Source organism: Rhamphochromis longiceps, linkage group LG7 (assembly GCF_057381845.1).
Source record: "Rhamphochromis longiceps isolate RC_006_pf linkage group LG7, R_longiceps_female_GT1.1, whole genome shotgun sequence".
Lineage (NCBI taxonomy): Eukaryota > Metazoa > Chordata > Actinopteri > Cichliformes > Cichlidae > Rhamphochromis > Rhamphochromis longiceps.
In genome coordinates this window covers 51,543,327-51,653,060 of record NC_140563.1, presented here as the reverse complement: position 1 = coordinate 51,653,060, position 109,734 = coordinate 51,543,327, and the positions used below count along the sequence as shown (strand labels likewise).

Below are 109,734 nucleotides of genomic sequence, written 5' to 3'. Positions count from 1 at the left end.
TTGTAGAAATTAATTTCACCGAAACAATAACGTGGCGCACAGTGTGACGTCAAAAAATGCGCACACCTTTGACGCTGCGTTTTCTCCGTTTACCTCGTCCACACGTAAACGCAAAACCAGAGTTTTTGAAAATATCCACCCTGACAGGAGTTTTTAAAAATCTCCGTTTTCAGTGACCGAAAACGCTGTTTACGTGTGGACGAAAGGTGCAAACGCATAGGAAAATCTGCGTTTTCAAAAATACCCGGGTACGTGTGGACGTAGCCTAAGTGAACATTTTCAGTTTTTGAATTGTCTTTATTATATTTTTGCCTTAAAAATGTACTTTGTACACTTCAAAGAAAGTGGCCCGTCTTCATGTCTAGCAATTCCCCGTGTATGCTTTTATGAAAAACTCTAAAACAGAAAATGCTTGCTAACCTGTAAAAGTAATTTGGAAATGGTGCAATAGGATTGGCAGCAAAGCTTTTTCCTGTTTTCATTCTTAACACAGTTTTTGGAGCAAGTACAAATAACTTAGTGCACACCTGGGTATAAGCATAGAAAATATACTGTACCCACTGTAAGTATGCGCACAGGTATGCAGGGTTTTAGATATGTGTTTGGCTCAATTGGGCACTGTGAAATTCCACATTTCAAGCTCCTCCCTTCATAAACAGCAAATCCTGACAGCATGTAGAGTTGGACAAGCTCTTATTTTAAATTCAAAGCAAGTTCTTATTCAATTCTCTTTATAATGAAATCCCACCTCAGTGTGCAGTTCATCTCCTGATTAAATCCAGCTTCAATTTCCAATTCAGTACTTATCATCTGTAAAACAGGACCATAATTCATTCTTATTCTGGACACAAGGCTCTGTATTGAGTTTGGATTGGGCCACCAGAGACCAGGGTAGCCTAAGTAGAAACAGCAGGGCCTAGTGAAACCTGCTCTCCCTGGCATAAAATCAGTGTCCAGATTCCAGTGATGCCTTCTGTAAAAGGACTTCATTATGCTCGCAGAATATGGACTAGACAAATATTTGGCTTGGTCATTATGATGCGGACTTCTCTCCCCCCATGGATTTGTGTCCTACACCAGGCTCAGTGTTTCTGCATCCCAGAGATGGCTCCCCCCCACCCCCCATCATCCTTGCTGTCTCCTTCCTGAAACATTTCCAATAAAAAGGTGTAAAGGTTAGCTATTAAAGTTAAAAACAAAGTAACAGGAACAGAAGGATATTAACGCAAAGCAAGGTGGTAAATTTTTAATTTAGATGAATATACTACACAGTATGTTTTTGATAGTCAAGGTAGACCAGTAGTAATCACTGGGGGCTCAGATTTTGGTTTGGGGGTAACTCTTCTGTCGCCATCAATCTAACATATTTCAAAAGTGGGCAGGAAGTGTTGCTCCCTCAGACCCCCAGATCCCTCTGAACAGATGGTCTTTCACTTTTTCAGCTACTGCTCCACGACCCTCCTCACTCACTCCCACCTTCCTTTCCATATACAAACACACACGCGCACACACACACACGCGCACACGCACACACACACGCGCACACACACACACGCACACAGAGTGATATTTTTATTACTTCAGGTGACATTATACTCAAAAACACCCCCTCATATTGACATGTCCAAACCTTAAACCAGGTCTTTGCCTTCAAATTTTCATCATGAGGAGTTGCTTACTGCTGTCAAGAGGACAACGAATCCCCACAATGTGGCTGCATAACAGATTCATGTCTCTAAACCATAAGCATGGCAAGTGTGCACATATTACTATCTCAGATTATTCAGGTGAGCCAAGCCTCCATGTTTTGTTTTTTTACCCAAACTGTTTCCCTCAAGAGAAGGAGACTGAGTGTATACATTTTCCTAATGTAGCCTGGCACAGTCATTATAGTAGTTTTTAAGGAACAAGCTAATATTTACTTTTTTTGTGAGACTCACAGAGACAAACTTAATTAATTATTTGATCTTCTGATCAACTTGCAAGTTTGGTCAGTTACAAAGAGCTGAACAGTTTCTAATTTTTATGGTAATTTAATTTTAATGGCAACATGAGTTTAGGATGATCACTCCATGAGGCAAAACAGGAAGAGCTGATCTAAAGACACTTAGGACCAGAGTCACAAAGGACACCACTGGTTATGCACTACCAATAGATTGAAATCTAGCACCGCCCTCAAGGTACCCCTGCTCAAGAAGGCACAGGCTCATCTTAAGTTCACCAGTAAAGATCTAAATCAGTCAGAGAAGGTTTGGGAGAAGGTGTTGTGGTGAGCTGAAAGCAAAATCGCAGTCTTTAACATCAGCTCACCTTGCCGTGTTTGGAGGAAGAGAAATGGTGAATGTGACCCAACACAATCCCCACAGTCAAGTATGGAGGTGGAAACATTATGCTTGGGGCTGTTTTTCTGCTAAGGGTACAGGATGACTCACAGTTGAGGGGCCAATGGACCGTAAAATCTTGGGCAAGAACCTACTTCCCTCAGGCAGAAGACTGAAGATGGGTAGTTGATGGGTCTCCCAGCATGACAAGGACCCAAAACAAATCACCAAGGCAACAAAAGAGTGGCTAAAGAAGAAGCTCATGGAGTGGCCTAGCCAGTGTCCAACCCCAATCCTATTGTGGAGAGAGCTGTTGCTTTGAGTTGCTGTCATGCAGACTGATTTGATACTGTTTTGAGTGGATTAACAAGCCAAGTATAACTATGAAGTATGAACTATAAACTATGAAGACATGATGATGTGGTAATTTGATAACTGTTCCCAGTTTTTGCTAGCTAATTAAATTCTTAGAGCAATAAAGAACTAGCAGAGTCCAGTAAAAGTCCCTCACACTTTTCTAATAGACAACATTTTTACTGGGAAGCAATTTGGTGTTTCCCAAAATGTTAAACTGTTGCACTAACAGATGGAGACCACTAGAGCATTTGATAAAAGTTCAGTAGGACTGAGCACAATGATTGAAGACTGTGTGTGAGTCTGTACAGGGTGACATAAGCAGCGTACACGTTTCTGCTCAGCTGCATCGTACATAAAACTTTGTGTGTTTTTGTGCATGTGTATGTTAACCTTCAAACTCTTCTGTTAAGCCAAACTTTCAGAGGCCAGTGACTGTGCCTGGGAATCTCTTTCAGATGGTCCTGATTGCTGGATATTATCTGACTCACTGTGGCTGCAATGGGTTCAGGAAATTGGAGAATTTTTCCTATAGACATGAGTAACGGAGCCATATGACCCTGTGTCCTGTCCACACCAGTGAGGTGACTTCCTCTTCCGGACCGTGACACAAGCCGTTACTATTAGCGTGGCCAAACCGAATACTCCTTCTTATTAAAAAGTCCCTAACTTGGAGCGCAGTGTCCTTACACAGCAATATGGGGCTTACTGTACCCCTCTTAGCCTGAAGCACTGGGCTTTCCATTAATGACATCTCTACGATAACTCAAGACTTACAGATAAGAAGATTGTTTTTTTTTTCTTTCAAAATTTGCTATTCAGACATTTGAATTAGGTTTCCTGTAGCAAAACAAGCCCTTAGGTAAGCGGTCTTCATTGGCTCCAATTAAATGCATTTATTTCTAAATCTATCTGCTTCATCATGTTTTGATAAACCTTCACTTATCAAAAATCCCCAGGGCAAGTGAGAGACCAAACAAATTTAGGATTTATTCATCAAAAACACTATGGCATACAGAGGTCAAGAAGATTTACATGCTTCAGAGGTGTCACAGGTGTGGAAAAGGTCTTATTTGGACAAATGGACCTGGACTCTGCTTAGTCACGTCCTGTGGAGGGTACAGGTCAAGACCTGTGTGGGATACTGGCAGAGTCCTCATTGTGTTAACTCTACTATATCTGTGACCCCACCTTTACCTCGTGCCTCTCACATATCACGGGAGAAAGCCAAGTTTGGAGAGGAGAGGGGAAAAGCTTTATCCTCTCTTTAAGTCCATCAAAACTTTCTCTGCAGAAAAGCCCTAAGGGTTATACAATAAACATTTCATTTCCTCTGGCGAGCAATGAGAAGGCTTATATGATGTAAAAGAGTAGAGATAGCCACTAAAAAATGCTTGTTATTCTGTGTTTCTTGGGCTTCATTTTATTCCGGTATTTGAAGGTCTTTGTATGAGTAGTTCTTATTGGGGAAGGATTGAACTGCTTTATTTTAAACAAAGAATATAAAGGAAGACATGTTTTATTCAGCAAGGCGCATGTCAGTTCATGATAATTTCTTCTTAGCTACTTTCACACATGTACAGGATTTTGTTGCTTTTTCTCACACAGCAGAAGATCCTGATTCTGTCAGCTGTCATCACTGGGAATATTTTGTTTGGTTTAAGTGAAGTTGCTGCCTGGATAGAGTGTGCAGGAGGTAGCACACATGATGCTCACCCTATTACCTCTGTTCTTACATCAGCCCATTACACAGAGTTTGCACTTAGGGAGCTGGGAGGGCAAAGACTGTTTAATGTCTGTTACAGGCGACCTGGTCATCTGCATTCTCAAATCTGCCTCTGTTGGGGAATGTTTTGCAATGTTTGGTGCTGCACAGCTCGTGTGAAAAAGCTAGCAGTCTATTATACTTGATAACTTTACAGTGTCAGTTTTATCAGATTCCTTCACCGTTTTTCTCGTCACTTTTCCGGAGACATCAAAAAGCTTAGCTAAATGATAATAACATTTAATCTGTATTAACATATTTTTAGTTCAGTTATATATATATTATACATCCCTGCAATAACCTCACAATATTAGAAAGTAAACCCCAATGATGTGACAACCCTCTGTGTGTATTCTATTGGCGACAGTGGGGAGAAAAAGCTCCCTTTTAACAGGAAGAGACTTCCAGACTCCAGGCGTGCCGGCCATCTGCTGCAGGAGTTTTGGGGGTTTGAGCAAAGAGATGACAGTAAAGCAATGTTGTTCTTAAAAGTCAACTTCAAAAAGCTTTTAAATATTCTTCAGCTATTATTAAATATTATTACAGAGTTTGGTTGATTCAATAGATGCACTTTTTAGATGTATGTATGTTTTTACATTTGGATCTGTAGTGAAGAAAGCCAAGCCACATATCCCATAATGGTGGGATAAAGACCACAGAGATTTTTGAGAATATGCTTTTAGAGGGGGCATTTTGGTAAGAGAAACTTTGCCTTCTGCTTTTCAACCCCCCCAAATTTGCTTTCCATCATCTTGACACAAGTTCCACCCTCCATGTAGGAAATATTAAGGGAGCCTCCCCAGCCCATAAACATGGCTCTGCTTGAACTTAATGACCTTTAATTGTGACTGTGCACTGTATATTTAAAACTAAAAAGAAGGATGTTTCCCATCAAAATCAGAGCCATGTGAACGGCAGAGATTTGATCAAATGCCAGGAAAGTACTGAAAAAACGTGGAGGAAAGCATCCTTGTTGGCCTTGGTGGGTTCTGCTCACCTGCAGTTTTACAACAAGCTGGAATTTTCTAGACTTTTATATGGCCATTTGTCAGCCTTTGCCTGCTTATTTGGCTTTTTCTGTTCCCTGTAAAGTGGCTGTAGTGCCCAAAGTGACACAACAAAAAGGGAAATCTACGTAAATTGTATAGTCCATGGTACCATGAAACCTGACACTGCACAGACGTCATTTGAACCATGTGCTTGCTTGTGTTAATGTCATTAAGTGAATAGTTAGAAATGCTTTAATAAAGCAGATATTTGTAAGCGATCATCTATGAATATTTTGCCTCCAATCTTGCCAGACTAACGCAGGGACCCTTTACGCCCAAAGTGCCAAACTGCCTATTATTCCAACAGACTGTTACACCCAGTACACATTACCATTTCCTCCAAAGCCAAAATAAATACTAGTAATGATAATACTTGAGCTATGGTGTGTGTACCTGTATTGTATTTAAATATAAAAAAAATACTGCTGTGAGAAGGCTGCAAGACAGAATGTTCCCATCAGTCTATATGCTTAATTTATTTCAGGACAAATGAGCAACATTGTTGCTCTTGTCAGGGGCATCACCAAGTGTGGGCACTGGCCATCCCCCCAAAATTGGGACACCCCTGGCAAAGGGGGGCTGGGGGGGGCACCCCTGGCAAGACTGTTCTGTATTAGTAATAATTTTAATAACCATGAGCACAAAAGAGAAGAAGACACCTTAAAATGAGTTAAAAAAAAATTTACTTGTAATTTATTCCTGCACATACAATTTTTGTCAATCATATTGTGTCACTTTGTATATCCTTCATGATTTCTTTCTTTTTTGGTGTGCCACCCAAATACTTTTAGTGGTCCCCATATGGCCACACCTATAAAATGTCTGGAGGCGCCCCTGACTCTCTTCCCTTAATTCATGTATTTTTCCTAAGTAGAGAGTTAAACTTTGGCCTTGGTGATTTCCCCATGGTCTGATTTTGAATGTAGTTCCTAGCTTATTTTGTTATTTTAGCCACACTGATGGCTGATCAGGTTGACCTGGTTCAGGTCAATGCAGAATATCAGAACAACTACTGAATGGTTTGCAATAAGATGCAAAGGATGCATTGATTTACTGTAGCTTGTTTTGAAATTTGGAACAGCAGTGCTGAATCCAGTGGGTCAAAATATTCACTTGAGTAAAGGGAAGAAAGAGCTTGACATCTGCCAGATGGACAGGCATGAAATTTCACATACTTTCCTAGAGTCCAGAAATGTATGCAAACCTAGGGAATACTGTAAATCATAGGATTTTTTAAACCCAAGTGGATACTGGAAAATATATCTGTGTTTTTTTTATGAACTGTATCAATGCCTTGTTCACAGGAATCTCAAAAAAGTTCCTTAATCAACCTCAGCTACTCCAGAGTTTTATTATAAAAGAAAACACAATATATTGAGGTCAATACTCTGGCTTCCAGGTGCCACTAGTTTATTTTAAAAATGTAATCCTTGTTTTTAAGGCCCTTTGTGCTCTGCAATCTCAGTGTTTCTCTGACATACTAGTAAACAACCGACCAGTCCGACACCTCAGGTCGAAACTCGGGTCATCTGTAACAAGTCTCCTTATTATTCTCCTCAGATTTCGGTGAATTCACTTTAACTTTTTACGTATCCTCCAAGCTGATAGTAGGAACAACACATTTATTCATCGCTAGTTTACTTTGGCGTCCTTCAACATTAAATTTCAACACACCAAACTAAACACATTAGCACAGTAGCTCTTGGTTGTAATTACTGTCTGACCTAATTTCTGAGCCTGGTTCTGACACACGTCTTTTTTTCCTGTTAAAAGGAAATTTTTCCTTCCCACTTTCACCAAGTGCTTGCTCATGGGGAGGATCATCAGACTGTTGGTGTTGACTCTGTATGCTTGTAGGGTCATTACATTACAATATAAAGCGCATTGATTAACTGTTGTTGTAATGTGATACTATATAAGTAAAACTTAACTGAATAGAGTTATTTGATTATTGTTATTTGAGCAACAGCGTTGTAAAAGCATGAGCAGGAATGGAAGAATCCTTAGGATTAAAGGAACTCATTGAGGTTTTGACATAACGTAGTAGCATGATTTGCCCAAGTGTGGACGCAGTTGCAAACTGAATGGCAGATGCAAAACTTAAATACTTATGCAGTGAACAGAAGGCATTACAGATATAATGCAGGAAGGTTATAGTCCAAAGCATCAAAACCAAAAAGTCCAAACAGATTTCAAAGGAACCCAAACTGAAAATGGGCTGACAGACAAGTGAAGAGACTCAGGAACAGGAAGAAGTAACATTGATCAAACAAAGGGTGACACAAACTAAAGACAGACATCAGAGAGTGGGTTGAAAGGGCACCGGTAAAGCAAAGCGACAATGATAAGAGCAGGAAAAGGACAGAAGGAATGAAGCTTTATAATAAAGCAGCAATAAACTCACAGCAGCCACATATTCCAGAGATTTCACCCTCCCGTACCTTGTCGAATCGTTTTATGACTTTGCAAGCGTTAAACTGTTAAAATGAACATTTGCAAAATTGTCGCATTAAAACAGATCCAAGGTTGAAGGCAAATAATTTCGGAAATAATTACAACACCGTATGAATAACTGCCTTTCTTGCACACAAAGAAGGCGCTTGTTCCATAGCATCACTGTAACAGTAAGCGCGTTTATTGCACATTCCCACCATCTTGCCTCATATTGTCTTTATTGTCAGTTTCTGTTGGTTTCCACTCTCTCATCGAGTGAATAAGAGAAGTGTGAAGATTTCTGCTCAAAAAGAAAATGGGCGAGGATCGTTTTTATGCACGGTGATGATGTGTCTTTTAGTTTGTGCATTGTGATGTAATGCAGCACATTTCTGATCTTCCTGCTCATTGATTACTTTATTTTGTTGTTGTTGTTTTATTGATTTCCTCTTGCGCCAACCAGCGTGCAGCCTGTTACAGTCGCTCCTGCTTTTCTCTTAGTTTAGCTCTTTTTTCTTACGTATTCTTTTTTTTTTCTGACTTGTATTTTCCTCCGTTTTCTATCTCTTACTCAATCATGTGGATTGAGAGAGTTTTTGTTCTTCTGGTGGCCGTGGAACTGTTACTTTTATCATGGAACGGGACCGCGGCACATCTCCTACACGCACGGACTGTTTACTCCAGAGATCAGCTGATCGCCCTGATGCCGGCCGGCTCGCTGGCCAGGCCCGCAGAAGTGCCCGCAGAAGTACCAGCTGAAATTTGGAGGAAAACACATCGGGGATGCAGAGGTCAAGGACAGAAGAGAAGAAAAAAGGTGACGGTGAGACAGCGGAGGCTCGAAGCGAGGAGGAGGTTTAAACCGTGTCTGCCGTCTATCGTGATGGGAAATGTGCGATCGTTGGCAAGTAAAATCGACGAGCACTGGTACGGAGTCAGAGGGAATACCGAGAGTGTAGCCTGATGTGTTTCACCGAATCATGGCTGCACCAGGTCATTCCCGATGAGAATGCTTCCGTGGAAGGCTTCCACACTGTTCGGGCGGACAGGGACAGCATCGCTAGCGGTAAGCGTAAAGGAGGTGGGCTTGCTGTTTTAGTTAACAACCGGTGGTGTAACCCTGCCAACATAACAATCAAAGAAAGGATTTGTTGCCCGGACACTGAACTGTGTGCTGTTGGACTCAGGCCGTATTATTTACCCAGGGAATTCTCTCACGTCATCTTGGTGGCTGTTTATGTTCCCCCCTCTGCTAACCCTACAGCTGCATGTGACACTATCCACTCTGCCATAGCTCGGCTACAGACTCAGCACCCGAGTGCCTTTATTGTGATCTCGGGTGACTTCAACCATGTATCACTGGACAATACACTACCAACATTCAAACAATATGTGGACTGTCCCACCAGGGGAGAGAAAACTTTAGACTTACTGTATGCTAACGTCAAGGATGCATACAGCTCCTCCTCCCTCCCCCCACTTGGTAGGTCAGATCATAACCTGATTCACCTCACCCCCCGCTATGTGCCAATTGTGAGGAGGGAACCTGTGACCACCAGGACTGTTAGGAGGTGGTCAGAGGAGGCAATAGCGGAACTACAGGGCTGTTTCGAGGTGACCGACTGGGAAACACTCTGTGAGCCTCACGCCGAGGACATCAATGGGCTTACTGAGTGTATCACAGGCTACATAACTTTCTGCACCGACTCCATTGTTCCAGCTCAGACTGTTCATTGTTACCCAAATAACAAGCCGTGGGTGACTAAGGACATCAAAGCCCTCCTCAACAACAAGAAGAGGGCTTTCAGAGGGGGCAACAAAGAGGAGGTGAGGAAGGTCCAGGTGTTACTAAAGGACAAGATCAGAGAGGCTAAGGACAATTACAGGAGGAAGCTGGAGTGGAAACTCCAGCAGAACAGCATGAGAGAGGTGTGGAGGGGCATGAAGACCATCACTGGATTCAGGCCAACCAACAGCAGGGGAGCTGAGGGAGGTGAGAATAGAGCCGACGAGTTGAATCTGTTTTTCAATAGATTCGACACCACAGTGTCTGCTCCCACCCCCACAACCTCACCTGCAGTCAGCCTGGAATCCAGAGCCACACCACTGTGGCAGCCTCTCTCTTCACATGTTGCCTCCTGTGAGATTCCTGACACCCCTCCCCCACCCATCACCTTCACTCAATACCAGGTTGAGATGCAAATGAGGAGACTTCACTCAGGCAAGTCTGCTGGACCAGACGGAGTGAGTCCCCTTGTCCTCAAGGCCTGTGCCCCCCAGCTGTGTGGAGTCTTTCATAAACTGTTTATGCTGAGTCTGAGTCTGCAGAGGGTCCCGGTGATGTGGAAGACATCATGCCTCGTCCCTGTACCAAAGACGCCTCGTCCCAGTGGCCCCCAGGATTACAGGCCCGTGGCACTGACCTCCCACATCATGAAGACCCTGGAAAGGCTCATCCTGGACCAGCTGCGACCCATAGTAAGACCACATCTGGATCCCCTTCAGTTCGCTTATCAGCCTCGTCTCGGAACAGAGGACGCCATCATCTACCTGCTCAATCGTGTCTACACCCATCTGGACCAGCCGGCGAGCACTGTGAGGGTCATGTTTTTTGACTTTTCCAGTGCTTTCAACACCATCAGGCCGACCCTCCTGGGTGATAAGTTAGCAGCGATGCAGGTGGATGCTTCTCTGGTGTCCTGGATTGTTGATTACCTGACAGGAAGACCACAATATGTACGTCTCCCACAGTGTGTGTCTGACAAGGTGATTAGCAACACAGGGGCACCACAGGGGACTGTCCTCTCCCCCTTCCTCTTCACCCTCTACACCACAGACTTCAGCCACTGCACAGAGACCTGCCATCTTCAGAAGTTTTCTGATGACTCTGCGGTGGTTGGATGCATCAGCAGGGATGATGAGACAGAGTACCGGGCTGTGGTCGACTCCTTTGTCACGTGGTGTGAGCAGAATCATCTGCAGCTCAACGTGGCAAAGACCAAGGAACTGATCATGGACTTCAGGAAGACCAGGAAACACTTGACCCCTGTTTCAATCCAGGGGGTCAGTGTTGACATTGTGGAGGACTATAAATACCTTGGAGTACACATTGACAATAAACTGGACTGGGCTAAAAACACCACAGCACTTTACAGGAAGGGCCAGAGTCGTCTCTATTTTTTGAGGCGACTGAGGTCCTTCAACATCTGCCAGAAAATGCTGAGGATTTTCTATGAGTCTGTGGTGGCCAGTGCGATCCTCTATGCTGTTGCATGCTGGGGGAGCAGGCTGAGGGTCGCAGATGCCAACAGACTTAATAAACTGATCCGTAAGGCCAGCAATGTTGTGGGGATGGAGCTGGACTCCCTGAAGGTGGTGTCGGAGAGGCGGATGCTGTCCAAGATAAAGACAATGTTGGATAACACCTCCCACCCACTCCATGACATGTTGGTCAGTCACAGGAGCTCGTTCAGTGAGAGACTGAGATTACCGAAAAGCACCACTGAACGACACAGGAAATCATTCCTGCCTGTGGCCATCTCCCTGTACAACGCATCCACTTAACACACTGTTTGCTGCTACAACTACACGTTTCTTTTCCAAATATTTATTTATAAGTGACTTATGTATGTATGTATGTATATATATGTATATATTGTACTATTCTTAGTTAGCGTATTGTCTGTCTTGTCTTAATGTTGGTTTAAAATGGAGCACTGTAACAAAAAATAATTTCCCCCAGGGATCAATAAAGTATTCTGATTCTGATTCTGATTTTAATGGTTAATACTAGTGATGGACCTCACAAACATTTATGGGATGTGACCCCATTTTTAGATAACAGAAATCTCATAAACTCAAAACGTTCACGCACTTAAAGTTTGGTTAATGTCACACTAAACTGAGACATTACGATAAGGCCAAGCACATCCTTCAAGTGAGTCACCTTTTCCAGATTCTCTTAATCCTTGCTGGCCTCACTCTAAATGCTTCTGGTTCAATACAAGGTTAAACCACTGAAATAAAAGTGATAAGACGCAAAACATTTGACATTTAGTCTGCAGTTTTGTTTTTTTTGACACACTTTCACAGCTTTTCTTGTAGGGAGGTTAAAGCTCCTGATCTCATGAGGCAAGCCTGTCTAACCTCTGGGATATTTCAAGACATGACATCAGCTCTCAGTGGGATCCTTCATATGGTGATGATACCCTATCTAAGTTAAGGAGTGAATTGGCCTTTATGTGATAACAGTGTCCACGCTAATGACAGACGGTGTGATACTCTTCCAAACAAACAGTCTGTCAGAGGCCGTAGCTCGCCTGTGCTTAACTGGACTCCCACTGCATGAGGAGCCATGTTAATCTGCACCTCAGGCAACACGTGACCGACTGTAGCCGGACTGACTTATACTTATGCTGAATGCAGTCTCTATGTGCCTCTGTTATTTCTGCAGGAGGGAGGGAGACGGGCCATTCCAGTGCCATTTTCAGTGGCCGTCAACAAATGCTGGTCCTCTCAGAGCACAGGAGGCTGTGATGCGCTCAGAGGTCCTTGCGTGTTCGAGAAAACACTCTCTTTTGGTAGGGGCGCCTCCAAGGGTCAATACACTGTTACATCACAAAACCCGGATTCATGGGTAGTTTCTTCAAGGTGTAGAGGAGAAGAAGAAGGCCACAGTCATGCTTGTCGTGTGGTCTTTATCACTTTTGTGCTTCTTATCTAGCTACCTTCTTGTCCTTTTAATCCCTCCATCCCTACAGTTCTAATTAAATACATTTCCTTCCATTTCATTTTGCTCCCTTATTTCATGCATACTAATCTTGTCAGTGTTGTTACAACCCTCCTTTTCTGTCTTCTCATTTTTAGTACAACAAACAACCTCCCACTGCCCCTTGCTGTCTTTCATTTTTCCTGGATCCAGGTAAATGAAGGCTCTCAGAGTCACTTTGGTGACTGTGGCCACCGGCTGCGCACACCACAATGTAAAAAAGGCACAACGTCTTAGGCAGAGGTGGAAGCATGTCTTTTCTTGACCATTAAACCAGCAGCATGACCAAAACCATTCTCAAATTTAGAAATATTCCTGAATGTTTTCAGAATGCTCTACTCAGTAAAGTTACAACAATTCGGATCAGTGAGAAGCAAAGATGTATCAGAGTATTCCAGAGTATTTCTTTGATATTCCTCAACACACACACCAGACTGCAAATGTTCATGCAAAGCTGAGCAGCGAGGGGTCTGTGGAGGAACAGACCCCTGTGGAGGAACAATGCTACCTCTGGTGGTTGCATGTGCACAATGCATGCTGCAGAACCAATTCTTAAGGGTTAGGCAAATTACTGTTTGCCTAACCCTGCAAACTAGTTCATTTTCCTTTTACATGTGGGGCTATTTGTCCATCTGGATTACTCTGGTGTGTGTTGCCCAATTGTTAAGATCTTCACTGCAAATATGTTTGTCTGCTCTCTAAAATAATTTAACCAGTCATCACTTTACTTTTGGTGTCCCAACTGTTCACAACTGTGGGGATTTTTTTTCTGTATAATCAGGACAACATTTCTGAAAAGATACATTCTTGTTGGGTTTAAAAATTTATTTGAGCACCGCAAGGCAAGTTCCATGTCTTTATTTGAGAGAAGGTATACATCCTGATGGTTACAGGGCAGAGGTTAAAAACGAGTGTTTCATTTTGGGTTAAACTGTCCATTTACAATAAACAGGAAAATAGTAATATTTCCTCAATATGGAACAACTACACAAATACAACCATATAATCAGCATTTTACATGAAGAGGGCTTGTTACTGAAAGTCTAATAGTCAAGACACAGAGAAAATTAGTAGCAAGCTATAGCCTACTATATTTTTCTTTGAGCATATACGATAATTAACTTTATATATATATGTCTCAAAGCCAGTCCTTAACCATCCCCAGCAGTATATTTTTAGTGGCAGCAATCAGGCTGAGGCCACTGTCATTTCCCAACAAGGATTCAGTCTTCTGCAGTCCTGTGTCATATGAAGCCTCCTGGCTGAAAAAGCCACACTTGTCCCAGTAAACCAAACCTTAATGATAGGCTTGTCTAAAGCTGGAGTCTGTAAAAGTGCCTCTGGGCACTTCTATTTGTCTATGTCTATTTTCTATATCTTCTGTTCTGACTTTCATTTGTTGTTCAGGTTTTTTGCTTCCGGGTATGGGAGAAAGTGTTATTTCAGCTGTGGAATAAAATGAAGAAAAGAAAAGAGGGGTGGGTTGGGGTACTGAAATATTTGTCATTTGATGTTTCGGGTTTCAGCAACTCAAACTGAATATAAGTGTGCAGTTTATAATTGATTCCACTTCTTGGATCTCTCTGAAGCAGGCAGGACCCAAGCTCCAGTGAAATTCCAGTGGGGCAGTGTATTTTTTCTTCTTTTTTCTGGGGCTATTTTTGAATAGGGCCTTTCTACAAAACTCATTAATATCATAGTACAGTCACACCTATATTCGCTGGCTGAACTTCCTGCAGAAAACCAAACAGGTCAGAAGAGACAGATGGACTTTTGAGAATTTCCCATGTTTGCCTCCCGCTAGAACAGCAGGTCTGTGTAGAACCAGAGCCGAGCTTTATGAAGGGGACTCACTTAGGCATCACTGTGACTTGTTTCAGTGAAAGCATCCATCAAAAGGCTTCATTTAACCAGAGATGAAAGCTGAGCTTTTTAACTCCTTCCTCTGCCCTAAGCCTGGCCTGTTGACTCTCTCATCTGTTTATGTTTCAGTGCATAAACATCGAAAGCAATGCCTGCATACGGCTCCTTGCTTCTCATGCTTAATGCTAGTCCTCATGAAGTCCTCATACTTGCTACGTGATGGAAAAGTAAGTTTATGTTCACCTCAGCAAATCAAATACTTGGTCTGTGCTGCATGGGTACTCCCAGCTGTGACAACGTGCATGTTTGTAAGCTTGTACAGTTTTACATCAACCATAAAAAGTCCTCTAGGTGAAAAATAAATTACAATAAAAATAATAAGCTTCTTCTTATGCATCTGTGTCCTCGCTAAGTAAACTAGACTGTATGTAAAAGATGGACAGTGATCCCCTATTGGTTTATGACTGCTGTTTTGAAGTTTAGGTATAGCTACCACCATCTCAGTTTTCATATTTGAATGCCCCCTATAAGTGTTTAGTAACATACTAATAAAACACTATCATTTCAGTCACTGAAATCGGGTCTTCAATTCAATTCAATAAAATCGTGTTTATATAGTGCCAAATCACAACAGCAGTATGGTAAAGACCCTACAGTAGTAGAGCGAAAACCCCAACAATCAGATGACCCCCTACGAGCAAGAACTTTTTCCTTTTTTAAGTTGGACCTCCGTTTTTCACTCTGAATGTCCCAAATTTGGGTCCTCTTCCCGTTACATTGTCTAGTAGAACAAATAACAACAAAGCAAAATTCAACCTGAAACGAGTTAAAGAGTTGGGGATTTTCACATGGCATTTATGGTAATTGACTTGCTTTTGGAGCCAGCCTCAACTGGCCACTGCCAGGAACTAGCTATAGAAATAGCTCTGAGCCACTTTCTTCAGCTTGTCAGTGAAGGCGGAGGTTTATGTGGGGGTTAAATCACTACTAGGCTTTCTGTTATGGTGAGATATAAAAATACTTTTGGTGCCCATGGTAAATAAACACCTAACAATACAGATAACCTATTATGATTTTCTGAATTCTGGCTGTAAATTGCACATTTGATTTCAAGCACAAATTAATTCCCAAGTTGCTTGCTTCTCTTTTCCACCTGTCAAAGCAAAACACTGGGTCCCAATGACTCCCTGTGGCCAGGCCAGCAGCTTGCACTGCAAAGAGTTCTTATATAGTTTGCCACTCAAACCAGGTCAGTGTAACTGCACTTATAGCTTTATTTCAACACAATGAAAATGAACTAAGAATATCTTTGTACTTCCATCCATCCAACCATCCAACCATCTATTCATCCATCAAGTTAATTCAGGGTCATGGTTAGGTTGAAGGCTATCTGAACAGTCATATGGGCAAAAGGCAGGGTAGATGCTGGACAGGCCACCAAAACGTGCAAGTCTTTGGACTGGAGGAAGCCGGAGTATCGAGAGAGGACTCTCGCAGATACAAGCAGACTCCTCACAGAAAGGCCTCAGCCTGCGTTCAAGTTCTACTTGGTAATAATGTGTCTCACGCACCTGCACAGGGGATGATAAACCATGCAACCACTATTATTATGTCTACATGTCTGGTAATTTTGTGGCTCACCATAATGTTGTTCATTGCTATTTAGGTGCACTAAGTGTCCACAAAGTGTCAATCAGATATATGAGGTTAATCCAGAATCTCACAGCGGTCTTGGGAGTAGGAGTACATTTGCCCTCTCAATAGCTATTACTTGAAACATTTGTTATAACCGCCCTATTTTCCAGATTATGAGGAAACTGATGGCATCCCTTTTAATGGTTAGGGTCCATTACCGCATAACCACATACTCCTTTCTCTCCCAATGTTTTCTGTATGTATCATCACTGTTGCTAAGAAATAAAGGCATAAACTGGGGGTTTATGCAAAATGTTACAGAAAGCAACATTTTACAAAAGAAGGGTTTTACTTAGACCTTAAGATGGTCGAAAATTTTACAATGAAGACATGAAAAATGAAATGAAAGCTCGTTAACTTACATAAAGAGGCAGCGTTCTTCCTGCCATTAAAAGACTATATTCAGCCTGCCTCAGGGTTAGAAGGAATGTGTGTGGGTGCATTTCAAGCATACACGCTGTATGTAGAACATAAACTGCAACCACACAGAGCATCAAAGGAAATTGCACCCCTGCCATAGAAGATACAACAGTGTCCATATGCAGCCAGCAAAATGGCATAACTATGCTTTAACATTTAAATATTTATGAAGCTGCAAAGGTTTCTGTTTAGTATCTTTAGAATAATATATAGGCAACACTAGGCTATGATTGAAACATAAAACATGTGCCTTACACAGTCTTGACTAAGCTTGACTAAGCTTTAACCCAGGTGGTAGGAGGTGGAGCTAAGAAAAAGGCAGGTGATAAATTAAAGGGAAAAAAGATGACTTGACCTTTAAGTCTGGGTTAGTTTGCGTACGTTGTTGACTCTTGCTCTCTCTTGTCCTTTAAGAGCAGGGTAGGCAACATTTTTCTCTAGAGGGCTATACTGACTTAATACAGTGAGCAAAGGGCCACACATGGACCACTATATTATGTCTATATCTATGAATCACAGTAGATAAACCTGGATTATTCTTCCAAAATGCCAAAACTTTGCCAGGTGTTCCCCAGCTAAATGCTGCAACCAGCCATCCATGTGATATAAAAGAACATGTGATCTATCAGAGCAGGCCTTCCATTGCTCTGTGGTCCAGTTTTGATGCACATTGTTGGCACATCCAGCAATGGAGAGGGATCAGCATGGGCATCCTGACTGGTCTGCTACCATGTAGGCCCATGCACAACCAACTGTGATGCACCCTCCACAATTAATTTAATTATTAGTATTATCCATTAGAAGGGGCCTTGGTTTCCCATTACCCTGTCGCTGATTCAACACTGTTCCTTAATTGGACTTTCACATTTGACAGACATTGCTCACCCAAGACCAGGAACAAGAGCTGCAGTTTTGAACATGCTCTGACCCAGTCATCGGTCCTTCACAATTGGGTCCTTGCCATACTCACTCAAATCCTTAAGCTTGTCCATTTTTCCTGCTTCTAACATCAGATTTGAGGACAAAATGTCCACTTGCCCCCACTCACTAACAGGTGCCATGATGAAGAGATGATCAGTGTTATCATGTCAATGTTATGCCTGATCCCTGTATATTTAGTAGGATTTATTCATGCATTTAAGAGAATGTGGGTATGCCTCTTTTTGTGTGCACACACACACACACACACACACACACACACACACACACACACACACACACACACACACACACACACACACACACACACCCTGCTGAAGCTGCAGCGTCTGATATTGTTCAGGAGGCTCTTACATGGGAACATTCTGGTAATATGTATAGTAGATGCACAGAAAGTTCAGTAAAAAAAAAATCATAAAATTAGCAGAAAGTAGTACTAAGTGAACAATATTATCGTTAATGAAATGAACCATTTTAACCTAATGGGATGACAGTGCCTCAAAACACACACACAGAACAACTCTGAAATAGAGAACGCAATTTACAGAATTAAATACATACTCCTGCTGTTATTTATCACAAGTCTTTAAAATTGGCATACCCTGGGATATCCTAATATATTTAGCCTTTTAGTCCCCAGTGTGGCCAAAAACATTGCATCCTACACTTCTTATAATCTTTCTAGACACTCATTGGTGATTGGCCCCATTTTTCATAATGCTTGCGCTCAGGTTTTCGGTGCTTTCTTAAATCTTATCTGTGGAGTGTCTCTTTAACCCTTCTTCCCGCAGGGAGATGAGAGACAGATGAACAGAGTGAACACCCTCAGGAAATGACAAGACAGCAGCGAAACACTTTTAGCATTCTTCACACTGTGGCTGATTTACACAGAGCAGAGCAGGCTAACTCTGTGACAGTCCTGAGGCCATAGGAATCAGGCACTGTTCATGGTGCTAGAATCACACTGGTGACTGTTAACTGGTCCAGTCACTCATCTGCTCTGTTTGTGTTTCACTTGCGTCATTGCATGTCTGAGTATGCGGATGCAGACATGCAAAATGCTGTGAGAGAGCAGTGAAAGTGAGGAAGTGTCTTTCAAAATTTAAAAGAAAGAGGAAAAAAAAAGGATGAAATAAGAGGGTTAGTGACATACAAGAATCCAAAAGCCAGTTCACTGGCACCTGATCCAACAGACAGAATAATTTTGTGCTTCACAGCCGCACCAAGTCAGAGCTATCATTACAGAATAGTTGTTTCTCTTCCTCAGAAAGAGACAATACGCTGTGTCCATTTTAGCACAGGCATGTTTTTATCCCTAAGCAATAAGCATCCACTGGAAGATCCTTCGAATAAAAATGAGGTTTAAAAAAAAACTCAGTAAAAGAAAATTACAAATGCGAAGTAAACTTCAAGCTTCAAGCAGGGAGACAAATAAAAAAGTATTATAAGAGCGCCTATATTATGCGCAGATAAAAGTCTCCAGTAAAATCCGCTGACTAGCTGAAGCTACAAATCTTTCTGCTATGAAATCTCTGCCTGCAGCGCTCACAGTGGAAAAGCATCCTAGTGCAGATTACCTCACATATGACTGGTTCAAAGACCTCTCTGAAACGAAAACTCATTCAGGTCAGGGTAAGATCAAGTTCTGAGGGCCGAATAGAGAGGATTGCATTGACTTTGGGATGAGGGCAGCTAAAGCCAGTAGGACATATCTAAACGTTTTCAAGATTGAACTGCAAACTGTGACACATTTCAAACATTTAGAGCAGGGACGACAAACTCACTTTACACAATGGGCCACATACAGACCAGTCTTACTTTCAGCAGGTGAGACCAGTGAAACGTCACTTTCTGTCACTATAAAGTTTAACTGTACTTTTAATCCCAGAGACATCTAAATATATATAATATATTATTGTATGAAAGTCTAACAAAAACAAGAAAACAAATAAACAAACAAAAACACGATGTTGGGTTTTTTTTTACATGAAAGAGAAAGGCTGATGCAATAAACAAAGAATGTGTAAAATTATGGAGAAGTTCTGACAGCTAATTGCCCAGACTGTCCTAAATCTGAACATTTTTCAAATCAAGTCAAATCAAAATGTATTTCTATAGCACATAATAATATAACAAAGTTGACCAAAGTGTTGTTTGTTTTTGTCATGGGTCATTTGACCCAGCGTTTTGAGTTTTAACATTTTTTGATGTTTATGGTTTATATTTAAGTTCATTACGTTATCTAAGCCCATTTCTATTATGCCTAGTTTGCCATTATAGTTCATTGTTTCTTAGACCCCCTTCGTGTTATCACCCCCTGTGTTTAAGTCTCCTTTGTCAGTTCGTCATGTTAAGTCTGCTTGTTTAAATCTGTCGCGTTTCATGTGTGCACGTCTTATGTTTTCAAGCTCATGTTGTCATGTCTGCATCTCATTATGTTTCCTGTTTTATTGTGGAGAGTCTGTTTACATGTTCAGTGTGTCCAGTTTCACTTCCCCTTTGTCATTATGTTCATTAGCTGTTTCCCCAAGTGTTTCCACTTCCCCTGATCACGTCCTGTGTGTATTTAGTCTGTGTATTTTCGTCATTCCTTGTCTGATCATCTGCCGTGCTGGCACAATAGATCTACATGTAAAAGAAGATACAGCACAATTAATCACAGCATAGCTATTTGCACTGCTGAATTTCCAACTTTTAAAAAGAATCAGTTTTTGAAAATAATTGCAAGAGTTTGATTTAATACAACAGTTCTGCCACCCCTTAGGAAGTTTTTCAAGAGTAAGAGCACCTGCTAAGCACCTGAAAAGCTCAGCAGCTAACATTTTAAAGTTTGTTACTATTTTCCGACTGTTTCTTTCACATCCAATCCAGATGTGCCTGAGATGGGCGGTTAAAAACCTGGCTGAAATGTTTCTTTGTGTGCATGCCATGACTCTCCACAAACAAGCAAATATATGCCAGCCCTTTGCTTTTACTGTCTCATTTCCTTTCATTTTCCCTGCTCTTTTTTTGAAGATACAATTAAATGTTGTTGCCACGAGGGCTGAGAGCAACAGCTCAACAGTGAGATGCAACAGTGAATTGTATGTCAGGCATGGTTTCACATTTCCCGTCTATTAAAGCGAGGTGGTGTCCACACTGACGCTCATCTGCAACTTGTAGCATTGAGAAGTAAAACTGACCCGGGATCAAGCTGTGGGATTTGTAGCTCCAAGCATAAAAAAGCACAGATCTATGGTCAGCGTATTGGAGCGTTAAACCTCAACCATCACCACAAGTGTTAGGTTTGATATGGAGATTCTACACGTGGGCTCAAAGACAACTATCCCTGACCCCATCGTAGATTTTGACACTGATAACCCATCAGTTCCTGTGAGCTTCTGAGGAGGAACCTGTAATAAGATGTGTTGGTTTTATTGGGAAACCCAGATTTTATAATGACTGTTATTACAAGTCAAACCACCCTGTAAAATACTTACACGCTCTCGTTCTCTCTCTCTCTCTCTATCGCTTTTTCACCCTTTCCTGTCCAGCCCTGGGATTTTTTCTTTTCTTTTCTTTCAGGTAAAGCGATGCCACACTGCTACCCCAACCATTAACCAACGCAGAAAAGAAAAGACTTCATTTAGAACTGGAAACCCCCTACTTTAATTTTTTTACCATTCATGAGAAGGACATGAACACTTTAGCATGCTTACAACACAGATGGATATAAAAAATTTTATACATCTTTGGTGAGTTATGAACACTTTTACAAGCTGTTCTTAAACTTCCTGTTAATGATTAAAAAATTTCATTTCTATTATAATACATCATTTGTTCTTGTATGCAATCTTTCTTTGCTCTCACTCTCATCCCCTAACAGTTCAAGGCTGATGGCTGTCCCTCTCTGAGCATAGATCAAAACTCTTTTCCTGTTAAAAGGGAGTTCTTCCTTTCCACCACCACCAAATGCTTCCTCACAGGGGATTGTCTGACTGCTGGGGTCTTTATCTTGCAATATACCACCTTGAGCTAACTGTTATAGTGAACTGAAGCTATATAAATAAAGTTGAATTGAGATGGAAATCACTGACATGTATGAGGACAAAGACAGTGGTGAGGTGTGTGGTTGGAATAGCAGATGGGTTCAAGGTGGTGGTAGAATTACATCAATTCTGGGGCCCTTCTTGTTAGCAGTGATGATGGACAGGTTGACTAATGAGGTCATAAGGTATGATGTTTGCAGACGAAATTGTTATCAGTATTGAAAGTAGGGGGCAGCTGGAAGGAGCAAGGAGAAGTGGTAGTATATACTCGAGAGAAGAGGAATGAAAGCCAGTGGAAGCAAGGCACAATACATGTGTGTGAATGAAAGAGAGGTAAGTGTTACAGCAACGCTGCAAGGAGTAGAGATAATCCAGGCAGATGAGTTTAAGTACCTGGAGTTAACACCAAAGCACCTGAGAGATAACAAGAGAGGTGAAGGAGAGAGTGCAGACAGGTGGAGTGGGTGGAGTGAAGTGTCAGGAGTTATTTGCGACAGAAGGATAGCAGCAAGAATGATCTCCTGTGATGTATGGTTTGGCACTGATAAAAAAAAAAGACAGGAAGGAGAGTTGGAGGTGACAGAGTTGAAGATGTTAAGGTTTTCACTGGGAAGGACAAACATGGACAGGACGGGAAATGAGTACATCAGAAGGACAGCTCAGGTTTGGAGAAAAAGTTATAGAAGCAAGGTTGAAATGGTTTGGATATATATAGAGGAGGGCTAGTGGATATACCGGACAAAGGATTTTAATATGAAGCTGCCAGGAAGGAGGAAAAGGGGAAGACCACAGAAAAGATTCATGGACGTGGTGGAGGAGAACATCCAGAGGAAGAACTGTTGTGGTGACCCCTAAGGGGAGCAGCCAAAAGAAAAAGAAAAGAAAGATCACTCAATATTGAAACAGCTGTATATCAGTAACAGAGCATTCATAAGGAAAATTTATAATGGTTAATGAACACAGTCTTCTACAGATTTCTTATATGTATTTAGAACTGTCTTACAGTGTGTTATATGGCATTAATAAAGTGTTTTATGGTTCTTATTTAAGCTATTATGGAACCCAGGAAGAGTGTCTCCTGCCAAGATAACTAATGACTGGGTTTTAATTAAACTGTAAACTGGAAATGTACTTTTAAAGTGCCTCTAGTTATACAGAGTGTCAATTGATTAAACAATGTATCTTGAATGTAAGTGCCAGAAATAAAAGGCATAAAAATAATAAAAAGTGTTACAATGTTAACAGATGTCTTTATCGTCTGGCATAGAGCTTTTGAAACTAAAGGGAAAATACTGCACTGCCAAGACAGGACTCATAAACAAATAAAGTACAAGCCTCTAATAAAGTGATGCTTCATTGCAGACTGAGTCTCCACCCAGCACTGATCGTGACAGCAGTGACTGAGGATCCTTTGATAAATCAGTCAGTGCCTCGGGACACTGACAGGGCTGACGAGCCCAACCCATTGGAGCTCACACCAGTACCAGTAGCAATTACCCAAAGATTTATTTTTGCATTGACAGCCTAAAAATGTTCAAACCTTGGCATGTCTGTGGGAAAAGAAGCCAGCTCACTCTAATTTCCCACAAGTTTAAGAGAAAATGAAGGACTGCAAGGAACAGTAAAAGAACACTTTAAATATTGGAAATGAGAAGTTGTATTATTCTTGTTTTTAAATATTGGCTTATTTTGGATTTGGGTTTTAAACTGCCTGAATGTACTGAATTGCTGCCATGTGTTTGAATGATGATTAGAACGGCTAACGCAGAGCTGAGCTGAATGTTCAGACTTGCAAGAATAAAATGTATCTAGACTATTTTATGATATTTATGTAATGTTAGAGACACGTGGGCGGTGTACAATACATAAGCACATGCAAGCGTCAGTCAAAAAAAGACCTCACCGGACTGAACAGAGCTGCACTCACTTTGAGCTTATCTTAACACATCTCACATGATTTAAATCACCGTCTCACAAAAGTTATAAACAAAAGTTTTTATTTAACTTGATCTACACTGACTGATTTAATGATAAGAAGCAGATGATAAAGAGACACTAGCTATCACATGACTTTAAACTTTTGTCTATTGCTGTCATTAGGCTGAAGATTATATCAGACCTAGACTTTTTGTTGTCAAATACCTTCAAAATTGAAGCCATTCTCTATCAAGCTGTGTTTAGTACTAAGTCATTTTATTTGTTCTTTTATCCTAAAGGTTGTGATTTAAAGAATGCTCTTTTTCACACTGAGATCGAGAGTTGGCTCAATAGTATGCTGTTAACACTCAACTAAATTATCAGTCATCACCATAAGTCATGTATACATCTATAATGGTGCGCATCCAATGGTCATACCCGCTTGTATGCCTCAGCTGTCAGTTATTATGAATTAATAGCCATAAAAGTGCAGACATTCAGCTTAATGAGTAATATGTCATATTTCATTAATATTTCATTAATATTTTGAGTTTTCACTTCACTATTCGAAAAAAGATGTTAACACTATGATACTTTTCATCTGTGTATCCTTCCCTCCCAGAACCTTCAGGCAGAGGAGTGGAGTCAATCGTTCATGTTTAATGCACCTAATTTCAACCAGATGGAGCAGTTTGGAGAAAAAAATAGTCAGGCGAAAGCTATAGAATGCATAATTAAAACACAAAAAGTCAAAAGCAGCTCCACAGAGAGGCACATACTCCTGGCTTGGCAAAGTGACCGAAACCTCAAAGGAAAGATTATGGAGTTTACAAAAAGGGAAAGCAACAGAAACCACAGATGTCGTCAAAAAAGGGTTTATCCTTGAGGTTACTGCTTCTACGTAAATGAACGTGGGCGGGAGGGCCACATGAATACCGGGCTTCAGCGCTAAACATAAAACTTACAGCAGCCTATGGGGATTCTACACTTATGTACTAAAACGCACGCTACATGTCCTGTTGAAGGAGTTATATGCACATGCAAAATTGACAATTATTTCTTTCATCAGCTGTGACATTAACGCCCTTTAAAATTAGTGGCCGTGGCTTAAAAACCCAGGGACGGTGTAAACACTCCAAATAAAACAGTCTTCTCTGGTTTGATGAGTCTGTCCCTGCAGAGATGCGCCTCTCTGAGAAGCATTCATTAGAGCACACCACCCACATGCAGTTTACCGAGCCCTTAACCTCACATTACCAATCTCTGCAGGCTGTGTAATCAGTGTGCATCTACATATGTGTGTGCTTGCATGCGCTCAAGTCTACGTGTGGTTTTGGGGGGTCTGTTAGCTTTCCCACTCTGCTGACCATGTTTCCACTTTCCCTTGGAAAATCCTACCAGACCTCAACAGAATTTTTTGATCCAGCAGTTTGTGTTGAGGACTTTGTGTAGAATAACTGTACTGACAAGTGCTTTTGGCAACTATTTTTTAAGTTCTACAGTAGCAAGGAAACACACACATCTGCGCTTATGGTCTTTATTTATTTATTTCTTAAGTGTGGCTATAGGGATAGTTTTGAAAGAAGAAAACCAATTTACTACTAAACCTTCAATGAAGGTTTCAGTGGAAAAGTCAATGAAAACTGCAGGATTATAGTTTTTAAGTAGAAAGGAAATGCAGTTGTGTAGTCCTGGAAAGTCAATAGGCCACAAATAAAGTGTGAGGTGTGGAGCAAATGAGGAACAAGTCTTGGTGAAGCAAAGGAACATCTGGGTTTTTGCATGGAGTTCAGGGATGTGTTTTACACAATTTTTGATGGGGTTTATAGGACAGATTTCCTACTGTTCGCTGGCTACTGTGGTAAAGCGGCAACTTAAATTCAATTTTCCCTGTCATAGCAGTTCAACTAAAATTGAAAAAAGTGATTTTTATGGGGGATCATGTGGATTATTCCATGAGTGGTCTCAGTGGTATAAATCTTACTAAGAACAAAGAAATCGATGAACTCAAAAATACAGAGCAAGGGTGGAGAGATAAATGCAAAGCCTGAGGTGGCAAATAGTTTCCCCAGGTGTGAGTCTGGCAAGAGGGGAGGTCCGCAGAGGAGAGTTTTCCAAGGCCAAACTGGCAGGAACTTTGAGGCGGGAATCACGAATAAGCACAAGGAACCAAATGCTGAGCAAGAAAATTGAGGGAGCCTGGCGTAGTGCTGCTTAGCACGTTGTACTGCTGCAACAGCAAGTGGGTGGATGAGCCTCTCTTAAATACAGCAGGTGAGTGAATAGTTGATTGAGTACAAGTGTTCAACTGTATAACCAGCTCTAGCCACAGACCTGAGAGAGCCTCGAAACAGCATGGAAAGCAATTAACTCCACACAGAGACACAGTGAGGAGAGAGGGAGAAAGAAAAGAAAGGAAAAGAAGCACAAGAGAAAAAGAGAGAAAGCGTCAGCCTGCACTGAAAGCAAGCAGGTTTGCTACAAAAGAATGAATTAAGCATTACTGTGAAGGTTTTCATGATTTTATATCATACATTCAGTGTTACACTGTCAGAAGCTCGCATTAAACACATAGGTACAAGTAACCCCTGTAAATCTAACTGTTCTAAGCTTCCGTTTTAGATATTTTGTATTCAGATCTGTTTGATGTCAACAGATCAGAAACGCCACCCACCTGCCTTTCAAATGTTTTGTTTGCAGGGTGCAGCCAATTAGAAGAAAGGTTGGCTTAAAGGGAGGTGGAAGGGAATTAAAATGGACCATTTAATGAATTTAGTGGGCTTCACTGAGGCGCAGTATAAGATAAAAGGGGATTTTTGAACTGTTGAAATTGTGTAAAGCAGCTCTGTTATAGTGCAAGAGTAAAAGTTTTACTGGAGCTGAGCACATTTTCTCCATTTTTTTCTATTAATACCAATCCAATACTAAAAGAAAAGCCTGATTAATATAGGAATATAAAAACCTTATTCTCCCTAACAGAGAATATCCTTGATACTTTTGTGACCTTCTGTTATACTTCAGAGAAAGCCATGACATAACTGGAATGGTAGCGACCATAACATGACATCAGATCTAAAACTAAAGCATCATGGGGTCAGTTGTTAGGGAACAGACTGACAGAGAAGCCAGAAATCATGTGGTGTTCAGGCCGTGGATTGAATGTGTTGATGCTAATTCATCCTGATTAATCCCGGAGAGCGATCTGGGTTCAAGATGATGGTACGCCAATCAAACTGTTGCTATGGCTGGTCAGCAGCCAGAATTATCGTAGACGTGCTGAGATGTTATTCTTTGAATACTTTGGCTTGATGCACGGAGACAGACAGCCAAGGTGAACTTTGCAGACACAATGGAACCTGGCCAAGGCAGATTTAAGAATTGCAGCGCGAGCCACTGAAGAGGAGAAGGTTGTAGAACACCCAAACATTTAGTTTGGTCAGCCTGTGGCCTGGGACAGAGGCCAAACCTTCCTTTTGTGGAATTTAGAGAGAGAAGCAGCAGCGTAAGCAACATTTGAAGGACATAAAATTGCAGGGAAATCTAAAATAGAGCTGGAACTGATTAATTTCCTGTAATACTAATTGCTGTGTGTTCACGCTAAACTAGCTCATAATGCCAAAACCAATATAGAAAGCTCTAGAAAGGAAGTGCAGCAGAAACTAAATAAATAAATGAGTAAACTGGATTTTTTTGTTTACCCTGATTGTATTTTAAATGCTGATTCTGTTCATTTTGCTCTATAAATAGTGAGTTAAAACCAGTAATAATGAGGAGAGATTCACAGATTTTATTTTATTTTTTTAAATAGCAAATAAAGAGCTAATAACACATACTAAGACCAAGAAAAGCATTTCTTTGACTTTTCCTTAAAAGATAGTCAAAACCTGAATGTCACCTTATTCTGTTATGCATTATGCGGGACACTTACTATCCTCCTTGGTGTTTTCAGTGAACTGCAGGCAACTAGTTCCCTAAAGTTGGGAAACCCGCCTTATGTCAACTACACACACTTGTTAGATTTTATTGGCTCAGATCAGTTATCAGTGTTACCACTTGTTATTATTCATACGTTTAGAGTGGATTTTAACCACAAAAAGGACCACTTTTGTCATATTGTACCAGAGGTTTTTTTTTTGGTCCCTCTTTTGCCATGCCACATGTCCACCCACACAGGGGTTCTCAATTATTTTTGCCTGATTAAACCTCTTCTTAGGACTGTGTGGGCATATACGGTTTGTTCTTCACTAACAGCCCCCTAACTTGCCTGCTTTTCTTTATGTGTACCAAAGGAAAGACACCCTGGGAGCCTATTTTACATTTCATTCAAAGCACAAACACACAAATGCTGCTAATAACAAGACTTCATTATATGCAAATGTTCCAGTGACTCGTGACAGACTGAGTCAGCCAGCAGGCACCAGCATGTCGAGTCCCAGGAAATGAACCAAAGCCACTTAAGGAATCGTATGTATGTCTTTTATTATTTACAACCATGCTTTTATAATGACCAGATACACATCTAAACAGGCACAATAACTTTAAAAGGTCAGGGATAACAAAACTCATTATAGTTTAAACCGCCTGTCACCGTTACCTATCATCCAGCCTTTAAGAAAAAAGCCCCAACAATTATGTGCGCAATTCTAATGGTGAATAGAACAAAAAGTCATGCACTTTCCTATTAGATTTACCCTGTGTTTTTCTTTACATGCATTCTACATGTTGTCTGTACCATATATAAATTAATTGCCTTCCTCTGAGTTGAAGAAGGACAGTTTATCCAGATAGGTGAGGGTTTTGCAGGCCACCAGTCCGTAATAGGTCTGCAACAGCGAACATTTTCTATCCCTCTGTCTCAGGTCAGTCCACACTCTGTCTAGTTCATGGCTCCCCATTCCTGCTGAGCTGAACATATAGTGGTAACAGCAGGCATTGTAGCGGATGTGTTTTCCTCCTGAGAACCTGGCACTGTGTGTTGGTGCAACACCGGCCTTCTTAGCACAAAGTCCCACAAAAACATCAGCTGGCACAGGTGCGCGGACCTCTGCGGATGCTACATACACTTTTCGGACCACGTCCTGGGACAGAATGTAAGCTGCCCCTTCACAGTATTCAGGAAGGTATTTGCTTGGGTAGAGAGATGGGGGCAGGTAGCCAGGACTATTGGGATCCCTGTCAGGAGAGTCTCTCTGGATCACTCTGCCCAGATAGAAGTCCTCAGGGTGCCTGTGTAAGCCAAGCAGATAGCCTACAATGGCAGGAAGGTTGACAAACACAGACTCTTTGGTCAGCAGGACAAAGCGTGCCAGAGGGCAGAAGGTGATCACCCAGCGGATAGCCAGCACTGTCTTCTCTGTTGGGCCATGGAGGGATGAGTCAGCTGTAGCATGACCTTGGACCACATCTCCATAACGTTCAGACTCGCTCACGAGGGCTTCCTGTGCAGCAGAAGTCTGAGTTGATCCGATGATAAACAGTATCTGCACTGGAAAGCCTTGGATGAGTGTTTGATTGGCCCATGTCCTCCTAACTGCATCTCTTTGGGTGATATTATCTGGAGAGCTGAAGACAAGAGTGAGGAGGAAAAGGTCAGAGGTTTTGCAGACATCAGGGTTAGCGATAGGATAAGCCTGTGACACATTTTCCTTGGCATTGCTCAGGTCCAGTTTCCTTGCTTTCTCTCTCACGCCTACAACCGTGCCATCAGCATAAACCCCAGGCGTAGGCTGCAGCAGGTACTCCTCGATGAAATCGGCCCCAAATAACAAGCAGTGGAAGAGCAGCACATTGAAGAAGAGGAAGCACCACTGGTGGGTACGTAGCTTGCACAGACAGAACTGGATCAGCAGATAAAAAGATGAAGCATAGTCAATTAGAACAAAAATTAGTTAATAGAACTTAGATTAAATTGAAAACTGCAAAGAGTTCACTCTGTACCTGCATGACACCCTCTTCCATCAACTTGTTATTGTTCTTTTTGTTAGTAACAAATGACCAGAGGACCTCCTGCACTGGTCGGCTTTAGGACAATACTAGCTGACAGACAGTGTTTTCATTTTCATGAAACTCTAGCAGCATGTAACCTTGCACCGAAGCCCGGAGTCAATACCTCATTAAGAGGAGTGTACCTTGCGTCCTCCATACAACATTAATGACACCTAGAAGGAACAGAACAGTTATTCTGCATGTTATAAATGTTTTTAAAAAAAAGTACCAAAACACTAAAACTCCTCCTCCTTCTAGAAGCATACAGAACTTATTAAAATGGTGATATGTTGTATATTGTTTGGCAAGATCAACAACTAGATGCTGTCTTATCAGGCCTCAGGCACATTTAAATTTAAGGTCTGATTAAAAAAACTAAGCGCGAGAGCTGACCTCAAGTTTTCTGGGAGCTTGCTCAAGTTATGCGGGTCATAAAATCTAAATGCTGCTTCCCCAATGTTTAGTTTTGACTTTGGGAATAGAAAGAAAACCAGATGTCTCAGATAATCTTAGACTTTAGACATCAGTGGATCACAAATGTGTTTTTGGTCTCTAACCATTAAGTGCTTTGTATACCAATAGTAGTATTTTAACATCAATGCTTCGCCACACAGGAAGCCAGTGTAAATATCTGGGATATCTTCAACTGCTACTTTTTAAAGAATCTAACTAAAGACATAATTAAAGTGCACAACCCTACTGAACACAAATCCTTGCAAAGGTTTATCCAAAATCATGCCAAGACACAAGCTTTTCAGTTCTTTATAATCAATTAATTTTGTAAATGCCAAATGTAGCTGCTGAAATTTTGCTTTAGGTCCAAAAATACACCAACATGCCAAGATGTCAGCATCTGATGCACTAAGCAATAACTTTAATCTTTGTGTTTAAAACATTACTCTGCATTTTGTTTTCATTTAATTTAAAAGAATTATTATACATCTTAATTATGTATGATGTATTAATCTGGGTTACACAAGAAAAAGCAGATGTTTGACAAAAGTGGCCCCAGAATGGATCCTTGAAGAACTCCTCATCATATATCCTTGTACAATGTCTAACTGTGCACTATACAAGTCACACAAAGTAGTCCCCGTCCTTTAATCAGTTAGCGCTTCCCCACACACTTTTACCGGTACGGTCTTTGAGTCGTTTGGTACCGGGCTGCGAGAGTTGAGCCTCAGGTGTGAAATTTATGGTTTTCAGGTTTTTTATCAGTTTTTAATGTATTTATTTTTGTGTTTTTATTGTTAACTCGGTTTCTCTGGTATTTTCCCATGTGTTATGAATAAATCTTCTTTTTTTGGTGCCGGTACTGGTTTTATTTCGTTGTATTTATCCGCAACACCTTAAAGGTCAGTCCGTGAAAATATTGTTAGATATAAACCGGTCCGTGGTGCAAAAAAGGTTGGGGACTGCTGGTATACATGATATATATAGTGCCTAACTCTGTATCTAGCATCAAATGTAGCAGTCAAATGTAGCATTAATGTCAAATAAGTCCAACATTGTAAAATTTCTGCTGTAATCTGTAATTACTTGTATTTAGAATGGGCCTATAGTCTATTAGCAAGAAGGCTATATTGTTCTTATTTTAAAAGAGATGCAATTTTATGGTTTATGTGGCCTTTAAGGGAAAATTTAAGTGAAGTAACCAGAGTAAGAGTAACCAGAGTAACCAGAGTGCTGCCCACACATGCTCTACACTAGGCAACCTCACTCTTTAACTTTACATCTGCCATTTCTAGCCCCTTTTCACTAGTACATACTCAGCACTAGTTGCGGATCCTAAATGCTCATATTGTGCCATGATTACAATTACAGACTCACATTACAGACTCTGAATCTGATATGGAGACACTGGCTGCTCCTCTAAGGTTTAGGGTCTACAGGCTTATGAGGTTTTAGCAACAAATTAACCATAACAAATAAATGTATATTGTCATAAACTTAATTATGACAGCTGGCTCCAGCGCCCCCCGCGACCCTGTAAAGGATAAGCGGAAGCGAATGGATGGATAAATAAAACGCTTTAGAAAAATAACAATAAAAACAAAAAGAAATGCACCCCCCCCCCCCCCCCCCAAAAAAAAGGAAAGAAAAAGAAAATGCAACACTATTAGATGCATGATCTTTCCATTACCAGTAATAATGTCAGTTGTTGGTGTCAACCTGAAAGTTATAATACAGCGTAATTTTATTATTGAAGTTACACTTTGCAAGTTGTTTAAATTAAGGGGGACACATGGAGAGGGAGGAGGTGATAGGGCAGGGATCATGTAGAGCAGAAATGAAGGCTGTTGAGCCAGATTAAACCTGAGGACCAACCAACATGTACGCCACTGCTGTGTCCCTATGATCAGTCAAATATAAAGTCTTTATTGTCAGAGTTTGTACCTGATGTGGAAAGACAGTCAAACACAGTGGAACTTGGCCAAGGTGCAGGGAGCACATTTAAGTCTTTGAACTGCTATGAACTGTGTGTCAGCAGAGCAGTTTTCGACAGACTGGGAAAGTGACTTCTCATTCTTTGAACTAGTATGATGTTCATGGCTTAATGAATGACGGGGAGAAAATTTTGATTAAAAAAATTATATAACATTGGTCAGAAATGTTGAAATTACCCTTGAATTGTCTAAAAGTACCAAACCATACTGACGTACAACAAGTAAACATATATAACTATTAGATAATTTGGTTATTAGCAAGAATTTGGCAAGAAATAAAAATAATTTTTAAAAAAGAAAAAGAAAAGAAAAAGAAAACAAGGACCGAAATAAGTGGAGCATCCTTCTCAGTCCAGCAGGTGGCGGTAATGTGCCATAATGTTAGATAGCCACCGTATCCGGAACCGGATGAAGAAGAAATCATTTTGGCGGATACGTTTGGCTGAAGTCTCCCCAAACACTGGAAGATATGGCTGCTTCCATTGACAGCCTACTGGAGGAAATCGCTGGAGTTGAAGACCCAGTTGAAGAACTTCAGAGTTTAAAAACTGCTCTGTTAGCGATTCCTGTCAGTGTCTTGAAGGACTCAATTAGAGGACAGCGTTTAGATGTCATTTTCTCTCTGCTCAACTCCAGTGACAGGTGCGTTTGGCTCTGTGCATCAGCTAAACGTTGGCGAATAACTGCTGAGTCAGTCAGTGGGTATAATATATGTATTGCTAACAGTTAGCTATATTGACACTAGGTTAACGTACAAGAAGGGTTTATTAGTTAGCCTAAAAGAGCTGCTTGAAACTGAGCTAATTGTTAGCAAGCTAACTGGTTACAGTGTTACTAATAACACAGCCCCAGCAGGACACTGTTTGACATTTAAAACACCAACCTTCATGTTTAGAGCATGTTTTTAACCACTGTGCCCTTTTTGGACAATGAAATTGCTACGGTTTTTGGTGAACTATGATTACAAACATGCTCAAAGTTAGCATTTAAACTACATGTGTTGTTTAAGTTTTTTTTTTGAATTGTAAACATGCAGCTGAACGAGTTCATCCAAGCACTGTTTTTAGATTGATTTGATTACTGTTATGTATAATCGCCATTCCCGGTCCCATCTAGTTTTTAGAAGACATTTTTAGTGTTGTAATTTTTAACCTGTAATAGCAGGAACTATTCTACGCTATACAAGGGTTTATGCTTTCCTTCAAATGACTTGTTACTGGTTTCCTTAGCTTCAAGGTTAACTGAATTTGGCCTTAAAGGTGCTTTGATACATCAAATATTTCTACACTGACAGCTGTGAATGGTATATACCATTCACTTTTCCATTTTACCATTGTCTAACACTGTACAGAATAACCGTAGTTAAAATAAAAAATAAGAAGGAGCTATATTGATTGTTAAATAAATAAATACTCACAGGACGCAGGTGGAGCTATGCGTAGACATCCTTGAACGCATCTTAATGGCCATGAGCCCTGTGCATGTGGTCCAGAACTACAGAGCGGAGCTGCAGGGGGGGTTGACTCACCCAAATGACACTGTTAAGATACTGGCCTTGGCACAGGTAGGCTGCTCGCACACATACACGCACAGAAAGTATCTTGTAAAACACTGAAAATATTAGTTAATCCCACCTTCTTGTGTCAGATTGGGAGAGTGGTGGAGGACCCTGATGCTGTTACTGAAATCCTCAACAACCACGACGTCCTCCGAGCAGCAATCCGCTGCATCGGAGAGGAGAAGATAGCTGTGGCAAAGCAGGTGATGAATAAAGCATTATAATTACACTCCTCACGTTTTATAAAGTGTCAGTGCCTGGAGTATCTGCTTTTCTTTTGTTTTATCTCAGGCGATTCAGTCCTTGTCTAAGCTCAGTCATTCCAAGCCTGGATTAGACAAATTATTCCAGACTGACCTGCTGCAAGTCATGAAGGATGTGATGGCCACAAGTGACATTATTAGATACAGAATATATGAGGTATGTTCAAACTGGGTTATAACATAGGATCAGCAACCCAATGATTTTAAATTCGATTTACTTAGTTGGAATCGGTCGACAGTATGACATTACTTACACATACTGACTTAGGTCATTTTATATATTGTATACATGTCATGTACAGAGTTCGACACTTTCATATAAATGATCTTATGAAGTTTTTTGTCCTTTCTGCTTGCAGCTGGTGGTGGAGATCTCATCTGTATCTCCCATTTCTCTCGGTTACTGTGCCAACAGCGGCCTCATTTCTCAGCTGCTCAGCGAATTAACAGGAGACGACGTATTGGTCAGGTAGTACAAACTAAGTTTGACTGCTTTTCTCCTTCTTTCATATGCATTTCGTCTTCGTTTATGCTGTTAATTTGTTTTTTTACTTTTTTACCAGGGTCACAGCTGTAGAGATGGTTACAACTCTTGCACACAGTCAGCATGGTCGGCAGTATTTGGCCCAGCAAGGTATCATGGATAAGATCTCAAACATGATCAGAGGAGCCGAGACTGACCCCTTCTCTTCCCTCTACCTTCCAGGTGAGTGTCTGTATCATCCCCACCCAAATATATATTTATCTGTCTAATACACAACAGTATAATGCAATGCCTTTTACAGTCTTATCCATACAGTTCAGCATTATTCTGCACTTTATGATGTGAGTATTACTGCTGCAGGTTTGGTGAAGTTCTTTGGGAACTTGGCCATCATGGACAGTCCACAGCAGGTTTGTGAAACCTATCCAGCTTTTCAGAACAAAGTGTTTGAGATGGCGCTTGATCCGGACCCTGTGATGATCGGCGTGGCTCTGGACACTTTGGGATTACTGGGATCTAATGTGGAGGGGAAGCAGGTCCTGCAGAAAACAGGTTAGCTCGGTATCCTTGGCTTTATGAAAGAAATTTTCTACATAACATTTTCTTATAAAAGAAAAAAAATTGAATCTGAGTGAATTTTAGTTTAAAAGTTATTCTCTTTTTTCTGACATGACTTTGAAAGGTCTTGGTCTAACAAGACTGTCTTGTATTTTTTGACCATTCTTATGGTTTGACTGTTTTCTTTTTGTTCAGGAGAAAAGTTCAAGGCTGTGTTGTCAAAAATGAGCCAGCTTGCCAGTTCTGGACCTACAGAGCTCAGAGTTCGAAGCTTGGACGCGATATCACAACTTCTCTCCCTACAGGTATTTTTCTGACATGTAAAGAAAAATCATTTTTAATAAAATAATTCTTAACAACGATACAAAAGTGCAAGTTGGTCAATTTATGCATCGCAGCCAGAGCAGCAGACAGAAGACCTTTTGGCCCTGACAGAGTCATGGTTCCACCTTTTGTCCAGCCAGCCCATGGACATGATTCGCAACATCAGCACTCAGCCCTTTCCAGAGCTGCACTGTGGAGCACTGCGGATATTCACTGTAAGCACTGTTTTTGTTTTTCACCTTCTAATATTTCCTCTTTGTGGCTCTGACCACCTGGTTACCTGTAGAAATAAAGGTCTCTATCTGATAGTGATATTTGGAGGGGGGCACAAGCGTATATTGCTCTGATATATAATATCACTGTCTTATATAATATCACTGGATGTCTGTGCATATGTGTCTGCCAGGCCATTGCCACTCAGCCATGGGGCCAGAAGCTGATGATTAACACTCCTGGATTCATGGAGTTCGTTTTGGATCGTTCAACGGGCCAGACGAAGGAGGCCAAAGATGCCAAGTTTGAACTGATTGGGGCACTTGCAGGTTCATCAACAGCAGCTGAGATCCTGGGCAGTCAGCACTACATCCGCGTGAAGTCTTACCTCAGAGAAGGACCTTACTATGTTTCAGCTGTGGCCGCAGTCAGCACCGAGGGAGCGGACTGAGTCAAATTAACAATAAACCAATTCAAATGCACTTCATGGGCTTCTAGTTGATGCTTAAGTAATGGATAAGTGGCTGAGTGATCTGCCTGTGGATTAATATAACATGCTCTGCAAACCCTACAGCATCTGGATAAAAAATTACCATGTAAAGGCTGATTAAAAGTTCTTAGAAACAAATAATTTATCTTCAGTACTTGCACGGCTAGGTTGCAGCTGCACTACATTCAATAATTATCAGTTTTTTTGGCAGAACACTAAACTCCTGATCCTTATCTTCAGTCATATTCTGTTACTGCAGTTTGCAGTACATAGATCATTGTTTATAAAATAACAAAAAGTTTCTCCATGAACCATATCGGTAACCACTAAACAAATAAACATGTGTCACTTTGTTGCTATGAAGTTTTTTTTAATTACACTCAGAAAGCTTGCGTTTAAAACCAAAAAAGTTAAGAGGTTTCTAATGAAAGATTCAGCTTTGATTTCCTTTCCTCCTTTGATTGCAATGACATCAGCAAATTCTTGAGTATCTTATCTTATAGCTTGAATTCAGTCTATATTTTTCCCATAAAGCATCTGCGCACAGTAGAGGTCAAACAAGATGAACTTAATGAATGAATGAGTACTATACCAGCATACCCACGTCTTATCTATAAAGTCCCCACATAGCGTGTTATGTTAAGGTGTTTAGTTTAAGCGTCTTTGCCAATACTTAAGTAATAATTAAAGAAAACAAAACATCCACACACTTATACAATTCCACATCAGTGTATTTGGATCCAAACGATTTAAAAGGAAAAAAACTCATCTTCATCATTTTTTCCTTTCCATTTTTTAGTTTTTTTGTAATTAAAGTTTCTGTCTCGCAACTTGTGTGTTTCTTTACTTTTCATAAACTTTAATCCCCCTAATGAACATATTTTATTCCATCATTGCATACTGTATAATAGTATTGGGGGATTAGTAATTTTTTAAATACTGTAATTGTTGCCTTAATACCCATGTTATGGTCCTTGATTAACTTTGTTGTTCTGCTGCTCATGTAGCACATAATGGGAACCTAAGTAAAAGCTCTGGAACCAACTAATATAACATGGGTGAGACTGAGAGGAAAAGGTTTTTTTTTTCTCCATAGCATTTCTTCTGTGCCTGTCAGTGTAAAAAAATTAATGAATAAAAATTGAGGGAACTTTCATGGGAAATGATTTAACGCCCTGGTTTAACCACAATAATAATTAAAAATTGATAATACTTAGTAGATATTCTAAGTATATATTCAGTGCAAGGACAGAAGCTGGAAACTTTTTACTCATCTCCACCAGAGGGCAGCATTTCAGCTATTTTCATTTCTTTGTACCTTTTTCAATCTTTGCTTTTGTTTCTCTGTGAAATTTATAACGTGATGGCCGTTTGAATGAAAATCGTGGCAATTTTACAAGATTACTTTCAGTTCAATCTGGGCTATGCAGTAGCTACAAATATACTTTAATATGAAAACATATTGTTAAATGTGTTTTATAAACCATCACGTTAAATCACAAATAAGCAAATAGGTTTTAAGTACTGCTTTCACTGAATACTGTGTCCACTTACATGTCTAAGTCATTAACCTATAAGTGTCTTATATTGCTTTTTTCTTTAGACTCTCACTATTTAAATTAAAACAATAAAAGGTAAACTGAAAAGTAACCAGTTAGTTAAGGTACAAATAAAGTAGTAAACAAGTGGTTTTATGTTGTATGCAGTATCCAAATGACATAGTGCATCTCTCTGCCAATAACCCATCAATTTAAATTTTAAACAAACTAAAAACCCAATAAATCGGAAAGTACAAGGATTTTAACATAGAAAAATTAAACCAAATGCAACAGTCGTGTTACTGTTTTAGGTTTCCTTTAGAATTTGAACTCTGCGAAGTGGAGAGTTCGAGCTCAGGGCAGTACAGTGGCTCCGCACACCAGATGGAGACCGCGATGGCACAGGGGAAAGGTCCAACTTCTCACTGAAGATAGTATCGCACCTTATGTAAGCTTTTAGACACGGAAGATAAAACCAGTGCAGTTTGTGCTAATGATAGATGTTACAGACACTGGTCGTTTTCATCCTTATCGGTGTGTCACGTCACTACAACTGTAAATACAGAGCTGGCAGAACGTGAAGTAAGCAGCTCTGTAGCTGTAGCATCTACAGCTGGAACACAGTTATGTGTTCTCGGTGACTGAGGCTGAAGCTTGCTGTGTTTGTCCCATTTTCTTAAATGCAGTATATTTGAAATACTTCCAAATTTTTCACACACACTTAAAGAGGAAAGAACGGATTTGTTTTTTGAAGTCAAAGCTCAACGTAGCCGTGGCCTTGCTTCTAGTTGGGAAAATTATTGGGAAACCTGAGAGGGATTATACATCTTGCACAAATTTTCACTCAGGCTGTAGGAAAAAGTAAATTATAATTTAAATATTAGAAGCTGCTGTGATTTTTGTGTTTGTTTGTTTTAGGGTTTATGGCCATGACTCAAGAGTTAATTTGATTTTACCACATTTAACAAGAACATCTAAAGTGAGGAGATTTTTTTTATCCAAATGTGCAAAGGTTAACGTCACTTTAATGACATGATGTTCTACAAAAATCACTTTTCAACTCTATGCTGTGACTCGGGAACAGACGAAGTGCTTCGAAACTGCACCAAGACTGATTAGCAGAAGAATTTATGAGTTTTCACAAGCCACCAGCAACCACTTAAATATGTTTGGGTTTTTTTTCTAATTTATACTTTATAATATAATATTGTAGTTCATCAAATTTTTGTCTGGATGGCAGAGCGTCTTTATCTTTCCCACAGTTAGACTGTGAAACTTGTGACATCTATAATCCTGCTAAAAAAAATCACTGTTGTTTTTTTAAATATTATTGGCTTTTTTCCATTCTCACAATCTTATTTTGAACATGTTTGGTTGCTGACATTAGGTCAGAGTACAAAATCCAAGTATAAGAAAGTATTAGGAGTTTTTTCAACCTACATAACAAACACTTAACACTTAATTTCACTATACTAAATACATAGCTGCTGGATTCACCTGAGATAATGAATGAGTGGAATAAGACTATATTGCAATCCAGTAATTATTTGTAGAGATCAGCCCGGCTTTAGCACGATGTTACTGTAGTCATATGCAAAAGGTTTTTGGTTGAAGCGCAAATGTTGTGTTTAATGTGCTTTGTGAAGAATGTCCATACACATTGCATACGTTCTTTTCAAGGATTGAACACACTCAAAAGCCCTCGAAGATCTTCAAAGACCATCTTCTTTCATTCTGATCTAGAATCTGTGATCAGTATTTGAAAAACAAGCTGACAAGCAAAAGCCTACAAACATTTTGCTGGACTTTACTGCCTGGCATAAATATAAAATGAATCCACATCAATTAATCTGACTTCAGTTATATTTATAAAGTGCCAGTTCACAACAACACTTACACCTGGTAATATACGAGAGAGAAACCCAACGATTCCCTGTGAGCAAGCGCTTGGTGGTATTTTCGATATCAAACCTTTACACATCTCTCCCGGTGGAATCCCTTAATCTCATGTATGCACTCTTTATCTACAGCATTAGAAATGTTTCCCCGGAGTGAGAATGACTGACTCAATCCCAAACGGCTTCAAACTCTTCAACAACCTCGTGTCACTGCCGTCCCAGTGAATCATATCACCTCACCCACGTCTTGTACATACTTGCTCCAGCTTGCGTCATCAGATAAACAAAGAAATAAATAATAAAAAACATCCAGTCAGTCAATCTTTTCTCTGTACATTAGATTTATTTATTTTTATTATTTCTTCTGGCGCTTCTGGATGTGTTGTTGAAATCATTCAGCTATGCTCTTTTTTTCTTTTTTCCCACATATCGTTTAGTGTTCATCATTAGTGACCTTCTCCTGAAGGATAAAATTATAACACAGGGACTGAAAGACATCTCGAAACAGTTTTTGGACTCAGCTAGTCTGAAGATTTCATATTCGGAGTCTTCGTGCATTTTGACCAGACTAATCATGTGTATCAATGATTGCTAAAACATAAAGCTTATCTGAAACGTCTTATCTGAAAAGCTGCACGTTAATACCTGCCAAGCTGCTGGGCTCTCATCTTTCCCCTGCTGTGCGATGGTAAAGATGGCGGGGTTTCCACTGCATGGAGGGTGATTTTCTGCTTCAGCTCATTACACCTGAGAGAAAACTGACAGCAGGCACAAAGGAGAGAGCTCATTTGAGTGGGCATCGTCCAGTCACCATCATTAGTCTATAGATGCATATCATGTAACTGTGTCTGTGTGTGCATTTTTATACTATGACCTGACTTGTGGAAGGGGGCAAATAAATACTCTTAAATATGTCTTTTTCCATTTATGAATTTGTTATTATAATTTGTCATCTCGCTTGGCATTACTTGCTGTGGAATAACAGAGCAGCAAGAGACACAAACCCATCACCAGTGTGTTGCAGGAAAGTTAGAATTATTGAATTTATCATGGCAATGCATTCTGTATATGAAGTGGTATGGCTGGGTTCATGCAGATAATACACTATATGGATGAGGTAGGGTGTTAAATATGTATGTGGCTGTACTGTACATTAAAATGGATAATTAAATGGATAATTGTATTTCATGACATATGATAAAGCAGTACTTTTGGACAGGTGTAGTTGTATAATCATAGATCTAACAATATATGTTTATATATACATATATATATATATATATATATATATATATATATATATATATATATATATATATATATATATATATATATATATATATATATATATATATAACAAAGGACCATGTATTACATAGCCATATTTATTTATAGCATCTATGTACATTTTGTAAGGTGTGATCAAAGCAGATATAGAAGATGAGCTAAACAGAGGTAGGATATAATACGCATTAGCTTCCTCCTACTCCTTTTAAAAGGGGAAATGGTCAACATTTTTTTTTATCCATGGGAATATAATGGCTTTCACTGATTTTGTGTGCATTTGTTTCAATGCGGATTAGATTAGATTGATTGATTAATTAACATATTCATTGTCTCACAACCCTCATAAAATATCTATATATCAAGCACAGCTGGGCTATTTTCCCTGCAGATGTTTACTTGTGATGCTTGAAGTGGATTTTGCTGACACTTTTTCTTCTGCACTCTGAATGCATTTCCCCCTTAAACAGTATTTTTGCTTGATTGTACCACAATTGCTTAAGATGGCAAACATCCAATAAAAACAGCAGTACAGCACAATATAAGCTTTTTAAAATAAATAAATAAATAAATAAATAAATAAATAAATAAAAAGTCCAAGCGTTGTTCAGACTCCGTGGTCATGCTTATGTTGAAGGCTGAAATGCGCTGATCTCTTGTGTCCTTGCCTAAATGTTAATGTTCCCGTTTCAACTTGAGCTCTGTTGGAGTCTCTGAGGAGACTCAGAGCCTCCAACAGATGGTGCTAAACTCTCTCTCTCTCGCTCTCTCTCCGTCTCTGTCTCCCTCATCATCAAGAGTTGGGTGATAATTCGACAGTTATGTCATGAGGTGTACCCGCACCCCAATAAGCAGAGCTGTGATGTTCGCTGCTGCTGCAGACCTGTCCTCTCTGCGTCCCACAGTGTTTCCCACTCTACACGCTGACAGCCAAATGATTTCACTCAGCGTGTCCGTTTGAAGAGTTCATCGGGCGGTTGTCACATCGCTGGCAGCCTCTGTCTGTGCGTAGGCTGACACAAACTCACCTTCGAAATGCACCTGGATAGGTGAGAGGGGCGCGCGCGCGCGCACGGTCAAAATCACTTTTAAAGGAGCGCGTGTTTTATCTCCAGGAGTACACTCCTTTTTGGCAGATCACCCTCCGATGCAATTAATCCAGGAAGACGACTTCGCCAAGGGAGACTCAACGCCGACCACCGCAGCACTCCAGTCCGACGGCAGCGCCGGATCTCCGGCCAAAATGTGCAGTGAATGTTACGTGAATCAGTCATTTGTGAACGATGACGGGAGCGTGAACGACCACAAGCCACGGTAAGACAAGCAACAGCTCAGAGACTCCAATAAGTAGCCTCAACCGGCGAACTTCATCCATTATGTGATTGACGAGGGTGAAGTTAGATCCTGTATTCATATATATATATATATATATATATATATATATATATATATATATATATATATATATATATATATATATATATTATTTATTTATTTATTTTAAAGTATATTCACTTGCGGGTTAGTTTGGGATTTGATTCTAAAAAAAAAATATCAGGAAATTTGCCTGTTGAATAATGTGACTGATGTGACGTAAACGTGTTGCATTGTTTTTCTCATCCATACACAATCTGCTCATCCGTCATCACCTGTTTTGTGTCCAGCTGTTCACCAGTGTGCTGTCTCAGCTTTCAGTGTTGGCCTATAGATAACAGATTATCTGCAGCTCATATGAATCCATTACCAGGGCTGGTGATGCCTGGTTTGACCCGTGCACGCACATGCTTTCTTAAGAACATTTGGGATGATTTTTGGCCAAAACAAAAACCATCTTCTCTTAAAAAATGGATACTGAAGCCATACAGATATATCACATGCATCCATACGTGCTGAACTATTTAAATGTAATAACACATTTTTCATGTCTTCACTTATCTTATGAGAGCTGAATGGTGAACTTTACTCCTGGGTTGTATTTGCTTAGATGGATGAGTTAAACAAAATCACAGTATCAAAATCAAAACATCCCCTTCATCAATCATGCATTAAGTTTGACAAGGTTAATGGAGGACCAAAGCTGACAGACACAGTGATGGAGATTCTGTTTTGTGCAATTCTAAGAGCCTGAAAACGTTATTCGTCTTCACACCAAACCAGGTTCACTTGCATTAATAACTACCCTGCAATGAGTCATATTTTATCAAAGGATGCAATATTTTAATTATAAAGGTGATGTGCTGACCGGCGCTGATCATTTAACAAATATTAAAAGCAAGAGTGTAATCTCACAAAAGCATCCATCCATGCTGCGACAGCCACACAGTTAAAAATATTAAGGCATAAATAACGCCGCTCACTTCACTCTGGAGTTTCTAATTCATCTCATTTCTTCAAGCGACAGAATCAGATCATCTTCCCACATCATCTTCTCCAGCAGTAAAGGTAAAATCCCACTATGCTGTACTTAACCTTTGCATGTTACTCAGGCTTTCGGGCTGCACATTAGAGAGATGTGTCTCAGCATCTGCAGCCATTCAGAAAAACACAGCAGCTGAAGATTTTTTACTTTCTTTCCCACTGGTTGAGATCAACTTTAATCCAAGTTATGAATCTATAGTGATTCATAATCATCATTCATAATATGAATGATGTGTACTTGAAGCTGAGCCATATGTTGAACCTGGTGGTGGACAAAATACTCTTGGATATTTTGGAAAAGTGAAGTAATAGTACAACAATGTAAAAAATATACCACTACATGAACATGCCCTGAATTGAAAGAAGGCACTTTGATCCGTGTCTAAAAAGAAAGGGTATTTTTTTCCATTTCATGCAAGCATGTGTATACTCTGTTAATCTAAAGAAACAAACGCTTCTGTTAACAAAGTTAAATCCTATTAATAAAGTTGTGGAAAGTACTCAGGTCTGTCTTCTATGGTCTGTAAGCAGCACAGGAGCGACATAACCTTGAATGCATGCTAATTTCTGCTTTTAAGCCTGAATCATCACACAGCAGCAGCATTTTAGCCTGTCCCTGCTTCTGTCCCAGGATAGTGAAGAAGCCACAATGCATGGTGCTTCAGGTGAACATATGTTGGCTGGTTCTTCATTACACAAAGATTTTAGCCGCAAAGGTCATTGTTTGGGATTATCTTTACTAAAAATACAAAAATATAAACTTTACAGTACAATATAAAGTATTCATTAGGGGCATTATCCTTTTTGGTCTGATTTTCTGTAACTCCATACCCGGGCCCCGTCAACTGCACTTTTCCATCCCATGTTTACCTTCCTTGCCTCCTTTCCTTCTCCTTGTGCTTCTTGTTTCCTTTCAACATTGGCTCAACTGGCTTCCTTCACTTTTGCACAACTTTCTCTGCCTTCTGTTTCTTTACTTTTCTCCTGTCCCTCCCCCCAGCTCATCCCCAGCCCCACTCCAGACCAAAAACAGCAGCCGCAGTACTGGGGTTATCTTAGACATCTCTACTCTCAAGATGGAGCAGCTAGAGAGCGAGGTGGCTCCTCTGCCACCCCGTTTCCGCTTCAGAGACCTTCTTCTTGGGGACCAGAGCTTCCCGAATGATGACAGGTAGGCAGGAAGCTCTGCTTATAACACACAAACTTGGCTGAGACGTGGTGTTTGAGGTGGTCAGGAACCGAAAGAAGTAAGCTGAGAAGAAACTGTCAAACTTAAAATTTGTACAATTCTGACAGACGCATCAGCTCATAGACATATAACCTTTATAATGGGTGTTATAGGTAGCCTAATATTTCAGCTGTCTATACACCAGTTTAGCAATTTCTCAACATTGAATTTAGCTTCGTATTTCAGGTAATTGTCTCTTAAATTCAGCACTTTTGCTGTTTGCCTATTACTTTTAACAAATTATTTTGACTATTGACCCTTAGCTGAGCTACCTGTGTTAGCTGTTTATTGCTTTTTACTCATCTAAGTTGAGCTGTTGCAACATTTATTTGTAACTCTTAGGTTTTGGTCATATATAATTAGCTGTTTTGCTATTTGTAGTTTACTAATTTGAGTTATTTCAACATTTAGTTGTTACTTTAAGTATTATAAGTATTATAGCTAACATGCCGGCTTTTTATCCTTTCAATGCACCATTTCTTTACGTTTAGCAAACAGCTGTTTGCCCAATAAGATTGGCTATTGATCTCATTTTTGCTTTACTTTAGTGAATGATTAATGTTAGTTAGTTAACATTATTTGCTAACAAGCACTCTCTCAGCAAGCAAGTGTAACAGTTGAGTTAAACGGTGGATGTTTTTTTGTCAGAATCGGTTAGTTGTCCTACTTTGTTTTGTATCCCAAAGCAAGCAGCTGTAATCTTTAAACAAATGCTGCTTAATCCTCTCCTAATGTGGACTATTTGGGGGTAAATCTAATAATAAAGAAAAGAAGACCTTGGTTTCTTTCCGCACCATTTTGTGAAGATGAATCTACTATTACTAATAACTGTGGTAATAAATTGTCAGATTAATTGATGTTGGTCAGTAGCCTCTATAAAACGTTATGAAAGCATTAAGTGAAGTAGTGTAAAATGACGACATCTAAAAAAAGAGCACACATCCATTATTCCCCCTGTTTTATTTTAAGTGGCTGCTGTTGTTGTTAATTTTTGACTCCAACTGTTTGAATTTTATGTAAGTTATTAGTGTTTTATTTGCAACAGCCCCAAGACATATACAGGGTGAAAAAAACAAGTAAATTGAATTGAATTAAATCTCATCACAGCTCTGTTGGTCGTCCGCGCATGTTGCTTTCACTTATCAAGCGTGCTGATTGCCAGACCTTTTTTTTTTTTTATTCCTGACAAATACTGTTATTTGGAGTTTAATCCCACTTGATTCACCTCTTTGTAGTTGCTGAAAAGGCTTTGTTCATGGAGTGTTTACCAGTGTTTGCCCCCTCCAGACTTTAGCACGTAGGAGCGCAGTCTGAAGTGTTCTCTTTTTCCGGTCTAAGTGGCGTTTGTGTTTAAAAGGTGCCAGAAACGTAGCAGGATTTGCGGCGCTGTCCGTGGTGCTGAATAAGAGGGAGGTGCATGAGAAGCTGTGGAGCAGGTGTCTGTGTACGTATTTGAAGATTGAAGAAGTTTGACTTGAAACACATTTTTCTTTTCTGCGACAACATTGCGACCTACTTCACTGTCAGAATTGAAAATGAGATCTCTCCGTCGGTCTATCTGTCTTTCCTCATCTTCTGCCTTCAGCGCTCTACTCAGCTGCAGCATCTGTGTGTGATGCTTCTGTTTTTCTGAGATCTGCTTCACTGGTTTCCATCCTGAGAATAAAAAACATTCTACTCTAGGGAATTTAGAGACCTTCTTCATTAGTTTAAGCACAAACTCAAAGAATAAGAATTAGGCACTCTTTTTTCTCTTACAGCATAACGTTTTGAAGTGAATTGACGTTCATAATTTGGGTAAGTCAGCTAAAAAGCTAAAACGTCCTCGGGATGTTTATTCAGTGCATAATCGCATGTTCTCCAGATGGACCGCTGGAGAGGTATGATCAGATGTAATTTTAGAAGTGATAACAGCAGCAGCAAGCATTTCAGACTGTAGAGCTGTTTGTAATATTTGTCATATCTGTTTTGTTTGATGAGGAATAACAACAAGCTCTGCCAATGCTTTTAGTCAAAAATGACCTTTTCTCCAGCTGTCCTCACAGCTATCCTCGTTTTCTCTTCGAGAAAGCTCCAAACCTTTCCAGCTCCTATTTAAATGGTTTCCCGTCTTTTTTTCTGTTCTGTCCCTGCAAATGAGCGCATCTTCTGTCCTTAGGAGATAGTGTTGTTTATAGGGGACTGATGCTTCAGGTTAGCGTTCCAGTGGTCAAGTCAAGAGCTGTGTCTTGAAACCCCAAATGTCACCGGTCACATCTGTCCGGGGAATCATCCCTCACTCAAAGGTTCCTTTCTAAAGGAATCAACACTCAGTAGTGGCAACATAATTTGCCACAACTGAGTCCAATTTCAAAAATATGTCTCAGTTTGCTACATGATCAATGTGTAAAACAACAGAAAAGGTCCACTGCCCAGACTGTCTTGTGTTATATTAAAGCTTGTTTTGTCTGTAGTAGAAAATATCTAAAGTAGATATTAATTGTTTATCTATTATGTAACTTTTAAAGTAGTATAAATGGCTATGATAAAGTTATTTATTAATAGAAAAAGCTGTAAAACATGAAAATACTGTTAAACGTTCATGATCTATGCCCCCCTTTAGATTTTCCAAAGCCTTCCACTGAGCTGGATTGGAGTCTTTGCCAGACCAATTCTGGCCCCCGAGCCTTATGTTTGACTGCCCTGCCTTGACTATCCCCTACCTGATTTTTATCTAAACTTTGTGATCCTGAACACCATGATGTGTCTTGCAGGCAGAGGCTGTGATGTAAGGGTGTTCACGTGCAACTCAGAAGCCACACTGAGTGGCTGTACTGGTGTGGGCGAAAGGGGGTTCAAGAGGGATGGCCTTTCCTCCTATTTTCAAAAGCACTGACTGCTGGGGGCAAGGTCATCTATAAATTAGTACTTCAGACATCGCAAATTTAGAGGAGACAAAGAGGTGGGAGACTGAAGGGAGGGTGACTGCCAGATCAGTCCTCTTGATTTTCCTTTCATCTGCACTGCCTGTTCATTTTTCTTTTTGTAAAAGTGCATCATCTTTCTGTTTTTGTCTCAATCCACCACATCCTGCAGAGCAAAGCGAGCGTCATCACCAACTTGTGTTTAGCATGATCAGACAGAAGAACAGACGGTAAGGCGGCACATTCATTGAGACTGTACGAGCTCCGAGTCATGAAAACTTCCTTCCAACAGGCTGAGGGTAGTCTGCTGACATGCTGCTGATGCCAACAGCAAATTAAAACAAATCCGAGTTCATCTGACAATCTCTCTGATATGGCACAGTGAATGTTTACAGCTTTGTGCTGCTGGAGAGGACCATGCTGCAGCAGCAGCAGTTAGGGTTATTCCTGTCAAAGCAACGTTGCTGTGGCAACAGGCCCGCGCAAAGAAGGGAAAAAATAAAAAATAAAAACGAGCTGCGGGAATATATTTCTAAAAATACTCCAACAAGCATCTGAAAATAAAATATATTAAAAAAAAACCGCTTCGTCTATGGTTTCTTATTTTTATCTTCTTATCTTTATCGTGTCGTTTCATAAGTTAAAGCTAAAATCAGTTCATCCTCCGGCAGTGCTGCGCTGGTATTTTAGAGCTGCAGTGAGGCACGTTGGTCATCTGTAGGAATTCAAACTGGTTGCACGACGCAGCTACAGGTGTCCTGCACGATGGATCCGGAGATCCTCATCCCAACCTGGAGGTCGGACACGTTTGGTAGTGGTGACGCCGGGCAGAGGTAGGGCCACGCGGAGAGGAGAATTTACCCTCCGAAGTGCGCACGATGTCCAAATGTTAATGGAAGTGGATGCGCCGGTAAAGAGGCGGGAGAATAATGCTGTCCACGGCTTTTTTTCCCCCCTTCTCTTTGCTGTGAATTATTATTTTCAGGCGGGAAGAGTCGTAGTTATTACGTATTAGGAGTTATTAGGAGATAAGCAGGAGTTTGATAAGAAGTGGAAAAATAAACAAACAAAAAAAAAACCTTCCTATTTATTTATTTATAGGGGCCAGGATCAGAAAGTCATTTCTTCTTTACGCATCGACACTTCTGCTATTATAGAAAGTAAAACGGTATCTTAAGGTCGCTATTGTGGATTATTATGTTCTCAGTTACTCCTGTACTTCTTTTGTTCAAGTGTGAAAACCCCCACTCGCGAATTTGCAAGGTGACTATTTAAAGTAGTCGAAAACGGAAAGGTCTTCAGTCACGAAAACGCGCAAATGTTGACTGCTGAGACGCACATGAACTGAATCTTTGTACATTTTGTTTCAGTCGTACCAATAATTGATTTGTTTTAGCGGTAATTTAAAAGTCAGCTTAGTGTCACATAAATGAGAAGAAAAAACAAATTAACTGAAAGTTTGTAAGATTTTTGGGACTTTTTGCTTGAGGACTTTTTACATATATATTAATCCATATATTTTCTGTCAATTGATGAATGGGCCTTTTGGATTGGAAGCAACAGGTCTATGCTGTTATTGATGAACTCCTCGAGCTGCATTGATTTAATGAAAGCGAGGCAATGATCACACACACACACTCGCTGAGCCACAAGCAAGCGTTTAAAAAGATCTAATTGGTCACAGAAGTGTGCGTCTTGTTGCCTGAAACTCCGACGTGACACTGCAGTATGACTAATATCAGACCTCTTCAGTTCGTAATTGTGTGCTCAACAGGAGCTGATTAAGGGCCATTACTTGTACCCATTAGGCCTATGTATGCGTGGGAGGGTATAAGGACGCGATAGACAGACAGACAGACACAGACAGAGATCAATCTGTAGGACTCTCATATACGACAGCACAGCCTCTCATTTGAAGTGTTTCTGCCTCCAGAGCCCATTTCTGTCCCGCTGCTGGCCCCATGTTACAGATGTTTTTAGTTCTCATCGCAGAGCGGTTCTCTCAGTTTTTTTCACTGAAGGGTTTCCATCACTGTGATGTAGTTTTAGTGTCGTGAAGAACTGTAATAGCCATTTTAGTGCCGCATCCAACAACCCACACCGCCCTTTCCCTTCCACTGTGATCCTTTCAGCCACAAGCCAAAACTTGAGATTAATGGAGCATCAGTGAAGCGTTGCAGTTTTTCACCCTTTCTGAAATCCTGCTAATCTCTCTCATGCCTTCCTTTTCATACCTTCCCATGCCCATGCATCAGAAAATAGTACTGCAAAGACAGCACTGAAATTCTCTTTCATTCATAGCGATCAAAGGAGTTTTTGCACTTTCTCTCTTTTTGCCACACAGCAAGAAGCTTGTTTTTAAACCTCCTGGTTCACTGTTGTTTTCTTTACCTGTGTGGGTTTCCCCTGGTGTTCTGGTTTTCTCTTTCAGTCCAAAAACATGCTTGTTAAGTTAATTTGTGGTTTTAAATTGGATGGACATGTGGATGTGAGAGTGTGTGGTGGTTGCCTTTCTTTCTGTGTTAGCCCTGTAATAGTTTGTGCTGTCCTCGGTTCTTCCCATCTTTCAGCCCGTGTCAGCTCAGCTAAGATCCAGCCCCTTACAAGCGAGATTCTTTTTCCCAAGGAATCTCTCCTAATCCCAGCTAGTTTGGATTTAGCATAATTTGATGAGGTATACAGCGCTGTGCAAAAGTCTTGAGTCACTCTTCATTTCCTAATACTTTACTAGGAAAATGAGAAACAGATGCAGTGATTTATTGAGTTGTGCAAACATAGATGGAAATAAGGTAAATGAGATAAAACAGAGTTGGTAGAATTCTAACAAAAGTCAATATTTGGTTTGACCACCTTTAACTTCAGCACAGCCTCAACTCGCTTAGCCTAGCCTTCTTGTCATTTCTTTATGTAGTCTTCAGAAATAGTTCTCCAGGCTTCTTGGAGGACATTCAAAGCTCTTTTATGGATATTGGCCACCTTTTGTTCCCTTCTCTGTCAATATGATCCCACACTGCTTCAATAATGTTGAGGCCAGGATAGGACGAGGCCAATTCTCAGCAGATCCTGGTGTGTTTTAGTTTTCACTGTGTGGTATGATTTTACTGAACTGTGTTTGGGATTATCACCTCGCTGAAAAATGAAGCTATTGCCAAACAGCTTCCTTAAGAATGTCTTCTTGACAGCCATCCTTGTACTGAGACCATTTCTGATAAGGTTTCATTGGATAATTGGAAGATGGATAATTGGAAGGGCTAGATGCAACTCCCAGGTCTTTTGTCAGGTCTTTGCTGGATTTACCTTCCCTATTTCTTAATGACATGACTTTAAAATACTGTTCATCTGTTATAGGTACTTCATTAGACCTGCCACTTCTGATTTTATCCTCAGCTATCCTGGACTTGACTGTCCAGTTTCTTCAAACCTTGTTTCCTCTGCAACACGTTTCCTCAGATATATACCAAGTGTTTAGCTAAGAGCTCTCTGGGAATCACCTTGTTGCTTCTGGTATGTGTAGGCACAATGTGAATTAGTGAAAAAACAGCAAGAAAAACTTTGAAAGACCTTCAGAAAGTCTGGTGAACCTTTCCTCAAGACAACCTTAAAGAAGTTGTAAGTCTCCCTCCTTCAAAGAGAAATATAAGAAAATAGGAGTGACTCAGAACTTTTGCACAGTACTATATTGACTCAAGCATCTCACCAGCTGGCACGAGTAATAAGCCAAGCGATACAGTAGCAACAGCACAGGCAGTCAGTTGTTGGCAACAGGGTCTTACATTTGAAGTGTCTTCTTTTTGGGAGTTTTCATGTTCTCATTGTGCCCGTGTTGTTTTTCCTTGGGAGTCACGACAGTTTGAAAAAAATGTCACAGGCACTCAAACTAGATTGGACCTCCACATCAAAACCTGATGGATGGGCTGATGCTGTCACAGGGATGCAGGAGGATCAGTCTTTGACAGCTTTGAGAGTGCACAAACGCAGCTGTGTGGGGAGATGCAGTGATTTCTAATTTAGCATAAATATGAGCAGCAACAGGATTAGGATGAGAGATACTGAAAATGTTACTAAGGCATACCAGAATAAAAATGAATCTCCTCACACTCAAGATATTTTCTCAATAACCACAGTTAATTTGTAAAGGAGTCACTGATGAATATACATTTTCATCTTCATTAAATCATTCTTAATAGCAAATACAAACGGGTGTGCACAATGTCTCGCACAACATGTGTAATCCTTCTGTGGGATGGTGCAGAAACAAATCTAATATTCATTTATGCACAAGCGCGTCTTTTCTTTCCATTTCTGGATGTTGGATTTCTCATCATAAAACATGCTTTGGTCTGATATGGAAATCTAGCAATGCCACTGATAGATGTCACTGACACAGTGATATCTGCATAAACTGTTCCCATCTACTATATGACCTTTTTAATGATGATATCAGAGGAATAGAAAAAAAGGCTCTGTTCTCTTCTCTTTTCCTTTTAAAATATGAATGTTGTTGTCTTGCATACAAAAAATGTGCAAAAATATTTACCTTCGTCTCTTTTAACTTCACTCCTGGCTAAAATGATGCTCCACTCTAGCAGCTGCTCTTTGGTTTCTTCAGTTGAAACTGCGTGGCCTACAGGAGTCCTGTCATGTAATTGGAAACTAAATCAGACACAGATAATTACATAACTCTCCTCAGGCAGATAATTACAAAAACAGCATTATGAATATTCATGCTGTATTAAGGTCGTCGGTTTGAAAAACATCTTCGTATCTCTGTTAATGCTGCTGATTCTTGTGTGACTGTCTCTCTCCCTCTCTTACCTGTTAGGGTGCAGGTAGAGTTTTATGTGAACGAAAACACTTTCAAGGAGCGCCTGAAGCTTTTCTTCATCAAAAACCAAAGATCAAGTAAGTGGATGGTACCGGCCACCATCTCATGTTCTTACGATGAGTGCTGCTTAATTGAAAGGGCACATTAAAGGGCAACGCGACAAAAGCAAACCCAGACAGCTGTGCATAATAAGACCCAAATGTGTAAAGAAGGGGAAATAATGATTGAATATGTACATTTGCTGACTTCTAAAGAACAGTTTTAAATTTTCATGGTAGTTATATATTAATTTTAATATCAATTAAAAATCCAGAAAAGACTCATTATATGAAGAATTGTGAATTGATTTGTATGTCACTGAGTGAAATAAGTATTTGATCCTCTACAACCCAGCCAGAATTATTCTGATTCCTGCAGATTGGTAGTATGTGTCAATTGCAATCAATCAAAAAATCAGCCAAGCAATTAGAGATGGTCCTGATCTCAAGTCATTATGTGTATAAAGCACACCTGCCCACAGAATCTGTTTCATCCATTCCAACTGCTCCACCACCATGGGCAAGACCAAAGATCTGCCAAAGGACATCAGGGATGAGATTGTAGACCTGCACAAGGCTGGAATGGGCTACAGTTGTTGGTGTGATTATTCAGAAATGGAAGAAATATAAAATGACCATCAGTCGCCTTCAGTCTGGAGCTCCATGCAAGATCTTGCCTCATAGGATGATCACGAGAAAGGTGGTGGATCACCCAAAACCACATGGGTGGAGCTTGATAATGATCTTAAGGTAGTTGAGGCCACAGTCACCAAGAACTCCACTGGTAACATACTACTACACTGTAAGGAATTGATATAGATTGATATGTTGCTGCACCCTGCAGGGCGATCGTGGCTCAAGAGTTGGGAGTTCGCCTTGTAATCGGAAGGTTGCAGGTTCGAGCCCCGGCTTGGACAGTCTTGGTCGTTGTGTCCTTGGGCAAGACACTTCACCCGTTGCCTACTGGTGGTGGTCAGAGGGCCCGGTGGCGCCAGTGTCCGGCAGCCTCACCTCTGTCAGTGCGCCCCAGGGCAGCTGTGGCTACAATGTAGCTTGCCATCACCAGTGTGTGAATGGGTGGATGACTGGATATGTAAAGCGCTTTGGGGTCCTTAGGGACTAGTAAAAGCGCTATATAAATACAGGCCATGTCCCCTGCTCAATTGGGCACATGTACAGGCCCATCTTAAGCCGCGAGAGTTGAGACTCTGGTGTGGAATTTGTGGTTTTCAGGGTTTCTATCGTCAACTCGGTTTCCCTGGGTCTTTTCCGACGTTGTAGTTGTGTGTCTTATTTTGAATGAAATATTTAATAATAATATGATCCAAAGAACACAATCCCCACAGTCAAGCACAGAGGTGGAAACGTTGTGCTTTGGGGCTGTTTGGGGCAATCCGATGATGGACACCTTCATCGGATTAATGGGGCAATGGACTGGGCAGTGTACCATAAAATCTCTTCTCTCAGCCAGAACACTGAAGATGGGTCTTCCAGCATGACAGTGACTTAAAAGAAACCACAGAGCCAACAAAGGAGTGATTAAAGAAGAAGCAAATTAAGGTGATGGAGTGGCTTAGCAAGTCTCCAAATCTCAGTCCTGGAGAAAATCTGTGGATGGAGCTGAACCTTTGAGTTGCCAAGCAGCAACCACGAAACCTAAAGGATTTAGAGAGTTTCTGTAAAGAGGAGTGGGCTAAAATTCCCCCTGAGATGTGTGAAACATGGTGACCAGCTACAAGAAACATATTGCCGCTGTGCTTTCCAACAAAAGTTTCTCCCCCAAGTATTAAGTTAGACTTTGCTTAAGAATCACTGACATGAAAATCAATGATATAATTCATGTAATTTGTTTTTTCTGGATTTTTGGTTGATGTTTTGTCTCTCTCCAAAAAACTATAAAAATTATAAAAATATTTTAAAAATTAGAGACAAACTTACAAATTCAGCCCGGGATCAAATGATTATTTCCACCATTGTATGAGAACACCTGTGGAGAATCCCAGATGTTTTTTCCTTACCTGTCAGAGATTTACTCTGAAGAAATGACACTGTGTTAAATACAGTTTAAACTTAAACACAGGAAAGCCTATGTACACACTGTCACAATAAATCTTACTTACAAATAAGATTTATTTATACAAATCTTATTTTCTTTTGCCTTCAGGCCTCAGGATTCGTGTGTTCAACTTTTCCCTGAAGCTGCTCACCTGTCTGCTGTACATCATCAGAGTAATGACAGACAACCCCGCTCAGAGCGCAGGCGCCAGCCACAGCGCTGCACAGCAAAACGCTCCCAGTGGCAACAACAAATGGTTTGTTTAAAATAAAGGTTTTCAGGTCAAGTCGAGGATTTTTATCAAGCACATTCTAACGCAATGTTATCACAACACTCTCAAAAAATGAAAAAAACAATTATAATGTTAAGATTTGTTATTCATCCATTGCAGTTGATTAATTCTTTAAAGGAAAGCAACAAAAAAAGGTGAAAAAAGAAGCTAAACTGCAAATAAAATGCCGAGTACTGAGTACTGAATATAAGGTTACTGGTTAAGGTTGCTCTGCATATTATATGTAGGAGGACTGTTCCACAGGTCGGGATCATAATATCTATTTAGAAGCCCTGGAGTCTGCGTAATCACAGCAACAGCAGCCTCCTTTGGTGTCATTTAGATGACACAGCATGCTCATGTGCGATACTATATATAGGATACTGTATCTATTGTACGCATCATAAGACCTAAATGTCACATACTATGATTTACTCATGAAAGTGGTCCCTTTCTCATTTTTTAAAAACCAAATTATTATGAATTGAATAAATATTATGTGTAAAACTGCCAATTCTAGAGCTGCTACACGCAAACGAGTGCAGACCTCCCAGTTTGCATCTGTTCATCTAGAGTCGCCTCTCAGTGACTCTAGATAACTTTAGGCCAGTCAGTAGTGATCTGTAGAGGTAATGTCTCATTCCAGTGTCTGCCCCATCAACTTTTTGCTGTGCTTTATCTATCTGCTGTTGTGACCATGAATAACTGGTAATCAGAGTTTGATTCCACAGATAGTCACCTCAGAACAAGAAGCTCCTGGGCTTGACTCCACCAGCAGTGTGGGGCCTTTCTGTGTGGATTTTGCATGTTCCCTTTGTGCTTGCATGGTTTCTCCCAGAATTAGTTTGGCTTACTCCCACAGTCCAAACATCAGGCATTTCAGTTTAATACTAATTCCAGTGATTCTAAATTGGCTGTAGGTGTGAGTATAAAAGCGTTTTGTTATATGAGAAATATAACAAAGGTTCAACTTTGATGACTGAAGATATGTCTTATAGGACCAATAGATAAAGCAAAGATTTGCTTATAGGACAGAACAGGAAGCCTTTTCTCTTTTCCATACAGTTATCTATGAGGAGCTGGCCAGCTCCTTTGGGTGGTTAACTTGATTAATTGGCTTGTTGTGTGCTTTAATTTTTACACAAATCAAATGATCATTAATAAATAAATGTATGTTTCATATTTAAGTTTTTAAAATTTTTAAAAAGTGTGAAAAGATCTAGCATTCTATTTTAATTCAGTATGAAGATTTAGGAACTCATACTTTGCTTTAATAAACTGACGTGTCTACGATCTAGTTCAGCTGCAGAAATCCTCCCATGTTCATGTTTCACTTCCTGCTATTTTGCTGCCTTCCTCCCTTACCATCATCACTACTCCACAGTGTCGACTGTCAGTGGAACGGTTCAGTGCAGGACAGAGAAATTAACTGGTAAGCAGCAAAAGGTGTGATTTCTTTCAGCTCTTTGTTTGGTCTGATACCTCATTTCTTCCATTCACCTTATTAGTTATTCTGGCAGGCCATCAGTGTTTTCATTATCGGATTTTCCCTTTTTATCAACATTTATGTAAAGAGATCCCTGCCAGCTTGGTCTTCTGTTTATCTCACGTTGTCACTGATGGTATAGACACCAATCATGTACAATTTTTCTTTGATTTGGAGGGAATTTGTTGTTAAATGTAGTACAATTGTCACTGTTGTGTGCTCTCTCTGTCAGGGAGTTGATCTTCTGGGTGGATAGGAAGCTTCCTGTCTGGGCCATTCAAGTGAGTCACAAGAGAAGAAAGAGCACATAAAGCAAAACTTTCAATGACTTTCACTGAGTTGCATAAACTTGTGTGTGTGTTTGCCGGCCTCATTGGCACAGCTGGTACAGTTTGTACCTTGTGAGTGTCTGTGTGCGTGCATGTGTGTGTCATTGTGACAAATTGTCCTGGAAACATCTTCTGTAAGTGGAACTACCACAAAGCCATTTTGAGTTCTCGGGCAGGTCTTTATCTGTCTGTCTGTCTGTCTCTCTGTATATCTGTCTGTCTGTCTGTCTGTCTGTGGACAGATTTCAACAGCATAGCGTCACAACCGTGCAAGATTCAAGATACTTTACAGGTGTGTAGTTGAAAATGATGGCCGATTTTTAAAGACGGGGGTTCTCCGACCCATGTGTACTCACACGATCAGGTAACAGTGTAGCAGTGACTACATGGGTCGTGTGTCAGAACATCAACATATTGACAGGTGTTGCAACTGGAGTGATCCCATCTCTGCTTTCAATTGTGCTGTTGACCAAATATTTGACTGTCTAATGCAAACCATAAATGTCTGATCGTCATGTGAAAACATGGTGAGCGTCATTCTTAGAAGATTATTTGTGACAACGCTGTTGTAAATAATTAAGTATGTCTTATATCCTGTTTTTGCACAGGTGATTGTGGCCATCATTAGTTTCCTGGAGACTATGTTACTAATGTATCTGAGTTACAAGGTAAGACAGAGTGTGCTAAAAAAAGCACTCTGGCTTCAAACATGATTAATGCATTCTGTACAATTAATCACTTACAATGTGCTAGATTGACAATCCATAAGTGGTGCAATTAGACCAAGTCATTTGTCAAGGCTACATTAAAGACAGACAGTAATTGCAGGATATGGCTGAGGTGAAGGAATAAGTGGTTTTGCAGGGTGACAGACAACAATGAATCTCTGCAGTGACTCACTGTCTTTTGTGTGCTTACAGATGAAAGTGTTAAAAGTCTGTGCCTGTTTTTACTTTTAGGGGAACATTTGGGAGCAGATATTCCAGGTGTCCTTTCTTCTAGAGATGATCAACACAGTTCCCTTCATCATTACGGTAAAAGTTTTACCATGACAACCCTGAAATGTGCTTTATTATGCAGAAGCACTCCATGAAAAATTAAGCACATCCTATGATTCAGAAGCTTGTGGAATCACTTTTAGCAGCAATAACTTTAATAGTTAGCAACCATTTTCTATATGATTATATCACTCTCTCACATTGATGTGGAGGAATTTTAGCCCACTCTCTTCTGCAACATTGCTTCAGTTCACTGAGTTTTGCAGTTTATTTATGCACAGCTCTTTTAATTCAATTCAGTTCAATTCCATATATTTATACAACACCAAATCACACAACAGTCGCCTCAAGGCGCTTTATATTGTAAGGTAGATCCTACAATAATACATACAGAGAAAAAGCCAACAATCATATGACCCCTATGAGCAAGCACTTTGGCAAAAGTGGAAAGGAAAAACTCCCTTTTAACTTTGTTATAGATTTGATGCTTTACTTGAGCTCATTAAACATGTGGCCTCTGGAATTATTGCTATACAGAGGAGTTTGTGGTTGATTCTAAGACTGCAAGGTCCCCAGCACCTGTTGCTGCAAAATAAACAAATCGTCACCCCTCTACTGTGACAATTTGATAGTTGGTATAAGGTGTTATGCTATGTCCACCTCTGGGAAGATTGGTTACTATCTTGAATGTTTTCCACTTTTGAAGAATCATTCTCATTGTATGAAGGATTGTATGCATTGTATAAATGATGGACGTAATACTCCCTCCCAGATTGATGAGCAGCAGCAGTTGCTTCTCATCAGTTGCTGAGTTCTTTCGTCTTCCGTATTGTGTTAAAGCACACTGAATGCTCTGGACCAGCAAACTGCAAAAACTTCTGCTCCTGTAATACCCTCATTAGGTGTACTCACGCATAATGATGGTCTCTTAATCAGCACCTGGCTGCTACTTAACCTCTTAGGTCCGATTGGTAGGGTGTACTGGATTTTTTTACACACTCTTCTGCTTAGGTTTACTGTCATGTTGTTGTTACTCCAAATGTATTTATCTGTTCTTAAGATAATGTTTTTTGATTATATTAAGATAGATAGAATCTAAAGAGGGTGTACTTTCTAATGGATGGCACCTTGATTTGTGGTGGCCAGATGGCCAGAAAAAAATAATCATTTCAAGCTCAGCAGAATTGTCTCTTTAAAGAAGTCTTGGCCTTGCTACTCTAAAAGATAAAACAAGTTTCATTAAGGACTAGTTTGTTGGTGCCAAACTACATCAATGTGCAGGACAAGTGTGCATCTGCCTGTCACAAGAGGGTCATCAACATTCAAATCATTGCCCTTGCTGTAATTAATGCTGCATGCTTGCTTTGATTAGCTCTTATATGAAAATGCTCAACTACAACAAGTACTAGAGAGGTAACACTGACATTTTGTGCAGATTGAGCTACATGGACAGAGAAGATAGAACTACAAACATCATAGCTGACTAAGACAGTGCAGAGTATTCCTCTTTAATGATTCTGGGTATAAAAACGTTACACAATAATACTTAAAAGTTTTAATTTTCACAGGTAGCACGTTTAAGCTGCAGACATATGACCCACTGCTGTGAGATTTTTATTGTTTGAGAAAACTCTGAAATGAAGTGTTTTCTACCTCTCCTCAGATTTTCTGGCCCTCGATAAGGAACATTTTCATTCCTGTGTTTCTCAACTGCTGGTTGGCCAAATGTGCTTTGGAGAATATGATCGTAAGTCAAAGCAGTTAACTGAATTTTGTCTATTAATGACCAGTTTTCAACAGCTTATTGATTTACTTCAGACATTTTAACTGCACTGATTTATAAAGGCCTTCGTACTCCCCGACATCCACACTGTAACAACAAAAAATCCTTCTTTGGTTCTGCTCTGTTTGTGCTGCACACAGGAGGGAGCTCATTAGGGATTATTTTCAGTGCTGTGTGCATTTTATCATGTTGCTCTGCAGACTGCAGTGGGGAGCATACAAGAGTAGAAGCATCTGCAACCGCTAAACGAATTCACAATTAAATGGAACAGGGGTAGACGCAGTGTCACTGATTATAAGCATTTGTATCCTTGGGAAACACAGTGGTCCAGTGGTAGTACTCACTGTCACCTCACAACAGGCAGGAGCTTAGTTCAAATCCAGACTGGTCCTATTGCATGCCTTCACTGTGTCTGCTTGGGTTTGCTCCAGGTATTCCAGCTTCCTCCCACAATCCAAAAAACATGCATGGGGTTGGATTAATTAGAGATCCTAAATTGACTCTAGATGTGACCTATTATCTGTCTCTGTGTATTAACCCTACAACAGTGTACCCTCGTCCTGTGACAGCTGTGATAGGCTTCAGCCTCCCCCTATAACTCTGAATTTGATAAGCAGAAGAAAATGAATAGGTTTTTAACTATAACTGCTGTATGTTGTTTATGGTAGAACGATGTCCATCGAGCGATCCAGAGGACCAACTCGGCCATGTTTAACCAGGTCCTCATTCTGATCTGCACCCTGCTCTGCCTCGTCTTCACTGGGTGAGCCTGCCTCTGCAGGGACTGTAAAACCATTCTGTTCAGAGTGGTGACATATTGTGCTTCTGTCTGTGTTTGCTAAAATGTGAAAGAACTGTGCAGATTTTTATTTATATTTTTAATAATTACTAAGCGATACTAAAAATGGTGATCCAGATAATTCCAAATATTATGGGAGCATAACTTTGACAGTGCTGTTTAGTTCACTGCAGGGTAGTTAAACTCATAGACAGTACGTAAAACACAGATGTAACCATGATTATGTGAGCTGTTTATAAACTGTTGTTTTGAAGCCTGGAGCTGAGCATTTTCACCATCAGCGTCTTGGTTTTTGGAAACCAGAGGTGACAAGCAATGGTTGGCTCTGACTGAGAAATCGAGTGACTCTGTGCGCTCATATGGTAGCGACCTGCCAATCACAAGGCAGGCGGACTCCAAAATATACCCTGCTTTATTTAACTCTGAATGGGGCCATAAAATTAAAAATATGAAAATCATGTTATACAGATGATTCAAAACTAGCAATTGAGATCATAATCATAATTATATTAATGAAGAAAACTGCAAAACAAACTAATAAAGTAAACAAATCCACTGATTTATCCATGTGTGGCTGATGCCATCACAGTGAGACAGCTGACGTCACATCTCCTGGCATCCACCGTGTTTTTGTGTTATTTCAGCTTGCTGTATACTCTTGCTTTTTGTGACCTGGTAAATGTGACACCGTTGCCGCAGCCGAGTGCAAAACAAGCGTATGAGATCACATTTCAGTGATATAGCCGTACAGGAACTTAGACATTTTCAGATTATACAGTGGAGGTTGATGCAACAGCTTTAAAAGAAGAGAATTTACAGTGAAAACTTTGAAAAGCATCCACCAGCTTTGTGCTTTGATTTCTTCTACTCTATACTACTGGTTAAAGTATAATTGTAACGGTGAAGAGTGATCCAAACCATTTTTGCTAGCTGAGAAATGCTCAAAATGAATTAAAATATCAGTTATGAAGTCAAAATGACAAACAAAAGCTTAATGTTTATTTTTTATTAATATTTAAACAAACCTTTTAGTTGTTAATACAGCATATTTATTTATCTATTCCTTGTGGCCTCTATGTCCAGGTTCATAACCAACCTACATGCTGTAGCTGTATATGCTGACTTCGTATTTGTTTGTATACAGCACGTGTGGGATTCAGCACCTGGAACGAGCAGGCAAAAATCTCTCCCTCTTCACTTCGTTCTACTTCTGCATTGTCACCTTCTCCACTGTGGGCTTCGGAGATGTGACTCCCCGCATATGGCCTTCCCAGTTACTGGTAGTCATCATGATCTGCGTGGCCCTGGTGGTGCTGCCTCTTCAGGTACAAAGATACTGAAATAATCTTTGGATCCGTTTACATTTCCTCGTGTGACCTCTGCATCGCGTGCTGCTTGTCAGTTTGAAGAGCTGATCTACCTGTGGATGGAGAGACAGAAGTCTGGGGGGAATTACAGCCGCCACAGAGCACAGACAGAGAAACATGTTGTGCTGTGTGTCAGCGCACTCAAAATAGACCTGCTCATGGACTTTCTCAATGAATTCTACGCTCATCCACGACTGCAGGTAACGACCGTTACATACACGTGCTCGAGGTTTACTTACAAGTGATAATGACTGACATGGTGTGTCTCCATTTACATAGAAATTCCTCTTTTGAGATACTGATGTGGTTCTTACATAATCTTCAAGGATTACTATGTGGTGATCCTGTGCCCAACTGAAATGGACCTCCAGGTGCGAAGGGTGCTGCAGATCCCTCTGTGGTCTCAAAGAGTCATCTATCTGCAAGGGTCTGTCCTCAAAGATCAGGATCTGCTTAGAGCCAAGTAAGTTACAGTTCCTATAACTAGATTATACTTTAACTGTGACTTTTTCCAATATATAATCCTGTGAAAAAAAGAGACTCTTCACAGGACTGTTTGCAGTCCTGTTAGAAACTAATCACACCCTTCCCGCTTCCAATAGGAATTAAGAGGGTAAGTAACACTTAGCCCTGCTAATCAAATGTACTTGATTAACTGATCATCAGCAAGTTAGAACACCTCTACAAAATTTTGTCAGTTTGCTAATCTTAACACAATTAAAACAATGCAACAGCCTCAGGAGTCACACTGTGCAATTCTCAGAGAAACTGGACCCCAGAGCTACATCTCAGACTTTACAGGCTTCAGCTAGTATGTTAAATGTAAAGGTTTATGACAGTACAATGAGAAAAAGACTGAACAAGTCTGGCTTGTTTGGAAGGGAGAAAGCGACATAACAGCACAGCATAGCACAGCGGGTTTGCCAAGTTGCATCTGAACCACACGACTTCTGAAACAATGCCCTTTGCACAGATGAGACCAAATGTGAGGCCATCTGTCCAACAGCTAAAACTTGGGCTCAAACTGGGTCGTGCAACAGGACCAAGATCTCCAGACAAATCTACAATCTTGTTTATTATTTCCTTACGCCTGGTGCACTTTCTTTTGGTGTTATGGTTTCATGTCCCTCTTGTTTTCCCCACACTGTTAGTTTATTGTCTCCTTAGTCCTGGTCTTTTATTTTGGGAACCTCTTGTCTCTTGTGTTTTGTATTCAATTCTGCTTCCCCTCTTTCATTATCTGTAATTAGTTTCAGCTGTTTTCCCACCTGTTGCCTGTTTCCATGTTATCCTGTGTTTGTATATAAAGCCTCAGTCTCCTTTTTGTCCTTTGTTGTATTTTTCCTAGTTCTATATTTCCCTTGAATACTAGAAGTTTTGGTTTTCTTGTTTTTAACTTGCATTATTTTGTACTTGGTGTAAGTTTAGCATTTTAGCCGCTTTTAAGTTTACCCATTGTCTTCCAAGTCCTGCTTTTTGCATCCATCTTCTGCCTGCTACACAGCTGCTTCTGACACAAATGCCAACAAACATCAATGAAATGAAGGAAAATTGCAGTCAATAACATTGATTAGGGACGTGGTAAAAGTTTGGAACACTGTCCATCATTTACTGAAATGCGCCATGTTGGTGCTCATTTTGTGGGAGACTAAAAATTGCTTTATTATATAAAATTTTACAATCATTGTGTAATCTTTACTGAGTTCGCAGAATAGTATTAAAGCACAGAATGAATATTGGGAGGGGAGAGGATGGGAGTTGAGCTGTTGAAGCCCATATTATTAGTTAATGCAGTCCTTAGAAACCCACTATAAGTGGTTAAGTGTAAGTGTAAACATAGTCATAATAAAATACTGTTTTATTGTGTTTGCTTCACTGTGTTTGGCAAGGGAGAAAACATTTTGAGAAGAGGTCAGAGTGATGTGAGAATTTTATTTCTAAATAAATTCAATTGGGCCCCAAAGTATTTGTGCTTGACTTCAAAAGAATGCTACTAGAATGAAAATGAACAAATGGAAATACAGCTTGGATCAAATGCGTAGTTAAGATGTTAAGATAAATGTCAAACTTCCCATTACAAAGAATAACATAGATATTGAAAGAGAAAGTTGAAAAATGAAATGGTTTCAAGACTGACCTTTGTTGAAATTGTCTTTTTCCCCTTTTTTCTCAGTCAAATAGCTCTGTGTGCTGTTTTTTTCAGTTTGTTTGTCTTTCTTGGTTTCCTGTTGATTGGTTATGTTAAAAATATAATAATGTACTGGTGTCATATTCATAAAGACAGTTTTATGGATTCCTTTTATCATCTGACATCTGCACCTCATTTGTTTCCAATTAAATCATCTACAGTGGCTCCCAAAAGTTCATATTTCACATTCTGGGAAAGGTACTGATAATTCTTGCAAACTGTCAGTAGGACTTAAAAGACTATTGTCCTACCAATCCTTAATATTACCCTGATATTCTCTTCTTCTTTTCTTAGTAAATAGGCTTGTCAGAGCTATTGTTTGGCCTCATACTCAGACAACACTGTAATTATTCATTCAAGCTATACTCATTCCTTTTGAAAGTGAACCGATAGAGGGACTGCTCTTCTGAAGAAAGGCAACATAATCTGTCTCACATTCTTCTGATACTTTGGAGTTGTGAAAGATTCATGAGGGAGACTATGGAACATTGTAACAATGATGAAAGGCATAAAAACTTGTTGTCAATCTGTATGTCAAGTCAGGTTTATTTTTGTAGCCATAATGACATCTATGACTCAGTTGAATTTTATTTATGTCGTACCTCTCATACAAGTCCAATTTGACAAATATCCAGTATGCAGAGCTGCAGCCAAGTTTAAGCGATAAATCCAGGAATTTTGTACAGCGCATTACAGTTAGTTTGCATATTTGTGGTAATCGTATACAGTCTTGATTTATGTACGGCTGTTTGAAAAACTTCACAGGGATTCTTTCAGTGAAGTTGTGACAAAGGTGATAAAGATGAAGGTGTTCAATAGACAGAACCACACCAGGAACAGCCCAGATATACAGGGAGTGCAGAATTATTAGGCAAGTTGTATTTTTGAGGAATAATTTTATTATTGAACAACAACCATGTTCTCAATGAACCCAAAAATCTCATTAATATCAAAGCTGAATGTTTTTGGAAGTAGTTTTTAGTTTGTTTTTAGTTTTAGCTATTTTAGGGGGATATCTGTGTGTGCAGGTGACTATTACTGTGCATAATTATTAGGCAACTTAACAAAAAACAAATATATACCCATTTCAATCATTTATTTTTACCAGTGAAACCAATATAACATCTCCACATTCACAAATATACATTTCTGACATTCAAAAACAAAACAAAAACAAATCAGCGACCAATATAGCCACCTTTCTTTGCAAGGACACTCAAAAGCCTGCCATCCATGGATTCTGTCAGTGTTTTGATCTGTTCACCATCAACATTGCGTGCAGCAGCAACCACAGCCTCCCAGACACTGTTCAGAGAGGTGTACTGTTTTCCCTCCTTGTAAATCTCACATTTGATGATGGACCACAGGTTCTCAATGGGGTTCAGATCAGGTGAACAAGGAGGCCATGTCATTATTTTTTCTTCTTTTATACCCTTTCTTGCCAGCCACGCTGTGGAGTACTTGGACGCGTGTGATGGAGCATTGTCCTGCATGAAAATCATGTTTTTCTTGAAGGATGCAGACTTCTTCCTGTACCACTGCTTGAAGAAGGTGTCTTCCAGAAACTGGCAGTAGGACTGGGAGTTGAGCTTGACTCCATCCTCAACCCGAAAAGGCCCCACAAGCTCATCTTTGATGATACCAGCCCAAACCAGTACTCCACCTCCACCTTGCTGGCGTCTGAGTCGGACTGGAGCTCTCTGCCCTTTACCAATCCAGCCACGGGCCCATCCATCTGGCCCATCAAGACTCACTCTCATTTCATCAGTCCATAAAACCTTAGAAAAACCAGTCTTGAGATATTTCTTGGCCCAGTCTTGACGTTTCAGCTTGTGCGTCTTGTTCAGTGGTGGTCGTCTTTCAGCCTTTCTTACGTTGGCCATGTCTCTGAGTATTGCACACCTTGTGCTTTTGGGCACTCCAGTGATGTTGCAGCTCTGAAATATGGCCAAACTGGTGGCAAGTGGCATCTTGGCAGCTGCACGCTTGACTTTTCTCAGTTCATGGGCAGTTATTTTGCGCCTTGGTTTTTCCACACGCTTCTTGCGACCCTGTCGACTATTTTGAATGAAACGCTTGATTGTTCGATGATCACGCTTCAGAAGCTTTGCAATTTTGAGACTGCTGCATCCCTCTGCAAGATATCTCACTATTTTTGACTTTTCTGAGCCCGTCAAGTCCTTCTTTTGACCCATTTTGCCAAAGGAAAGGACGTTGCCTAATAATTATGCACACCTGATATAGGGTGTTGATGTCATTAGACCACACCCCTTCTCATTACAGAGATGCACATCACCTAATATGCTTAATTGGTAGTAGGCTTTCGAGCCTATACAGCTTGGAGTAAGACAACATGCATGAAGAGGATGATGTGGACAAAATACTCATTTGCCTAATAATTCTGCACTCCCTGTAAAGTAAAGGATATAAAGGAATAATTATCTGGTGCTTTGCTTAATTTGTAAGTTTGCTTACCTCAAAAAAAGTCTTTGATTTTTATGGTAGTTTCATTTGAATTTTAATAGAGAGAATATCAAACAAAATCCAGAAAAAATACATTACACAGAAGTTAGAAACTGATTTGCATATGATTGAGTGAAATAAGTATTCGATCCTCAAGCAAAACATAACTTAGTACTTGGTACCCTTGTTTGCAACAGCGACAGCAAGATGTTTCTTGTAGTTGCAGACAGGAGGGATTTTGTTCCGCTCCTCCTTCCAGAAACTCTCTCCTTTATGTTTGTTGGCTGCTGCTTGGCAACTCAAAGCTTCAGCTGCCTCCACAGATTTTCTATAGGATTGAAGTCTGGAGACTGGCTAGGCCACTATATGAACTTAATGTGCTTCTTCTTTAGCCACGCCTCTGTTACCTTGGCAGTATGTTTTGGGTCAAGGTCATGGAAAAACAGCCCCAAATTATTTTTCCAACTCTGTGCTTGACTGTGAGGATGACTTTGGGTCATACTTAGTATTAATCTTTCTTCAAAGTCCGAGTTGATGCTGAAGAGCTTGATTTTGGTTTCATGTGACCACAGCGCTCTCTCTGGATCATTTAGATGTTCACTGGCAAACTTAAGACAGGTCTGTACGTGTGCCTTCTTTGGCAGGGGGACCTTGCAGGCACTGCAAGATTTCAGTTTATCACAGCATAGTGTGTTACCAGTGGTGACTTCAGTTCAGTTTTATTTATATAGCGCCAAATTAAACAACAGTTGCCTCAAGGTACTTTATATTATAAGTTAAAGACTCCGCAATAATACCAGGAAAACAGAGAAAACCCTAACAATCATATAATCCCCTATGAGCAAGCGCTTTGCTGACAGTTGGAAGGAGGGGCGGGGCCATCTGCCGCGACCAGTTGGGGATGAGGGAAGGAAAACAGGTCTCCTGTTATTGTGAGGGGAGGAGGAGAAGTTATATATATATTTTTTTCCATTTCTAAATCACATCAACAGTTGTTACCTTCTCACCAACCTTGTTGTCGTCTTGTAGTCCATTCTAGCCTTGTGCAGTTCTACAGTCTTATGCTTGATCTTCTTCGGCAGCTATTTGGTTTTGCGTGGTGGTGGAGAAGTGGGAATGGATAAAACTGATTTTATAGACAGGTTGAATAGGTTCAATTATTTATTTCAGTTAAAATTATGCATATCAATCTGCAACTTTTATGTAATGTTTTTTCCTCCATTAAAAGTAAAGAAACATAAGAATTAGAGAGCAAATTCAGGGGATCCCCCACTATAGCTGCCATCTTTGAAAACATTTTATTAATAATTAATAATAATAATTAATAACTGTAAACATAAACACACCCTGGCACTTCTCAGTCCTGTGCTGACTGTACAGCTGTACCATACGGCATGTCCTAACTTTATTCAAATCAAAATTACATTGATGTAATGGATTGTGTAAATTCACTGGATACATTTGGCAGGTTTCTGACAGAGCAATTAGAAGTCGAGGACTGGGCGTGTAGAGCTTATATTCTGCATCTGGCACTGTTTCAAATCCTCCCACACTTTGTTTTGCATTCTGCACTCTCTTGGCTCTGTTAATCATATGCAAAATCAGTTCCATATTCTCAGCACCTTCAGTATACAGTATATATTATTTCAGCTTGTTTTGTCTGCCTGCAAGCGAGCAATGCTAATCTGAAAATTCAATCAAAGATTGTTGTTGTCTCGCCTCACTATTATCATTTCAGCTTTGTCTTTTGTGGGTTGTATTTTCTCTGCCGCTGTTTTGTTTTTTTGTGTAACATGACATTTAATAATTTGTCAATTTTGTCACAATTCTGCAGAATGGATGATGCAGAGGCTTGTTTCATATTGAGCAGCCGTAACGAGGTGGATCGCATGGCTGCAGTAAGACAAAAAATAACAAATGACAAATTATGAACTGTGCTGTAATTCTGATTTATGAGTTTTCAGAAATTAATGCTGTCTGTCACAGAGACAGCTGCATAATTTTTGTTGTTTCCCCCCTCAGGACCATCAGACCATCCTGAGAGCTTGGGCAGTGAAAGACTTTGCTCCAAATTGTCCCCTATATGTCCAGATACTCAAACCTGAAAATAAGTTCCATGTTAAATTTGCAGGTGAGAGTTTCTAAATGAAATAATGAAGCAATCACGCAAATACATGTTCAGTCAAGTCAGTAACTTTTTGGACAATGACACAGTTGTTTTGTAATTTTGCCTCTGTACATCATCATGGTGGATTTAAATGTAAACAGTTAAGGTCGACTGAAGCTGAGAGTTTTTATCCGCTTTATTTGATATGGAATAATGAGGGGAGAGGCCTCACCTGACCATGAAACTGTTTATCAGTCCAATGACCTTTGGACATCTGGCTAAATAGGAACTATATATATAAAATGGCTGTAATTCCTAAACAGCTAGTGCAACACTTTTATTAAACCCTTTTATTCACCCCTTGAATTAAAGTCTGAACTTTAAATCAAAGCTTGATTGTGTGGTTTAAAATGCACTGTGGTGGTGTGCTCAGACAAAACAACAGAAATTATTTTTTTGCCCATAAAAAAAGCAAATGGGGAATTATTTTACAGCCCACTTCTTTCCCTTCATATACACTCATTGGTCACTTTATTTGGTATACCTGTTCAACATCTCGTTAGCACAAGCAGCTAATCAATCACATGGCAGCAACTTAGTGGATAATAATAATAATAATAATGGATTGGATTTATATAGCGCTTTTCAAGGCACCCAAAGCACTTTACAATACCACTATTCATTCACTCTCACATTCATACACTGGTGGAGGCAAGCTACAGTTGTAGCCACAGCTGCCCTGGGGCAGACTGACAGAAGCGAGGCTGCCATATCGCGCCATCGGCCCCTCTGGCCAACACCAGTAGGCAAGTAGGGTAAAGTGTCTTGCCCAAGGACACAACGACCAGGACAGAGAGCCCAGGGATCGAACCGGCAACCTTCCGGTTGGCGATGCGATTCCCAACCCCCTGAGCCACGGTCGCCCTGGCTCAGGGGGCATGTTTGGTTAAAGCAAAGTAAGCATCAGAATGGAGAAGAAAGCTGATTTAAGTGACTTTGAACATGACATGGTTGCTGGTGCCAGATGGGTGTTCTGAGTACTTCAGAAAAAAGAGGTCCAACCGAGTACTAGCTAGGTGTACATAATGAAATGGCCAGTGAGTCTATTTACCAGTAGCTTTTGTTCAGTCTGTGGTAATCAGACATTTATAAACCTTCCAGTTTGTTCTTTTACACCTAACAACTGCCCATACAGTTAGCTATTTCAGGTTTAAATGTCAGGCGAAAGCCAAGAGTTGATTAGCTTAGCTCGGCATAAATGTGTAACTCCCCATAACACCAGCATGTACTGTAAAAATTAATGAGATTGTGATTTAGCAAGAATTTGGGGAGTTAAGTGTATTTGTTAACAAATACAAATCTGTAAGACAGCTCTGATTGTGCACACAAGTAAATGCACACATGACCTTGGCTAAGCCTTATCATATACTTGCCTTTGCAGTGATGATGGGGCTGATACAACTTTGTACAGTGACACATAATATAATCACCCCATTATAACATTAGTGCAAGTTGTAGAGTACTGTGAGTAGTTCTCGGCCAGCTCTGCTGATCAACTATTTTCTTCATTTTCAGATCATGTTGTTTGCGAGGAAGAGTTCAAGTACGCCATGCTGGCTCTCAACTGTGTTTGTCCTGCCACCTCCACTTTGGTTACACTCCTTGTACACACTTCCCGTGGACGGTCAGTTCTTCTACAAAACCTCCTCAGGCTGTTTGATTACTCCTTAGTGAGACTGCAAAGTTCAAATTTCTTCACATTTTCATGTCTGCTGATGCATAAATAGGACCCATGGAGCTGCCACAGAGAGGTGAGAAAGCCAAGCCAAAGACAAAAGTCCCAGCTCATTGTGAAGCTCAGCAGGATGTAGGAGAGAGTGCACCAAAAGAGAGAACAGCCGCCACCGAGATTGATTTTTTTAGCATGTGTTTCCTTTGTAGCGCCGTATGAAAAGCACTCCAGTGGAAAAAGATTTTTTCACAGCATGCAAACAGATCTCGCTTAAAAGCTGATTTCAGTGCTCAAGGGAAACAGCATTAATGAAGAATAAATAGGCTTTAGTTAGTGCTTGCTGTGTTCCTGTCAACCCTTCAGAAAAAAAAAAGCTTGTGTATTTTCTATTCTAAATTTTTAAAATTGCAGACATTTTCCACACAAGTGTAACAATATGTACCTGAACGTACCGTATTTCATTCTGCATGTTTCCTTCGCTTGTGTGGGCGTTTTGTGTGAAACGCTAGGTTTTAGTGACATGCAGCTCATCATGGCGCTGCAGTGGGAAATAAAAGGGGATCAGGAGTTACCAATCGTCACGAGCAAGTTATTTTTCCTTTTACTCAGAAATATGAAAGTTAGAGTGAGAAATCCAATTTACATGTCTTCTTATGCAAATATTAATAACTACTAAGAAGCAAGTCTGTAAACCACCACCTTGGGGTTGTTCTGAGCATCTCTCACAGCCCATTAAACTCCATCAAAGCACTTGAACAATTACAGTAATAACCGGAAGTCATTACAAAGGGCATATTAGCACAAAACTGCCTGACTGACACAGATAAATTAAGCTGCCTGCTTTCGTCAGGAGACTTTTGAGACCCCAAGGGTCTAGAGGTAGGTGTGCAGCAAAGAAGAGAGTTTTTCTTTCACAACTGATGATTATCACTGATGCTGAATAGACTGAATAGGTTTACGTGTTAAATTTACCCATCCGTCTGTATTTCCTCTGAATGATTCCAGAGAAGGACAGCAATCCCCGGAGCAATGGCAGAGGATGTATGGATGTTGCTCCGGCAACGAGGTCTACCACATCAAAGTGTGTGACAGCAAGTTCTTTGGAGAGTACAATGGCAAAAGCTTCACATATGCCTCCTTTCATGCTCACAAGAAGTGAGTAGCTTTGTAAGCAAACGCATCTCCCTCAGAGATTAAAATGTTTGCTTGTCTGTTTAGCTTAGTGTTACACAGCATTAAGTGCTTCAGCAGTGCTTTTCTGGTGAAAGTCATATTCTGTGTGCCGCAGACTACAAAAACACTGGTTTTAATTTCATGCATGTTTAAATAACACTTCTGCTCTTGTTTGAAGAAAAAGCTGTGCCAAATACTGTCTTGCCTAGAATTATAAAAGGAAGTTCATATCATCCTTATATCCGTCCTTTGCAAATAAAGCTACTAGCATCAATCAGTTAGCTAATCATGGCTTGAAAACCGGAAATAAGTAGAGCCGTTAGCTTGTCTCTGTCCAAAGGTATCTAAATCCACCTATCAGCAGCTTTAAGACCCATCAAACAACTGTTCTGCATAGGGCAGAGTTTAAAGTTTAAAAACTATTCAAGATTAAATAGTTAGAATGAATTTGAAGCTTTATCTAAATTAATTTCATTTCAAAGGTTAATGAGACCTAAAAACTTCATGTCCAGTATATTCAGTTATATCTGATGAAGGCTGCCTAAAATTATGCTGGCTTTGCACACACATAAGACTTTAGGGGCTTCTTCTTTCCGTCCAATAATGTTCCATAATTTTCAATTTAGAATTGTGTCTCATGTCTCTCTGTTACACTGTCTCTGATGCTACACACAACCTAATTTAGCAGTGACCAAAGATACCACAGTCTGCCCTGCACCAGTTCAGCACCTGTCTGTCTAATATACAAAGTTATACATGGTCTGGCACCTCCACCAATGAGTGATCTTATTAAACAAAAGTCTAGCAGTGTTGTCGGGTCTCGACTGACTCGAGCCACTGTGAGAGGTGATTGTGAATGGGCATTTAGACGGACCACCTTTTCACAGAATGCTCTGTCGTATCAAGGAGTGAGCTTCTGGAATAGTCTTCCACTGTCAGGGAAAGTACAAGTCTTTGTATCTTTAAGAGTCACTTAAAAGGGTGGCTGAGGGACGCACAAACATGTGATCATGTTTAATTAATCATGCTTTACATTAGACGTGAAAAAGAGTTAGTGTATTACAAAAAGGGAAACAACTATTAATGTAATGGGTCAGTGCAATAACCCGACAGTCAGGGCATGTGTAATACTGGGGTTTGTGCAATATAATTGATGTGTTTCCATTATTGTTCTCTGTATTGTCCTCTGTTGTCCACTCCTCTTCTCATATTTACATTTGTTAAAATGTTCATTAATGTGTATTGCCCCACTTTCTAAATAAAGTAAAATTACACTAAATTAAATTAACACAGTTCATCACTGTACACTAAACAACATCACTGAAAAACTACCCAGTCTAACCTGCTCTTACTATCTTTTTTAGTAAAATGGACTGAAACATTCAATTTGAAATTATGTGCTACTTTTAAAAAATTACTCCACTTACCAAGTACCACAAACACAACTTCTTATCTGAACCATGAGCGCATTGCAGGGATGAAATGAAAAAAAGGATACATGCAGGCGGGGTCATCTGTTGACTTAACTCCCTCAGTGGCATCAGTTAAAAGGAGAACCACAATGCAGCTCGTAAAAACAGATGTTGCTTGACAGTATTTTGTGCAACTACCACTCAGATGTAACAACTCGTTAACTGTAGATGCCATTCTGGATTGTTCCAACCTCCTTCAACCCCTGGATAAGGAGCATGTGGCTGTGTTTGGACATGACATAAGAATCATACTGATGCTCCATCAAAATAGGACGTAAGAAGCTCCACTTTGGGGGTTTTCAGCTTTGTCCTGCTGGAAGAGTCCTGCCATCAGGGAGTGGTATTAGTGTTGTGTTCAAACTAAAATCTACTATTCATCGGGTTCTAAGAGAGAACGGCATATCATATTAGCAACTGAACTAGCTGCAAAACAATATCAGTCAGAAGATCTTTTGTGGGATTGTATCAGTTATCAAGGAAAGCTCAGTATTTCTTAACACCTGTTTTGTATAATTTTAGCAAAGTGCTATAATGAAAATTTATTTGATATAGGAATAACAAGTACATTTAATATGCATGGAGGTTAATTATTAATCTTGGAGCTCTCATTAAGATGCAAATTAAAGTTTTTCTTTTTTTCATGCTGTAAAATATAATTAGCTAATAATACCTCAAACTTATACCTCTTTGATGACATCTCTGATAAGATATATCTGTTTAGATGAGAAAGAATGAGCAGAAACACCAACAAATATGCTTTAAGATTGCAAATCTTATTAAAGCTCTTAATAGCTTTTAAGCAATTAAAAGACTTACTACTGAATTTTCAGTTTTAATTTGAAGTTTCTGTGCTCATCCAATCTGAAAATCTAGTCTTTAAACTTACGAGTAGAACTGCTCTTTTTCTTTTGTCCTCAGTCTTCCATCAAGCAGGTCGTTCAGGCGCTTTAGTCTAACGGCAGGTATGTGATCCCCAGGTATGGTGTTTGTCTGATTGGTATAAAGAGGGAAGACAACAAGAGCATCCTGTTAAACCCTGGGCCGCGCCACATCATGGCTTCTACAGACACATGCTACTACATCAACATCACCAAGGAGGAAAACTCAGCCTTCATCTTCAACCAGGAGGAGAAGAAGGGTGGTCCTGCTGGGGGACTCTTTGATGGGCCTTCACAGCTTCCTGTCCACAGCATCATTGCCAGCATGGGTGAGAAAGAAAACAAACTGATCACGTTCGATCAAACTTAGGACTGAGATTCATATGAACCAGAATGGATGTATTTACAGGTACGGTTGCCATGGATCTTCAGAATACAACCCCTCCTGATGCCCCAGTAGGTAAACTGGTCCCACCTACAGTAAATGGAACTGGAAGTCGTAGGCCGAGCATTGCTCCGGTTCAGGAATTAGCAGACTCTGCCTCAATCTTGCCATGTGACCTGCTAAGTGACCAATCAGAAGATGACTCGGTCTTCACAGATGAAAAAGGCCACTCATCTACAGAGTAAGGATTCTGGTTTTCTGTGCACGTGTAAACACACACAGTTTAATACCACCAGTCTATTTTCTTAACTTCTTGTCCAGTTCGGGGTAGTGGGAAGACTGGAGTCTAAACCAGCTCTCATAGAGGGAAAGGCAGGTCACACCCTGCCAGACAAACATAGTTGTATTAAACATTAAGATTGTCTTAATTTGCACATGGATGTATGCCTTGTATTCAGAATGCTGGCAGGTATTAAATGTGTATTTTATGTCACCATGGCTGAAGTTCATGTTGTTCTCAGAGAGCCAGCCATTCACTCTCACATCTTTGAGAATTACCAGCTGACAGGGAGGACATAAAAACACACACAAAAAGGTGGCAGATGGTAACTGGATTCAAAACCAGGACTCTCTTGCTGTGAAAATGCACGTTAAAGCCATTAACTGTATCTAAAAGATGGACATAGCCTCTGTGTTCATAGTGTTTATGTATCTTTTTTGAATCTACGTTGTTTTTACTGAACAGCAAGGTTCAAAATATCTGGCTTCACAATTAAAAGGTATTGAAGTCTACGAGCCCATTGCTCATTTTATTTATAACTTCAGTTAACAACTTTGTAATATTATGGTCTTAGTCACTGTCACTGATGTTTGTTTTGTAAAATATGACACAGTTTTAGATGGTAGCGACTTCCATCTATTATATACAGTCTATTCTTAAACCTATTTACAAGGAGACCGAGCAGAAACCACACCTAAAGAAACTGATTTAAAAAAAAACAGCAGGGAGTATTATTAGCGAGTATGATTACTCGTTATTTATTAGGCTTAAATTTTTCTCAGATAGAACATAATTTTTTGTAATCTTGTATTTTTGCTTTAAGTTTGCATTCTTGTTTAAGTTCACAACATGAACTTTAGCATGCTGGCATGGGTTCATGTTGTTCTTGTTCAACTTGAACAAGAACAACATGAACTTCAGCCATGGTGACATAAAATACACATTTAATATATGCCAGCATTCTGAATACCAGGCATACATCCATGTGCAAATTAAGACAAACTTAATGTTTAATACAACTATTTTCTTCACTGTTTTGTAGTATCCGCCTATATATTATGCAAAAAAACAACAACCCTCAAACAAACAAACAATGTTTCTTACCTGTTAGATTTCTGTAGTGGCCCGTGCTAATGTGCTGTACATATAATAAAGATACTCCTTCATATTTCCTTTTTTCTCTCCAAGTAACAGAGGCCAGTTTGGGTGTTTTTATTAAAAAATAAAGGAAAGGAAAGTCCTGTATGGTTTATGAAATGTGTCGTTCATGCTTTTTGGATTCGTTGCCAGGTATGTGAAAGGTTATCCCCCTAACTCTCCGTACATTGGGAGCTCGCCCACCCTTTGCCATCTGTTGGCTGAAAAAGCCCCGTTTTGCTGCCTACGTCTGGACCAGGTGGGCAGTCGATGTTCCTTCAACTTAGTCACTCAAATTACTTACTGCCTCAATCACTCCCTCTCTCCTCTCTCTGTCCTTCACTTCATAAAAGCAATCCTGAAATACCTCCATGTTTCTGAGTTTTTTCTGTCTTTGCAGGGGTGCAGGCACAACAGCTTCGAGGATGCCAAAGCGTACGGGTTTAAAAACAAGCTCATAATCGTTTCAGCCGAAACAGCAGGGAACGGTCTCTATAACTTCATAGTGCCTCTCAGAGCCTATTACAGACCCAGGAAAGAACTCAACCCTATTGTCTTGCTGTTGGATAACCCGTGAGTTCGCCCTCGCGGCGCGCACACACGCCTGCCACACGCACACTGTCCCTTTCTTCTCCCTTCACTCCATCCTTCACCGTTTCACACCGGGAAACATTATGTATGTTAAAAGCCTGCGTCAGCCGAGCACTTAGGACACGGCTGTGGAGGCGGGACTCCATTGTCAGCCCTGATGTTAGGTTAGTGCTGTACCGCTTGCAGTGACGGTGTGTTTTGAGTGACAAAGAAAATAAAAACACTGCTCTCTGTACCTCCAGACGGTCACCATGGTAACTTGCTTTGCCTTGAACCTGAATGATTTAGATTGCTACAAGGGGAGGAAAAGATGGAGAAAATGATTTCTTTGGAGAGCACTACGCAGGCTTTCATCCACAGCCCTGATGTGTCCCTTTCAGCCCCCACATGCCAGCTCTCAGGACTCTCATGGAAACAGACAGATAACAATAACTCTCCGTTCATGCGGCGCTCTCTCTTTCTCTCTTCCTATTGGTGTCGCACGCATACAAATACAAACACCCACGCATTTACGACAGCCTTGGGTCTCTAGTCAGCAGGACTGGGCAGATGCATATGCAGTGACGTTCTGTCAGCAGCTAAATCTCTCTGAGTGGACTCATCCCTCAGCCTGAAGCCACTAACAGGGAATTAAAGCTACCATTTAAGTGCTTTGGGGAACTTGTGCTCACTGTTGCACATATTATAAGAGCATAGCAGCTACTATAGTCAAAAATCTTAATGCTTTCTACTTTAATAGACTTTATTTTATGTTTGTCTTCTTTTTTTGAGGAGACGTCAGGGCTATTTCATTTTGCCAGCTGAGATTTGAATGATCAAATGCTCAATATTTCAAATTTGGCCCATCTCATGTTGTTATAATTCATCGCTGCACATTAAACAAAATGACAAGAAATGGCATGTCTACAAGAAATACTATTCACTTTTTGTGTAGCTCTTTTTAACAGTGCAGCAGTTCAACACTCTTTACATAAGACAGAAAGATAAACATCATTAGTAACACTATATTTACATAATATCAGAAGTGTGGCTACACACAGCAAAATATTTAAAAAGTACAAGAGGAAGCCAACATGTTTTCAGAGAAAGGAAGCTTGGGCTACAACTTTTCTATGTTTGAATGATACACTTATCTCTTTAAAATCTGTTATATATTCATGTAATAAGGTTCATGGAAGCTAAATGCACCATATATACTTCCCTCAGGCCTGATAATCACTTCTTGGAGGCCATCTGCTGTTTCCCAATGGTCTACTACATGGCTGGATCCATAGACAAGTGAGAATGTCACATAATTTTCTGCTTTCATTTTCAGTTTTGATATTTATTACATTTACTTTTTTATGTTATATTCTGCTTTTTTATTGTGTGTGTATATTTCAGTCTGGACAGCCTGCTCCAGTGTGGGATCATCTACGCCGATAACCTGGTCGTTGTGGATAAAGAGAGCACCATGAGCGCCGAGGAAGATTACATGGCCGATGCCAAAACTATTGTCAACGTGCAGACAATGTTCAGGTAAAGTGAGCATTTTTTCCAGTCGTTCATATATTATTCATGAACCGCAGTCAGTTTGTTATGAAATGATGCCTGAGCTTCTAATTCCTCTTTTTTTTTCTATCACTTTCTCCCACTCAAGGTTGTTTCCCAGTCTCAGTATAATCACAGAGCTTACTCACCCATCCAACATGAGATTCATGCAGTTCAGAGCGAAGGACTGCTACTCATACTCTCTCTCTAAGTTGGAAAAGGTAAAAACAGCATGAGGGAGCTTACGGTTAGTTGCCCTGTAGGCCTTTACAGATGCTTTGCTTTATGTGTGTCCTGTCTCTCCCCCACAGAAGGAGCGTGACAAAGGCTCCAACTTGGCCTTCATGTTTCGCCTACCCTTCGCTGCGGGCAGAGTCTTCAGTATCAGCATGCTGGACACCCTGCTCTACCAGGTTGGTACACACTTGCAGCGAAACGCGTAGTCTGAGGTGACTCTTTTTTAACACTAGGTGAAAGAAATGAGTAATGTCTGAATGATGGCTCATAGCAGCAGAAAAACAGCATCACCTGAAGATGGTGAGCAGTGTTACCATCATAAAGCACAAGTGCCCTCTTGTGTTCAGTGACTGATTAAAAGGTTTCCCTTTTTTTTTTTCTATTGCATTTATAGCTGTCATGGCTATGTGTATGTGTATGTATGAAGCGATACAAGTAATCTTCTGCTATTCTTTGTTAGTCTTTTGTGAAGGACTACATGATCCTTATTGCAAGACTGCTGCTGGGGCTGGATACCACCCCAGGATCAGGATACCTGTGTGCTGTGAGTGTGACAGAAGAACAGAATTAATGAAAAGAAAGAAGCACAGTGCAGCCCATATGCCCTAATAGTATATGCTATCATGTGCTGTTCTAGATGAAAGTGAAAGAGGAGGATCTGTGGATTGGCACTTACGGGAGACTGTTCCAGAAGCTCTGCTCCTCTAGTGCTGAAATTCCTATTGGGATCTATCGAACTGAGTCACACATTTTCTGCACTTCTGAGGTGAGATCTAAGCAAGATGTCAGGCTATCAATCTCCAGTCCAAGAACTTATTTATTAAATACACAAAAAACAAATGAATGTATGCAGTGATGTATTTCCATTGAGATCTCATTTTGGTGCTTGAGCAAAAACTAAAAACAGAAGAAAATGATTTACCTCAATGAATTATGGTCAGCCTCCCTTCTTTAAAGATGTGTAAATGTAACTTATTGTCTCGCCACCTTAGTCGCAGGTGTCAGTCAGCGTTGATGACTGCGAGGACACAAAGGATAAGGGGGACGAGTCTCGCAACAACGACCCATCCGATCACCCCCTGTTGAGGAAGAAGAGCATGCAGTGGGCTCGGCGTCTGAGTAAGAAAAGTGTGCGGTGGCAGGGGGCGAGCCGGGATTCGAACAAAGAAAACGCCCAGCGCATTGCCCAGCAGCGCCTCAACCTCTACAGGCGCTCTGAGAGGGAAGAGCTGTCAGAACTGGTCCGCAACCGCATGAGGCACCTGGGCCTCCCCACATCTGGATATGGTAATGATAGACACGAGAAAACCGACAGCTCGGTATTTAATTGTTTTTAATCTAACTGCTGTTTGTGTACCTGTAGATGACCTGACAAATCTGACAGCCAGTGACGTCATGAACAGAGTTAATCTGGGTTACCTACAAGGTATTCAACTCATGATCCTGCAAATACAGTTTGATCATGGCATCGCCTTTTGTGCTTGACTGTGGTGATGTTTGTGTTTCAGATGAACAGAACGATCACCAAAATACTCTCTCCTATGTCCTTATTAACCCATCTCCTGACACTAGGCTGGAGCTCAATGATGTTGTGTAAGTTTTACTACTTTATGTTGCTGCGCTGTGTATTTCCCTTCCTCCACATCGTTGTATTTCGATGTATTTACATGTCTGATGACATCAAATTATTCAACGGTGAGGGAAAAAGAAAAAAAAATGCCAGTAAGATATTAGTGCACACTATAATTAAAATAAAGTGAATTGCCAATATTTTTATGTTATTAATGAATGAATGTAATTTGTAGAGCAAATCCATAAAAATGGCATATTAACTAATTTTACATGCTACAACTTTACATTTTTGTCAGTTTATTAGGCATCTAAGCTGTAAAGAGATAAAGACTTAGCTGGTTTTAATAGTAGATTATGTTGCAATTAATGAGCAGACATCGAAAAGAGTACACTCAAAAAAATGAAATTGAGTGGTTGTTACGTTTACAAAATTCAAACTTGCAATGTGAACAAAATAATTTCATGTTTCTGTGGTGAACGTAATTAAATCATGTAGGATCTGCATGAAATCCAGCAACTTAATTTATTCTTGTTGAGATGACATGATACAATCTAGTAAGAGTGGTTAGTTGCCTGGATTCACAAAATTCACAAGATCAGACAAGAGTTCAAACCACAGGAAAATCACTGGGGTTAGAAGAGACAGACAACCATACACACACTATTAGCTATTTATTGTGGTTTAACCTGTAAAGGACAAAAACGTACAGAAAATTCTATATAAAGCCTTGTAATCATAGTTTCCCTATTTTTTTAAACTCTATATTGACAGCTCGGTGGCACAGTGGTTAGCACTGTTGCCTCGCAGCAAGAAGGTCTTGGGTTCAAATCTGCAATCTGGCCAAGTTTGCAGTGGGTTCTTTCTGGGTACTCTGGTTTCCTGCCACAGTTAAAGTCATGCATAAATTAGGTTTAGGTTAATTGGTGTTTCTAAAATATCTGTGAACATGAGTGCAAATGGTTGTCTGTCTCTCTGCGATAGACTGGTGACCTGTCCAGTACTCTGACTCCCACCCTATCACATCTGGGATAGGCCCCAGTGTCACTGCAACCCTGGTAAAGATAAGAGGAGTGCAAGTTATTATAAATCCATTAACATTTTATGTTAACAAGACTCTAGACTTTGTTACACTTTGTTGAACACTCCAAAAATAAATAACTTTATAAATGAATGTAAAATAACCATGGAAAGGATTTCCACATTAATAAATGGCTTTCTATCACAATTAAGCATTTTTGTTGTACTAACGTAATTTGCATTGGTTGGATCAACTCAATTAAATTAAGTTGGACTCAACTGTAGTAAAACAGTTGATTCATCATTAATTAATCAAGTTAGTCCAACTCAAGTACATTAAGTTGGATTAACAGAATTGCTTAATGCTAAAATAAAGCAATATAATTACGTGGAAATTCTTTCCATGATTTTTTATGTTCATTCAAAGAGTTATTTTTTTGAGTGTACTGGACTTAATTTTGTCTGGTGGCAAGAAGCACACCTCTTATGAATATAAATAAAAGAGGGGTAAATAAAGGTGATGTCAGTAAGTTGCTTCAATTGCCTTTAAATTGTAAATTAAAGACGCTACAATAATAGAGAAAAAACTCCAACAATCAGACAACCCCCTATGAGCAAGCACTTGGTGACAGTGGGAAGGAAAAATTCCCTTTTAACAGGAAAAAACCTCTGGCAGAACCAGGCTCAGGGAAGGGCATGACCAATTAAGGCTAAGGTGTAGGGGGGCATGACAAAAGACATGCTGTGGAAGAGAGCGAGAGATGAATAATATCTAATTATTAGATACTGAGTGGTGTATAAACACTTAGACAGTGAAAAAAGGTGGTGAAGAAACACTCATGGGAAGCACCCGGCACTCTAGATCTGTTGCAGCGTAACTAAGGGAGACTAAGGGAGGTTTCAGGGTCACCTGATTCAGCCCTAACTATATGCATTATCAAAAGGAAAGTTTTAATCATAATCTTAAATTTAGAGAGCGTGTCTGTCTCCTGAATCCAAACTGGAAGCTGGTTCCACAGATTAGGGGCCTGAAAGCTGAAGGATCTGCCTCCCATTTTACTTTTAAGTATCTTAGGAACCACCAGTAACTCCTAGAGCATTAGAGCAAAGCACTCTAATGGGTTGATATGATACAATGAGGCCTTTAAGATGTCCTGGTCCTTTCATTCTTCAGTGAGCTGAGTGAGTATGGAGCAGTTTTAATAATGAGCGAGATACATCAGCATTTCATTGCTTTCTGCTCTCTTTCTCCCACCCAGCTACTTGATTCGTTCGGACCCTCTGGCTCACGTCCCCGAAGAGCCCCCTGTCCACAGCAGCAGCCTGAAAGAGAGACACGAGTCCAGCATGGACACCAGAGAGGACACCCAGCTCTGATACCCTGCCAACCTTTATTGCTACACTCATTAACCCAGCTTCAGCTTCTGTGGGGGTCTCGTTGCATCCATGCGGGTCCAGTCTGAAAGAGGACAATTTGTGCTACAAAGTTTCAGCACCTGCAATCTGCCACTGTATTATACGAGTGCCTAATGTTTGTCAGGTGACAGCTGATGTCATCAGTGACATTTTCATCCTCTTGCCACAAACTCTGTAAAAATAGTGTGTTGATATTTGTGAGAGCTCTTTTTAGATAGAACTTTATTAACTTTATTAATCCCTCGGGTGGGTTCCTCTGGGAAATTCGATTTCCAAAAAAGCACAGCACCGACAGAAGTTACAGATTTACAGAATATTATATATATATATATATATATATATATATATATATATATATATATATATATATATATATATATATATATATATATACACACACACACACACACACACACACACACACACATATATAAATACAGAGACAATATAAATAAAATATACGAAGGGGATAAATAGAATAAATAGGAATAAAAATAAAAATACAAGTGAAAATAGGAATAAAAATAAAAATGAGCAGTCAGGGACATGCTTGTTATGAAGTGAAGTGAGCTAACTGAAGGAATGCCAGTCAGTTTCATCAGAGCTTAAGAGCCGGCCCTGGTTAGAATGAATCCAATTCATTCATTCAAGTATGAGCACAGAAATATGTATTTGTCACTGAAAGCTACAGAACTCTGGTGGTTTGGTTTGAAGTATCGTTATTAGAAAAATTGTGACATTGAAGTTCAGGATTTAATCCTCTTTCCTTGCTTTTTTTTTTTGAGAATATCAGGTGATCATATTTTGAATTTCCCTGGATACACATTTTCTGTTTACCACCACTCGCATAAACTCAAGCGTAACTTGCAACACTACATGACTCAAATAAAAATATATGCTTTAAACTCTCAAAGCTTAATTTTTGCAGCTGAAGAATAGAAGTAGATTTTTAGTGGTGTAGATTAGTATCATGTACAAATAATGGTGGTTACTTATATGTTTGCTGCAGTGCATTTCTTAGACTGGATGAAGTATTTACTACTACAAGAGCTTAGTTCAACCCTTTAAACAGGCTGTGCCATGTATTCAATATTGTGCCATAAAGTATTTAGTTGATTAACACTATATTAGTAATTAGAGAGCGCCATTTTTCTTTCAGCACCGCTAAGTGAAACACTTTTGCTTCATAATATACAATTGTGGTTGCTTTGGCCTAATGCAAGAGTCTTTCTGACTCTTTGACTTCGTACTTATTTGAGTGTTGAACTTATTTATACTTGAGTCTTATTTTATTCGCACATTAAAGTGCTGTATTATGAACACAACATACTGAAATGATTTCAAGTTGCCTATATTGTTTTTTTACTATAGAAACCTGTCTATTAGTAAGCAATGACATTAAAGGAATAGTCTGATGCTTTAGAGACTTTGCAAGAATTTTGAGAAGAATGCTACTGCTTAAATTGTTTTAAGATAATTTCATAAAAATGTTAGCTTACTTTAAGATAAGCACCATAAATGGGGGGAGCAACTAACCTGCCCGGAGGCCGCAACAGACTGAGCTAAGTAACATGTTAAATCTAATTTAGGCTTTTTAATTATTTGAATTGTGAAAATATCATTTATGGATTGTTTATTGTGTTTATACAAGCCTCTGTTTATTCCTTCTTCTTCTTCTCTCAACAACCCAGAGCTAGTTAATGAATAAACCGAAGAACAAACTTGCACCTCTAAATGCACAGACACAAATCACTTATGTACCTGCATGAAAATATGGGACATTTAATACATTATTTATAGATTATTAAAGTCCTATTATTTAATAAAACAAGTTATTGGGATACGTTCAAGGTGAAATCTGATTTTTGTTGTTGCCATCACAGGAAGTTATGATTTGGTTGTGATAGAGAAATGTTGTTTTATAAATTGTCTGAATGTATGCATGAAGTGGGTTTGATCAGTGAGACGCTCCCTCTGATCTCTGTTTGAAAGATTATACACTTCAGCTTCCTTCTAACTGGCTTTTGAGACCTGACCTGATTTTATGAGAAATGTGTTTGCCCCGATGAGCAGGAGGAAACTGCAGCTGAAAGTCGTCAACTTTCTTTGGTGGCCGCTGAGGCTGACTGCACGAGTGAGTAAATCCCCATAAAGTACCCTGTTTAAAAGACCATTCTTTAGAGTATTAAAAAGTATGTCTGATGCAAAAAAACATACATATATGTAAACCCATGCACCTAACACTGGTGCTATTGCCATGGTTACCTTAATTGACAGGAGCTAGTTGGTGTATACTTTGCTTCACTTCCACTGATTGGCGTCACTAAACTGGAATCTGTAATTATGCTGCTGGTGATTTTTGAAGCATTTTTAATGGAATTTTCTCGCTAAAAAGGGATTTCACATTTTTACTTGTTCTTTCAAATACAAAATGACTTGATAACATTAATGAGAGATAGGTCTGACAGATTATAGGTGAAAAATAATCACTTTTTGGGAAAACAAGGCACACGGTGAGCCATCAGTGTTAGATGGTGAGAGCAAACTTGTCGGTTGATGTACAGTAAAATTCTCCATTTTCTTTAGTGACTTTAATTTATCAGGACTTTTGTTTTTAATTTGATATTTGCTTATTCTATGTACATCATTAAGTGTATTTTCTTTAATAAACGACAATATAAAAGATCATTTACAGCAATTATAATCATTTAAAACATTTCCATATTTGTACTGGGATAGTTTTTTTTTGTTAAAGTCGCAGGGAACCACCGGAGCTATGGATTGGTTGCATATTTCCACTGGCTCCCTGTGGCTCTAAGGCAACAAAATCATCGTAATATTGTAATTAAAATGCAAATTTGATTAAAACCAAATAATCATAAATAGCCCACTGCCGAGTAGCAGTGTGGTACAATGTTTTACTTAGCTACATCTATTAGTAGTCCTGATAGTTTCATTAAGGTAATTATTAAGTCTGAAAAATATGCTGATTATTTTTAAATAATAATTGCTCAAAAAAGTCTGTTTGAATGTACAAGAGACTGGCATATACAGTTGTGTTAAAAAGAAACTTTTCACAGGACTTTTTGCAGATATATTTCATGCTTATAGAAGCACCTGAAATCACCTGCTGCAAAACAAATCCAAATCATGACCATAAATGTTGATAAGCTGCGTTTGCTTTTGTGCCAAAGGGGAGATGTTGACCATAATACAGAGGACCAGATTTGGCAAGAACCAAACAGCATATCAGCAAAAAAAAAACCCGGACACTAACTGTTAAGCATGGCCATGTGAGGGTGATGGTTGTTTAGCGGGTGATTTCAGGTCCTCCTATAAATGACTGAATCATGGGATGTACTTACTGGTAACCATAGCAAACAAGTCACAGTTGTGCAGTGTTTTTCTAACTGGACTTAATTGTACTTCCTGATCAGCAACCATAACTATTGCTCACTCTCCTGACCATATGTCCTCCGCAGATCTTCATTTTCTAGCTTTAACTGCCAGCTGCAGGTGCTGACTGTGTGGCATTTAGTAGTTCTTAGCAATCCATAAAAAGGACTTGTGCATCCCCCTCGTTTAGTAAATACAGAGTGGAAACGGAGAGCAGAAAAAAGACACATTAAGGCAACTTTAGCAAGAAAATGTACCTAGCTGCATTTATTATATTTAATCAAAATAAATAAACATTCAATATAACACGGACAAGACTCAGCTCTGTATGCCTGTAACAGAACAAACCTCGAAATAGTGCCTGTTTTTTTGTTTTTTTTTGTAAACATAACTTGTACGCAACGTACAAAAAATACTGCTCAAAAACGTACAAAACGCAGCAAACAAATATCAAGTATTGTGCAGTTTTCCCAAACACTGTACCAGCTGCTGACATCAGTCACTGCAAGGAAATTACTAGTGTGAAGCGCCAGAAGCGGCATTAAAAACGAACATCTCGCCAACATCCAGCCAGCGGTTATATGTGAGAGGCAAACAGCTCAGTGGCATAGACCAGTCAATTTTAGTTCAGTGATGTGAGCTAATCGGTGATCTCACAGGGCTCACATCGGAATATATGTTTATATATGTGTGCGATTATTTCCGTAGGCTGCCCTTTAATGCAGTGTTTAAATTGCTTCAGGTTTGAGATAAATACCAGTACAATTTCCCTTAAGGTAAAAACAACATTATTTTGTTTTCCACTGTAACAGCAGCACAAATACCCCCCCCCCCCCCCCCCCCCCCCCCCGAAAAACATTTGCTTGGTTGTCAGAAGATTTAAAGCATAATCAAAAGAGTAAACACATTCAGGGCCAAATGCAGAAGAACTGCAGTCTGCTCTCCCCTCCCCCTAACACAAAGACTGACGCACTTCTCCAAACACACTAAATAGAAAAGAAGACTACCACTTGCTAACATCCATTCCACACGGACATAAAAAAAGTCTGTTCGAAGCTCCCTCGTCATAAAAACACATACGAGTAGTAGAAGAGTCCTCTGTATGCGCAGCCTGGATTAATCACAGCAGTCGGGTACTTCTTTGCCAAGCTGGAACAGTAAATGTTACAAGACACTGTCAGGTTCATCCCTGCGTGTCTACACTTGCACTTGGTACCAGTAGATTCAGTAGTGGGGGTGCTACATAAAAAGAAGTGCCTAATTAAATGTAGGATATCCCCACAAATTAAAACCCTGCAGTGTGACATACAGAATAAAAAGCTAATACAACAGAATGCAATACTTTTGAATATCTGAACCCTCTAATGACATGACAGTCGTCTCCACGCTTATTGGGGCCTGCCCAACAGTAGCAGATGGGACCAGAAATGGTTACAAATGTCCCCCTTTCTCATTTTCTTCGTGCACTCCCTGGTCTCTTGACCTGCCACAGGTGATTGTGGATGGTCAGAGCGTCCACGCTGACCGACACAGTCTTGGCGGGGATGACAGTGAACTGCTTGCGGTCTGAGCTGTACTTGTAGAGCTTGTCGATCATCTTTCGGTTGATGGTGCGCGGTCCTGTGCCTGAAAACTTGATGATCTCCTCAGTGTCCGGAGAGTACGAGTAAATGGCGCGAAACTGGCACCCGCCGTCACGGAAGAGGATGATCAGGTGATTGGACTCGCACTTTTCTAGTTCCTGAGAATTTAAAACTGAATTTTTGAATGTGGTAAAAAGTTAAAAGTACTATGCAAAAGTCTTCAGCTTCCACTTATTTCTTTGTAGTCTGCTGAAAATAGCTGCAGTGATTTATTGAAATGTGCAAACATACATGGTAATATAGTCAATATTTGGTATGACCACCTGTTCCACTGTGTTTCACATATTGTTGCATGTCTTTCCTAACCTCCTCCATATATATTAACAACCATTTAAACATTGGGATGATTTTCAGATAAAGTTCATCTGTTGTATATAGTTTTTAAGGCCTACTACTTCTTCTTTTGTCCTCCACTTGTCCACTGCACACCATGCTGAGATAGAACTTTCCAGCTGATAGCTCTTTGGGAATCACCTTATTGTTGGAAAAATGAAATTATTTGCCCAACAAATTGTGTTATCTTTGACATTACATTAACATTAAACTAATCTAAAATTGTGAGCTTGCAATTTAAAACGGGTCCTTAGCTAAGTTGTCTCTTATGTTAGAAAGTCTGGCTTCTTGAAAGGAAAATAGAAAGGAAGGACGGGTGGCTCAAGACTTTTGCATAGTACTGTTTCAATAACACGTTAAAATGTTTTACTATGATATACACAAAGTTCCCAGACAGTTTCATAGGTATTACTGCTGTGTGTTCACTGACCTCAAGAACAACGCTCTTCTGCACTTCATTAACCTTTCCGGCCAGGCAGCAGTGGGCGATGGCATTGATGATGATTGGCTTGTTGGACTTGGAGCTCGGCTCCTTGAAGAGTTTGGGACCTATAGCATATGAACCAAACCAAGAAGATCAGTAAATGACATACAGGTCTCTAACCGTTTAAGGAGTGGTTTAGGTTATAATAGAAAACAGGCCTAACTCTTTTCTTGCTGAGTTACATGGGAATATCAATGCTTCTCTCATATTTTTAAAGCAATTATAAAGCTAGAATAAGGAGCCGATTAGCCTAGCATAGCTTAGCATCAAAACTGAAGGAGGGAGTAGATGCAGTGGCAAACTGCTGTTCAAGCTTGTAGCAAAGTCTGTGAAGTCATGGCTTGAGGTCCAGTGGATATTACAATCTGTGCTTAAGGCTAAGCTAACTGTTTTGTTGGGCCTGGTTATACAGAAGAGCCATCAACCTTTTCACAGTTTCATTGACAAATAGCATAAAAACACATTTATCTAAATGTCTCTTTCATTAAGAATGTGACAAAATAGAAAATTTGTTTTGCACCAATCTTTAAAAATAAATGTTGGTTTTGTGATGATGGAAATAAATCTTTTTTTCAGCATTTCTATTCACCAGTATACTCATTCGAAGTAATGGAAGAGGCTATAGAGACGTTCTCCCAGTCCCGTTCCATGTTCCTGCTGGAGGCCCTGCTTAGGGGGAATGACTCCATAGAGCACACAGATCCAGCCCTAAAAAAATGCACCAAAATCAAATTAGTGCAAAGACACACAACATGGACACAAATTTTCTCTGCTTTTATACAGCCAAACTCTCACCTGTTTGACTCTGCCCCTCCGGAGATAACGCTGTCTGCATCAGTTGCCAAAGAGAGCGTTGATCCTCGATGACTGCAGCTCAGATCGGCTGAAAATGGAGACAGAAGGATTTAGCATCAGCTACTTTCCTTAGCCAAGTGCTGTTTGCCCAGTTTTATGCCTGAACTACTGCACTTTCACAGCAATAATTAAAAAAAGAACAATGTAGTTAAAAAAAAGCACATGTAAGACCAAAGAGACACAATAAGCTGCACATAAAACAATAAAACAAGTGTATCAAAGCCAATCAGAAGTGTCTGCTCTGAAAAAAGACGGACTGATCTTCCTATTCTGAAATCCACTCCTATTTTTATCAGTCGTGTCCACATCATGCAGAGCAGCTTAAGAAGGTTCACCTCCCCTGCAGCCTGCTGCAGAGTCCTGGGCTTTGATCAACATGGAAACCTTCAGAGAATTACCTGCACGACACACACGCACACACACAGATACTCAGAGGACGACAACACGATCACATTTTTACTGCTTAAGTACTAGAGACACTCTTACGTGTAGCGGATCCTTTGGAGAGACCGCTGGACTCTTCACGGTGCAGCGATTTAGGCCTGTTCCTGCGGGCTTTGGTCCGTGGGCGAGGTTTGACCAGACCCTGCTCCTCCATCAGGGCTTGTTGCTTCCGCCGTAAGTATTCCTGCTTAATCAGCTCTCGCCGTGCCTTCTCTTCCTCCTTACGAATGCGATCCTCTTCAGCCTTTCGCCTTGAGCAAACAGAAGGAAAGTTAATACAGCGGCCAGATGCCCACCCACGCCTTGGACCACTCCTTATCATTTCTTAACATGTGATTTCATGTCCAAACTCACCGGGCCTCATCACGCTTGAGCTCGCTCTCAGCCTCCTGCTGAAGTTTGCGTAGTCTCGCCTCTTCGGCTTTGCGCTGCTGTTTGAGGAGGAAGGCAGCGCGACGTTTCGCCATTTCGTCCTCTGCCTTTTCATCATCCTGGAAGATTAAAGAAAAACCTCCAATATACCACATTGAAATTAAAACACAGTACTAGGGCTGCTCGATTATGGCAAAAATGATAATCACGATTATTTTCACTGAAATTGAGATCACGATTATTTGACGATATTTATTTAACCCTTTAAGACCTACTATAGAACCAAGTCCACCAGAGCTTATATTATTTTTTTTACATGCTGTAGTGCCATTTGTGGGAGCATTTCAAGTTGCTATACATCAATACAACTGTTATAGCCCATATTTTAATAATATGTATGCATTAAGTCCATAGTAATTACATAAATTGCAAAAAAGTGCAATAAACTACAAAAAAAATTGAAAATCGCTTTTGTTTTGTTTACATATATTTCTACTTGGAGAAATTTAAGAGGTTTATCCCTCAAAACTTTAAATACAATAAAGTTGCAAAAAAATAGTTTCCCACCACAGGAAATTTATTTTGAGTGTCTTCATAGTTTTATTTTGGAGATACAGCAATTTTTATAAACTGCAGGAAAAACAAAAAACAATCCTATGATGCAAATTTGCAAAGAAAACAGCATGTGCATCATTTCACTGTGGGAAGTGTTACGAACAGCTGATAGGAACGGCAAAGCGTGTTTCTGGAATATTATGTTTTTGTTCCTGCAAGCGCTTTTTATGCAATTTTTGCAAAGCTATATGTGGAACGAAACCGTGACCGAGGACAAGCTGATGGCATCAGATGTAAGTACAACTCCTCCGGTTTCATATGCAAAACAAATTATTGCGCTAGCTTACACGGTTCAGGTTCTACAGGGATTTAACAATAGTTACGCAAAACGGAGCTTACTGCTCTGACCGGCTTTAAAGGGTTAACAATGACTTTAAAAAAATAATATAAAATAGTGTGCAACACCACTGAAGTTTTTTTTTTTTTTAAACTCTCTTTTCAACCAACGGCAGTCACTCTCCAAATAACTTCTGCTTAGCTTTCCGAGCTTCCCTCGGGTCCTCTTAATCAGCGGTCTCCAACCTTTTTTGCGCCACGGACCGGTTTATGCCCGACAATATTTTCACGGACCGGCCTTTAAGGTGTCGCGGATAAATGAGGGAGGGGCTAATAATCGGCTCAGTCATTTTTAATGATCGTTGAAAGCCCAGATCGTAATCGTGATTAAAATTCGATTAATTGAGCAGCCCTACACAGTACAACAAAATGTGTAAACATCTTCATCTCACCTTGAAGAAGAAGCCCAACACGTTCTTCTGCTCGCCTTCTGCCACGCAGTCTGGGGCGTCTACAGTGCCATCCTCGAGTTGATCTTTGAGCTCTGACAAGTCGACTTCAATCAGCTGACCCTTGACTCTTGTGCTCTCCTCCCCACTGGCAACCTCCATCCTTGACCTGACAGCTGCGTCCTTCTCCTGCTCTCCATCCTGTGATGGAAATTGAGTCGTACTGGAGATAACTGGTGGGTCTGGTGATTTGAGTTTGTCTGAGAGGCGCCCTGTTCCCTCTCCTGTGCTGTCTTGGACCCTGAAGGTGGTGTTCCTCTGAAGGCTTCTCTCAGTCCTAGAGCTCTCAGCAGTACTCTCCACCTCCTCCCCTTCAGCACATTCTGGAAGTTGGATGTTTGATTTTTTGACACTCTTGCTGTTTTCTTTACTCTGTTTCAGCTCTGGGGCTTTGCTGCGCTGGCTGGAGCTAAGCTTGGGAGGACGACGAGTTGGTGCAGCACTGCCGGCACTGATATCTACAAAGTGAACTGCATAAGATCTGGAGTCTGAGGTAGAAGGTGTTTGTTGTGTTGGGTTTGTGTCAGGGGGTGTGCTTGGGCCTGACGGCACCAAGTCTGGAGGGGAGGCCACGCTCTGCTTCATGAGCAGGTTTTGCTGTAATGAGAGTTGCATCATCTGCTGCTGAATAGTACTAATAGCTTCATTGAGCAGCTCTATGGAACGGGAGCACTCATTTATATCAGGTTCAGCTCCGTTATCCTGGGAGAGAGCGTTTAATCTGTTGTCTGTGTTCATCGGTCCTTCCTCTCTTTGACCTCCCTTTGTTCGAACCTTTAGAGCATCAAGACAAGAATCATCTCTGCTGGTCTGGCTCTTTGATTTACTCCTGTCAGCAGATGTTAGCGCCAAGGATTCCTTGGAGTGTTTGAGGGGTAAAGGAAGAGTGTCGCTGCGCCCCCCACCCTTCTTAACAATGTTCAAGAAAGCAGCTTTCCCAAGCTTTAATCTCTGCCTGGCTGACACCGTCTCCATCTTTTTCTTCTGATATTCGATTGCGCGTCTCTGCTCTTCCAGTTGCATGTGAAGTTGCAGTAGCTCTGAAGGCACAACTGGAGAACTAAGTGCCGTATTCTTCCCCATCACAGTGCTCGGTTCTTTCCCCAGCAAACCCGAGGTGGAGTCATTCCTCAGTTGCCAGGGAGGGCAGGGGGTGACATCAGAGCCATCAGGTGTTGTCTTTTGGGAGCTGCTGGTACTTGAGTATCCGTCACGGAGACCAAGTTTGAGGAGCTTTCTCTCTGCAAAGCTGGTCATCTTGACACTGGCGCTGCCCGAAGCACTGCAGCTGCTCGCCCATGATATGGTACTAGGGCAAGGGCTAGAGCGCCCACTGCAATCTTCCTTATCCTCCCGCTCGCTTACCTTCATGTCTTCTCTGAGTTTGGCTGACTCTCCCTCTCCAAATTCTCCAAATTCAGCCGTGTCGTCCTCTTCTGGGCACTTTCCCCTCCCTCCCTTCACCTCCTCTTTCATCAGCTCCATCTGATCTTCTTCCTCTTCATCCTCCTCCAGGTCTGCGATGTCAGAGTCAGAATCGGGCCCTGCCTCTGGCATGCAATCTATGGAGAAAGAACTGTGCTGGTCTGGCTCATCTGACAAGTGAAGGAAAAAGCCTTCAGATTGCTTCTTTCCAGGCTGAGAGTCGACTGCTGAATCCTCGATCAGTTGCCTGAGAGAGCTAGGAACTGATTCCACCACTTGCGTGGGTGTACAGCTGCTGGGGGATTTCCTCTGTGAGGTCCGCGGGACACCGGCCGTTGCATTTCTTGCATTTCCCGTGCCTCTGCAGCGACTCTCACCGCTCTCCTCCTGCTTGTTCAGGCTGATGCTTTTCTCTTTGGCCATTTTAGGGATGGCAGGCAACAAAGGCTCCAGATAATAGCTGTCGCCTCGGCAGTCCAGAGTAAAAGGGCCCGCATCGAAACAGGAAGGACGAGAAGCATTACATACTTTTGAGGCAGGAGCTGCACTCTGCATTTCCAGCTCGTCCTGCTCCATGTTGCTCCCGATTCGATGTCTAGAAAATACAGAAGGATGGATAACGGCAACCAGTTCCTCCTCTTCTATTTCTTCTTCTTCATCCTCTATGCGCATGTGACTAAGCAGGCTTTGACCACTAAGTCTATGCTGAGACAGACCCGCACCCAGCATGTGTTTAGGAGTAATGCTCATTATGTTGGAGGCTAAGCTGTCTTTGCTAATGGAGCGAGCAAGACTGATACTGTCTGCATCATCCTCTGGGGCAAAATGCAGGGCATAGGATGCAGGCTGGGATAAAGGCCTGGATGAGATAATAGTACAGAAGGAGGAAAATGAGTTAGGTAAGCTGAACAAAAGAATTTGTCATACTGATAGATTCTGCAACATGAAACTGAATAAACCAATTACTGTATAGCACTCACCTCGTCCTTCTCTCTGGCCAGGCCATTTTGGAGCCCTGATGTTGCGCATCTGGGCCTATCAGAGAGTTAGGCCTATGCCTTATATCTGCACAAAGAATACATGATCCATGTTAGGAAAAAATATATTTACTTCTTGACTTCAGGCAGAAACCTCAGCTCAGAACACAGATGATTTTTTTTTTACCTGGAGTGGTCTCCTCAACCACTTTCTGTTGTCTCTGTCTCAGAGGCAGCACAGATGGGCTTGTGGAGCTTGATTTAGTGCTGCATGAGAGAGATAGAGAGAGAGAGATATTAGCTGTGTAAATTATTATTGTATATCTATATCATTGTATAAATTAATAACCTCTTAATTTACTAAGTTTACATTGCTTAAATATTTAGTGCAGAGGCATTTAAAACACTACCGCAGAGACACAAAAGAGAGACACCGCACTCCGAATCATCCCACAGATCTTCATTTAGGAGAAGAGCCAAGATGATGCTTGTCTGGGTCCTGTGACCAAAGACCCAATCAAAAGCTAAACTGGGAAATATAAAAGCCAATCACTTTGCTTAAATGATCTGGTGCAATAAACCCAAGACCTCAATCGTGTCAGTAGTTTAGCCCTAATGTTGTATAATTTTGTATATGTGTAACTTTTAAAACATTAGTTAATTTTGTTTTGTTTTGTTTTTGATCTTAGGGAAAAGACAGCCAAACTCTTTTTTTCTGGACTAGTGACTCAATAGATGTTTTTTGTAATGATACCTGAGGTCAGGGCTTGTGGGCGTGGCCAGGGTGTCAGCAGAGTGCGATGATGTCAGGAAACTTCGTTTAGTGATGTTGGAGATGGGTACATAGGATCGAGAAGTTTTAGGCTGCAGCAGCAGTCTCACTGTGGAAATAGAAGAATGGCATGTTTTCACAACAGCCACTAACATTTCAGTAAATACAAATATATATATATAGTCATCAAATCAATCTGTGTACATGTAGCGACTGTGCTTTTTGTGTTATTCAATCAAAACTGATGGATGAAGGCAGAAAGTGTGCCATACCATCTCTGATATCCTGAAGATCCCGGGGTTGAACAAAGTCTGGCTTCACAATCTCAAACCACCAAAACAGCTCGGCAATGAAGACCATCACATTATTCTGTAAGACATCAAAAACTGACGCTATCAGGAAGAAAAGCAAGACATGACAAAAAAGCAGCATAGCACAGGATCAAGGCACACTGGGCTTTATATGTATTCTTTAGATTTAATCCATCGCTTAAAGCAATTCACTATCAGGTGTTGAGACTGAGGGCAAGAGGAGCAGGACCACAAGGACAAATCCATAAAACACGTCTTTTGTTGAGGTATAATAGTTAAGCAGTTAAATTTAACGTTACTTTTATTCAAAAATAAATGTACAGTGATTTTATTGTAACTATAAAAGTGTTTTATGTTTCCAAGCTCACCTTTAGTACCGGTGGGGAGTACAGCAGGTCTTCAGGCTTCAGATAGAAGCATTTGTTCAAATACTCGTTTGAAAACTCCATCAGTAGTTGGATATTGTAAACACTTTCACTGATAGAGGGAACCTCCTTCAGACAGATATCTGCACACAACAGGACAACGCTATCAGGCTTACTCTGTACTCTTAAACCTTTTAAATTCATAGATACTGCTCCTTTTGCTTCACAGTCGTATTGATCTTTTAATTCACCTCTTGGTAAAACTATCCTGACTTATATAACATTAGGATAAATTGACAGCTACAGTATGTGCTACACTTCTGGCTTGAATAGAGCTGTGTTACAGTACCTTCCAGTCTAACGAGTTCTGGGCAATAAAAGTGGATCACAGCCAGCAGAGCTGTGCCATCACACATGTCTTTCAACAGGTCGTCCAACAAGGGGAAGTGCTGGAGCGTTCGACCTGATAGGTGATCTCTGCGGTAACGCACCTACACACCAAGAGAAGGCCTAGGATTACACAGTGTGCACACATTTGTCTAATGAATCACTGAATCACACTCTCACTTGTCAGATAAACATAACATCTCACATGCTGTAAACTAATCTCTGCTTCTCTTCAGCACTAACTGGGGTCTAGGGCTTCTTGGTTGTGACATGTCATGTGGTGCATAATGTGTGTCTTCGCTGATACGAATCGGGAAGGGTGCTAATGATTCTCATATAAAATATTTAAGCTAAGCATAACACAGATAAGTATTGCGTGGATATGCAAGAGAAAAAGTCATAAACCGTACAATGAAGTAACGAAAGGGGTTAATGATGAATACTTTACCACACGAGAGAACTCCACAGGTTCCAGTAAGCAATGAGCCAGAGCATGCAATATATCAGGCTAGTGAGGTCAGAAAGAAATGATATTGGGAGGAAGTTAATGGTGAAATAAAAGAAGCCATGAGCCATTCTAACACTGGGTGGATAAATGGATGGTTTGGGAGGAGGAAGTTGAGGACTGAATGAGCTCAGCTGAATATTAAAGGATGTAAAAAAGGATTTGAAAATAAAAGCAAACGAGCATGGTGATGTTCCTTCCTTTGCCAGTAAGGGCCACTGTGTCATCTTCCTTATACAATTTACTGCATTTATATAACACCCATAAATATATTCCCTTTTTCCTTCATCCTGTTAGTCTAGTTTTTTCCCAGCTTTCCATTACGCTGCCACATCTGATGCACACACATACACAACCTCACACACCTCCAGTTGACACATTGACATTCACACAGGTGATTGCAAGCAGTGGCACTTACAGGTACAAGCTTCCAGTACCATTTGGAGGGAGACTAGTATCCAAGAGGCACATGAGGGAGTTAATTTGGGAGGGAGACACAAAGAGGAAGAGCAACAGACAAGTAAAGGGTCAGACACAGCCAGAAGGAATCGAATCTTCTCCTGATTGGAAGGAGGCAGATCTGGTCTTAAAGATAACCGGAAAGGGTTCGAATGAAAGCATCAGCAATATCTATTTATTCAGGAATCAGGGGGGAACAACTGAAATGAGACATAGCTCAAAAGACACACTGTGCTACTAATGATGCAGCTAGTTAATGCAAGCGTCAATCCAGCGGCAACTGTCTGCACATCTGTTGATACGTTAAAACACTAACTACCAAAAGCTTACTCAGCACAAACTTAATGATGACAGACACAATTTGAAAAAAAAAATCCCTATGTTAAAAATATAATACATTAAAAACTGGTTCCCCACAAAGAATCCCACAGCTTAATTATCCTAAAGCCCTCAAATAATAGGGACAGTAGTTTAAAAATATAAAGCATGATATATATATCCTTTAAGCATGAGGTGCAAACACACACAAATAAAAATGTTTGAATATCTGATCACAGGTTTGCAAGACAATGTCAGTAGAAGACAGAACTGATTACTTGACAATTAATATGTATTTTAAGGACAAGATGCACACATGTAGGACATTAGACAAAGGCAAAAAACATCACTTAAGACAGACTCTTTTCAAGACAGGGGAAGCTACACTCTCTGAACACTTTGTTATGTGCACGTTGCTCATACTCAGACTCCCTTTTGCCTTCAGCACTCCCTTCACTCTATGTAGAACAGGGAAACATCCATCAGAGATTTTAGTCCATATTTACATGTTAATATCATGCACTTGCTGCCTGCTGCACATCCATGATGTAATAGATCAGCAATAATGCTGAGGTGGCGTTTAAACTACTTCTGAATGTCATAGCAGAAAAATAAGGCTCATCAGACCAGGCAATCTACTATTGTTCAATTCTGATGTGCCTGTTTGAATTATAACTTCCATTTCCTGGTCTTAGCTGACAGGACTGGCACCCGGTGTGGTCTTATGCTGCTGTAGCTCATCTGCAAGGGTGTTTGCACCCTACTCTCTGCATTCAGAAACACTCATCTGCATACTTTGGTTGTAAGGAGTGGTTATTGGAGTTACTGCTGCAATCATATCAAATGCAAGCAGTCTGGCTTTTCCCCAAGCAACAGAACATGTGCACCAAACAAAGTAGCCAGTGAGTGTATTTTTCTGAAACTTGTTTTTAAAGGGTGCTATATACATAAAGTTATTATTGTTGTTATTATATTATCATTACCTTCTGGTGACTCGGTGAGTCAAGAAGATGTTGCTTCATTTTACACTCTTTTTCTGTGATCTCCCTCAACTTTATGTTCACCTAAAACACCAAAGAATACAGCAGGTTAGCACAGACAGACGAACACACAAATCCAACTGTCATAACAATAACACTGTTTAATTGTTGCCTTGTTGATCCAAAACAGCATCGCATCTTCCAGGTCATAAGGAAGCTCCTTTGAGGCACTGAAGGTTGAAAAGCGCTTGACACTGGACACCACCTTCTCTATGCTGATCATCTCCACCGTATAGGCCATCATCAGGGAATCAATGAGGTGGATGTGTGCGCTCTGGGAGAACAGATAAAGAGCTATCTTTGAATCCATCATTAGATACATAGCATTTGAGAAGCCTTAGGCGGAAATGACTTTTCCTGCCCCCTACTGTGACAACATTCATGAAGTCTTTCTATGTATTAAATATTTGGGAATCACAGATTCACTTTAGTATAGTAGTAATGGTATAATGGTAATGGTACAATATTGTTTTTATATAATAATCATTCCCTTTTATGTGTTGTTTTTGCATTTAGAGCACATTTTCAGGATTATGGAAATCATCAAGAGAAAATTGAAAATTCATGAAAAACTTTTTGATCCATTTTGCCTGATGAATAATTCTGTTACATTGGTGCATTATTTATTCCAACACTACTAGCTCACATTTGGCTCTGGAAAGTCAGATTAGCTTGTTAACAGATGGTAAGTGTGGGTTGCCAGGTTACTGGGTTATACTATTACAGAGGAATACTAACCACAATGGGAAAAAAAACAAAGAGATTTTTGGGGAGGTGTGTAAATCAGTGAAATGAAAGCAAATTAAATATTTGTTATTTTGTCACTGTTACAACTGCTACACATGAATCACAGAATCTGGCTTTGGGACGTTGCCGAAATGTGACTCATCTTTCAGAAAACTGAGTCTGCTTTTTCTGACAATCTAGAAAGACACATTTTACCATTTTGATGGGAGAAGCGCTGAGATCCAGATCTGAAACTGGCGCGTTGTCGGTCTCCAGGACATAGATGCCTTTTCTCGACAGAGCCTGGATGACAGACTGGTGGTTTTGGAGTGAGCTGGCCTGCTCGGCGTGAAGGATGAGCCCGCACACACGACAGTAGAGCTCTCCAGACTGCAGCATGCGGATGATGGGGGGTTTGATGTGTTCCTGCTCATACTGGTCTGTGTAGAAGGGGTCCCGCAGGTCTGCAGGAACATGATCTGGGGGAAGGATTGATGGCAAACAAAATGCTTTCAAAATGAGAGCCACAATGTGAGCAGCAAGTTTTTTTACCTATCAAAGTTGTATAAAGGTACAAATCACACTTTACAACCACACACACAAACTATTTTTATACAACACGTGTCCAACCAATGCCTTGCTGTGTTATGTAACAGAGAAGCTCCTAGTACACAGGCTTTAAAGGGTATTAGACCGTCTAAGAAGAAACCAGTGCATGAGGAGAGCACTCAAAGTCAGTGGTTAAACAGCACTTGGGCCTGAAGCCCTAAGCCACTTAGCCAACGGGGACTTAGTGGTGATAGTTAAGCTAATGGTGTCGTCCAAGCCAGCCTAGCACTCTCCAGCTCCTGCTCATGCACATGGACATGCCAAAGCTATTTTTATGTTAATCCAGGAGTTAAGGCCCGAAGCATTCACGAAATTTCTGTGTGTTGAAACTCTGTTGTTTCTTGTCACCCCCCCCCCCCCCCCCCCCCCAAAAAAAAAAAAAAAAAAAACCCTCAAAGCCATCTGATAATGAATATTATAAGCATGCAAGCTAATGTAAAACTGACCTGAACTTGTAGTGGATTTAGTATTTTAGTAGTTCTGTCCATCATAGAGGGGTATGAGTGGGTGTGTACTGCTCTAAACAAAGTGTATAACTGTATAATTTATTTCTGTGATAAATCAGTAAATGGGTAGCAGGCACAGTGGTATCTATTTTACAATAAAAACCAGAAGGTGCTTAGTGTAGGTTAACGTAAAAGTGGATGGAGGGGGAAGCAGTAAATCTGTGTCTACAGCACCCTTTAGCTCAGCTATTACTACATTACATCTTGTTTGAATAACCACAGAAATGAAGGAATGTTGGCAAGCAAATGATGAGGTCTCTAGGAGACTCTAGCTCTTTTTTTAACTTTGAAGAGCTAGGTTTGTTTGTTTGCTTCTGTGCACAGTCTTTTTGCAAGGATAAGCTAACTGCTTCTGGCTCCAGCTTCAGAGATGGTGTGCATACAAGAGAATAATATTGATCTTTGCATCTAACTCAGCAGAAAATGAACAAGTGTATCGCTCCAAAATGTCAAATTATCTCTCTGACAGTACAGCAAACCTCGTAGCCAGATAGAGCTTCCTTGCACATCTTTATCTTGTTAAAATATTGTAATGTCCGCATACACAGATATGCCTAAAATGCACTGCTTTTAACTGCCATTATCTATGGTTTCTCTATCAAATGATTGGTTTGGACTAGCAGTTACACCCTGCCAGGCTTCTTGAGGGACTGTTTGTTTCTAAGTCAAACATCTCCAGAACTGAGCGATGACAGTGATGAATAAAAGTGTGAGAAGAGAAGATAAGCAGCTATACTTGCATCAGTTAACAAAAGCATGTGTTCTCGTTTTGCTTCACATTAGGGATGATGCTGACTGTGATGTAACAGACAAACATCCATCAGTGGAAAACGCACACACAGCAGGCTCGGTACTACATCTGACTGCGAAGACCTCAGCTGTGTCTTTTACGACAGACTGCTTGCTTGTCATGGTCCACATACAGGATCTATTGCACGCTTCGCTGATGTAGCGCTGCCATATGTGAATGAGAATTCTAGATCATGTGAGAAAACACACCCCTGCATGTCTGAGCTCCTCTGTTTTGTTTTCCTCTTACAAATACCCCCACTTCCTCACTCTTAGCTGTCCCAGAATGGTTCCTCTTCCTCCCTGGTTGCTGTGGTGATGGAGAGGCCGGAGGCGGGGGCTGGGATGCTGTCCCGGCTCCTGCTCAGTGAATTGATTCACGGACCTTGACATCAGGAGATGTGTGCATGTGTATGTGTGTGTGCAGCAATAAATTTGAAAGGAGAGGTTCTCCTCCATAATTCTAGTAGTTAATACTGCTTAGATATTTATCGTCTATCTGATCCAGGACTTAAACCCAGCCCAGTGTGCATGTATGAGTCTTTGTTCTTATTCTTTCAAGCACAAAGGTCAGACTGACCAGCAGAAATCCTGCTGACAGTTAAGGCAGAGCTATCAGACTCCGGGCTCTGCAGGGGTATGCAACATTTCTCTCCAATAAGACGGCTCAATGAACAGTCCTCCTGAAGACAGCATGTTGGGCAAACATAGCCTGTAAGTCAATAAGCCAATCCCACCTGAAAGCATGGCAAAGCAGACAGAACTGAAAAGGTGGGCACCAATTTTCCAGATCCTTTATTCTAATTGTACGCATTTATTATTGTGCATGAGAGATCACTAATACAGCCATCCATCCATGTATCATTTTCTAACTGCTTATCCAACTGAAATCACAGGGGAGCTGGAGTCTATCCCAACTGACACTGGGCAAAGGGTAGGATACACCCTGAACAGGTGGCCAGTCCATCCCAGAGTGAACAGCACAGGCAACCATTCTTGCTACCATCCAAGTATAAAGCCAATACAGATATGCCAAGTAACCAAACAACAACACAAACAAAAACAAAACTTTGCTTCTGGAAAACAGAGCACTTATAGAAAACCCATGTAGGCTTACTGAGGGCAAACAAACTGAGAGCAAGACCTCAGCAAGTTCGAACCTGAAACCCTCAAGCTGAAAGGTGATAGCACTAACTGCGCCCCAGGAGAATCTCAGCACTTCCACATCTACCTAAATATCCAACTATTCCAGTATCGGTTCATTCAAACGGCATTCAGTTTCCATTTCAAAACAATTTTTTTTATCAAGTAAAGCACAGAACAAAAAATCTATGGACTGTACTGATCTGTACAGTAGGTGACAGAGCACTTAAGCATTATGTGGGAGAAAATATAAAAGCAATATCCCTGACCTTTAGAGCCCACTATTGTACAAATTATACAACATAAGACTGTTGACTCCAACTGTTAAAAGCTATTAAAACTGTACATAAAAAGTAATTATGTAGTTTGAAAGCGACACACTTTTACTATCCGTTTATCTGTTTCTTCTTTGAAACTGTTTCCAGTGCAGGAACGTTCAGTGTTTCTCCACAGGCCATTAATAAACATGTCATGAGTCTAAACAAACGGGCTGTGTTGTTCAGAGACACAGGCCTTCAGGTCCAATCCCATTAAACACTTAATCATGTGACTGCTGTGCTGACTTTCACAACAGACAACACGGTCCTCCCGGCACTGCTGTGTCGGTGTGTTCGTCAGTTTGCACTCTAATAGGAGTTCTGATAGTGTGGTTCTGTCTTCCACACTTATCTCTTCTCTCCAGATGAACATTTTTTTTAAAGCTGCACGATACCCGAGTATTGCTAAGCGCCCAGCTGTTTATGACCACAGCATACCCATCTTCTGATGGTTGCTTCCAGAAGACACTTGTTCTTAAACATAACAATAAGCTCACTTTACTCAAATGGCCTCCGCAGTCGCTAGATCTCAATCTAATAGAGCGCCTTTGGGATGTGGTGGAACAGGAGATTCACATCATGGACGTGCTGCTGGCAAAGCAATTGCATGATGCCAATATTAACCAAAATCTGAGAAATGTTTGTTGAATCTATGCTATAAAGAAATAAGACAGAAGGCAAAACGAGGTCCAACAACAATCAGGTATATCTATTGAAGTGTTCAATTTATCATTTAAGTATTTCTTTAAAGGAAAAGTGCCAAACATTTACCACTTCCTGCTTAATTATGGTCTCAGTTGCTTCTTTGTCGAAGTGATAATTGCTAGCTGCACACCACATTAAGCTAAGCAGGAACAAAAACTGACTGTCATGATAAGCGCCACATGATTGACAGCTGCGAATAAATGGCGGCGACAATCTAGCTCATCATTTCCCTACTACCTAAATAGTTGTGATAGCTTAATAAACTGAGGAGTCCCATGTCATATAGTATTGGTATAATCCTCATAGACTTTTATATCAATGCCTGCATAAAACAGGACACCAGAGTCCCTGGCACACATCAGGAAGAGCCAATGAGATTAAGGGAAGCAGGAAGCTTTCTGAGATAATGGTAATGGTTTGGTGTTTATTATGGACATCTTATCTCTGCCCCGAACAAACACCAAGCTCTAGTCTACACAACGAAAGCATACAATATTTTGCGCATTCATGGTAAAACACTAAAATGCTCCATCTGTTTATGTGAGATTGCTCATGCTGACATGACTGATGGAAGATGACAGTTATATTGTCATCTGAAAGATACAGTAATTCCCAGTGTGTAGATTGGAGCAGAATTTAGCATTCGGCTTCATTTCTATGGTATTATAAGCCCTGCATTTTCAGTTTTAGTTCCCATGTCAGCGTCAATTCCCTGAGTCATCTACAGGAATGGATACACTTTAATTGCAGGCACTCCAACTGCTTGACTCATAAAGTGGATATGAGAACAATGAGTTTTCCGTTCCTAAATGACTGCCTCCGGATCAACTTCCAAATACATTATTGTTACTGATAAAACAAAAACTGAGACTTGCAGAGCACAGCTGACCTCCTGATCACATTCCTGATAGATCTGCTAGTGCGTGGCATAAAAACCCACATTCAAAGAGTGATTTCCAGACATTTGCAGTACTTACAGCCTGCCTATGTAGAGCAATCATTTTTTAATATTTTAACAGACCTCATCAGAGCTGACAAAGCCAGTGACCTGTGCATGAAAGACTCATCACGAGATGTCAGCCCAAGGATTCACTCGCAGGAATGACGCTCTGGAGTGCTGCTATGTTGTCGCGGTATGAAAAGTTAATTCTCATAAAATACATTTGCAATTGTTGTGGTCGAAAATCAACACTCAAAAAATAGGATAGTGGATTTCCAAGTAGACTGAAGTCTCAATCTGCATAAACAAAGGACTAGTAACTGGAAACTTGAAACCTAACGTCAACATATCCTGATGTTTTCAGTTATTCTGACTGTTTAATAACACAGTTAGAAATCAATAATGTTTAAACTGAAAAGGTCACAAATTTCATTTTATTAAAATTGTCATTTGTGTCATAGTAGCATCTGTATAACTACACACAACTCAGATGTGATTCTAGACATGGACCTTTTGTAGGGTATATACCTTTCTCTCTTTCTACTACTAGGACAAAATGCACAATAAAATATTCATCCATATAAAAAGATATGAATCCTCTTGCATTCTTGACATCCAAGAAGGTCTCAGCAGCACAAGAGAAAGTCTTACCTGTGCCATAGGCTTTGGCAAACAACCAGCGGAGATTTGCGTCTATTTTGGCTCTTGCACAGTCGTACAGCTCCAGCGGTACAACCTGAGCCTCCATGACCCCTCCTCCTCCACCACCACCACCAGCACCATCATCATTTGCTGTTGCTGCCGCTGCTCTCCTCCAAGTGCTGTCCCTGCCAGCACTCACCTCCACATCCATCCTGAACATAGAGACACACGGGTATTACTTCTTCTCATGAAGCCAACACCATTACATCATCGATTTCAGGACAACAACCGGGGCCCTGCTCACTGACAGCACCGGCTCCGTTAACATGAAATTCACAAAGACTCACCTCGTCTGACCTGCAGGTGCTGTAGTCGCCTCTGCTGTCAGTCAGCACGACCATTCATATGAGCCCAAAACACCTTCTATATGTATGCTGTTGGCTATTTATCTGATTATCAGCTAATAATGTCTTAGACTGAAGTAACTATAGGGCACTTCCGGGCATAAATGATAGCTCTGTGTTCTTTTAGAATTAGCTTCAAAAATGAAACCAAAAAGAATTTTTTTTTTTAGTAAATGACAGCTGGTTCTTGTGAGTCCAGTTGAACAGAACGACCCAATATTAACCTAGCACCGCTATGTCCACTGTATCAGTGGCAGGTTAGCTAGCGTTGCAACATTTAACAGCAATAATATAACATGTAGCAAAGACTCACCTCTAAGAGCACATTAGGATCCTCTCCGAAGCTTTGTATTTGAGATGGATGTATTGTTAAAACGCCGACATGCTGGCCTGGCTTCAGCTAACGTTGAAATAACAGACTCCTCCCTGCCCAGCGACACAAATCTCCGGCCTCTCAGGATAAAGCTTCGCCTGGTGGCTGATGGTCGTTAATCCAATAATTATAATAATAACAGTAATAATAAAAATTCCGATTGGCAACCACCACAGAAGTCTGCTTTCGATGGAATCATTAATGTCAAATAGCTGGCTCTTTCATACTGAGGCTGTCATCGTCTCTGACGGAGGACTGGCGATTCTAACGGTGCACGAGCAACCCTGTTGTAGGAGCCTGTCTCTATGGGGACGGGTGTTACCGCCAGTTACATATAGCCACCTGGTGAGGGCGCTGCAGCGCTATTTTTAAAAAAAAAAACAGCTGTGAAGATTAATAAAAGATAAGAAAAAAAATCAGGAACAAATTAACGTAATAAAAAAGTAAAGCCTAAAACATAAGATTGTTGCATTAGGCAATCATTTAGAACTAAATAATTTATACCAAAAGTTAAAACTAATAAGACTGGATATAATTAATAAAGCAATTATTTGCTTGATTTAATTTCCTATTGGATATTGTTGTAATATTTGTTTTAAACAGACAAAAAAGTTCATAACTACAAGTAATGTTATTTATTGTTTTATTTATTTATTATATCCACTGTAGAAATGAGCACGTGTGAGAGTCAGCACACAGAGCTCGGTGACTTATAAGGCACAGTAAAACGGTAGAGATGGCAGCCATCCCAAACTCATAGAACAGGGAAAGCAGTGAATGTGATCTTGTGCAGGATCACCATGCACAGAATGAAATTGATGCTTATCTCTCTCGTCCATAAAACATTGTATTTTAAACATTTATTTTTGCTGTGGATAAAAAGCTGTTTATTCTAAAATATATTTTGTACGAAACGAAATGTTTTTCTTTAATTGCTGTTTTTACCTAAAATGGTACAAAGAGGTATATGAAAAATCGACAATCACTGCATTTGGTGGCTCACACATCAGTTTTCACCGTCATCATGTAAAAACAGTGAAAGAAGAACCCTCTGCCTAGGTGAACCCAGATTAAGGTGTAATATTCTTATTTTTCCACGCAGGGGAGTGGGTCTGAAACTTCACACAGTCAGCGAGTGAAGCCAGCCTCCAATAATCAAAGTGATTAAATGTGGCTTTGTCACAAGTGTGCTGCTTTTCATTGAGGAATACATCCAGGAGGGGGCGGTATTGGTCAATTTATATGTCTAAAACAATTTAATTGTAAATTCATGGCAAAAAAAGTAAGTAGCCATAAATGTGGTTACATTGGACGAATGCTGGATAATGGTGTGAAAATGACAAAGACATAAATCAAACAATCAAAAATAAAGCATTTTTAAGTGTAAGTACTTATGTTAGGATATCACATTTTATAAGATGTTTTAGGTGAAAAAAGGGACGGGGGGCTCAGACACTTTATTACGTATACGTGTTCAGCTGATTCAGATATCTAAGCAGTCTATTACATAGTGGCAACTGAACTTGAAACTGAGAATCAGAATGTGAGTGGCTATGAACATACTTCGGTTGGGTTGTGGGTGTAAAATGGACAGGTATTTCTTGGTATTTCAGAATCTGTTGATCTTGTTAGATTTTTCCACAAAACCATCTTTAGGGCAACTGCAGCTGTGTGATGCTATCATGTCAATATGAACCAAACTCTCTGTAGAATGCTTCCTGCACCTTTTTGAATCTGTGCCATGAAAATTTAATGCAATTATAAAAGTAAAAAGTGGACGAGCCCGTGTTACAAATAGCGGGCTGTGAGTGTGCAAAACGTGTACACTCAGTGGCTCAGATAAAAATTAAACATGTTCTATCTGACTCAGAATGGTTCACATACAGCAAAGGAATGAAATATTGTACTTTAGGTTTATCTTTAGTTTAATTAAGCTTAAGCAAACATAGTGCCAGTTAGCAAAATTATGTACTTAAAAAAAGTATTGCATTATAATGTGACAGCACTGTTGGTACTGGCCTAAACCTGTCTGGTAGGCACCAGGAAGAAAAACTGTCAGCTCTGTACATGCACCATATTGTTATAAGTCCACTGAAACTTGAAGAGATGTAAATAATGACATGATTCCTTTGTGGCATACTTTCAAATCAGCTATAATCTTCAGCAGATTAGCTAGCAAGCCCACTGCATGAATAGCGATAGTAGCAAACACACATTTATTCTTATCTAGTTCAGTTAACATCATGTTTCACACAAATGTTTATCAGCAACCCTAGCAGGCATTTTCTTTTTCAGAAAATAAAGTAAAATTCAGAAAGACACACATTTTAAAGTTTAACAATAGCTTTTATTGAATCAAGACCATTTTTACAAAACATTTTTATTCAGCAAATATTTCTTAGCAAACTACAACTTTGCATGAAGTTTGATTTTGAATTCATTATTTTTTCTTAAAAAAAAACACCTTTACCTCTGGATTAGTTTATAAAACGTGACATTTAAACACCTTAAACCACACTCCTTTAAAAGTGCAGGTGATTCCATTAAACATACAAAGGTCCCAGCTTCCTTCACAATTTCTGCCCCACATTTTTTACAAGAAAATTCACACACACATACACTGCGTTTCAAAAAGCACTGGCATTATTTGAAATTGTGGCAAATGTAACATTTCAGTGTTCTACTACAGATTTGCCATTTAACACAAAACAGGTTAAACATGTAATCACTGATTTGTGATATAAGTATGCAATAAAGAAACAGTCCTTGCATCATGAATAACCACAAATCTATTACTCATTGCCAGCCAAGACTGCTATTCAATAGAATAGGCTCAGATTTACTGAGATGATTTAAACTCATTCTCAAAAGCAGCTCTCAGCCGACAGGACATAGTTGTTCTGTGCTTTAAGGTCCAACATTTTTAAAGTATTATATCTTTGATACCTTTGCTCAGTTACTGTCTCCACCATTATTTTTTACAGACAATAGTGTAGCAAGCAACATCATGAAAGGTGATGCTTTATGTACAAATCTGATCAAAGCAGACTCTGATAAGACTTAGTGAAATGTAGTTTAGTAACAAAAATTGTGGAAATTAAAAGGACAAACGAGGTTAGAATATAATTAATACTGAAACTTTAAAATAATCTATAATTTTTTTTAAAAAGTACAAACATAAAGCAACCCAAGGATAAAATCTGTCAAGACCGATACGTCAAATATTAAAATAAATCGAGTAAATATACCAACAGAAGACAGAAATAAATAGCCAGTGTACACACTCAGGAGCTGTTTTCTGATATACACTCCCTTTTATGGGTTCTAGTCTTCCCATACATAAAAAACAGAACAAAAAAAACCCCCAAAACAATAAAAATTTAAAAGCATAAATATAAAAACATCTTTATCTTTCAGTCAAAAAAGCACATAAATAAATACAAAATTACTAAAATTGTTCTTGTCATTAGTATAAAAACTGAAAATAGAAAAAAGAACATGTTCAGTCTTGAAACAAGTTTTTTCTGTGTCTTTCATGGTGAACATTGGATATTTTTTATGTAGTCCACACAAGAGTTCAGTCCATTTTACAAGTTTTTACTTAAACTGGTCTGGGATTAGATTCATCTGCGAGTGGATACTTGTGGGAGGGCTGGAGATGCCCTCTGACCAATCAGACATGTTGGAATGTGGGGAAGAGCTGGACCATTGGTCAGGGGACCCAGGGGAGGGGGTTAAAAATGGGTGGTCAGGCACCTGTAGCTGGTGGCTAGGTGTGTTGTCCATTGGGCCTGAATAGCTGTGCTGAGATGGAGGGGTGAGAAACTGGGTGCCAAGAATCTGGGTCTCCTGTGGCATCACCGTGTGGATGGGCATGGTGCGGCCTGAGCAGTTGTTTTGCTGCATGTCAGATCCATTCAGCTCAACAGTTGGGAAACTCTGGTTGAGGGACTGAGTGGCTGTGGTGTTGTTAGAGTTCTGGTGCTGGAGCTGCCGCGAGTGAGCCTGTTGCATCATGTGAGCGGACGAGCCCAGATGGCTGGTTTGCAGATTCTGGTAGCCCATTATCTGAGACAGAGTGGCAGTACTGACACCATGCAGAGGACCCATCATGTTATGGGTTATCTGTGGTGGTTGGGTGAAGCTTCCTTGCTGGCCTATGCTTGAGTGCATCCTGGAGACCCAATCACACTGCCCCCCTCTGCTACCACCTATAGATGCTGCGCCCTGACTGTTGGGGCTGGACACAGGCAAATGGGAGAGACGGGGTGGGTTAGGATCAAAAGCCATGCAACTCAGATCCTTACCCATGTTCATCTGGCCAGGATGGGAATCTCCATTCCCCTGCAGGTGATTTAAAGACATTGGGGGCGATTGCTGAAAGGGGGAAGCCATGGGAGGCGAGGCAACATCGGAAAGGTAGCCATGGGGTGACTCGAGGGAATCAACTGGTGAGAGGACACCTGATGTGTCTAGCAAGTTACTCTTCCCATCCACTGACTTTTTCTTCTTCAGCCTATTATCTTTGCCGTTGTCCTTTCCTCCTTTTCCACCCGAGCTAGGCTTACGAATCTTCTTGCCCGAAACGTTTGGCTTGAGGTTGCTGAGATAGTCATTGGGGGAACAGAGAGGTGGGGAGAGGGTGGAGGTGCTTAAGGGTGCACTATGAAGCCCAGGACTCCGGACCACATTGTATTCATCCAGAAGACGCACAATGTCATGGTGCATGCGTTCCTGGGCAATATCTCTGGGCAGCTGGTCAAGATGATCGGTGATCTCGCGATTGGCAAAATGCTCCAGAAGAACTTTCGCTGTCTCATAGCTCCCTTCACGGGCTGCCAAGAAGAGCGGCGTTTCTTCCTATAAAGAAACCAAATATTGAGATTATCATTAGTTAAGGCAGGCCACAAAGTCAGTGTAAATGGGGATTTCTGCTTCAGCAGGAATTCTACACCACTGTAACTACAAACCTCTCTGAAGCCCCACGGCATAATCTGATTTGTACCTCACTAGAAATGTAACTACACATCGCAGTGATGCAGCCCATAACTTTTGTGATTGGCCGGTTCAGTTGATTCCAACTATGCATTTACGGCTGCTTTTTTTCCTCTGTTTTTTAATTTATCAGTGTGAGAATAACAATTACTGAATAAGTATAAGGAATAATAATGATATATTAATGTATCACAGATGCTCAGATTTTTAGCAATGTGACTTTTATATATCCTGCATTTAATTGGGTAAAACCATTGACATTTAAAAATTGTTTTTCATGAGAGATCTGGCCAAGAGGACAGCAGAAATTACAACGAATATAACATTAAATTTATAACAAAACAGGCATTTCTTTTTTTTTTTTTTTTGGGCACACCACCACCAATGATGTTGGCCACTTACGTAGGTTGCAACAACAATTGACTGTAGACGTCTAGACAGCAGCTGATAACAGTTTTTTTTGTTTTGTTGTTGATCTAACTAACAAATCTCAAACAGGACTTTTATACAGTGTTTAAGCTGCTTAAGATTGCCTACCTTTGCTGCATCTCTAAGCTGCTTTTCACCGCATCTCATGTTTTTTATGTGTATGACTTATTATACCTGTTGTTCTTATCAAGGATATACAAGTACATGTTCTAGCAGGGAGGTATGCTCTCCTGGGTGGAAATACCCACTTCTCATTAAACAACACTTCATACACTAGATAATCACTGTAAATGTAAGGACAAAGGCTTGTGGAAAACCTCCATTAAATGCATATCATTTCACATACCTTATTATCTTGCATATCTTTGTTGGCACCATTTTTCAGCAGTACCACAG

General features: G+C 40.3%; 5 protein-coding genes across 8 annotated transcripts in view; 2 read left to right on the top strand and 3 right to left on the bottom strand.

The window, feature by feature from the left end:
• Positions 1–28,032: 28,032 nt before the first annotated feature.
• b3galt9 (beta-1,3-galactosyltransferase 9) lies at positions 28,033–29,510 on the bottom strand. Its single transcript, XM_085410977.1, has 2 exons — positions 29,490–29,510; positions 28,033–29,389 (listed from the first exon to the last, which is right to left on the bottom strand). The coding sequence occupies exons 1-2, from the start codon at positions 29,508–29,510 to the stop codon at positions 28,295–28,297; spliced, it is 1,116 nt and encodes a 371-aa protein (XP_085267103.1). The 3' UTR covers positions 28,033–28,294.
• A 2,883-nt stretch (positions 29,511–32,393) lies between these two features.
• psmd5 (proteasome 26S subunit, non-ATPase 5) lies at positions 32,394–36,704 on the top strand. Its single transcript, XM_085414207.1, has 10 exons — positions 32,394–32,626; positions 33,404–33,548; positions 33,632–33,745; positions 33,834–33,962; positions 34,165–34,274; positions 34,369–34,511; positions 34,650–34,841; positions 35,043–35,152; positions 35,246–35,386; positions 35,578–36,704. The coding sequence occupies exons 1-10, from the start codon at positions 32,454–32,456 to the stop codon at positions 35,833–35,835; spliced, it is 1,515 nt and encodes a 504-aa protein (XP_085270333.1). The 5' UTR covers positions 32,394–32,453; the 3' UTR covers positions 35,836–36,704.
• Positions 36,705–41,741: 5,037 nt separating this feature from the next.
• On the top strand, positions 41,742–81,418 carry kcnt1a (potassium sodium-activated channel subfamily T member 1a). Its single transcript, XM_085411337.1, has 31 exons — positions 41,742–41,908; positions 44,013–44,183; positions 51,966–52,045; positions 54,171–54,318; positions 55,718–55,765; positions 56,052–56,100; positions 56,757–56,816; positions 57,108–57,182; positions 58,810–58,893; positions 59,598–59,692; positions 60,873–61,053; positions 61,131–61,295; positions 61,422–61,558; positions 67,581–67,644; positions 67,769–67,877; positions 69,429–69,537; positions 70,591–70,740; positions 73,208–73,437; positions 73,518–73,734; positions 75,064–75,169; positions 75,311–75,483; positions 76,708–76,779; positions 76,885–77,019; positions 77,141–77,252; positions 77,343–77,444; positions 77,729–77,812; positions 77,906–78,034; positions 78,261–78,555; positions 78,632–78,694; positions 78,777–78,861; positions 81,118–81,418. The coding sequence occupies exons 1-31, from the start codon at positions 41,742–41,744 to the stop codon at positions 81,233–81,235; spliced, it is 3,813 nt and encodes a 1,270-aa protein (XP_085267463.1). The 3' UTR covers positions 81,236–81,418.
• Positions 81,419–84,923: 3,505 nt separating this feature from the next.
• camsap1a (calmodulin regulated spectrin-associated protein 1a) lies at positions 84,924–104,189 on the bottom strand. 4 transcript variants are annotated; one of them, XM_085414203.1, is made up of 20 exons: positions 103,855–104,189; positions 103,147–103,349; positions 97,703–97,965; positions 96,873–97,034; positions 96,704–96,784; positions 95,362–95,394; positions 94,401–94,542; positions 94,055–94,194; positions 93,648–93,744; positions 93,358–93,484; positions 92,791–92,870; positions 92,607–92,691; positions 90,145–92,485; positions 88,784–88,920; positions 88,472–88,680; positions 88,321–88,383; positions 87,926–88,013; positions 87,720–87,838; positions 87,077–87,195; positions 84,924–86,411 (listed from the first exon to the last, which is right to left on the bottom strand). In XM_085414203.1, the coding sequence occupies exons 2-20, from the start codon at positions 103,346–103,348 to the stop codon at positions 86,121–86,123; spliced, it is 4,779 nt and encodes a 1,592-aa protein (XP_085270329.1). In that variant the 5' UTR covers position 103,349; positions 103,855–104,189; the 3' UTR covers positions 84,924–86,120. The 4 variants fall into 4 exon arrangements, with proteins under 4 accessions (XP_085270329.1, XP_085270331.1, XP_085270330.1 ...); XM_085414205.1 differs by lacking the exon at positions 88,321–88,383; XM_085414204.1 differs by lacking the exon at positions 95,362–95,394.
• A 2,050-nt stretch (positions 104,190–106,239) lies between these two features.
• The window catches only part of notch1a (notch receptor 1a), a 24,048-nt gene continuing 20,553 nt past the window's right edge, over positions 106,240–109,734 (bottom strand). Inside the window, exons 33-34 of the mRNA XM_085414202.1 lie at positions 109,685–109,734; positions 106,240–108,774 (exon numbers count right to left, since the gene is read on the bottom strand). The exon at positions 109,685–109,734 is cut by the window's right edge and continues 48 nt beyond it. Of these exons, the coding sequence (XP_085270328.1) occupies positions 107,512–108,774; positions 109,685–109,734 (1,313 nt within the window). The 3' untranslated portion in view covers positions 106,240–107,511. The remainder of the gene's footprint in view (positions 108,775–109,684) is intronic.

Coding starts and splice junctions, on each gene's coding strand:
- b3galt9 (XM_085410977.1), bottom strand. CDS start 29,510: ATGGAAGAGGGTGTCATGCAG. Junction 29,390..29,489: donor TGGAAGAGGGTGTCATGCAG/GTACAGAGTGAA, acceptor CTGCTGATCCAG/TTCTGTCTGTGCAAGCTACG.
- psmd5 (XM_085414207.1), top strand. CDS start 32,454: ATGGCTGCTTCCATTGACAGCCTACTGGAGGAAATCGCTGGAGTTGAA. Junction 33,549..33,631: donor AGATACTGGCCTTGGCACAG/GTAGGCTGCTCG, acceptor TTCTTGTGTCAG/ATTGGGAGAGTGGTGGAGGA. Junction 34,842..35,042: donor GCAGGTCCTGCAGAAAACAG/GTTAGCTCGGTA, acceptor CTTTTTGTTCAG/GAGAAAAGTTCAAGGCTGTG.
- kcnt1a (XM_085411337.1), top strand. CDS start 41,742: ATGCAATTAATCCAGGAAGACGACTTCGCCAAGGGAGACTCAACGCCG. Junction 44,184..51,965: donor AGCTTCCCGAATGATGACAG/GTAGGCAGGAAG, acceptor CTTACCTGTTAG/GGTGCAGGTAGAGTTTTATG. Junction 61,054..61,130: donor TGGTGGTGCTGCCTCTTCAG/GTACAAAGATAC, acceptor GCTGCTTGTCAG/TTTGAAGAGCTGATCTACCT.
- camsap1a (XM_085414203.1), bottom strand. CDS start 103,348: ATGGATGTGGAGGTGAGTGCTGGCAGGGACAGCACTTGGAGGAGAGCA. Junction 92,871..93,357: donor CCCACAAGCCCTGACCTCAG/GTATCATTACAA, acceptor TCTCTCATGCAG/CACTAAATCAAGCTCCACAA. Junction 92,692..92,790: donor GGTTGAGGAGACCACTCCAG/GTAAAAAAAAAA, acceptor TTCTTTGTGCAG/ATATAAGGCATAGGCCTAAC.